The 144,179-nt window shown below is 42.9% G+C and overlaps 2 protein-coding genes across 3 annotated transcripts in view; both read left to right on the forward strand.

Annotated features, from left to right (window-relative positions):
• The first annotated feature begins 32,330 nt into the window (after positions 1-32,330).
• ACER3 (alkaline ceramidase 3) lies at positions 32,331-90,630 on the forward strand. 2 transcript variants are annotated; one of them, XM_060771238.2, is made up of 11 exons: positions 32,331-32,620; positions 55,184-55,294; positions 58,032-58,084; positions 62,102-62,154; positions 65,114-65,195; positions 68,953-68,988; positions 71,458-71,516; positions 72,085-72,186; positions 74,629-74,733; positions 82,368-82,413; positions 82,546-82,686. In XM_060771238.2, exons 1-11 carry the CDS (start codon positions 32,518-32,520, stop codon positions 82,591-82,593), a joined length of 798 nt encoding a protein of 265 aa, XP_060627221.1. In that variant the 5' UTR covers positions 32,331-32,517; the 3' UTR covers positions 82,594-82,686. The 2 variants fall into 2 exon arrangements, with proteins under 2 accessions (XP_060627221.1, XP_060627220.1); XM_060771237.2 differs by lacking the exon at positions 82,546-82,686 and adding an exon at positions 88,913-90,630 and having other exon boundaries at positions 32,332-32,620.
• Positions 90,631-121,274: 30,644 nt separating this feature from the next.
• CAPN5 (calpain 5) overlaps positions 121,275-144,179 on the forward strand; it is a 141,460-nt gene continuing 118,555 nt past the window's right edge. Inside the window, exon 1 of the mRNA XM_060771240.2 lies at positions 121,275-121,363. The gene's annotated coding sequence lies outside the window, so the exon portion shown is untranslated. The remainder of the gene's footprint in view (positions 121,364-144,179) is intronic.

Raw genomic sequence — 144,179 nt, forward strand, 5'->3', positions numbered from 1 at the left:
AGGGTGATTCTCCCCAATGCTTCCTCTTCATCCTGGAAAGAAGTGACGAGTGGAGTGCCACAAGCAGGTTTCCCTCCTGGGCCCGGTCCTCTTCAGGATCTTTATTAATGACTTAGAGGAAGGGTTAGAAGGCAGGATCATCAAGTTTGCAGGCGACACCAAATTGGGAGGGAGAGCCAATACTCCAGAGGACAGGAGCAGGATTCAAAACAATCTTGACAGATTAGAGAGATGGGCCAAAACTAACAAAATGAAGTTCAACAGTGACAAATGCAAGATACTCCACTTTGGCAGGAAAAACGAAATGCAAAGATACAGAATGGGGGACGATGCCTGGCTCGAGAGCAGTACGTGTGAAAAAGATCTTGGAGTCCTCGTGGACAACAAGTTAAACATGAGCCAACAATGTGATGTGGCGGCAAAAAAAGCCAATGGGATTTTGGCCGGCATCAATAGGAGCATAGTGTCTAGATCTAGGGAAGTCATGCTACCCCTCTATTCTGTTTTGGTTAGACCACATCTGGAATATTGTGTCCAGTTCTGGGCACCACAATTCAAGAGAGATATTGACAAGCTGGAATGTGTCCACAGTAGAGCGACTAAAATGATCAAGGGTCTGGAGAACAAGCCCTATGAGGAGCGGCTTAAGGAGCTGGGCATGTTTAGCCTGATGAAGAGAAGGCTGAGAGGGGATATGATAGCCATGTATAAATATGTGAGAGGAAGCCACAGGGAGGAGGGAGCAAGCTTGTTTTCTGCTTCCCTGGAGACTAGGACGCAGCGGAACAATGGCTTCAAACTACAAGAGAGGAGATTCCATCTGAACATGAGGAAGAACCTCCTGACTGTGAGAGCCGTTCAGCAGTGGAACTCTCTGCCCCAGAGTTTGGTGGAGGCTCCTTCTTTGGAATCTTTTAAACAGAGGCTGGATGGCCATCTGTCAGGGGTGATTTGAATGCAATATTCCTGCTTCTTGGCAGAATGGGGTTGGACTGGATGGCCCATGAGGTCTCTTCCAACTCTTTGATTCTATGATTCTATTCTATGATAATATACCATCTGGGCCATTTGAAGCCTCAATTTGGCCCAATCGAACAAAATCAAACTACATCAAAATGCCATTTCTAATTCCTACATCGACGACTGCTGTCTCTTGGGGCTTATTACCCTGTTTGTGGCGTGACATTCCCAGACCTCCAATTGGTCCCTTTTTGCACCTCTAAGGAAGTGGTGGCCTGTTTATTGCTAGGTTCTCATTTCCTTGCTTGTGTTTCTTTGCCCTATTGCAGTGTTTCTCAACTTTGAGGTCAGGATCCCTGGGGGGTGGGGGCGAGGGGGTGTCAAAGGGGTCACCAAAGACCATCAGAAAACACAGTATTTTCTGTTGGTCATGAGGGTTCTGTGTGGGAAGTTTGGCCAAATTCTATCATTGCTGGGGTTCAAAATGCTCTTTGACTGTAGGTGAACTATAAATCCCAGCAACTACAACTCCCAAATGTCAAGGTCCATTTTCCCCAAACTCCACCAGTGTTCACAATTGGGCATATGGAGTATTCATGCCAAGTTTGGTCCAGATCCATCATTGTTTCAGTTCACAGTGCTCTCTGGTTGTAAGTGAACTAAGTGTCAAGGTCTACACTGTAGAATCAGTGCAGTCTGACACCACTTTTACTGCCATGGCTCAGTACTATGGAATGCTGGGAGCTGTAGTTTGCTAAGGCAACAGCACTCTTTGGCAGAGCAGGCTGAACTACAGCTCTCCTGATTGGGTAGCATTGAGCCATGGCACTTAAAAGTGGCATCAAACTGCATTAGAAGATGCACCTCTGACCTCAGATGTTTCCTTTGAATGTCATTGGTGTCCTTACTCTGAAAGAGATGTACAAATCTAGATATTCAATGTGTTGTCGAAGGCTTTAATGGCTGGAATGACTGGGTTGCTGTGAGGAAAAGCAATTTACGGGTTACAAACCTTCTCCAAATATTTTGTGTGTGCACAGAGTGTGTAAAATGCTCTCTGGAGACTCCAGCTTCTGGGAAGAAAAAAGGGGGTTCCCCTGATATGTTATTGTTGGTGGTGATATTTTGAGTGAAAGAAAGCATATAAAGAATATCTAGATTGGGTTGCTGTGAGTTTTCCGGGCTGTCTGACCATGTTCCAGAAGCATTCTCTCCTGATGTTTTGCCCACATCTATAGCAGGCATCCTCAGAGGTTGTGAGGTCTGTTGGAAACTGGGCGTGTTGTCAACAGCTTTCATGGCCAGAATCACTGGGTTGCTGTGAGTTTTCTGGGCTGTATGGCCATGTTCCAGAAGCATTCCCTCCTGATGCTTCGCCCACATCTATGGTAGGCATCCTCAGAGGTTGTGAGGTGTGTTGGAAACTAGGCAAGTGAGGTTTATATATCTGTGGAATGTCCAGGATTTGAAAAAGTTTATTTAAAAACACTCTAAAATCAAGGCACTAAATAAAGAACAATACTCAGAAAACTGGGGAATTCCAGAAAAGAATCTATCAGGGCCAGCTAACACCTTCCAACGAAGGATTACCCCAGGCAGGAAGCAGCCAGGCTTTGAAGTTGCAAGGTCATTCAGTGCTAATCAAGATGGCGAATTGCAACATTCACACTTGCCTCCAAGAGACAAGAGTTATTTCTCCCACTGTGGCCATCATTCCACAGATATATAAACCCCACTTGGTTAATTTCCAATAGACCTGACAATCTCTGAGGATGCCTACCATAGATATGGGCAAAACATCAAGAGAGAATGGATCTGAAACATGGCCATACAGCCCAGAAAACCCACAGCAAACCAATGATTCTAGCCATGAGAACATTTGACAACACACTTGCCTGGTTTCCAACAGGCCTCACAACCTTTGAGGATGCCTGCCATAGATGTGGGTGAAACATCAGGAGAGGATGCTTCTGGAACATGGCCATACAGCCTAGAAAACTCACAGCAACCCAATGATTCTGGCCATGACAGCTTTTGACAGCACGCTAGCCTAGTTTCCAACAAACCTCACAACCTTTGAGGGTGCCTTCCATAGATATGGGCAAAACATCAAGAGAGAATGAGTCTGAAACATGGCCATACAGCCCAGAAAACTCACAGAAAACCAATGATTCTGGCCATGAGAGCCTTCAACAACACACTTGCCTGGTTTCCAATAGACCTGACAACCTCTGAGGCTGCCTGCCATAGATGTGGGTGAAACATCAGGAGAGAATGGGTCTGAAACATGGCTATACAGCCCAGAAAACTCACAGCAACCCAATGATTCTGGGCATGAGAGCCTTCAACAACACCCTTGCCTGGTTTCCAACAGACCTGACAACCTGTGAGGATGCCTGCTATAGATGTGGGAGAAACGTCAGGAGAGAATGGGTCTGAAACATGGCTATAAAGCCCAGAAAACTCACAGCTACCCAATGATTATGGCCATGAGAGCCTTCAACAATACACTTGCCTGGTGTCCAACAGACCTCACAACCTCAGAGGATGCCCACCATAGATATGGGTGAAACGTCAGGAGAGAATGGGTCTGAAACATGGCTATACAGCCCAGAAAACTCACAGTAACCCAATGCTTCTGGCCATGAGAGCCTTCGACAACACACTTGCTGGTTTCCAACAGACCTCACAACCTCTGAGGATGGCCACTATAGATGTGGGCGAAACGTCAGGAGAGAATGGGTCTGAAACATGGCTATACAGCCCAGAAAACTCACAGTAACCCAATGCTTCTGGCCATGAGAGACTTCGACAACACACTTGCTGGTTTCCAACAGACCTCACAACCTCTGAGGATGGCCACCATAGATGTGGGCGAAACGTCAGGAGAGAATGGGTCTGAAACATGGCCATACAGCCCGGAAAACTCACAGCAACCCAATCTAGATATTTTTTTTATATGCTTTCTTTCACTCGAATTACCAGCACCAACAATAACATATCAGGGAAACCCCTTTTATTCTTCCCAGAAGCTGGAGTCTCCAGAGAGCATTTTACACACTCTACACACACACAAAATATTCGGGGAAGGTTTATAGCCCGTAAATTGCTTTTCCTGTGTTTGTGTTGGAACAGAAGCCGCCTTCAAAGGAAACACTTGAAACTGCAGGGAGAAAAATGTCACACGTGGTTAAAACCCCATTCAAGTGGCAGACGGGACTCAGGGGTCCCCAGCGAAGAAAGTTAACTAGGGAAGAAAAGTCTTTTAAAGATCATGAAGGCTTTGTGAGAAAGGCATCCACTGCTGGAAGAGACCCTGGGTTTGGGCTGCAAATTCAATGAATAGGAAAATACCCGGGTAAAAGAGTGCAATCTCAGTCAATTAGGCAACCTATTAAACCAAGTCAAAGTTATTGTTATGGGCCTGAAGCGCTGAGCCACAGCAGTTCGTTGTTGTTCATTCGTTCAGTCGTTTCCGACTCTTCATGACCTCATGGACCAGCCCACGCCAGAGCTCCCTGTCGGCCGTCACCACCCCCAGCTCCTTCAAGGTCAGTCCAGTCACTTCAAGGATGCCATCCATCCATCTTGCCCTTGGTCGGCCCCTCTTCCTTTTGCCTTCCACTTTCCCCAGCATGATTGTCTTCTCTAGGCTTTGCTGTCTCCTCATGATGTGGCCAAAGGACTTCCACTTTGTCTCTAGTATCCTTCCCTCCAATGAGCAGTCGGGCTTTATTTCCTGGAGGATGGACTGGTTGGATCTTCGCGCAGTCCAAGGCACTCTCAGCACTTTCCTCCAACACCACAGTTCAAAAACATCGATCTTCCTTCGCTCAGCCTTCCCCAAGGTCCAGCTCTCACATCCGTAGGTTACTACAGGGAATACCATGGCTTTGACTAGGCAATGGATCTTTGTTGCCAGTGTGATGCCTCTACTCTTTACTATTTTATCGAGACTGGACATTGCTCTCCTCCCAAGAAGGAAGCGTCTTCTGATTTCCTGGCCACAGTCTGCATCTGCAGTCATCTTTGCACCTAGAAATACAAAGTCTGTCGTGGCCTCCACATTTTCTCCCTCTATTTCCCAGTTGTCAATCATTCTTGTTGCCATAATCTTGGGTTTTTTGATGTTTAGCTGCAACCCGGCTTTTGCGCTTTCTTCTTCCACCTTGATTAGAAGGCTCCTCAGCTCCTCCTCGCTTTCGGCCATCAGAGTGGTGTCATCTGCATATCTGAGGTTGTTAATGTTTCTTCCAGCAATTTTCACCCCAGCCTTGCATTCCTCAAGCCCCGCACATCCTCGCATGATGTGTTCTGCATACAAGTTAAAAAGGTTGGGGGAGAGGATGCAGCAGTTCAAGTGGTGTCAAAACAGCATCCATTCTACAATATAGATGCACTCTTAAATTGCATCTGCATTGTAGAACGAATGTAGTTCGGCACCACTTTGGCTCCATCTACCCCAGTGTTTCTCAACCTTCCTAATCCCGCAACCCCTTAATACAGTTCCTCATGTTGTGGTGACCCCCAACCATAAAATTATTTTTGTTGCTACTTCACAACTGTAATTTTGCTACTGTTATGAACCATCATATAAATATCTCATATGCAGAATGTATTTGATACAAATATGTGACATGCCCAAATTTGATTACTGGTGGGGTTGTGGGGGAGGGGGAGATAATTGATTTTGTCATTTGGAAGTTGTAGTTGCTGGGATTTATAGTACACCTACAATCAAAGAGCATTCTGAACTCCACCAATGAGGGAATTGAACCAAACTTGGTACACAGCGCTCCATGCAGTCATGCCGGCCACATGACCTTGGAGGTGTCTATGGACAACACTGGCTCTTCAGCTTAGAAATGGAGATGAGCACCACACCCCAGAGTCAGATATGACTGGGGACTACCTTTACCTTTACCTGGTACACAGAACTCCCATGACCAACAGAAAATACTGGAAGATTTTGGTGGGCATTGACCTTGAGTTTTGGCGTTGTAGTTCACCTACATCTAGAGAGCACTGTGGGCTAAAACAATGATGGATCTGGACTAAACTTGGAACAGATACTCAATGTACTCACATGTGAACACTAGTGGAGTTTGGGTAAAAGAGGCCTTGACCTTTGGGAGTTGCTGGGATTTATAGTTCACCTACACTCAAAGTGCCCCTTGAATCCCACCAATGATAGAATTGGGCCAAACTTCCCACATAGAACCCCCATGATCAACAGATTTGGGAGGAATTGACAGTGATTTAAGGGAGATGTAGTTCACCTACCTCCAGAGAGCACTGTGTTCCTAAGACCATCAGAAATATGTGTTACCTAATGGTCTTTGGTGACCCCTCTGACACCCTCTCACGACCCCCTCAGGGGTCCTGACCCCCAGGTTGAGGAACGCTGATCTACACTGAAGGGGACAAGGGACCCCTAGAATCATAGAACTATAAATCCCAGCAACTACAACTCCCAAATGATAAAATCAATACTCCACCCCAACCCCACCAGTATTCAAATTTGGCCTATTTGTGCCAAATTTGGTCCAGTGAATGAAGATACGTCCCGCATATGAGATATTTACATTATGATTCAGAACAGTAGCAAAATTACAGTGATGGAGTAACAGCAAAGATAATGTTATGGTTGGGGGTCACCACAACATGAGGGACTGTATTAAGGGGTCATGACATTAGGAAGGTCGAGAAACACTGGTGTAGACGCACCCTAATTCTTTAGGACGGCAGCCTCCATAATCCTCCACCAGCATGGCCGCTGAATCCTGGTGTCTTCAAAGAACTCCTCACTTTCATGATGATGCTATGCTTCCCGCTGCTAAACCAATGCCTCAACGCAATATCTATCGCCTTAATCTGTCATTATTTCTAACCCTCTGGGTAATGCAGTGAATCTTACATAATTATCAATCACATTGATTTTCTCCTCCTGTGATGTTAGCTGAATCAGGAGTAGAAATGATTTGAAAAGGATCAGCTGGTGGCTGGCATTCATTCCGTTCTCTGGTTTTGTTTTATTTTAATGTCTAATAAATGCTTGCTTGGTCACCAGGTTTGGTCCTGATTTTGGAGCTAAATCACAGACCCTAATGACTGGGCCGGGCTTTAGCATAGCAAGTTAACTGCCAGTTGCAGTAAATCTCGCCAATCGAAAAGTTGACATTTCGAAGCCCAGGTTGGGGCGAGATCCCGGCCTGGCTTAGCAGATTGAAAACCGCAATTGTGAATTGATAAATAGGCACCACTTTAAGCGGGGAGGTATTTTAGGCACCCATAAGGAAATGTCAGAAAAATACTGTCGATTCGATCAAGGAGGAAGTTTACAAATGAAGCTCTTTGGCAGCGAAAGTGGAGCAACAGCACTCCCATGGCTGGAACCAAGCACAGTCTCCAAGATGCGAAAGATGGAAAAGCCTATATATACCTCTATCTATGTACAGTTGTGTTGCAGCTCAAAGTAGGCTTCACCTTGCTCCCAAAACACCACCACACCAGAGCTGTAGATTATGTAGTTTATTGAGGAAAAACAAAGTCAAAACATAGAGTAAGCAAACCAAAGACAAAGGTTAAATGCAAAAACACAGTTCTCAAGATCCAAAGGCAAAAACATGAAGCATAATCCTTTAGGCAATGATCAAACAGGAGTCCATGGTAAAACAGTGAAACACAAGATCCAAAATCCCAGATTCAAGAAGCCAAAAGCGTGCTGCTTAAATCCAAGGTTAATCCATAGAAGCTTGCATGGAAAGAGCCACGTTGAACTGACACTTTCTCTTTGTCAGCCAGAAACCTAAATACCCTTTGCTAACATGAAGGCGTTGCGATGACCTTTGGCTGACTTGGCTTCTTTCTTACTAGCTAAGCAAGAACTCCTCCTGACCCTCCAATCTAAGCATTCTTGCCTGCTCATTAATTAACTATCTTCAACGTTCTCTTTATCAGTTTGGTCCAGCTGTACCAAATCACCGTGGGAAGGCTGAGCAGGCGAAGACAACTCCACCTGGCTGTTATCTAGCTCACTGGCATTCTTTTCCCTTGAGAACTGACTTGTTGTCTCTCCTACTGCACAGAATCCCATCATCCTCTTCATCAGGGAACTCTGGTGGCTCACAAGACCGACAGGGTTCCGGTTCAGACTCAGAATCAAACTGAGCCACAAGAAATTGTTGGGTCTTGTCATTGTCTAACAGCATTGAATGTTTGCCATATTTATGTTCTGTGATTCGCTCTAAGTTCCCTTCGGGGGTGAGACGGGCGGAATATAAATACTGGTCTAAAAAGGAACTAAAAACTAACTACAAAGCCTTTCTTTCTATCTACACTCTTATTATCTTGACTCTCATTAACTTCTGCACCTGACAAATCATCTTCAGACAGTTGCTTAGAGAAAGACTGTGAAGGGCCTCTCCCAGGAATATGACCTTGTGAATCTTCCAGAGACAGTTCGGGCCTCTCATCTCAGCTAAACTCAGGTCCAGGCAAACCCCATTGTCAGCAGACCTAGGCCTACCATCAGGAACATGATCCCCATTTCCATAATGAACATCAGACACAATCACAGGCAGAACAGGCTAACATACAGCAATGGCAGTGTAGACTCATATAATCCAGTTCAAAACTGATAATGTGGATTATCTGCTTTGATAATCTGGATTATATGGCAGTGTAGAGCCAGCCTAAGAGGCACCCTCTGCAAACCTCTGAACGGTGCAGATATTCCCTTAAGAAGACGGTATAAAGCAAATCTTCCCTGAAGAAATCCTGCCAAGAAAACCCCAAACGATTGCCATACATCACAGCCAGTTCCAAGGCAAATTAACCTAAAATTACGAAGCTGTTAAATTCATAGAGCACAATAACAAATCAGAGGGCTTCTTTTTCCCCATTCTAAGCCAAGCTTGAACAGAAATCAGTTCTGTCTTTGTGACTTTGCAAAGGCTATTTTCTATTTCCATTTTTTAAAGGACATAAATACAAAGATTGGGAGGGAGAAAAAACTGGGCTCTGCATTTATTGCGGTGGCATTTCTCCCCAGTTGTTAAATGCGCAAGCTGGAGTCCTTTCTTGTTCCTCCTTCGTGAGAAAACAGCCACGTCGATTATTTCTGTCCCTTTGATTCCTCCCAAAGTTTCCATTTGCTCGGCCCATTAAAATTCTCCAACTGGGAAGCTGTTTGAAACATTTTCATATGCCCACAAAGCACAGCAGGCAGAGATTTCGCAGAGCCGAGCCTTTATTTGGGGAGGGAGAGGGGAGCTTTGTTAGGCAGGGCTCATAGGGATTTATCAAATTAATTAGAGAATTGCTTTTTCTTTTCTTTTCTGAGGATAACATCGGAATCATCCTTCACTGAGAAAAGGAATATATGTACCCGAATCCATGCAGCAAAAGACGTGGCGTGGAGGCTACAATTTTGAAGACCTCTACAGCATTTAGGATAAAATTAATCTATGTAAATGAGGTATGGGCGAACTTCGGCCCTCCGGGTGTTTTGGACTGCAACTCCCATAATTCCTAACAGCCGGTAGGCTGTTAGGAATTGTGGGAGTTGAAGTCCAAAACACCTGGAGGACCAAGGTTTGCCCGTGCCTCGTTTGCCCGTGCCTTCTCAGCCCGAGGGCAACTCAGGGCGGTCTACAAAACGGCACAATTCGATGCTACAATAATATAAAAACAGCTAAAAGTATATAACATACATAAAATTCCATAAACAGTAAAATTAATAAAAGCATAAATCCTCCACATCTCAGTAACAAAATCATTATCCGATCACAAGTGTCCAGTCGTTCCGAAGTCAAGAAGTTATCTGCTACACTGCATTTGAGAAAGCCTGCTCACAAAGCCAGGTTTTGACTTTTTTACAAAATATTAAGAGGGTGGGGGCAGATCTAATGTCCCCAGGGAACGTGTTCCACAGCCGAGGGGCCACCACTGAAAAGGCTCTATCTCTCGTCCCCGCCAACCGAACCTGTGAAGAAGGCAGGACCGAGAGCAGGGCCTCCCCAGAAGATCTTAAATTCCTAGATGGTTCATAAGGAGAGATACGTTCGGACAGATAAGCAGGGCCAGAACCGTTTAGGGCTTTATAGGCTAAAGCTAGCACGTTGAATTGTGCTCGGTAGCAGACTGGCAGCCAGTGGAGCTGGTGCAACAGAGGAGCATTCCAGCACACCCAAATATATGGGAGTTGCTCTGAACTGCGCTCTGATTTATAAGAAGTGCTGCTTGAATATCAAGCAAAAAGTGGGTAGTAGAAATACTATCATACAAAAGCTGACTAGCACAACCTGGGGATCACAACCAGGCACAGTGAAGACATCTGCCCTTGCACTATCTTCTATTGATGTTGAGAGCTGTGCTGGCAGTAGTGTAAACTACCAGCAGGTTCAACTAAGCCAGAGTGGCCTCAACTGAGAAGTAGAACTAAGTGCACCCAATCCATTTAAATATGGTGAAACAAACTCTAAAGAAGTCTATACTGGCTCGGCCATCGCCCAGGATAATAAGGACTGTGGCGAGTGATTCTCCTGGGCACCCGTCAACAAGTGGGCTACAGGAACCAGGACCCATTGCTGAGCAACCAAGGCATGGGCCTGTAGGGCAACTGGAAGCAAAACAACTACAGAAGCAGCAGAAAATGTCAATGCCACAGAACTGAACTGTCATGAACTGCTATTATAGATCAGAACCACAAAGACGTGGATAGCAAAAATTGATGTACCAGCTATGGAAACTTGAATATCCAGATTCAACTGTAACTGAACAGAGGCTTGCTGACCAGAGGAGATACATCACCTGGAAGAAGGTGCTCAGTGAAGTCGAACTTGAAGAAATAAAAAGCAATTGTGAAACAGAAGAACAAACAACTGTGGAGACAGCTGCAGAAGATCTAATGACTTCTGAGCCCACTGAACATATGGAACCAGAAGAAAATGGAGGAATTTTTCATGAGCATGAAGAGCCTGTAACCATTGCTTATACTACTACTACACCTGGCACACTGACCACAAAGCAACAAGAACTTAAAGAAATATTTTTGACCCATACTGCATTGAAGGAAGAAAAGCAAAGACTGACAACATTGAAGACAGTACCAAGAAAACATCTGGCACCTCTAATGAATGATGTGAATGCCACACTTGCAACTGTTGAGATAACAACAATGGAAGAAACCAACCAGCTTGCATACAGCACAGCAGTGATTGTAACACAAGAACTGGGGATACAACAACTGAAACCTGCAAGAAAAATGATTGGAAAACCAAAATGGAAAATAAGGCTGGAGTTAAAAATCAAGAGCCTACGATCAGATGCAAGCAATCTAAAAAACATGAAGGAGCAAAAACTGAAACATTTCATAATAATAATAATAATAATAATAATAATAATAATAATAATAATGATTAAAAAATATTGGCTGAACACAAGAAAAAATTGAAGAAGCCCTTGAAACTGTGAAACAACAAATCACAGCAACAGTCAGAAAAATTGAACAATATGAAGCTAGAGTCATTCAAAACAAACAAAATCAACTCTTCCAATCTGATCAGAGGCGGTTCTACCAGAGTCTGAATCAGCAGGTGGCTGTGAAAAATGAAAAACCAGGAAAAAAAACAGCTACAAATGCATTCTGGAAAGATCTGTGGGAAACAGGAAAAAATTATAACAAAAAAGCTGAGTGGACAAAATGAGAACCTTGGAAATAACAAAAGAAATGATCACTCAAAGAGTGAAGAAAGTCAAGAACTGGACATCACCTGGCAATGATCAACTGCATGGATTTCGGCTTAAATATCTGATTAGTCTGCACTCAAATATGGCCAAACCATTCAATGAGATTCTGCAAACTGGAAATATCAGCAAATGGATAACAACTGGGAAGACATATTTGATACAGAAAGATCCAGCAAAAGGAACAATACCAGGAAACCACCAAATTGGCAAAGAAAATACATGGATGTGGCTCACAAATGAAACTTTGAAAAAGGAGACGGAGGGCCTGATTCTGGCAGCCCAAGAACAAGCCATTAGAACCAATGCCATCAAAGCCAGAATTGAAAAGTCGACGACAGATCCCAAATGTAGACTCTGCAAGGAAGCAGATGAAACAACAGATCACATCCTCAACTGCTGCAAGAGGATCTTGCAGACAGACTACAAGCAGAGGCATAACATTGTTGCTCAGGTGATTCATTGAAACTTGTGCCACAAATACCATCTGCCTGTGACAACTAACTGGTGGGATCACAAGTCAGAAAAGCTTACAGAAAATGAACACATCAAGCTACTCTGGGACTTCCGGATTTAGACAGACAGAGTTTTGGAGCACAATACTCCTGACGTCACAATCGTGTTAAAAAGCAGAGTATGAATAGTTGATGTTGCAATCCCAGGTGACAGCAGGATTGAAGAGAAACAACTGGAAAAGCTGACACGATATGAGGATTTAAAGATCAAACTGCACAAGCCAGTCAAGGTGGTCCCAGTGGTGATCGGCACACTGGGTGCATTGCCTAAAGACCTTGGCCTGCACTTAAACACAATCGGCACTGACAAAATTACAATCTGCCAGCTGAAGAAGGCCACCTTACTGGGATCTGCACGCATTATTCGCCAATACATCACACAGTCCTAGACACTTGGGAAGTGTCCCACGTATGATCCAATTCAACAGCCAGCAGAGTGTCTGCTGTAGGCTCATCTTGTTGTGTTTCAAATAATAATAGTTTATTTTTAACCCACCCTCTCTTCCCAAGGGGACTCAGGGTGGCTTACAAAAAAAAAGATAGATACCAATTGCTTTGGTGAAAAAAGATAAATGCCACAAAGGGCTAGGAAAGTCAAACTATTTACTGAGAAAGGAGAGATGGGAGAGGATGGATTGGAAATGACAGCTCCAGCCAATCAAATCAGTGAGTTAATTACATTCCAAGCCTTTGGCCAATCCCAATAATACCCTGCAGCCATTAGAGCCCTATGACAAAAGTGCTCCTCCCTACATCCCCATTCATCTTTTTTTGTTTTTCTGTAATGAGGTGGCATATTTCAATAGACAGAAACATTACGTTGCCAAAAGTCACAGTATGAGCACCTGGAAGTATGCAAGTGCTATTCTAGAACAGCCTTCCCAAACTCCAAGAAGGATCTAGCTCAAGCATGGGCAAACTTGGGCCCTCCAGTTGTTTTGGACTTCAACTCCCACAATTCCTAACAGCCAGTAGGCTGTTAGGAATTGTGGGAGTTGAAGTCCAAAACACCTGGAGGGTCCAAGTCTACAATGCCTGGTCAAGCTTCGTTTCCCAGAATCCGTCTGTCCATTCATCACATTTCTACATTTGTGTCCTGCATACAACTTCTGAGAAACAACTCTTACAGGGAAATAGAGGGCTAAGGGTGATTTCCCTCAAAATTTAGGAACAAGGATCACTTTTGGGCATGATCCCAATACCAGTCAGTGCTTATCCTTGGAAAAGTGTCAAATCTCACATGTAGACACACAGGCACACAGCACGCCGGGCTTCTTTTGTGTGACCAGGACATTGAATATGCAAAGAGTTTGGCAGCTGAGTTTCCCCTGCAAACACTGGCCTCTCTCTTATATATGGGAGACGGAAGGGAGTTTTCAGACATCAATAAACCCGGTGCGTGACTTGCCTGTGTGAATTTTCCCTCGAGAGCAAATTTGCAAGATCAAGAATGGCGTGGCGAGGCGTAAGGTAATTCGAGATGCGTTCCGCTGATGAAGGATTGCCTTACTAGAAACATATTTCAGGATTAGATAGGCAACTTGCAAATTAGTTTATTTATTTATTTATTTGCAGTATTTATATACCGCCTTTGTCACCCCTGGAGGGACTCAAAGCGGTTATGTGCTTTCGGATCCCCTGTTGTCTTATGGCGATCCAATGGATTTCATAGGATCTTCTTAGGCAAGGAATACTCAGAGGTGGTTTTGACAGTTCCTTCCTTTGAAAGGTACCTACAGCACCTGCTATTCATTGGCGGTTTCCCATCCAGGTACTCACCAGGGCTGATCCTGCTTAGTTTCTGGGATCAAAAGAATCTGGTGCTTTTAGAGTATTTGGACTCAATGGTCAAAGTACAATGTTGTTGTTCATTCATTCAGTCGTCTCCGACCCTTCGTGACCTCATGGACCAGCCCACACCAGAGCTCCCTGTCGGCCGTCACCATCCCCAGCTCCTTCAAGGTCAGTCCAGTCACTTCAAGGATGCCATCCATCCATCTTGCCCTTGGTCGGCCCCTCTTCCTTTTACCTTCCACTTTCCCCAACATAATTGTCTTCTCTAGGCTTTCCTGTCTCCTTATGATGTGGCCAAAGTATTTCATCTTTCCCTCTAGTCTCCTTCCCTCCAGTGAGCAGTCGGGCTTTATTTCCTGGAGGATGGACTGGTTGGATCTTCTCGCAGTCCAAGGCACTCTCAGAACTTTCCTCCAACACCACAGCTCAAAAGCATCGATCTTCCTTCGCTCGCCCTTCCCTAAGGTCCAGCTCTCACATCTGTAAGTTATTACAGGGAATGACATGGCTTTGACTAAGCGGATCTTGGTTGCCAGTCTGATGTCTCTACTCTTTACTATTTTATCGAGATTAGTCATTGCTCTCCTCCCAAGAAGGAAGTGTCTCCTGATTTCCTGGCCACAGTCTGCATCTGCAGTCATCTTTGCGCCTAGAAATACAAAGTATGTCACTGCCTCCACATTTTCTCCCTCTATTTTCCAGTTGTCAGTCATTCTTGTTGCCATAATCTTGGTTTTTTTTGATGTTTAGCTGCAACCCAGCTTTTGCGCTTTCTTCTTTCACCTTGATTAGAAGGCTCCTCAGCTCCTCCTCGCTTTCGGGCATCAGAGTGGTGTCATCTGCATATCTGAGGTTGTTAATGTTTCTTCCAGCAATTTTCACCCCAGCTTTTCATTCCTCAAGCCCCGCACATCCTCGCATGATGTGTTCTGCATACAAGTTAAAAAGGTTGGGTGAGAGGATGCAGCCTTGCCGTACGCCTTTCCCAATCTTGAACCAGTCTGTTGTTCCGTGGTCAGTTCTGACTGTTGCTCCTTGATCCTTGTACAGATTCCTCAGGAGAGAGGGAAGGGGGCTTGGGATGCCCATCCCACCAAGAACTTGCCACAATTTATTATGATCCACACAGTCAAAGGCTTTAGAGTAGTCAATGAAGCAGAAGTAGATGTTTTTCTGAAACTCCCTGCCTTTCTCCATTATCCAGCGGATATTGGCAATCTGGTCTTTCGTTCCTCTGCCTTTTCTAAACCCAGCTTGTCCATCTGGCAACTTTCTCTCCATGTATTGCTGGAGTCTTCCTTGCAGGATCTTGAGCATTACCTTACTGGCATGAGAAATAAGGGCCACTGTACGGAAGTTGAAGCAGACTTTCGCATTTCCTTTTTTTGGTATGGGGATGTAAGTTGATTTTTTCCAGTCTGATGGCCATTCTTGTACAATACAATACAAGTACAATACAGTCCTAGATATTGCATCAAATTAAGAGGCGACTGCAGACATAGGGTTTTTCTACATAGAAGAGAGCAGCGAAATTGAATACAATTCGACTTATTGATTTCAACAGGCCTGCATTAGATGGAATAAGCATTTGATTTAGTCCTGAGGCAATATAGTTAAATTTGAAAGGTCTGAGTAAATAAGTATGTCTTTGCTCGGCACTGAAACATCAATATAGTTTAAATGCTACAACTGTAAAGTGTATTTGCTGTTCTTAAGGGGCATGAATACAAACTGAGCTTTACTCCATGGTCCTTACTGCATCATACAGCAATAGCACTATAATTCCACTTTAGTTGTGATGTCAGCATCCTATGAGATTCTGGGATTTGAGGTTTAGGGAAGGGCATCCGGAATCTTCATTCTGAGAATTAGTGCCTCACCAAACTACAAATCCCAGGATTCTACAGATGGAGCCATTGCAATTGAAGCGGAATCAAAGGCCCCTTCCACACAGCTGAATAAAATCCTACATTATCTGCTTTGAACTGGAATATATGGCAGTGTCGACTCAGATTGTAAGATTTTATGCCTTGATAGGTAAAGGTTTTCCCTGGCATTAAGTCTAGTCATGTCCAACTCTGGGGGTTGGTGCTCATCTCCATTTCTAAGCTGAAGAGCCAGAGTTTTCCATAGACACCTCCAAGGTCATGTGGCCAGTGCGACTGCATGGAGCGCCATTACCTTATCACCGGAGTGATACCTATTTATCTATTCACATTTGCATGTTTTCGAACTGCTAGGTTGGCAGAAGCTGGGACTAATAGCGGGAACTCACCCTACTGCCTGGATTCGAACCACTGACCTTTCGGTAAGCAAATTCAGTAGCTCAGTGGTTTAACCTGCTGCATCACTGGGGGCTTCTGCTTTGATATTCTGGGTTAAATGGCTGTATGGAAGGGCCCAAAGTGATATCATTCTTTATCATGAATTTAGGTTTGGAGAGAGAGGCAATGTTTTTAAAGAATTTTCTCAAATCTTGCATTCCACTTCTAAATATGTATTTTCCAAACTTGACATGAGAAGAGGGGGAGCATCATTATTTATTGCATAATATGGCATGCATAATACGCAATGCATATTAACATCACCAAGCGGCACCTGATTTTGAGGACAGATGAGAATACTGGGGAACAGCTTTCTCTCCTGTTAACTCCAACCCACAAACTAACTAAGAAACCCACAACTTCAAGCCTTGTGGTTGAAAACTGACACAGAGATTTGACATGGGTTTGGCAAGGGTACTTGATTTAAGCCACAGAGTGACAGGTCTGTCCTATTCCTCTGTCCAGACTTTCAGTCTTTGTATCAGATCCAGAAAACAATTTAAGTCTTCACCAAGCAGGATGAGAAATTTCCATCAAGACGGAACCCACACTGGCTAATTGTTCAATATCTCCATTCCCCATTTCTTCTGAGAGTCCAAGGAGGCGTGAAGGCAGTTTAGAGATAGATGCCAAGTCTCTCAAGGGGAAGCTAAGTTGCCTGTTTATCCATCTGCAGACAAGTGGCTTTTCTTGTCACTCCAATTTGTGCGGGCCCACTGCCACCTGCTGGCCTGATCTTGGGTCAGTGGGTATCCAGTTTTCCAAATTCTGGGGATACACAGGTACACTTCACAGAATCATAGATTTGGAGGAGACCCCCAAGGGAAATCCAGTCCAGCACCATTCTGAGATACAGGAAAACACAATTCAAGCACTCCCGACAGATGGCCATTTGCCTCTACTTAAAAGCTTTCAAAGTAGGAGACTCCACTGGGCTCCCAAGCAGTGTACTCCACTGTTGAACAGTTCTAAACATCAGGAAGTTCTTTCTAATGTTTAGTTTGAACTCATTGCTCTGTATCATAGTCTCTAGAGCAGAAAATAAGCTTGCTCCACTCCTCATTATGTATGGCAGTGGTTCTCAACCTTCCTAATGCCATGACCCCTTAATACAGTCCCTCATGTTGTGGTGACCCCCAACAATAACATTGCTTTCTTTGCTACTTCATAACAGTCATTTTACTATTCTTATTAATCGTAATGTAAATATCTGAAATACGGGATGTATTTTCATTCACTGGACCAAATTTGGCACAAATACCCAATATGCCCAAATTTGAATACTGGTGGGATTGGGGGCGGGGGTTAATATTGTCATTTGGGAGTTGTAGTTTCTGGGATTTATAGTTCACCTGCAATCATAGAGCATTTTGAACTCCACCAATGATGAAATTGGGTCAAACTTGGCACACGGAACTGGTACGCATTGACCTTGACTTTGGGAGTTGTAGTTTGCCTACATCCAGAGAGCACTGTGAACTCAAACAATGATGGATCTAGACCGAATACTCAATATGCCCAAATGTGAACACTGTTGGAGTTTGGGGAAAATAGACCTTGATATTTTGGGAATTGTAGTTGCCGGGATTTATAGTTCACTTGCAATCAAAGAACATTCTGAACCCTGTCAATGATAGAATTGGGTCAAACTTGGAATCCCCATGACCAACAGAAAATACTGTGTTTTCTGATTATCTTTGGCGACCCCTCTGACACCCCCTCATGACCCCCTCAGGAGTCCCGACCCCCAGGTTGAGAAACACTGATATATGGCATCCATTCATAGGGACTGCCATTCGTAGGGATACCAAGATTATAAAGCTATTGTTCTCCCAACCCTGTTATACGCTTGGACCATCTACAGACATCACACTCAACTTCTGGAACAATTCCATCAACATTGCCTCCGAAAAATCCTACAAATTTATTGGAAAGAAGACAGGCGAACAAGTGTCAGTGTGCTGGAAGAAGAAGACCACTAGCACTGAAACAATGATAGTTTGCCATCATCTTCACTGGACTGGCCACATTGTCTGAATGCCCGATGACCATTTCCCAAAGCAGTTACTCTACTCCCAACTCAAGAATGGAAAACAAAATGGTAGTAGGCAGGAAAACAGATTTAAAGATGGGCTTAATGTAACCTTAAAAACCATGTAATAGACACTGAGAACTGGGAGAAACGCATCAAGAGGAAGGAGTGTCAAGCCAACCCTTGTCGGGAATGCCTTCCATCTGGAAGTTGATGTCCTCATCACGAAAGAACATGCAGATCAAGAATAGGTCCCTACAGTCACCTGCGGACCCACTGTCAAGACTGTACACTTGGAAGGAGTGATAGCCTATGATGATAATATGGCATCCATTCAAATATTAAAGCATGGCTATCAAGTCGCTTCTGGGAAGGAATCCCACTGGAACATTGCAGCACACATGAATACCCTGGACCGTTCTCTAACCTATAAGAAGCACTGCCTGAGTATCAAGCAAAAAGTGTGTGCTAGAAATAATATCATACAAAAGCTGAGGGCACAACCTGGGGATCACAACCAGATACAGTGAAGACATCTGCCCTTGCGCTTTGCTACTGTGCTGCTGAGTATGCATGCCCAGTGTGGAACACATCTCACCACGCTAAAACAGTGGATGTGGCTCTTAATGAGATTTTCCGCAATATCATAGGCTGTCTGCGCCCTACAGCATTGAGAATTTACACTAGCCGGTATTGCACCACCTGACATCGCCAGGACGTAGCAGCCTGTAATGAAGTGACCAAGGCATTGACATCTCCAGCCCATCCTCTGTTTAGATATCAGCCAGCACACCAATGCCTTAAATCTAGAAATAGCTTTCTAAGATCTACAGAGATACTTGCAGGTTACACTTCAACAAGGGAGAATCCAAAAGTGGCAGGCTAAAACCTAGCACCTCAATCCATGGCTGATACCACATGAGAGACTCCCTCTGGGCACACAGAAGACTGCACTATGGCACCACAAAATGCAGAGCCAACCTTAAGAAATGGGTCTACAAAGTGGAATCCACAACATGCAAGTGTGGAAAAGAGCAAACCACAGACCACCTATTAGCATGCAACCTGAGCCCTGCTACATACACAATGGAGGACCTGCTCATAGCAACACCAGAGGCACCCCAAGTGACCAGCTACTGGTCAAAGGACATGTAATAGAATGCCAAGATTTTTAACTTTGTGTTTTCTCAAATAGATCTCAACTGTACCCTTGGTTTGCTCCTGACACGGTAAATCAATGCTTCTCTTAAAACACCCACTTTCAAAGTAGATGTGAACTCTGATTTACTTCTCCTAGAATCATAGAATCATAGAATCAAAGAGTTGTAAGAGACCTCATGGGCTATCCAGTCCAACCCCCTGCCAAGAACCAGGAATATTGCATTCAAATCACCCCTGACAAATGGCCATACAGCCTCTGCTTAAAAGCTTCCAAAGAAGGAGCCTCCACCACACTCCGGGGCAGAGAGTTCCACTGCTGAACGGCTCTCACAGTCAGGAAGTTCTTCCTAATGTTCAGATGGAATCTCCTCTCTTGTAGTTTGAAGCCATTGTTCCTTGCCCTAGTCTCCAAGGAAGCAGAAAACAAGCTTGCTCCCTCCTCCCTGTGGCTTCCTCTCACATATTTATACATGGCTATCATATCTCCTCTCAGCCTTCTCTTCTTCAGGCTAAACATGCCCAGTTCCCTAAGCTGCTCCTCATAGGGCTTGTTCTCCAGACCCTTGATCATTTTAGTCGCCCTCCTCTGGACACATTCCTATTGTACCCCACCCATTTTTAGACGACCTTGCAGAGCCTATGGGAAGAAATCTGCCCCCCAGGTAGAGCTCATAGATATCAGTGCCTGGGATTCTCTTTCTCATTCATAAGGGCAAGAAAAAAGAATCTCAGGGTGATACCATTGCCTTGGAAATATTACCTGTAGGATCTTAGCCCCTTACTCTTCAAAGCAAAGAATGGAAAAATCTTTGAGGCTTAGGGTGAAACTTCTTGAAAGCTGTATTTTCAAAGGTGTTAAGAACAGAGCTGTGGAAAATGTAGTCTGGGTGGGTTTTCCTCTATAAAAGGTGGAGCTGTTGGCCATGCTAATTGTGGGACAATGTGAGTTGTGGCTCAAACAAAAGTGTGAGCTTTTTTACTTTTGTTTTCGTAGTCTCTCTCATAATGGGAGAGGCCACAAGATAATAGCAAAGCACATTTGGGGTGTTGAACATACAAGGTTGCAGGTCCAGCCCTGCTACCTGCACCCAGAAGGATCAGGTAGCAAGAAAGAGATGATCTTACAAGGAAGCAATCGAGGTGGCCCTCTCATGAAGGATAATGAAGCATTATCCTCAGACACTGCTCTGCCCGACCTGATCACCCCTTTGTCTTCTGTGTAGCTTCTCTATTACACATAGAGGAAAAAGTGCTACATGGTAGAAACACCAACTGTTTGCATAGTTGTGAACAAAAGCTCTCCAGCGCTCTATCACTCTATAACTTGTGTGACTGCTTATGTCCCTCTAGATGGCACCAACTTCTTCTCAATTTCTAGCCAAGCATCCCACTGAAATTGTTCAAGATTTTCCATACTTTGGCTCAGTCTGTTATCATTTAGAATGGAGACTACAGTCTAGAAATAACAAAAAGTTAAGGACTTGGAAAGGCAGCTATGGGCAGTCCTACATGGATATTTTTCTCACTGCTGATCTGCAAAAGACAATCAAAATTATTATTATTATTATTATTATTATTATTACTAGCTGTACCCACCACGCGTTGCTGTGACCAACCTCCCCCCCCCCGCTTTCTCTCCTTCTTTCCCTCATTCCTTCACTCTCCTTCCTTCCTTCCTTCCTTCTTTCTTTCTTTCTTTCTTTCTTTCTCTCCTTCCTTCCTTCTCTACCTCTTGCTTTCCTCCCTTTTTCTTTTCTTTCCCTTTCTCCCTTCTCTACCTTTCCTTCCTTCGCTTTTTGCTTCCATCCTTCCCTCTTTCCTTCCTTCCCTCCCTCCGTCTTTCTCTCCTTTCTTCCTTCTCTACCTCTTTCCCCCTTCCATTGTTCCCTTTACTTTTTTCCTTTACCTCTCTCCTTCCTTCTTTCTCTACCTCTTTCTTTCCTTCCCCCTTTTTTCTTTTCCTCTTTCTCTCTTTCCTTCCTTCTCTACCTCTTTCCTTCCTTCCTTTGCTTTTTGCTTCCATCCTTCCTTCTGTTTTTCCTTCCCTCCCTCTTTCTCTCTTTCTTTCCCTTCTTCCTTCGCTCCCTCTTTTCTTCCTTTTTTTTCTTTCCTTCACTCCTTCCTTTCTTCCCTACCCCTTCCTTTCCTTCCCCCCTTTTCTTTTCCTCTTTCTCTCATTTCTTCCTTCTTTACCTCTTTCCTTCCTTCCTTCTCACTTTGCTTGCTTGCTTGCTTGCTTGCTTCCTTCTTTTCTTTTCCCCCTTACTTCTCTCCCTCTCCCTTTTTTTCTGTATCGTCATTTAGCTTTCCGTCATTTAACTTTTTGGGGTTTTTAAGTCCTTTCCACTGGCTTTTTTTGTTTTGTTTTTTGGGGGGGGGGGAAACTTCATTGGTGATCACTCATTGGTCTGTTAGGGGTGTAGTGTGCAAATTGGATTTCTAGTTTGCTGAATTGCTTTAGGATTTTCTAGAACACTCCCTTAAAGGCTCTTACAAAGAGAAGCAATGTAATCCCAACTCAAAAATGTTCCACTTTTAGTGGGTTAGGATTAATGGTAGCAGAAATGCCCCTCTACTGGTGAATCTCAGATGGTTGCAAATACAATAATCTTCTGAACAGCATTTCTCAGTCTGGGGATCAAGACCTCTAGGGGGGTCACAAGGGGGTTTCAGAGGGGTTGTCAAAGGCCACCAGAAAACATAGATTTCTGATAGTCTTAGGAACCCCTTTGGCAGAAAAGGCTGAAGATATCTCTGTCTGTCCTTTTCTTCTTTTTGGAAAGAGATGGCAATCCTCCCACCAAAAGCTCTCATCCACTGCGATTGGCTGGTCTCTAAGCCAAGAGAAGGGCTCTTTCTGAGACTCCAAGCTGGGAGGAGAGAGCAGGCATGCTCTGTGCGTGGCAGCATGATGCACGTGTGAGGGCGAAAGAGAGCGTGCAAAGCTGGAGGGAGGCTCACACCAAGTCCCTTCAAGGCATGGGGTTCTCTGTGGGAAGTTTGGCCCAATTTGATCATTGGTGGGGTTCAGAATTCTCTTTGTCTATAAATCCCAGCAACTACAACTCCCAAATGTCAAGGTCTATTTCCCCCAAATTCCATCGGTGTTAACATCTGGGCATATTGAGTATTCATGCCAAGTTTGGTCCAGATCCATCATTGTTTGACTCCACAGTGCTCTCTGGATGTAGGTGAACTACAACTCCAAAACTCAAGGTCAATGCCCACCAAAACCTTTCAGTATTTTCTGTTGGCCATGGGAGTTCTGTGTGCCAAGATTGGTTCAATTCCACGGTTGGAGGAGTTTGGAATGCTCTTTGATTATAGGTGAACTCTAAACCCCAGCAAGTGCAACTCCCAAATAACAAAATCAAACCCCCCTAACCTCACCAGTATTCAAATTTGTGAGTATCAGGTATTTATGCCAAATTTGGTCCAGTGAATGAAAATACATCCTGCATATCAGATATTTACATTACAATTCACAACAGTAGCAAAATTACAATTATGAAGTAGCAACAACAATAATTTTATGGCTGGGGTTCACCACAACACAAGGAACAGGAGTCATGGCATTAGGAAGGTTGAGAAACACTGTTCTGGAAGAACTGATCTGCAAGGCTTGGCTGTTGAAAGGGCCACAAAAGAGGATGCAACAAAGAAAATGCTCAGAGACAGTATGAGCTGGTGACTCCCATTTCAGTGGTGCCATGAATCCATTGCAGAATTGTGTATCTTTAAAGGGTCTCTTCAAAGTGCTAAGCTTATTTAGGAAGTAAGGTCCAGCACCTTGGAGAACTCCTTTAACACCTTGAGTAAAATCTGGAGTGGATTTCCTGTCCCAATTAAATGGGGAGTTATTATTATTATTATTTATTTATTTATTTATTTATTTACCTTACCTTACTTATATACCGCTGTTCTCAGCCTGATTATTATTATTATTATTATTATTATTATTATTATTATTATTATATCCCACATTATTATTATTATTATTACTAATATCCTGCTTTATCTCTCCAGAAGGAGACTCAAAGTGGCTTTGCCAGCTGCCATTGCCCAAGGATAACTATGTATGGCTTATAGATGGGCACTGCCTAGCAGACAAGTGGCAAACGGCAACAGAAATCCTAGTTCCAGCAACAGTGAAATAAAACTGAAAATATATATCTGTGTGCTACATGGGTGCACGACTATGTGCCTTCAATTTGCTTATTGACTTATGGCAAGTGGCAACCACATTAATTTCCTACCTCTTTTTTTAGACAACGAATACTCAGAGGCGGCTTTGCCAATTCCTTCCCTGAAATATAGCCTACAGCACCTGGCATCTGTTGGCAGTCTCCCATCCCATATTCCAAATTGAAATTAATTTGGGAAATCCTTGGGTTTTCCCCATGTTAAAGGCTCCTGTACAGCGCTTGGCTCCTTGTGTCTCTCCCTGAATTTGGAAGTAAAAACTAATATTGCAGAGGCTCTTCAGAAAAGCAAAGAAGAGCAGGTTAGACAGCAAAAAAACAACATTGGAAATCACCGGTTTCTGCCTGTTGACATAAAAAAGGCAGTTTTCTTACTTTAATAATATTTTCACTGAGAGCAACAGAGAGCTTCTGACAGTCCAGAGCAGCCATGGGCAAACTTTGGCCCTCCAGGTGTTCTGGACTCCAACTCCCACAATTCCTACTTCTTACTTACTACTTAGGCGATCCCTCATTGTCCAAGTAGGATTGTCTTCCAAGATCAGTGTACTGGCGGTGAGTCCGTAGGTGACTGTGGAGTCCTATTCTTGACCTGCATGTTCTCCCGCAGTGAGGGCATCGGTTTCCAGGTGGAAGGCAGTCCCGGTCGGGGTTGGTTTGACACGCCTTCCTCTTGGCACGTTTCTCTCTTTGGCCCTCCATCCATGCCTCTTCAAATTCTACAGCACTGCTGATCACAGCTGACCTCCAGCTGGAGCACTCAAGGGCCAGGCCTTCCCAGTTCTCAGTGTCTTCTAATGTTACACCATTAAGCTGTATTTCTGGCATTGCAGAGGGATTGACTGGTGACTGCTGGAAGAGCACTTTGGTTTTCTTGATGATCCTGAAGTGCTGCTATGTTGATGTTAAAGTGTCCTAGCTCCCTTGCAGTGATAACAGTTCTGCATTCGGGGCATTCACTGTCAGTGTTGTCTATCAGTGTTCGTATGTTCCATGTTCCGAAGTTCATTTTTCTTTTTTTGGCTGCAGGGTGGTGACCCCACTGGACGCGGCAGTCCAGTCAGGGATAAATATGTGAGAGGAAGCCACAGGGAGGAGGGAGCAAGCTTGTTTTCTGCTTCCCTGGAGACTAGGACGTGGAACAATGGCTTCAAACTACAAGAAAGGAGACTCCATCTGAACATGAGGAAGAACTTCCTGACTGTGAGAGCCATTCAGCAGTGGAACTCTCTGCCCCGGAATGTGGTGGAGGCTCCTTCTTTGGAGGCTTTTAAATAGAGGCTGGATGGCCATCTGTCAGGGGTGATTTGAATGCAATATTCCTGCTTCTTGGCAGGGGGTTGGACTGGATGGCCCATGAGGTCTCTTCTAACTCTTTGATTCTTTGATTCTATGATTCTAAGAGAGGCAGACTGTGGTTAGGGCACCTTTTCTAGCCCCTTCCCCGTGTGGAGTGAGCAAAGTGGATCCTCAAAAGGGCTGCTCAGACATGGATACAGCTGCCGAACTACTCAACTGCCTCGGACCTTAAGGTAGAACGACTGAGTCCATATCCACTGCCAATGTGCATGTCTGTGACTAGGGGCTTCCAGATTTCACAATTCTGCCCCTGTCACCACTCGCTGATCAACATGGAACTTTGGTTGGTTGTTTTTATTTTCCTTAGAAGACGGCTGTGCATGAGTTTTTTTAATGTGTGAAGGTCAGTGCACAACTGATCAACACACAGTCTTCACAGAGTAAGGTTTCAACTGGTGACATAGTTAACATGACGGCCGTGGCTTCTCAATCTGTTGCAGCCTTCTTCTGCCTTCACAGCCATTGTAACATGTACCATGTTATCCTCCGCCTGCTCTGCCGTTGAGGTCTTTAGGTCTTTGGACTGTGCTTGGTCTGGAACCTCTCCTGCCGCCACTTCTGGGAGTGCATGATTCCAGTCATTGTGCCTGCAGGTTCATTGGAACACGTAAGCCCCTCACCATGACAAGGTGACAGTCCATCAAGAGGGCCTACCAGCTGTTAGGAATTGTGGGAGTTGAAGTCCAAAACACCTGGAGGGCCAAAGTTTGCCCATTCCTGTTCCAAAGCATGGGCAAACTTTGGCAGTGTTTTGTTCATGTTTCTTTACTTTTTAAAAATATTAACAGCTGTTTTCTAATTCTGTTTTCTCTAATTTAGGAAATGAGGAAACAGAAAGAAGAAAAGATATCCAAGTAAAGAAAAACAAAAGCTAAAACGCAATGCAGCTTGAGGATCACTTATATGGAATTCTAAAATACTCTAAAGTTTAAGACTTTCCACATTGTGGGCTGAGATCACAACATCTTTGCTTTCTGATGGTTCAGTGTACACACGCTTGGTTTCATGCCAGCAATTATTTAAAATATGGTGTAGAAAATTAGCTTCAAGCTATGTTTTACAAGGCGTGTCTGAAACATAAATGGATTTCGTGTTTAGGCTTGAGGCCCGTCTCCTAGGTTCCTCATCATGTACATGCAAGTATTCCAAAATCTGAAAAGAATCGAAATCCAAAGCGTTTCTAGTAGCAAGCGTTTTGAATATGGGATACTTAATCTGTACTTCAACAGTAAACTTGAACTAACTAACAACGAAAGATGAACTTAAACACAAAAGAGCCTCATGCCAAACTGTTATGAAAGAGAAAAAAATAATAAAATGAATTATATATTAAAATTCCATAATTACAGAGCCAACTAAAAACCCAGCAGCTTTATAACAACCCATTCTTGTTTTATTCATCTTTCTTGTTGGAAGCGCAAAACACTTGGCACTGAAAAGTCAGGAATAGCTCAAAGAGGATAGTAGCAATAGAGTCTCATCTAATTGTCCTGATCCTTCTGCAGAAAAATAATATTTTTAGGGATGTTTTCCACCTCTTCACTTACCACCAATCCTTATTCAACTCTTTTCCCAAATGGGAAAAATATATCAATTTCGTGGCTTTCTCACACCAGCTTGTTGTTGTCTCAACGCAATCATGTTGTTTAAACAAACAGAAATATATCATTTTTGGAATGATTACGTTGCACATCCTTGCAACCACACAATGTTGGCGCTTTCTTGATGTGAATTCCTGAAATCAGTTTTCCACACAGTCCCACTTCCTACTCGCATTTGCCCTTACCAGCACATAAGGGTTTTTCCTGTTTTTCCTTCCCTGCCTTTTCATAGAATCATAGAATCAAAGAGTTGGAAGAGACCTCATGGGCCATCCAGTCCAACCCTCTGCCAAGAAGCAGGAATATTGCATTCAAATCACCCCTGACAGATGGCCATCCAGCCTCTGTTTAAAAGCGTCCAAAGAAGGAGCCTCCACCACACTCCGGGGCAGAGAGTTCCACTGCTGAACGGCTCTCACAGTCAGGAAGTTCTTCTTCATGTTCAGATGGAATCTCCTCTCTTGTAGTTTGAAGCCATTGTTCCATTGCGTCCTAGTCTCCAGGGAAGCAGAAAACAAGCTTGCTCCCTCCTCCCTGTCACTTCCTCTCACATATTTATACATGGCTATCATATCTCCTCTCAGCCTTCTCTTCTTCAGGCTAAACATGCCCAGCTCCTTAAGCCGCTCCTCATAGGGCTTGTTCTCCAGACCCTTGATCATTTTAGTCGCCCTCCTCTGGACACATTCCAGCTTGTCAATATCTCTCTTGAATTGTGGGGCCCAGTTAAGTTAAAATGCAAGTAAAGACACAACTAAAGAATTTACATTATAACTGGCATTATATCGGTAAATTTTAAGCTGCATTTGTTATATGTTTTTAATAATGCTTTGTTTTATGTCATGGCCATGTTGTGCCCTGCCTCAAGCAGCAAAGAGAGGCATGTAATAAACATTATTGTTATTATTATTAATAATAATAATAATAATAATAATATTTGCAAAGTTGCACAGTTTCAACATTTTCGTAAGCCCTTCCTCCACTTCTCAATATTGAGACACCAGCAGAAGGGCATTATCGCACAAGAAGAGTGGCAGAAGAATAGCAATATTGGACTCAGTGAGGTGTTTTTCCCATCAATGAAAGAAGAAGTCACTACAATTACAATGCCACTATGGGAGAAACATGGTCAGAATCTTCAGTACTGACATCAGAATGGAGTTTGGCCTAGACCAGTGTTTCTCAACCTGGGGGTTGGGACCCCTGGGGGGGTCGCGAGGGGATTTCAGAGGGGTCACCAAACACCATCAGGAAACACAGTATTTTCTGTTGGTCATGGGAGGCCTGTGTGCCAAGTTTGGTTCAATCCCATTGTTGATGGGGTTCAGAATGCTCTTTGATAGTAGGTGAACTATAAATCCCAGCAATTACAACTCCCAAATAAGCTCTATTTCCCCCAAACTCCCCAGTGTTCACATTTGGGCATAATGAGGATCCATGCCAAGTTTGGTCCAGATCCATCATTGCTTGAGTCCACAGTGCTCTCTGAATGTAGGTGAACTACAACTCCAAAACTCAAGGTCAATGCCCACCAAACCCTTCCAGTATTTTCTGTTGGTCGTGGGAGTTTTTTGTGCCAAGTTTGGTTCAATCCCATTGTTGGTGGGGTTCAGAATTGTAGGTGAACTATAAATCCCAGCAAGCACAACTTCCAAATAAGATCTATTTCCCCCAAACTCCCCCAGTGTTCACATTTGGGCATAATGAGGATCCATGCCAAGTCTGGTCCAGATCCATCATTGTTTGAGTCCACAGTGCTCTCTGAATGTAGGTGAACGACAACTCCCAAACTCAAGGTTAATGCCCTTCAAACCCTTCCAGTATTTTCTGTTGGTCGTGGGAGTTCTGTGTGCCAAGTTTGGTTCAATTCCATCATTGGTGGAGTTCAGAATGCTCTTTGATTGTAGATGAACTATAAATCCCAGCAATTACAACTCCCAAATAAGATCTATTTTCCCCAAACTCCCCCAGTGTTCCCATTTGGGCATAATGAAGATTTGTGCCAAGTTTTGTCCACAGTGCTCTCTGGATGTAGGTGAACTACAACTCCCAAACTCAAGGTCAATGCCCTTCAAACCCTTCCAGTATTTTCTGTTGGTCGTGGGAGTACTGTGTGCCAAGTTTGGTTCAATTCCATCGTTGGTGGAGTTCAGAATGCCTCCCCCAACCCCACCAGTATTCAAATTTGTGTGTATCGGGTATTTGTGCCAAATTTGATCCAGTGAATGAGACTACATCCTGCATCTCAGATATTTACATTACGATTCATAACAGTAGCAAAATGACAGCAACAAAAATAATGTTATGGTTAAGGGTCACCACAACAGGAGGAACTGTATTCAGGGGTCTCAGCATTAGGAAGGTTGAGAAACACTGGCCTAGACAAATGCACCACAGTGGCATTAAAGAATGGGAAAATAACTCACAGCGAGGGCGTAGAGATGCAATCAGCCTGAAGCCTATAAATATCTGGGCATACTATAGTTGGACAAAATCAAGCATGGGCAAGTGAAAAATGTGGTCAGCAAAGAATATATCCAAAGAGTCAGAAAGGTTTTGAAGAGCAAACTAAATGGTGGAAATACGATCAAGGCTATCAACACTTGGGCCATGCCCATCATCAGATACACTGCTGGGATTGTGAACTGGATGCAAGCAGAGCTGGATGATCTGGATAGAAAAACAAGAAAACTGGTGACAATCCACTACTCATGACACCCACATAGTGATGTTGACAGACTTTATGTGCCCAGAAAATCAGGAGGCAGAAGGCTTCTGCAAGTGAAACAAATGGTAGATGAAGAGAAACATACACTGGCAGATTATGGGAAAACACTGATGGACATCAATAGTAAAAAAAAAAACTGCTTAACGTGCAAGAGACAAAGAGAAAATAAGCTTGGATCTCATAAATTGGTGCACCAGCCCTCATAGAATCATAGAATCAAAGAGTTGGAAGAGACCTCATGGGCCATCCAGTCCAACCCCCTGCCAAGAAGCAGGAATATTGCATTCAAATCACCCCTGACAAATGGCCATCCAGCCTCTGCTTAAAAGCTTCCAAAGAAGGAGCCTCCACCACACTCCGGGGCAGAGAGTTCCACTGCTGAACGGCTCTCACAGTCAGGAAGTTCTTCCTCATGTTCAGATGGAATCTCCTCTCTTGTAGTTTGAAGCCATTGTTCCGCGTCCTAGTATCCAGGGAAGCAGAAAACAAGCTTGCTCCCTCCTCCCTGTGGCTTCCTCTCACATATTTATACATGGCTATCATATCTCCTCTCAGCCTTCTCTTCTTCAGGCTAAACATGCCCAGTTCCCTAAGCCGCTCCTCATAGGGCTTGTTCTCCAGACCCTTGATCATTTTAGTTGCCCTCCTCTGGACACATTCCAGCTTGTCAATATCTCTCTTGAATTGTGGTGCCCAGAATTGGACACAATATTCCAGGTGTGGTCTAACCAAAGCAGAATAGAGGGGTAGCATTACTTCCTTAGATCTAGACACTAGGCTCCTCTTGATGCAGGCCAAAATCCCATTGGCTTTTTTTGCCGCCACATCACATTGTTGGCTCATGTTTAACTTGTTGTCCACGAGGACTCCAAGATCTTTTTCACACGTACTGCTCTCGAGCCAGGCATTGTCCCCCATTCTGTATCTTTGCATTTCATTTTTCCTGCCAAAGTGGAGTATCTTGCATTTGTCACTGTTGAACTTCATTTTGTTAGTTTTGGCCCATCTCTCTAATCTGTCAAGATCGTTTTGAATTCTGCTCCTGTCCTCTGGACTATTGGCTATCCCTCCCAATTTGGTGTCGTCTGCCCTCCTCCCAGGGCTTGGTGGCTAACACAATAAAAGGGAAAGACTGGTAGGCAGAGCATAATGCCACACCTGCTTCATGTAGGATCTCAACCATTACAAATTCTAAATGGTTCTAGTGTTTTGTTGGTTGTTTTCTTGTGGGTGGATAATAATCTTCCCGCAGAGTGGAAAGATAAGCAGGTTGGAGATGAACAGGGTGACAGAATTTTATTAACAAAGTCAGGAAGCGGAAAGACAAGTTTTTAGTTGATTTTTATCTCCTGAGCAATTTGCCTTGGCTGATCCAAGGGATTGCGCGAAGATTCAGAGCAAACAAATGGTTTTCTTCATAAAAGCATAGAATCCTAAAGTTGGAAGAGACCCCAAAGGCTGTCCAATCCAACTTCTTATGATAATTACAGTCCTTCTCACAAATGGCCATCCAGCCTCTGTTTAAAACCTTCTGGAGATTGAGACTCCATCAAACTCCCAGGCAGCAGCATATTCCACAGTTTAACAGTTCTTACTGTCAGGATGTTTATTATTATTCCTACTATTGTTTTTTCTTTGTCAATTTGGCTCTCAATTTTCTCCAGGAACTGTCCATGGAGAGCTGCCTTTTGCCAGTTTTCTCTTCTGCTCTGCACCGTATTTTTACAGAATTCAGTCTTTGTCTTTTGCACTTGAAGCAGTTTTCTACTATCGACTTTCATCAATGTTGGTTCTTGACTGACTTTCCCATAATCTTCCAGTGCATCTTCTACCATTGGTTTCATTTGCAGAAGTCTTCTGCCTCCTGTCAGGTCAAGCCTGTCAATATCGCTTTGTTGTTCATTCGTTCAGTCCTTCCAACTCTTCATGACCTCATGGACCAGCCCACGCCAGAGCTCCCTGTCGGCTGTCACCACCCCCAGCACCTTCAGAGTCAAGCCAGTCACTGCAAGGATACCATCCATCTATCTTGCTCTTGGTCGGCCCCTCTTCCTTTTGCCTTCCACTTTTCCCAGCATCATTGTCTTTTCTAGGCTTTCCTGTCTTCTCATGATGTGGCCAAAGGACTTCAACTTTGTCTCTAGTATCCTTCCTTCCAGTGAGCAGTCGGGCTTTATTTCCTGGAGGATGGACTGGTTGGATCTTCTCGCAGTCCAAGGCACTCTCAGAACTTTCCTCCAACACCACAGTTCAAAAACATCTATCTTCCTTCGCTCAGCCTTCCCTAAGGTCCAGCTCTCACATCCGGAGGATACTACAGGGAATACCATGGCTTTGACTAGGCAATGGATCTTTGTTGCCAGTGTGATGTCTCTACTCTTCACTATTTGTTTTCTGCTTCCTTGGAGACTAGGATGTGGAGCAATGGTTTCAAACTACAAGAGAGGAGATTCCATCTGAACATGAGGAAGAACCTCCTGACTGTGAGAGCCGTTCAGCAGTGGAACTCTCTGCCCCGGAGTGTGGTGGAGGCTCCTTCTTTGGAAGCTTTAAAACAGAGGCTGGATGGCCATCTGTCAGGGGTGATTTGAATGCAACATTCCTGCTTCTTGGCAGGGGGTTGGACTGGATGGCCCATGAGGCCTCTTCCAACTCTCATCCCCTTCAGCCTGAGGAGATTCCCTCCTTCAGGGGGAGGGGGGTGGTTGCCACGGCAACGGGAGTGGGCCTGGCTCGTTAGCGCCCCCTGCCTGTGGATTATTCAGTTTTGGCCAAGCAGGAAGCGAGCAAGAGCGAGAGCGTGCGCGCGAAGCCCGGTTGCCGCGGCAACGACGGGAGGGGGCGGGGCCTGGCACGCGGCGGCCGGCTTCCGTCCGACGTAGCCACTTCCGGCGTCCCTTGTTCTCTTCCAGAGGCGAGGTTGGTCGCCCATGGCAACGAGGGCAGGCCCGGCCCGCTCGTGGGCCTAGCAGTCCGCCGCCGCGCCCCGCCTCGAGTGGGCGGCAGGCCGGGCGGGGCCAACTCGGCCAGGGCCTCTTCTGGAGCGCCCTCCTCCTCCTCCTCCTTCTCCTCCTCTGGCTTCTCCACCAGCCATGGCTCCCGCCGGCGACCGGGACGGCTATTGGGGTCCCCCCACGTCCACCCTCGACTGGTGCGAGGAGAACTACGTCGTCTCTTACTACATCGCCGAGTTCTGTGAGTACGCCGTCGTTCACACGTGCGCGCCAGACACGCGTCTTCTCCCCAGTCTCTCTTCTCAGCCTTCCTAATGCCGCAATCCCTTAATATAGTTCCTCATGATGTGTTGACCCCAATTATTTTCGTTGCTTTGAGTTTTCCGTGCTGTGTGGCCATGCTCCAGAAGCATTCTCTCCTGACGTTTCGCCTGTACCTATGGCAGGCGTCCTCCAAGGTTGTGAGGTCTGTTGGAAACTAGGAAAATGGGGTTTATATATCTGTAGAAGGTCCAGGGTGGGAGAAAGGACTCTTGTCTGTTGGAGCTAGGTGTGAGTGTTTCAATTGACCACCTTGATTAGCATTTAATGGCTTAGCAGTTAATCCCAGAAGCATTCTCTCCTGACGTTTCGCCTGCATCTATGGCAGGCCTCCTCAGAGGTTGTGAGGTCTGTTGGAAACTAGGAAAATGGGGTTTATATATCTGTGGGTGGGAGAAAGAACTCCTGTCTGCTTGAAATAGGTGTGAATGTTGCAATTGGCCACCTTGATTAGCATTTAATGGCTTAGCAGTTAATTCCAGAAGCATTCTCTCCTGACGTTTCGCCTGCATCTGTGGCAGGCCTCCTCAGAGGTTGTGAGGTCTGTTGGAAACTAGGAAAATGGGGTTTATATATCTGTAGAAGGTCCAGGGTGGGAGAAAGGACTCTTGTCTGTTGGAGCTAGGTGTGGGTGTTTCAATTGGCCACCTTGATTAGTATTTAATGGCTTAGCAGTTAATTCCACAAGCATTCTCTCCTGACGTTTCGCCTTCATCTATGGCAGGCCTCCTCAGAGGTTGTGAGGTCTGTTGGAAACTAGGAAAATGGGGTTTATATATCTGTGGGTGGGAAAAAGCACTCCTGTCTGCTTGAAATAGGTGTGAATGTTTCAATTGGCCACCTTAATTAGTATTTAATGGCTTAGCAGTTAATAATAAAATAACAATAAAACTTCCATTGGCTTTTTTTGCCACTGTATCACATTGTTGAATCTGTATAACGACCAAGTAGCAACAGTTTTTTTAATACTGGTGGTCAGTAACTAAAGAACAACACTCAAAACCAAGGGAACTCTAGACAAGAAACAATCAGGGACAGCTAATCACCTCCCAGCAAAGGATTCCACTAGGCTGGAAGCAGACAGGCTTTGAAGCTGCAAGCCTATTAAATAATAATAATAATGATAATAATGATAATAAAACTTTATTTATACCCCGCCACCATCTCCCCAAGGAACTCGAAGCAGTTTATTATTTCATTATTATTATCATTATTAACTTTATTTGTACTCCGCTAACATCTCCTGAAGGACTCGGTGCGGCTTACAAAGGCCAAGGCCCTCAATAAAACAAAAGCATAACAAATATAAACAATAAAACTCAAAAAGCAAACCAATAAACATTAAAGCAATAACAGTAAAACAATAGGTTCTTGTGGGTTTTTCGGGGCTATATGGCCATGTTCTAGAGGCATTTTCTCCTAATGTTTCGCCTGCATCTATGGCAAGCATGCTCAGAGGTAGTGAGGTCTGTTGGAATTAGGAAAATGGGTTTATATATCTGTAGAATGACTGGGGTGGGGCAAAGAGCTCTTCTCTGCTGGAGCTGGTTGTGAATGTTTCAACTGACCACCTTCATTAGCATTTGAAGGCCTGGCTGAGCCTGGGGGAATCTTTTGTTGAGAGATGTTAAGATGTGCCTGGTTGTTTCCTCTCTGCTGTTTTGCTGTTGCAATTTTAGAGTTTTTTAATACTGGTAGCCAGATTTTGTTCATTTCCTCCTTTCTGTGAAATTGTCCACATGCTTGTGTATTTCAGTGGCTTCTCTGTGTAGTCTGACATGGTGGTTGTGAGAGTGGTCCAGCATTTCTGTGTTCTCAAATAAAATGCTGTGTCCAGGTTGGTTCATCAGGTGCTCTGCTATGGCTGATATCTCTGGGTGAAGTAGTCTGCAGTGCCTTTCATGTTCCTTGATTCGTGTGTTGGGCAATGCTGCTGCGTTTGGTGGTCCCTCTGTAGACTTGTCCGCAGCTGAATGGTATACGGTAGACTCCTGCAGAAGTGAGAGGATCCCTCTTGTCCTTTGCTGAATGTAGCATTTGTTGGATTTTCTTGGTGGGTTTGTAGATAGTTTGTATGTTGTGTTTCCTCATCAGCTTCCCTATGTGGTCAGTGGTTCCCTTGATGTATGGCAAGGACACTTTTTCCTCTGGGTGGATCTTCATCTTTATAGGATTTATAGGATTTTCAATGAGAGAGGAGGGAGTGCAGTCAATCCTAAACCAATAGTAAAGTACATTCTGAGGACATATTGCTGGGAATTGTCCTTATTCTGGGAAGGCTCACTGGAACAGCCACGTTTTCGGACTGCTCCTAATGACTAAAGGTCTGGTTTCTTACTGCCTGGGGGAATCCTTTGTTGGGAGAACAAAATCTGATTACCCGTATTAAAACTCTAAAATCATAATAGTAAATGAAGAACAACTCTCGAAAAACAGGGGAGTTCCAGGCAAGAAACAACAGGACTGCTGCTTAACTCCATCCCTTAGGACTGTCCACGTTTGTGTGACAATGTTGGTCTCCAAAGTACAGGCTGTCCCTGAGTTACAAATAACTCCTAGTTAAGAATGGGGCTGAGACAACAGGGAGGGAGAGGAATCTATCCTTTGGAAGGGAAGTTAACTCCTGAATGGGCTTCAAGGGGGAAAAGAGTCTCCACTGAAGCTTTTATTTCCAATTCTTGTATCCAAGCAGGGTGAGGGAAATTATAATATAATAACTGCTCAAGCAGGGAGTTTTGAAATGGTTGAACAGAAGCTCTCCCAAGCTCTAGGTGCTCTTACTGCCTATTACAAAGGAAACCAGCTGATTCCTAATCCATCTAAAACGCAGACTTGTGCTTTTCATCTTAAGTACAAACAGGCACCTTGAGCTCTGAGAATTACCTGGGAAGGAATCCCACATTGCAGCACACCAACATACCTGGTAGTCACTCTGGACTGTGCTCTGACTTACAAGAAGCACTGCTTGAATATCAAGCGGAAAGTTGGTGCTAGAAATAATATTGTATGAGAGCTGACTGGCACAATTTGGGGATCACAACCAGACACAGTGAAGACATCTTCCCTTGCGCTTGGCTACTCTGCTGCTGAATACGCCCCCCCCCCCAGTGTGGAATACATCTCACCACGTTAAAACAGTGGGTGTGGCTCTTAATGAGATATGCCACATTATCACAGGATGTCTATGCCCCACACAATTGGATAAATTATATTGTTTATAATATAATTTGACATTTGCTGGGAAGTAGCAGCCAACAACAAAAGGACCAAGGACCATCCTCTACCCATCTCCAGCCCATCTTCTGTTCAGATATCAGCCAGCATACCAACACCTTAAATCAAAAACAGCTTCCTAAAATCTACAAAAATACTTGTAGGAACACCTCAGCAAGCGAGAGTCCAAAAGTGGCAGACTAAAACCCGGAACCGCAATCGGTGGCTGAGACCGGATGAGAAACTTCATCCTCGGCACACAGAAGACTGGGCAACTTGGAAGGCGTTGAACAGGCCACGTTTTCAGGTTTTTTCGTAAGGTTAGGAGAGAGGGAGTCACTCTGATATCCCTGGGCAGAGAGTTCTACAGCCGTGGGGCCACCACAGGGAAGGCCCTGTCTCTCATCCCTGCCAGACGTGCTTGTGAAGCAGGTGGGATTGAGAGCAGGGCCTCCTCTGACGATCTCAAGTCCCTGGTGGGTTCATAGGGAGACATGCGTTCGGATAGATTAGCTGGGCCGGAATATAATAAAAAACAATAGTAATAAAAAGGGATTGCTAGACTGTAAGCAGGGTGGGTGAAAGCCCCTAATATTTCCTTGGATATTTTTCAGCCAGAAGCATAATTCCTTCTAAAGTTACCCCGCTAGAAGTCATTAAGAGCTGTCAAGCTGTTTGAAAAGGCAGAGGAACGAGAGACCAAATTGCCAATATCCGCTGGATAATGGAGGAAGGCAGGGAGTTTCAGAAGAACATCTCTGTTTTATTAACTATTCTAAAGCCTTTGACTGTGTGGATTGTAAGAAATTGTGGCAAGTTCTTGGTGGTATGGGGATACCAAGTCACTTTGTCTCCTAAGGAATCTGTATAACGACTAAGTAGGAACAGTAAGAACAGATAATGGAACAACAGACTGGTTCAAGATTGGGAAAGGACATATGGTAGGGCTGTATACTCTCACTCTACTTATTCAGCTTGTATGCAGAACACATCATGCGAGGTTGCAGGGCTTGATAAAATTGCTGGAAGAAACATTAACAGCCTTAGATATGCAGATGATACCACTTTAATGGCTGAAAGCGAGGAGGAGCTGAGGAGCCTTCTAGCCAAGGTGAAAAAAGAAAGGGCAAAAAGTTCAACATCAAAAAACAAGATGATGGCAACCAGACTGATTGATAACTGGCAAATAGAGGGAAAAATTGTGGAGAGACTTTTTTTTCTAGGCACATCTTTAGACTGCCGACGCAGACTGCAGCCAGGAAATCAGAAGATGTTTTCTTCTTGGGAGGAGAGCAATGACTAATCTCGATAAAATAGTGAAAAATAGAGACATCACACTGTCAATGAAGGTCCATGTAGTTAAAGCAATGGTATTTATTGTAGTAATCTATGGATGTGAGAGCTGGACCATAGGAAGACTGAATGAAGGAAGATAGACGCTTTTGAACTGTGGTGCTGGAGGAAAATTCTGAGAGTGCCTTGGACTGTGAGAAGATCCAACCAGTCCATACTCCAGGAAATAGAGCCCAACTGCTCTCTGGAGAGAAGGATATTAGAGGTAAAGATGGAATACTTTGGCCACATCATGAGAAGTCAGGAAAGCTTGGAGGAAAGAATGATGCTGGGGGAAATGGAAGGAAAAAAGGAAGAGGGGCTGACCAAGAGCAAGATGGATGGATAGTATCCTTGAAGTGACTGGCTTGACCTTGAAGGAGCTGGGAGTGGCAACCTGACAGGGAGCTCTGGTGTGGACTTGTCCATGAGGTCCATGGAAGCAACTGAACGAATCAACAACAAGCTGTAAATGGAGAAGGAGAGGGAATGTTCCCTAATACTTTCTTGGGAGAAGGAAAAATGCTCCCAAAGAGTCATGACCATTTTCTTGTCTCAAGACAGAAAGAACCATATTTGTGTGTTCTCTTGGTCCCACCATACTTCAGAGGCTGGGGTCAATAAATGTTGGGTTGACTCACTCTAATCTCGGGGGTTGTATTTAGAATCATAGACTTGGAAGAGTCCACAACGGCCACCCAATCTAGCCCCATTCTGCTGTACAGAAAAGCACAATCTGAGCACTCCTTACACATAGCCATTCATCCTCTGTTTAAAAAATCATCCAGAGGAGGAGACTCCACTGGACTCCCAGGCAACAGACTCCACTGTCAAGCAGCTCTTACCTCCAGGAAGTTTTCATTTCCTGCTATTTGAGTCCATTGCTCCATTGTGCTCTAATCTCTAGAGCAGAAGAAAACAAACTTTTCCCCTCTTCAGTGAGACATCCTTTCAGATATCTAAACATGGCTCATTTCCCCTCTCAAACTTTTCTTCTCCAAGCTAAACATAGGAATTCAGAGTTTCCAGATCTTGAACCGTTTTGATTGCCCTTCTCCAGACACATTCCAGGTTATCTATTTCATTCTTGAATTGATAAAAATGTTGGGGTGCTTTCCTCTGTTCCATATCGAGACAGTTTATAGCTCTAGTAGCTTTTGTTGAGGTTATGATTCATCCCTTAATTGTAGGATGTCTTTTTTTTGTGACTATCCCACTAAACGAGTTTTTTCCCCTCATACAAGGTGTGTTAACTACTTGCTAGTGATATTATCTGATAGTTGAGTCATTTTCTTGCTCATGGATGATACTCCACAGTGGGAAAAAATATGTTGACCCCAGTTGTCCCAGTATGGACATTAGGCCAAACCATGACTACAGCAAGCCAAAAACAGAATAAGAGAATCAGCATCAAAGCATGTGAAGGAGTCCTAATAACTAAATAATAGTTTGTCTTTTCGCTGCCTTTGTGTATGAACTGAGTCACTGAGTTTATAAGATAGTTCAGACAGAAGAGCGCTTTGACTCACAAGAAATATATGGGCTGGACAAATCCCTAAAGCTGATATTTTTAGAAGATGCAGATCAGAAATGGAATTATAGTACTGAAAACTGCAGAATGTGCAGCCTGTGTTAAGTTTCCTGTTTATGAATTCACATGATTTTAAAGACTGTAGCAGACTGCTTATTCAGCATAATGGACTTTCTGGGAAATGTGACACAGCTCCAGTTTTATATTTTAGTTAATATAATTGTATAATCACTGCAGATTCTTTCTCTTCCCAAGTATTATATATTTTAAAAATCTATAAATGTGCAGTAGCAGCTGGGGACTTCTATTTGAGGGAGTTGCGAGGAAATATGAAGAATTGGGACAGAGGAAATCTAACCAGTGTCAGAGAGGAAGGAATAAACTATGCATATAATGTATCAGACATCCTGTTCCCAGCTTCTAATTATATCTGGACCTGGCCATTGGTACCTATTTGTAGGAGCTATCTTCATTCATTTATATCCTGCCAAATTCCCCCACTCAAAGCCTCAAGGTTGTTTACAAAAAAAATTAAAATGTGGTTAAAAGCATTAGTTATAAGGAAAAGCATAAAATTAACAAACCCATACAATTAATACTTTTCAAAACAAATCACTTCTATTTCTCTATAACTTAGTATTTTTTTCTTCTAGCTTATGCTCCACAAATAGTTTATTTTTATTTTAATACAAACTGTCTCCAGTCACATGTTGCTGTGGGCCAATCTGGTTAGATTGAAAAGAAAGAGAAAGAACAGGTTTCTAATGTATTTAATTTCACAATGCTTGTGGATATACAATATTTGTTGCTGTTCCATTGTCTGTGCAGATATAGAGATTGTCTGGTTTGCCGACTCCAGAACACGCAACATATAATTATCCATGTGACAAGCAATCCGTGTCTAGATCTAAACCGGACAATTCTAAACATTGGCTCTGATCTTTGTTGATGGTGATTGCAAATGCTAATTGAATTGGGAATTGCTATCTCTTAAATTGAAATGGCATATCTGTTGGAATCAGGAATGAGGAATGAGGACATCTTCAACCCAGAATATCAAGGCAGATAATCCACAGACTCTGCTTTGTACTGGATTATATGTCAGTGTAGACTTAGGGCCCTTCCTTACAGCGATAGAACCCAGGACATCAAGGCAGATCTTCCACAATGTCTGCTTTGAACTGGGCTACCTAAGTCCAGACTGCCGTGTAACCCAGTTCAATGTGGATCGTATACAGCTGTGTGGGAGGAGCCCATCAGGGCAAACAATATTATAGCAATGAATGTTGTTCTTCAGAATTTCCTTGGTAAAATACAAGATAGAAAAAAATGTATAACAATAACCAGTGTTTAATAATTTTAGCCATTCCCCCTCACTTACCATGCTCTGGTCCAAACCTGGAATTAAAGCATTAAATGGGCTTACATGCTTGTATCTGCCCCACTTCAGTTCAGAGTGGGTTTCCTTTGATTATGTCTCAGAAGTATTCTGAGTTGAGATCTGCTGTGCTGATGTCATGTGAGTGCCTTCAGTTCTGAACTTACTCCCCACCCAACATATTTAACTGGAGAGATCTTACCACAGAAAAGGTGTGAAGCTTGCTATAGTATGAAGACATTCGGAGCATCTTTCAGATGTAAAGGCTTCCTGCCCTCACTTTGAACGGATAGGATGGTTGCCTTGGCCATGCATACAAGCTAAAAGGCTTAAAGCTAGAAGAAGGAGCAGGGCATTCTCACCTAACTTTTCATGGGGGTTGTCAGTTCTGCAGACAGGAATAAATGCTTGCAAATAAGTCCAGAACCCATTTTCTGGCTAAATACGAATTTCCAACCTGGTTGAGCAGGCACTTCTCTACTCATGGAGCAGGCTGCCAATGTAGTAGTCTAATAAGAAGGATCTTGTAACATAAACCTGGGGAAGAGTTGTACGATAGGCCTTCTGCAAGACATACAGTGTCAATAATCAACCAATAAGTAGTATACTGTCACCCATAGCTTCTTTTTTCTGTCATAAAAAGAAAGCTAGGCACTTGAGCAGAGGACTGGTTATAGCTGTATTGTATCTAGGCAACCTGTAATGTATTTTATTTATTTCCAGTATTTCTACCCCGTCCTTCTCAATCCCCAAAGGGGGACTCTGGTCGACTTACATTTGGCACAATGTAGTGCTTCTGTCAGCGACCTACACATTTTGGTGGGTGTTAGTAGGCAACTGCATTCATTCCACTTCCTGAGCCTTCTAGCTCTAATCTTTCCTTGTTTATGAACAATCTTATTTGATGGATTCTTACCACTTCCCACTGGCTACAAACCAGTGTAAAGAGTGAAGTTCACCCCTTTCTTCCATGTAGTTTCTGTGTATGTACTGGAGGGCCCATGGCATAATGTAAATGATGCTTTCTAGTTCCTGTAATAAGTAGGAAAAAGACTGTTACATGAATTTCAGCGTGCTTGTGACAGTGACCTAAATATCACACCTAGGAAATCTTGACCTGGGATGCATAATGTGGGATTTATGGTACACTGTTGGCATGGCTGTGGTTGCAGCTTCTTTAGATGTTTTATTTTATTCACTAACTTGTTTGTCAAATGAAAATTACATTTACCGAATTATTTACTTTTTTGTCATATTTTATTTATCCTTGCAAATTGAAGCCTTGTAGGCATGTTAATACTAGCTAGGAAATAGTGGAAAGTACATCTGCAAAATACCGTACATATTTATTTCAACTCCAGTACAAATGGAAGGATACCCCCCCCCCCCAAAAAAAAACAACAACCCAGTGCTGTCACTAAATCAATAAGCAACCTATATTTACATCCTTTTTCCCAAGACAGGAAGAAATGTAAGGCAGAGATTACCGAATAACAAGAGATACAAGTAAAAGCACATGCAGCTTTTAAAAATAATATTAAACCATTTATAGCATTGAAATCAAATTAAACAGTAATTTAAATTTTAGATTAAACATTTTTCAGGATTAAAGCAAAATCCCATTAGATAAAACAGTTCCCTAAACGTTGCCTGGAATAGAAGAGTCTTTACTAGACACCGAAAGAAAAACACGAAGGGAGCAAATCAAGTAGTCAAAAAATAAAAAATAAATCTTATTGCAAATGATGAAAAAATGTGATATGGAGCACTAATCTGTATTATATATAGTAGACATGATAAAGAGGATCTAAACATACCCTTCACTCTTTGGGTCAATTATGGGAAGTACAAGTTTGGGATATTAAGCAATTTGTCTTTTATTTTCTTATATACATGATGGTAAGCATTCACTTTTATGAGAGAAAAACTGTTTTTTATTGTGTATATATATCATTTTTGTTTAAAATTTATTTAAAATCTTGTGATCTAATTTTGACTTTTAGTGTGTTTCTATAATGACTTACTGTCCCTGGTGCTGTTTTGGGATATTTCCCACTGCTAGAGATTTTGTAAGGGGTGCAAAGGTTTACTGACTTTCAAAAATGTTATCACATGGCAAACTTTGTATTATGTTTCAGTGGTTTAATCTCTAAGGAGTGTATGGATAAAAAGTGCATTACTTGTTCTAGCTATACAGGCAGGGATGAGAGGAGGAATATGAGTTGCGTACTGTCCTGATAAGGAGCCCCCGGTGACGCAGTGGGTTAAAGCATTGAGCTTGTTGACCGAAAGGTCACAGGTTCGATTCCGGGGAGCGGTGTGAGCTTCCGGTGGCAGCCCCAGCTTCTGCCAACCTAGCGGTTCGAAAACATGCAAATATGAGTAGATCAATAGGTACCTCTCCAGCGGGAAGGTAACGGCGCTCCATGCAGTCATGCCAGCCACATGACCTTGGAGGCATCTACGGATAACGCCGGCTCTTCGGCTTAGAAATTGAGATGAGCACCCACCCCAGAGTTGGACACGACTGGACCTAATGTCAGGGGAAAACCTTTAACTTTATCTTTTTACTGTCCTGATAATAAGTTACCAGTTTTGGCAGCATCAAGATCTGTATCCTGATTGATGTCAAGAAATGATAAAACCTTTCCATTTCTCACGAAAGTCAAGGCCATCCAATAATATAAACTAAGTAATCTTTTTGGACTCACAAAGAATTCCTTAAATCTGGTATGCCTTGTTTTCTGATTGTGTGGTATCAGTAAATTATCAGTGAGCATATTATCATATAATAATGATTGCATACTTACTCTTTATATACAAATGCCTGAATATATTAGAGAATTATCTTTCCTCACTGTTGATAATATTGGGGGGGGGGGCAACAAAAACCACAGAGACACTCCAGATGAGTCACTCAGTATGTTGAATAATGACATTTTATAATCTGTTCTAGTAAACTCATTTAATTTACTTAGAAGGCAAAATGCTTGTGTGGAACAATAAATACTCCCCACTCCCTTCAGTATAGCCAAAGTGCTCTGGAAATGTACTTCTTAAATCCGCTTCCAGATTCATTGATTGGTGATTCCCTGCATCAAGATATTCTCTGCAGCTCTTTTAATACAACACAGGACAAATGACTACATGGTTAATCTGTACAGTTTGGAAAGGTCAGTTCAATAGGTGATTTGCATTCCTTTTGCACACTTTGTTGTTTCTATAAAACCATAAAATAAGTAACAGTTGCTTCCAGTTTCCATGTGGGTGTGCATAATCAAATCTGTTTTGTTAGACTCTTTCAGGCAAGTGATTGTGAGAGTTGTTTCCACACTTGAGGGAATTACATCAGGTTTGAGATTTAAATCACAAGGCTATATTTCCAGCATTCTCTACGCTCCACATATCCCAATAAATAAGGGAAAGGGTCACCTGCTCCAACATTAGCTCTTTATCAATGATGTTGCAAACCTATTTGAAATGTGACCCTGGAAGAAATTTCTACAGATGCCATTAATTGCCAGAAAAACAGATGCTTGAGGTTTTGGAGCCAATCAAGCCTCTGTTCTCTCTAAAAAGGCCACACCGAGGCTATTTCACACGAAACAACTCACTGCAAAAGACGAAGAAGCTGGGGAAAAGTGGAAGACAGTAGAAATGAGGAAGACTGTGTTACAGACTGATCAGTTCAGTCAAGGAAGCCACATTTTCCCTGAGTTTGCAAGACATTAGCTGGGCTGTAGGTAACCCGGGTTTTTTGTTTTTTTGTTAGGGTTACCATAAGTTGAAACCAACTTGATGGAAAATAACAGGAGTTTTGTATATCTAGAGCTAAAAATACATGGTAAAGGCTTTAAGAAATCATATCCTTCAAATTATTCTGGTTTCAGCAATATCTCTGTGCTCCACAGGTCAGAAGACTTTTTGTGTACAAAGTTCAGAAGCAATATGTCTGCAACTGTAACCTTGTCCAATGTAACTGCAGGGCTGCCTAATTTCACATTGCTGCCATATGTATGACTTCTGACCCTTTCAAGCTGAGGATTTTTTTCCTCCCCTCCTCCTTGACAGAACATTATTGTTCTTGGTGCAGTGCTAGCATGCCATTCTAACAGTAGAATGACAACAATGAATATTTGTGATTCAGCCAGACAAATCTGTCCCAGTGTAATCTTGGCTGGTGTCACTCTGTACTTACAGAAATCTTGACAAGTACATGAACGGTAAATGTTGAGCATGTTAGGTGTCTCAAGTAGTCCATGCACATTCTCAAGTAGTAAACATTAAAAGATGCCTTATACCAACCCAGACTGTTTGTCTATCTAGCTCAATACTTGACTGTTCTGACTAGCAGCCATTGCCTGAGCGTCCCTTCCCCTCCTTTGAGTCACATTGCCAGAGAATATTTTGAATATTTTTCAAAGTTGAACCTATAGCCTCAGGTACTTTACCACTGACCCATGATCCTGTAGAATTATTTGGTATTTATAGCAGAGAAGAGTGCAGTGTAGCCAGTGCTATATATGAGCTTATGGTAGGAAACGGGACCGAAAATACACAGGATGCTCTGGTGAGGTTTAAAAAAGCAAAAACTCTTATTGTTGCAGGTAATACCTCTCAGTTAAAGGAATAGCTAGACAAAGAGAAAGTTGCATAATTTTGGTAGAAGCATCCGTAATACTGATTCTCGTGTAAGGCATCTTGAGGCAAAGAAGCCTTGTCATGCTTCCTTTTCAAACAAAAAGTAATAAAACACACAAAAAATCTTCTGGGAAGAGCAGGGAAGTGACTTGTAGGTTCCCTGGGATATCTGGGAGCTGAAATCCAAAACACCTAGAGGAGCATAGTTTGAGGAACACTGCACAACAGGGTTCCCTCTGTCCCTAATTGCTTTATATACACAAATGTTGATTCTTCTTTGCTTAGAGCTGGTCCTTTCCCTTCTAAGGAGGCCAGTTATTATTTCTTTTGAAAACCAATGCAAAAAGGTTAGGAGCTTATGAAAATATCTTACTAGTCCATTTGCTTCCTCAAGACATAAAACTAGAGTTGGGAAGGGACACAAGGGGCCCTGCCAGCATAGGCAGCCGCATCCACTGACACAGTGATAGTAGTTTGATATGTCTAGAGTAGTGGTTCTCAACCTGTGGGTCCCCAGATGTTTTGGCCTACAACTCCCAGAAATCCCATCCAGTTTACCAGCTGTTAGGATTTCTGGAAGTTGAAGGCCAAAACATCTGGGGACCCACAGGTTGAGAACCACTGGTCTAGAGGTAGGAACAAAGAATTCACTCCCCCCACCATAAACATCTAAGTATATAGTAGATGTTACACATTTTTTAAATGTCTTGATATTCAAGTTGTTGTTATGTATCTCAAGTTGATGCTGACTAACGGCAACCCTATCTAATCAGTTTGCCTGGAAAGATTTCCACAGAGGAAGTTTGCCAGTGGTCCTCTAAGGATGAGAGAATGTGATGTGGTCAAGGTCACTCAGTGTGTTTCCATGGCTGAGTGGGCATTCCGACCCTTATCCTAGTCCTGTGCGCAAACCTCTACATCATCCTGACTCATTTATTTATGTAATCTTGTGAAAATAAGATTGCTCAGATGAGCTCAAATAGATCCCTTTACTCTGTGTCATAGTTTATTCTGGTCCTGCCTTATAACCAGGTTCTTAAAGTGTAAATGTCTTCAGACACCTTTTTTGTACAACATTTTCCTTTGAGGTTGTAGCAGATGTCAGTATTGCTATCAAATCGATCAGTGAAATTCAGGTTTTGTTATACTTTGCCATAGAATCAGGAGACATTAAGTTGCAACAACTATATATTTATTGGCCAGCTTTTGCTATTTAATTGTAGATAAGACTTTCCTTTTTGGAATTAAATGGATGTACTTAATGGTGAAACAATTCTGAATGGGAAAAGCAGTTCATATCTGAATTATAAATTCTCTCGAGAGCTGGAAAATCACTAATTTTCTATTCTGCCAGCACTTGAATATAGATTGACCCGCATTCAAGGGAAGCCAAACTGGTTCCATGCTTGTTGAGCTTCTGATGGAGGTCAGAGGAAGCAAAACTGCTTGGATGTTACATAATTTTTTATAGACTGTTTTAATCTGGTTTTCAAAGGTGTTTTGAAAGATTTTACTGTACTTCTCCCTGTGGGTTCAGGCAAGCAGAAGATCAACTAATAATTATTAAACATAAAAATACATTTTGAGGAGGAAGATCATGCATGCTTCTGTTTGAAAAGATAAAGGGAGAAGAGAGATGAAAACAGAATTACCTTATTAATTCTGAACTTACTGTTATCTACACTGGCACTGATTTTCCTGAATGTTGACAGGGATCTTTCCCAAAACCGGTTGGAGATGTTGGCATTGTTCCTGAGACCTTTTGCCTGCAGCTTGTTTTCTCCGTCACTGACCTATGTCATAATTGGAGAAGAGTTTTTCCCTTCACTGTGGCCTTCACAGCTGTCCCAATTCCTTTTAAAGCTCTTTTTAATCATTACTAGAAAGTCCTTTGCTCCCTTGATATGTGCACATGTATTTGCATGTATTCTAATGTTGAGAGTGTGATGCATGCAAATATCTCTTCTATCTCTGTGTGCATATATAAATGACCATTTAAGATTCTGCTGCATGCATTGGATTATGTATGCTTTAGTCTGGCTGCTGTTGTAGATATTTAGTCATGTCCCACCTTTCCTCCAAAAATTGGGACTCAAGATTGCTTACATTTTTAAAAACACCAGTGTAGTTAAAAACATGAAAAAGTGAGTATAAATAGAATTAAACTATTCACTAAATTTAAAATGGCTTAAACTTACGTTTTAAAAGAATGTAATAAAAAATATTTGGAGTTTAGTGAGGCACCAACACTTTTGGGCAGAGACAGCTAAAGGTCTTGTAAAACTACAACTCCTAGAATTCCATAGCATTTAGCCATGGCAGTTAAAGAACGTGTTAAACTGCATTAATTCTACAGTGTAGATGCTCCCCAAGTCATTCTCTTTCAGCCTCAGAGGAAAGCAAAAGCAATGTAATGGCATCACCATAAGCACAGAATATTAGTCATTAAATGGGTTGCGAATCATCCTGCACTGGGCATAAAAAATACAATGTTTCATAGCCAGAAGTACACTTTGGTCAATTGTAGGTTTTGTCAGTCAATATAGCCCCCAAAGAATCCCTGAAAAAGAAAAGTGACCTCCAGACTCATAGCGGTTTCTCACCCCCAACCTTACCAGATCCAATGAAAGGTCTATCTTTGAATGTGTGGCTCTCCAGATGTTGTGTGACCTCAACTTTCTCTCCAACATAGCCATTAATGGAAATGATAGTCCAATGAGTTCTGGAAGGCCAGATATATGTAATTCATAGACTGTTTGGTTCAACATTGCTTTTCACATTTGTCTACCTAGTTGTTTCTGCGGAGGCCAAAAGCAAGGTTGAGGGCAATACTCTGTCCTATTGCTGGCCTGTGAGCAACATATTTAGTAGTTTACTGTCTGAGCACTTCATTTTGGTTTTGTTTGTTTTGTTTCTGATATTTTAGGCTGCCTGATAACAAGAAGTTCTCAGTAAAGTTTATAGACTAGAAACAAGGAAAGTTTATACGCTAGAAACAAACTAATTATAATCGGCAGCAGTGAGATAAATAATGCAATCAAATGCAAAAGAGCATAAAAAGTAAGTTCAACCTTAATATCTGAACCAGGCAGCAGAGAATAAAACCTAAGAGCCAAAACAGACTGAAGAATCTGTAGCGAAAATCAAAAGTCCTGCAAAGATAAAAAGATTGTTGCCCAGCACTAAAAATGCATTCGAATAAAAGCAACAAATGAGCTGGAGATTAATACAGTCATCATGAGAACTAGCTGTTGGTACGCCTAGGATTTTCTTTATTTTAAAATAATGTTTAAAGCCACTGGCTCATGATATGCAACCATTAGGTTTTACCCCTAGCATCAACCAAAAACAAACCAGGTTGCAAAACCATTCCCAAACCAGTGGTCTAATTTTCTGGTTTGGTTTAAACTTAGTAGCCACAGTTTCATGGTTTGGAAAAAACAGAACACCATGCTTAACTGGAGGCACTGTAGTTTGTTTCCAGCACACAGAAAGGTCTGGAACAAGTTTTATGTGGCACTCAAACTTCTATCTTAGCTGCAAGATGTAATTCATATAATTACAATTTCTTTCCATGTTTCATTAAACATAAGAATGCAAATGTTCTCTTTTTACATGAGGAAATGGTTGAATTAAGGAAACAAGTCATTGAAAGGGTTAGATGAAGGAAACTATTTCAGGAAATGATACATCCTTATCTCTTCTGCAGAAGCCCCTTTAAACCACATCAGCGAGAGAGGCATTTGGTAACTCAAAATTGTCGTCCTAACCCCAATTTTAATTCAGTAAGTCATGGCAGAGGCTTCTGAGTAAAAATGCCAAGTCTGTGGCTGTAATTCGGCCAGTCCAATTGCAGAAATGTCCAGCTATGCTTTTGCCATGAGGATAGACCAGAAATGGGATTGTGCTGTCCTCAAATATTGGTTAAATACAGCTTCTATTAGCTTCAGCTATCATAGTCTGGAAGCAGCCCAGGTATGTCTGACTTTAGCTTTAGAAGTTTTACTTTTTTCCTGAGTCACCTTTCAAAACGATCATCGACATACCAGTGTGAAGTGACTGAAGTGTTTGCACTGATTGGTATGTAGGTTAGGAATTAAGTCCTTTGAATTCAGACCTCAGTTGGCATGTATCTGAAATAACATTATCTGAAGAAAAGCCTGGTTTTGCCAAGGAAAACAAATCTACTCTAGCTGTGCTTTTGTTTGTTCTGTGCATTTTATAATAATAATAATAATAATAATAATAATAATAATAATAATCCTTTATTTATACCCTGCTACCATCTCCTGAAGGACTCAGTGCAGCTTACAAGAGGCTGAGCCCAAATACATCAGTAAAATAGCAACAACAACAATACAGACAATAAATAAACTTATAAAGAAATCAAGAAACAGTAACAATAACACCACGACGCATTAAAACCCTATGGTGGGCCAATTGTAATAATTAAAATTTAAAAAAATGCTGGGCGTGATAAGGTGACATCTAACTAGGATGGGTATTTGGAGAGAGATGGAGCGAGAGCAGACAATCCTAGATCATTAATAAAGTGCGATTAGGGACATGTTGCTTAGGGTTTCCTTATTCTGGGAAGGCACACTGGAACAACCACGCTGGAACAATAATTTTATTATTTGGGAACTGCAGGGGACTCATTTCTCTATTTCAGTGGTTCTCAACCTGTGGGTCACCAGATGTTTTGGTTTTCAACTCCCAGAAATCCTAACAGCTGGTAAACTGGCTAGGATTTCTGAGAGTTGTAGGCCAAAAACACCTGAGGACCCACAGGTTGAGAAACATTGCTCTATTTCATAAATGTCAGTTGAAAGATGGCACAAGTGTTACCAGTACAAACTTTATAAAATTATGTACAAACATAGGGGAGTGTGGTCTAGTGGTTTGAGTGTTGGAGTAGAACTTTGGAATACTAGGGTTTGAAAGCCCATTCAGCCATGGAAACTTAATGAATGACCTTAGTCAGGTCACACGCTCTTAATCTCAGAGGAAGGCAATGGCAAATCTCCCCTCAATTCAGTGGAAATCTAGGATTTGTATTTTGGCGAGGCACCAGCATTCTGGGGGAGAAGGTTAAAGTCCTTGTAAAAGCATTGAGCCATGGCAATTCACGTGGTATTAAACTGTATTCTACACTTTATTTGCATCCTCTGTCCTAGCTTGCATAGGGAAGGAGTTTCGTGGGAGCAGCCATGAAGAAAGTAATCTATGTTCCTATCAGATGCACCTGTGAAGGACTTGTGCATGTTTTAATACATCTCTTAATATAAGGAAGATAACGACAATTACTACCTTTATTATAGAATGAAACTGCTGCCGTATCTTTTTGAGATGAAACAGTTCAACAAATACAGACCTGGCTATATTCCGTAGCTAAAGCATCCTCATTGACCTTTTGATGCAGAAGTGTTTTACATTTGTGTATTTCTTTCCCATGGAGATGCTTGGTTACTCCAGCATGTTATTTGATTAATTTTATTCCATTTTGCATTTTCATTTCTGGCAGGGATGTTTTTCCTGTCAGATTCGGTTCCAGAATTAACCATCTTCCCTTTGTTTTTGGTAAATTCAGTTAGGATTTGACATCTCTCTCTCTGAACTGACACATTTGGTGTTTAAAATACTTAGGTTTGTATTAGGTTTGTAGCAGATACAAAATTTCGGAGTGCATTTGTTTTCTGAACTGGGCAGGGAAATGAATGGTTCAAATGACAAACAAGTTATTCAAATGTTTATGGAAATCCTGCTTTTACTGTTATAGAAGAATTCTTACACAACATGACAGGATTGGCAGGGATGGAATAATTTCCCTTCACTGATTCCACAATAAATTAAAGAAGTACAAGCTGTTCCCGAAGTACATAGCTTGGAAATGGGGTGGGGGAGGCTGTGAATGATATGCTGAACCCCAAAGGCAGGTTGGCAGGCACTATCTTGCTGAATGTTATAATACAACTTCTGGGTTTTAATTACATGCATCTTTACTTTGGGGTACAGCCTTGGATGTGCATTGAAAGGTATCAGGCCTCCAAAAGACCTTTGCTTTTTGTTTGTTGGTCAGCAGGCCAAGATTGTTGTCTCACAGATTGTTGTCTTCATTTTGCTCTTCAGAGTGTTGAAGGGGTTCACCCAACTCATGCCAAATTGGATGGGAAAGGGAGGACAAATTGTGCGTACAGGAGGATCGGAATGAAATTGGCCAAAAAGTCTGGATGGGGAGAATAGAAATGAAGTTAGTGTGGGAAAATATAGAAAAATATATAGTAAGTGAGAACCCTCCTAGTTTGGTGAGCACTTTCTCAGAGCTGTGAACCAAGAGACACAATATACATGCAATAAAATATAAGAAGAAGAAAAAATTACAAAATTCTTGTGGATTTCTTAGGCTGTTCCTTGATTTTTAAAGCTGCACTGAAAGCCACCTCGCTTCCACAATTGCCACACCTATTTCATCCCTTCTGATTGCCTTAAAGTTTTTTCATCTGTATTCTGGTCTGGAAGTGATATTTCTGTCCCGCACATATTAAAAATAAATACTTATAGTCTTGTTGGAAGTCAAAAGAAACAGGCTTGTAAAGGCAAAGAGGAAGGTAGAAGTCGTTTCAACCGGAATCTCTGTATTTCCTCGCTGCTGGAATTCTCTTCCTGCCTCATAATTCTTTTTCTTTAACTAAGCTGTGTAGAATTTTTCTGCAGTATTTTCCTATTCTTCTGAGTTAGATGTCCAGTATCATTGTTTTCCAAATAAGTGTTCATTCAGGAATACTTGCTTGGTTGTAGCATATTTTCATTTCCCAGTGTTAATGATGTTTTAATTATGAGAAGCCATTTGTAGTTATTGTAAGATGGTATTATCAACCTTAAAAATTGAGTTTTAAATCCCCAAGCATTATGAGAGTGTCAGTTGTGACAGTTTCAGGTGCCTAATGGAGACTTAATATTGGAATGCAAGCAATCCAGCTGTGGAAAATTGGTGAACATTATATTTCTGACAAACCACAAAAGAATATTTGAAGATACATAGCATTTGCCAGTGAAACAGCATCTGATGAAAGCAAACAAAGTCTTATTGAAGGCTTTCACGGCCAGAATTGCTGGAATATTGTGTGGTTTCCGGACTGTATGGTCATGTACTAGCAGCATTTACTCCTGACATTTCGCCTGCATCTGTTGTTACCATCTTCAGAGGATAATCCTCTGAAGATGCAAGTCACAGGTGCAAGTGAAACGTCAGAAGAAAATGCTGCTAGAACATGGCCATACAGCTCGGAAATCATACAACAATTCAAGAAGAAAAGTATTCTTCGGATGTTATAGTTCCTTTCGCAGAGCTCAGGTTTAGGTAGAAATTGTCCCACTATATTCAAAGATGGGTTACCTTTGTCATTAGCATTGCCTCCAAAAACATCCAACAAATCTCCTGGGAAGACAGGCAGACAAATGTCCTGGAAGAAGTAAAGACCACCAGCATTGAAGCGGTGATGCTCCGCTATCAACTCAGCTGGGCTGGCAACATTGTCTGATTGCCTGATCAACATCTCCCAAAGCAGATGTTGATCAGAACTCAAGAATGGAAAATGGAAGGTTAGTGGACAGGAAAAGAAATTTAAAGATGGGCTTAAAGCCAACCTTCAAAACTTTGGCTTAGACACTGAGAACTGGAAAGCCCTGGCCCTTGAGTGTTCTAACTGGAGGTCTGCTGTTACCAACAGTGCTATGGAATTCAAAGAGGCACGAATAGAGGACAAAAGGGAAACACGTCAAGGGTAAGACACGTCAAGCTAACCCTGACTGGGATCGCCTTCCACCCGGAAACTGATGTCCTCACTGTGGAGGAACATGCGGGTCACTGCCAAGACACAACACTTGAAAGGTCACCCTACTTGGACACAAGTAATCACCAATGATGATGACCTTTGCCTTCCTTTGAGGCTGAAAGAATGTAACTTGCCCAGGGTCACCCAGTAGATTTCCATGATCAATTGAATTACACCTAGAGCAGTGCTTCTCAACCTGTGGGTCGCCAGGTGTTTTGGCCTACAACTCCCAGAAATCCCTGCCAGTTTACCAGCTGTTAGGATTTCTGGGAGTTGAAGGCCAAAACATCTGAGAACCCACAGGCTGAGAACCACTGACTTAGAGGGACACCACAATTCCTCCAGTGAAAGATTCTTGTATGTGTCTGCTTGCAGCTCACACTATTGCTTCTTCTTGGCCTGCTCCATTTCGCGTAGTGGTATCTGTGTCTCTGAATATGCCTTCAGGTCATAGTGTTTCCTTAGGCAAGGAATCCTCAGAGGTAGTTTTGCCAGTTCCTTCCTCGGAAATATAATCTGGTATGTGTTGGCATTCTCCCGTCAAGTATTAACCAGGGCCAATCCTGTTTAGCTTCCAAGATAAGACAAGATCTGGTGCCTTTAGGCTATTTGTATCCAGTTGCATTTTAATTAAGTTCTCAGTACAGTAGTCTCAGTACAGTAGTGCTTAGTCAATAAGCACTAGTCCCTGTGGGTTTTTCTTTAATACATAACTTTCTGGAAATACGTGGAGAAAGAATTTTTTCCCTCCTCTTAGACACTATTTCCTGCTGGAATGTCATTTTAAGCTATTCAAACTTTTGAGTTTTTACTGTCACCAAAAAGTTCTGTAGTTTCTTTTGTCATCGTTAATATGCTTCCTTGGTAAATAAATAGTAAAATGTTTGGTGCTATATGATACTTCTTGCTTTATTGTGCTTGTATTAAAATTAATGGGTAATTGATATTTTTTGAATGCTATTTTGTACCTGGCAGTGCTTTTACATGGCCTAAAGGAAATTGAGTTTTTAGGATTCTAGTATAATTGTTTTAATGGATAAACCTCAGTGGCCTGGGGGTCAGGGAATTTTTAATGGTATAATGTCTTGATTTATTATGGTTTATGTGGTGTGTAATCAGTTTATTTGTTTATATGATGTTTCTTGTGTATTTTTTTTAATGTTATCTAATTTTTGCCGCTTTTAACCACGGTGGCGCAGTGGGTTAAACCGCTTAACTTGCTGACTGAAAGTTGGTGGTTCGAATCCGGAGAGTAGTGTGAGCTCCCGCTGTTAGCCCCAGATTCTGCCAACCTAGCAGTTCGGGGGGAAATGCAAGTGTGAGTCGATCAATAGGCACCGCTTCTGTGGGAAGGTAAATTGCTCCATGCAGTCATGCTGGTCACCTGCCCTTGGAGGTGTTTACAGATAATGCCAGCTCTTTGGCTTAAAAATGGAGATGAGCACCACCCCCTAGAGTTGGACACAACTAGACATAATGTCAGGGGAAAACTTTACCTTTATCTTTTTAACCATTTTATGCCGTTTGAATCCCATCCCGCCCATTGGAGAAAAGCAGGATAAAAATAGATAGATAGATAGATAGATAGATAGACAGACAGACAGACAGATACTGGCCTGGGGCATTCGATTTTCATCTAAATTTTGCCTTGGTTTTAGAATATCCTTCCTTCTCCCTCATTTCCATGCTCACCAATTTGGTTGCCATATGCTCAGACATTTCAGATCACTGGTGGCAAAATCTGTGGTAGCTTCCTCTTCAGAATTCGGCTTGATATTTCTTTGGAGACTGCTAACACAGCAAGTTGGCAATATGAGGCCCAGTTAGTTACCTGTCTCTGATTATCAGAGAAGAAACCCTTTTACTATCACTGCTAAGAGTCCTTCCAAGAAACTTTCCTAACCTTTTACTAAGCAACATCTATGAGTTTCATCCTTTAATATCATAGGGCCCTTCCACACACCCCTGTATCCTAGAATATCAAGGCAGAAAATCCCACATTATCTCAGTGTGGATGCAGGTAACCCAGTTCAGATATTGTGGGATTTTCTGCCTTGATGGGATATAGGGTTGTATGGAAGTGATTGAGCAGGAATTCCATCCCCTTTAACTGGGAAATTATTTTACTGTGAAAGCTAAACCCAAGAGCTATTTTTCATATCTGCTAATACACTATCTGCTAATACACTAGAATGTAGAAACATAATCGTATTTAATCATTCTTTTTACTGCTATTACCTATTTTTATGTTTTATTTTCCCTGTTAAAAGAGAGCAGTGCAGTTTGGGTTGTAAGGTTGGTCACCTTACTCATTTCCCCTCAGAATTGTCTCCTTTTGTGAAGGAATTCTAAGGGCCCTTCCACACAGCCATATAACCCAGAATATCAAGGCAGAAAATCCCACAATATCTGCTTTGGGCTATCTGAGTCAATACTACCATGTATTCCAGTTCAGTGTAGATAATGTGCAATTTTATTCAGCTATGTGGAAGGGGCCTAAATCTTCTTTAAAATATATGCTAATCACTTCTGTCTTTGGCTTCTTTCTTCCAGGGAACACCGTTAGCAACCTGATTTTCATTCTACCTCCAATCTATGGTGCAATTCAGAGTTATAGAGATGGCCTTGAAAAACGATACATCATTGCTTATTTGTGTGTCACAGGTAAGAGATTTTTTAAGGAACTCAAGTGATTCTGGGATAGTCACATGCTGAAATTTTTAATTCTCCCTGCTTACTCTTCCAAACATCAAGGCCAAGTGGCAGTGGCAGACTAACTTGCAGTTCCTGTAATTCAGCGAGATTTTAATGGCTAAAAGGCTTTGCCATTGTCTGCGTACAAGATTTGAAATGGGTGTCTTGGCATGCCTCAACAAAGAATTCCTGTAATCATGAGACATTGTTAATTATTCTCTTTGCAAAGCCAGTGGAAGCTTTGACACCATTCACTCTTAATTCAAGATTTTCACACCATTTGTTAACAGATCCATCTAAAAAATTCAATTCAGTAGTATTTCTCCTCCTGAAGGTGCAGCCCCATGCCCAAAATGTATTGGGAGTGTGTTAGAAATTCATTACATACCTCCCTTTGATCATTGCTTTTGATGCTAGAGGAAGGCATAACAGCTGCTGTTCTCCCCAGCCTACCTCTTCCCAAGGCCATTTCTCTTACTTTTCTGTGAAATGAAGTCTCAGCCTTCTAATAAGCACAGTTCAATGTGCTTGAGACACCTTTCAGATAGCATGTGTTGCTTTTTAATTATTGCAGAGAAATGAAAAGGTTTTATAGCTTTAGGCAGCTATAATTACTCTTTGGAGTAGAGTTTAGTTGATTCCTGAACAAATTAGTCCCAAGCTAGAATAAAGCTAATTGTATCTCTCCCCCCCCCCCCCCTCAAAAATGAGAGCTGGGGGAAGGGACATAAAGAGAACATGTTATTTAATGGCAAAATTAGTGTGATAGCTTTTACTCAAACTTTATCTCCCTGTCTGTGCTTGGCCCTGCATGTCCCTGTATATGAGCTTGCTTGTGTTTTGAGATCTGTAGAGGAAGGCCCTGTCTTGTGAAGATGTTGGCCTTCTTATTGTTTGTTTTCGGTCTGTTCAGCTCACTTCTCTGAGAGGCCAGGTTGAGGGGGGAGAAAAAATAAAAAATGTAATATGAACAAATCTGTAAAGAATGTGAATGGATAATATAGAAATATGTTATCATAATGTAAATCTACAATAGACATTTATTATCTGTTCAAATATGTTATTTTGTTTTCAATTAAAACCATCTAAACAACTCTGAGAAGCCAGGTTGCCCCCCCCCCCCCCCCTTTTCATTTAAATATACCTTTGACCATTAACTACTTGTTGCAGAAGAGTTTTAATCTGGTGATGATATAGTTTTCCTCATTTTGTTACATCTTCATTGCTTTCAAACTTTATCTTTTATTTCAATGATGTTTTTCATGTGAAAGTTTATTTATTGTTTCTGAATTATTCTTTAATATTTTGATTGATTTTAGTCCAGTTTTAGTATGTTCTATAATCTGCCTTCCATCTTGCACATGAAAAAAAAAGCTATACAGCCAGGCTTCCACATTTCCTGCTGGGGTTATGGGTGCAGAACCTCCACAAAAGTGGGAACACTGCAAAACAAACAAACACCAAAACACTTCTACCTGAGAAAACACCTTTCTAGGAATCTTTTATTACACACACACACACACAGACACACACACACAAACTATGTACAGTCAGTCCCCAGGTTACAAACAAGATAGGCTCTGTAGGTTTGTTCTTAAGCTGAATTTGTTTTTAAGTCAGAACAGGTACATTTTTAAGTGTAACTCCAACCAAATATCTGTGGATAGCACAGGGAAAGGTTAACACCCCTGTGGTGTTTGTTTTACTGTCTGTGTCTCTGTTCAGAAGATTTCACTTTATTTTCTGTCCCTGTGATAATTTAATTTTGAAATATTTGGCTTGTTGTGAAACAAGGGTTGGTGATAAAGCCGCAGTAGAGACACTTTTTCCCCAATGATAACTCTTCCAAGAGTGAATTTCCCTTTAGAGGTAGATTTATATGACTTTCAGTTATCTTTCCTACATGGCAGGTGGTTGGACTAGATGGCCATGTGGCCCCTCCAACTCTTTGATTCTGTGTCTCACCCCTGTTCTTAACTATGAGTTGATTGGAAATCGGATGTTTATAATTCAGGGACTGTTTGTATTGGACTGTGGCATGTCTGTGTTTTTCAAACCTAGAGTTCTCCTAATCATTCTCCTAGACCCCATATCAACAACATGAGGCTTTTATTGGACCAACTAGCCAGTTAATTTGTGACGACAAAAAACCTTATGCAGATAATTAAAAAGGGCATTGCTAATGCAGCTAACAATAATTCTAATTTAAAGTGTTTCTAGTATAAGTAGGAAATCAGTTAACTTGTCCAGTGGACCATCAGCCTTTTTGTGGTTGCTGCCTGTTTTGATAATACTATCTTCTATATGAACACATGACATTGCTTTGCACGGAATACAAAAGTTGGGCAGGCTATCACAGTGCTGAGTAAAAGTGACTCTTCAGGGCCTCCTTATTCCTGCTGCCATATCTTCTTGCAAGTATCAATACTGTGAACTTGTAAATACTTCAGTGGCCATAGAGAAAATGAAGATAGTGTTTTGGGAATGGACAGGGATTGGTGGTTGGCCTGAAAATTATTTGGCTGTGTTTTGGAGAAGACTCCGGAAGGAAATGAGCTAGCTCTCTGAACATAGATCCAAAATGTCACATGTTGTGCAGATTATTGTAATAAAGTGTGGAGTAGTATTGGGGAGAATAGGGAGAATTAGTTTCTTGTTGCCCAATAAGATGGCTTTCTCCCCTAACAATTTCTTTCTTGTTTTTCAGCTGTGGGGTTGGGCTCTTGGTGCTTTCACATGACTCTAAAGTATGAAATGCAGGTCAGTAGTATACATTCATGTGGGTACGCTACTTTTATGTGTGCCTTTTCCTTGCATATCCTGTTTCTGGGATTTCTTTTCGTGGTAATGTGTATGCGTGTTTACAATATATGAATCTAAGCAAATACAGTATGTTACAGATAATGAAAACGTGCAATATAAAGGGCATTCCAGAGTCCTGGAAATAATACAGATGGCCTGAGAAACCTAGGAGAAGAAAAAGTGAAACTTTATAAGCTTTACTACAGGCAAGGGGGTATTCACCGGCTTAGCTAGATACTATCCAGTAGGCTTGTTCAATTCAGCTGGAAGGCGATCCGGTTTTGGCATCCAAATTTAGTTGGGTACCCAGATCCATTTTTCGGGAGCCTCCCAAAAATTGGGTAATGGAAATATCTGTTTTTGGTTAGGCAGCTGAAAGATCTGGGAAGATCTGGCCAATTGGCAGCATTGGGGAACTTACAAGGCTCCCCTTTCCGTTCCTGGGACTCTTTTCTTTCTTGCCTTACAGGGCGTCTGGGTTTGAGCAACGGGATTAAGGCAGCGCCCTTCCTGGGACTCTTTCCTTTCTTGCCTTCAAGGGAGTCTGGGTTTCAGCAACGGGATTAAGGAAGCACCCTTTCTGGGACTCTTTCCTTTCTTGCCTTCAAGGGAGTCTGGGTTTGAGTACCGGGATTGAGGAAGCGCCCTTCCTGGAACTCTTTTCTTTCTTCCTTCAAGGGAGTCTGGGTTTGAGTACCGGGATTGAGGAAGCGCCCTTCCTGGAACTCATTTCTTTCTTCCTTCAAGGGAGTCTGGGTTTGAGTACCGGGATTGAGGAAGCGCCCTTCCTGGAACTCATTTCTTTCTTGCCTTCAAGAGAGTCTGGGTTTGAACAACAGGATTGAGGAAGTGCCCTTTCTGGGACTCTTTTCTTTCTTGCCTTCAAGGGAGTCTGGGTTTGAGCAACGGGATTAAGGAAGCGCCCTTCCTGGGACTCTTTCCTTTCTTGCCTTCAAGGGAGTCTGGGTTTGAGCAACGGGATTAAGGAAGCGCCCTTCCTGGGACTCTTTCCTTTCTTGCCTTCAAGGGGTCTGGGTTTGAGTACCGGGATTGAGGAAGCGCCCTTCCTGGAACTCTTTTCTTTCTTCCTTCAAGGGAGTCTGGGTTTGAGTACCGGGATTGAGGAAGCGCCCTTCCTGGAACTCATTTCTTTCTTGCCTTCAAGAGAGTCTGGGTTTGAACAACAGGATTGAGGAAGTGCCCTTTCTGGGACTCTTTTCTTTCTTGCCTTCAAGGGAGTCTGGGTTTGAGCAACGGGATTAAGGAAGCGCCCTTCCTGGGACTCTTTCCTTTCTTGCCTTCAAGGGAGTCTGGGTTTCAGCAACGGGATTAAGGAAGCGCCCTTCCTGGAACTCTTTTCTTTCTTGCCTTCAAGGGAGTCTGGGTTTGAGTACCGGGATTGAGGAAGCGCCCTTCCTGGAACTCTTTTCTTTCTTCCTTCAAGGGAGTCTGGGTTTGAGTACCGGGATTGAGGAAGCGCCCTTCCTGGAACTCATTTCTTTCTTGCCTTCAAGAGAGTCTGGGTTTGAACAACAGGATTGAGGAAGTGCCCTTTCTGGGACTCTTTTCTTTCTTGCCTTCAAGGGAGTCTGGGTTTGAGCAACGGGATTAAGGAAGCGCCCTTCCTGGGACTCTTTCCTTTCTTGCCTTCAAGGGAGTCTGGGTTTCAGCAACGGGATTAAGGAAGCGCCCTTCCTGGAACTCTTTTCTTTCTTGCCTTCAAGGGAGTCTGGGTTTGAGCAACAGGATTAAGGAAGCGCTCTTCCTGGGACTCTTTTCTTTCTTGCCTTCAAGGGAGTCTGGGTTTGAGCAACAGGATTAAGGAAGCGCTCTTCCTGGGACTCTTTCCTTTCTTGCCTTCAAGGGAGTCTGGGTTTGAGCAACAGGATTAAGGAAGCGCTCTTCCTGGGACTCTTTTCTTTCTTGCCTTCAAGGGAGTCTGGGTTTGAGCAACAGGATTAAGGAAGCGCTCTTCCTGGGACTCTTTCCTTTCTTGCCTTCAAGGGAGTCTGGGTTTGAGCAACGGGATTAAGGAAGCGCTCTTCCTGGGACTCTTTTCTTTCTTGCCTTCAAGGGAGTCTGGGTTTGAGCAACGGGATTAAGGAAGCGCCCTTCCTGGGACTCTTTCCTTTCTTGCCTTCAAGGGAGTCTGGGTTTGAGCAACGGGATTAAGGAAGCGCTCTTCCTGGGACTCTTTTCTTTCTTGCCTTCAAGGGAGTCTGGGTTTGAGCAACAGGATTAAGGAAGCGCCCTTCCTGGGACTCTTTCCTTTCTTGCCTTCAAGGGAGTCTGGGTTTGAGCAACAGGATTAAGGAAGCGCTCTTCCTGGGACTCTTTCCTTTCTTGCCTTCAAGGGAGTCTGGGTTTGAGCAACAGGATTAAGGAAGCGCTCTTCCTGGGACTCTTTTCTTTCTTGCCTTCAAGGGAGTCTGGGTTTCAGCAATGGGATTAAGGAAGCGCTCTTCCTGGGACTCTTTCCTTTCTTGCCTTCAAGGGAGTCTGGATTTGAGCATCGGGATTGAGGAAGCGCTCTTCCTGGGACTCTTTCCTTTCTTGCCTTCAAGGGAGTCTGGGTTTGAGCAACAGGATTAAGGAAGCGCTCTTCCTGGGACTCTTTTCTTTCTTGCCTTCAAGGGAGTCTGGGTTTCAGCAATGGGATTAAGGAAGCGCCCTTCCTGGGACTCTTTTCTTTCTTGCCTTCAAGGGAGTCTGGGTTTGAACAACAGGATTAAGGAAGCGCCCTTCCTGGGACTCTTTTCTTTCTTGCCTTCAAGGGAGTCTGGGTTTCAGCAACAGGGTTAAGGAAGCAATGTGTAAGACACATCACAGCATTCTTCTGTGCAGATTGACCCAACAGCAGTGCTCACAGGGAAACCCATGCAAGTATTATGTGGCAGCTTCCTCACGCACCACATGATGCTGAATAAGGGAAGGGGAGCTGTGATTGGCTGCCATGTGGTGCCGTAACGGACAACAAAAATGTGACAGGACCCTTACCATTATGGCCATCTGGCCAAGCCAGATTGGCTGAAGGGAACTGACCACTCCAAATCCATGCACAAGCCTTCTTTCCAGGTCTTACATAGCAAAGAGTCCATGAGGAATCTCCAACTTGAAGTTGTCCACTGGCATAAGCTTACTAGGTGACTTTTTGGCAAGACCTCTTTCAATTTCCCTGTGCACATACCCCTCCGTGTTTTGAGAATAATATGAATTCCTTTTAGACACTGTTGTAACAAGACTCTTTTTTGTGCCCGGCAAAGACCTATTGATTTTCATGAACTTTGTACCATTGGAAGACATTTTCATTACTACGGCTTTTAACCTCGCATATTTTATGTATCTTTTTTCACTCTTATTGCAACAGTTATAAGCCACACTCATCATTCTATATTAAACAACAGTATAAAAATCTGATTGAATAAATTACAGCCATGTGCATGTATGTGGTGCACTCTAATCAGGTCTAATTACATGATAGATTTTCTAATCAGGTCTAATTACATCATAGAAATTCACAACTTAGCATTTGTATTAGAATCATATTCGGTGCTGGGTGCAGCTAACAATGGGATACACGGTTGCTGTTCTGGACTGTCTAGATTGTACAGATTAGTATTTCCTCTCGCAGTAGTTTAGTTTTGGATCTCATTATTTGGCAAGAACCACATCCTGGGCAGGATGAGACTCAGACATTATTTTATTTCAGTGGGTGTTTGCTTACTATTTCATCAGTGATTAACGCTTCATTATTTTCAGCTGTCATGGAGTCTTGTCTTTTGTCATTCCTGAGAGTGTTTTGAAAGATCAGATTATGTTGTAAACAATCCTGTCCTTGCTGGTTGCTTTACATACTGGCTCTTGCCTCGGGGCTTCCATCGTGATTCAGTTTCTTCGTTGTTTTATTGTTATGTGTGTAAGACCTTATAAATATTAATTTCTCTGGGTTTCTTTTTTCCCTTTCTCTTTTTGTAGCTATTGGATGAGCTGCCCATGATCTACAGTTGTTGCATGTTTGTCTACTGCCTGTAAGTAATTATTACTAGTGTGTTTGCAGCATCTGAAACTGGTTAATGCGCTTTTACTGATACTATTTTATCTTGTTCACATGCCAGAAACCATCCTGTAATCACCAGTGTTCTCATAAATACTGAAGGTGTAATGTGGATAACAACAGTACTTGCATTCAGCTTGTTTTCTGTTATTACACCTGTTCTTGAAGGCTTTTTTCAAGGGACAATCAGCCGTTTACCTTTATTTCTTCATATTTCAAATCCAGAGTGCATAGATGGACTTCAGGGGATCTCCACCTTTTCTTTGCTTGTTGAACCTCCCATAGAGCCCCTGGTAGTACAGTGGGTTAAACCCCTGTGCCGGCAGGACTGAAGATCAACAGGTCGCAGGTTCAAATCCGGGGAGAGCGCAGATGAGCTCCCTCTATCAGCTCCAGCTCCTCATGCAGGGACATGAGAGAAGCCTCCCACAACGATGATAAAACATCAAGAACATCCAGCGTCCCCTGGGCAACATCCTTGCAGACGGCCAATTCTCTCACACCAGAATTGACTTGCAGTTTCTCAAATTACTCCTGACACCAAAAATCCCCTCCCATGTAGCATTGTCTTCCCTTGCCACCATCCCACAATGGTTTTGGAAGTATATCCAAAATAGCTGGGTAGGACATTTATATATGATATGTGAGTATACAGGAGGGTTCACTCATCCCTGAATTCTTAGATTTTTTTTTCTTTGTGGATAATTCTGTCAGTTCCAATTAGTCAAACTGGCTAAATAGAACCTCTGTATTTTAATGATACAGTTTACCTCTGAATGCCACTTGGCGAAAACCCGTTGAGAGAGGTCAGTTGTTTTTGTGCTCTACTCATTCCTTCCTTGAGACATTTGGGTCAGTCATTGTGGAAAGCAGAAGGTGGATCCTCTGCCTGACTGTGAGAGCCGTTCAGCAGTGGAACTCTCTGTCCCGGAGTGTGGTGGAGGCTCCTTCTTTGGAAGCTTTTAAACAGAGGCTAGATGGCCGTCTGTCAGGGGTGATTTGAATGCAATATTCCTGCTTCTTGGCAGGGGGTTGGACTGGATGGCCCATGAGGTCTCTTCCAACTCTTTGATTCTATGATTCTATGATCCATGAATGCCCCCTCCTCATTTGATTAGAGTGGGTTTATGAGTGCCCTCTTGAGCTTACATTATTCAGCACAACTTTGGCAATATCCTGCATTCTGATGCCACTGGGACTTAGCATATTTCAGTACCCAGAATAAGACAGAGATTGCTTTCATTCCTCCCCCTTGTAAGTGAGAAACTAGTTGTGTGGGGGTTGGTGGGCAGGGGAAAGTTTAATTTTCTAGGCTTCTAATTAGAAACCCAATTGTGATTGAAATGAAGCCTGTCTGTAATCTGAATTGCGTGTGTTGTGCAATTCTGCCAGAATGCAATCTGGCATTGCCTCACAGTGGTTCTATGGTGTTTTCTGCCAACTCTATGTCTCTCTGTTCCAAGAGAGGGGCCAGGAAGGCAATTCCATCTTGTCTCCTGCACTGGGCTTATAATAAATATAATATAATATATTGTATATACATACAACATTGATAATATTATAATGTAATACAATATACTACTAATAATAACATGATATTATAATTATATATTTTATATTAAATGTAATATTACTAATAATATTACAGTATAATGTTATAGTACAATGTAATATATAATATTATTATTGTGTTATGATAATAATAATATATTGTATTTACTTTTTACTTGTAAGCCGCTCTGAGTCCCCTTCAGGGTGAGAAGGGCGGCATATAAATGCCGTAAATAAATAAATAATAAATAAGAAGCAGCTGCAAGTGAGGGAACTCCTCTATCATTAACCTTTATAGATACATGGCTTAGAACAGCATTTCTAAACCTGGGGGTCAGGGCTCATGGGGAAGTTGCAAGGGGGTTTCAGAGGGGTCGCCAAAGACCATATATTTCTGATGGTCTTAGGAACCCCTTTGGCAGAGAAGGCTGAAGACCTCTCCACCTGTCCTCTTCCATTTTGGATACAGATGGCGAATCCTCCCACCAAAAGCCCTCCTCCTCTGTGATTGGCTGGCCTCTCAGCTGACCTCTCAGCAATGGGGAGGGCTGTTTCTGTTTCTGGGACTCCAAGTGGGGAGGAGAGAGCAGGCATTGCTCAGTGCATGGCAATGGTGTGCATGTGCGGACGAGGGAGACCATGTGAGACTGGAGGGAGGCTCATGCCACAGAATCCCTTCAAAGCATGGGGGTTCTGTGTGGGAAGTTTGGGACAGTTCTATCGTTGGTGGGGTTCAGAATGCTCTTTGATTGTAGGTGAACTAGAAATCACAACAACTACAGCTCCCAAAGTCCCAAACTCCACCAGTGTTCACATTTGGGCATATTGAGTATTCATGCCAAGTTTGTTCCATATCAATCATTGTTTGAGTCCACAGTGCTTTCTGAATATAGGTGAACTACAACTCCAGAACTCAAGGTCAATGCCCACCAAACTCTTCCAATATTTTCTGTTGGTCATGGGAGTTCTGTGTTCCAAGTTTGCTTCAATTCCATCGTTGGTGGAGTTCAGAATGCTCTTTGATTGTAGGCGAACTATAAATCCCAACAACTACAACTCCCAAATGACAAAATCTATCCCCTCCACAACCCCACTAGTATTCCGATTTGAGCATATTGGGTATTTGTGCCAAATTTGGTCCAGCAAATGAAAATACATCCTGTATGTCAGACATTACAATTCACAACATTAGCAAAATTACAGTTGTGGAGTAGCAGCAGCAAAAATAATTTTTGGTTGGGGGTCACCACAACATGAGGAGCTGTATTTAGGGGTCGCGACATTAGGAAGGTTGAGAAACGCTGCCTTAGAAAATGAAAGATGTAATGCATTTCTTTGGTGACCTCTGTGTCTCATCACCTTCCTGTTTGTATCTCTTTCAGATATGAATGCTTCAAGTACAAGAATACAATCAACTACCCCCTCTTGTTTCTCCTAGTAGCCTACAGCATTGGCGTCACCATAGTAAGTAGTGTTGTTCTGCCTTGTATAATTTGTGTGTGTGATTTTTAAAAGAAGTGAGCTAGACTCCACTTTTTATCATTCACCCATGGCCTCTTCTATCTCAAAGTTGAAAAAGACCCCCAAGGGCCATCCAGTCCAAGTCCATTCTGCCACGCAGGAACACACAACCAGAGCTTCCACGACAGATGGCCATGCAGCCTCTGCTTAAAAACCTCCAGAGAAGGAAACTCTATTTAAATCCAAACACTCCCACACATACAGTTTTAGGTGACTCAACAACACTGTAACTGTAGAAAGCAGAGAAAATTCCTTCTGTCTTTCAGTAAAGCAGCCTAAATATTGCAAAGGCAAAGATCCAGGAAGCTATTCAGATTAGTACTTGGCTGGGTGATCACCAAAGAATGGCAGATGCTGTAGGCTATATTTCAGAGAAAGGAACTGGCAAAACCAGCTCTGACCATGCCTTGCCTGAGAAAACCTTTTTATTTATTTACTAGCCGTCCCCTGCCATGCATTGATGTGGCCCAGACTGTGTATATGTGTTTTGTGTGTGTATATATTTGTGTATATGTGTATATATGTGGTTCTGTGCATGCGTTGTAAATATATACATATACACACACACACACACATATATATAGGCTTTTTAATTCTCTTCCCTGTGTTTTTCAGTGTTTTTATGAGTGATGGTCACTCATTGCGCTGATAGGTGTATTGTTTCCAAATTTGGTGTCAATTCATCCAATGGTTTTTGAGTTATGTTAATCCCACAAACATTTTTATTTATATAGATTGTGTCAAAGCGAATTGAGGGTACAGTTGTAATGTATTTAAAAACACAAACAAATTTAAAAACTTGACATTATACTAAATGTTATTTGACCAGTAGCTGGCCACTTTGAGTGCCTCTGGTGTCGCCGTGAGAAGGTCCTATATTGTAAATGTGGCAGGGCTCAGACTGCATTGTAGTAGGTGGTCTGTGGTTTGCTCTTCTCTGCACTCGCATGTTGTGGATTCTACTTTGTGGCTCCCTTTCTTAAGGTTGGCTCTGCATCTTGTGGTGCCGGAGCACAGTCTCTTCAGTGCCCTCCAAATCACCCAGTCTTCTGTGTGTCCACGAGGGAGTCTCTCATCCAGTAATATCAGCCATGGGTTGAGGTTCCGGGTATTAGCCTGCCATTTTTGGACTCTCACTTGCTGAGTTGTTCCTGCGAGTATTTCTGTAGATCTTAGAACGCTATTTCTTGATTTAAGGCATTGGCTTGCTGGCTGATATCCAAACAGAGGATGGGCCAGACATGTCACTGCCTTGGTACTTTCATTATTGGCTGCTACTTCCCAGCAGATGTCAGGTGGTGCAATACTGGCTAAATAGTATAATTTCTCCAGTGGTGTGGGGCATAGGCATCATGTGATAATGTGGCATGTCTCATAAAGAGCCACATCCACTGTTTTAACATGGTGCAATGTGTTCCACACTGGGCATGCAGCAGAGTAGCAAAGCGCAAGGGCAGACATCTTCGCTGTGTCTGGTTGTAATCCCCAGGTTGTGCCTGTTAGCTTTCATATGATATTGTTTCTAGCATTGCTGCACACCGTACTTTAATTCCTACGCCCCTCCTGCCTTGTACCCCTCTCGCCGGCCGAACCAGTTTTAATATGTCTTGATGTATTGTTATTGCTGTCTCGCTAATTTTTGATTTTGATTTGCTTTTTTGATTTTTGATTTGCTTTGTTATGACTTGTTATGTTCTCTATTGCATTGTGTTTTGTGGCTTCGGCCTGTGTAAGCCGCATCGAGTCCTTCGGGAGATGCTCGCGGGGTACAAATAAAGTTAATAATAATAATAATAATAATAATAATAATAATAATAATAGTCAAGCAGTGCTTCTTGTAATTCAGAGCATGGTCCAGAGTGACTCCCAGGTATTTGGGTGTGTTGCAATGCTCCAGTGGGATTTCTTCCCAGGTCATCCTCAAACCTCGAGATGCTTGTCTGTTCATAAGATGAAAAGGACATGTCTGTGTTTAGATGGATTAGAAACCAGCTAGTTTCCCCTGTAATAGGCACTAAGAGCACTTAAAGCTTCAGAGGGCTTCTTTTCAAAGCTCTCTGCTTGGGCGGCGATGGCACGATTGTCAGCATAGATCAGGCATCCTCAAACTGCGGTCCTCCAGCCATTTGGGTCACCAATTCCCAGAAGCCCTAATGAGCTTGTTTAATTGTCAGGAATCCTGGGAGTTGAAGGCCCAAACAGCTGGAGGGCCGCAGTTTGACGATGCCTGGCATAGATGATACTCTCTGTCCCTCTGGCATAGAGAAAACGTATCAAAGTCATTGTCATTAGTTGACAGATAACTTGAAGACACACAAATGCATGCACACACATAGAAGAGAGAAGAAGATGCTATTGTAGTATCCGCTTTAGGGGAAATCAGCTCCCTCACAAGCAGAACAGGAATATCAGAAGCTCCACCAAATAGGCTGTAGTTGGCATTCCAGCGTCAGCTAGCTAGAAACACTCCTTACAGCAGCCACAAACTCAGCTCCTCTGATTAGTGCTAATTCAGGAGACCTCTCAATTTGCATACCTAATGACTTTGAAATGTTGTAATGGTTTTTGATTAGGAATTTTTTTAATACTATTTATATTTAATCCTGTTTTAATGTTTGCATATTTGTATATTTTAAATTGTATGTTAATGCTTTTATGTTAAACTGCTTTGAGTCTCTTTTGGGAGAGGTAAAGCAAGGTATAAATAAATATACTCATATTTACTCAAGTTTAATGCACCATCAAATCTAATGCGCACCTAAATTTTCAAAACCCTGAAACCTTAAAAAGTATTTACCATATTATGCAAATGTAATACATACTCTAATTTTGGGGAGGTAATTTAGTAAAAAAAAAAGTGAGTGTTAAAATTAAGTAAATACGGCTATTATTATTATTATAAAAATGTCTCAGGAGGAGACACCTATGGCTGGTTAAAAACTTCCATCTAGATTTGTCTGTTTCCCCACCCACTGAACTTCACTCTTGGTGGAAAAACAGTGTGGAAAGGGATCAGATAACAGGTCAATAAATGTTGTTTCCCAAGGTGTGTTCATTGTCATCTCAAGCATGCCTCCCTTTATTGCTAATGATAAAAAAGATCATGCTGCATGCATGCTGCAAATCTGGTTAAAAGAATGTGAGAATGGGTTGCTGTGAGTTTTCCGGGTTGTCTGGCCATGTTCCAGAAGCATTCTCTCTTGATGTTTTGCCTGCATCTATGGCAGGCATCCTCAGAGGTTGTGAAGTCAACTGGAAACTAGGCAAGTGGGGTTTATATATCGGTGGAATGTCCAGGGTGGGAGAAAGAACCCTTTTGTGTTTGAGGCAGGTGTGAATGTGATAATGGTATAGTAGTGCCCTCTACTGTAAGTAGCTATCCTCGCTCCCACTCGAGATGATTTGAAATGGTGAAGCAGGCAGTAGTGGATAAAATCATAGCCAAGCTTATTATAGTTCTCATGCTATAGTTTGGCCACTCATGATAAAAGCCAATAAAACCCAGAAGAAATCAGTACTCATTGTTAAAGCATGTGTTTTGACTATAGATGATTGCAAATTCAATCCTCATTATCTTTAAGTAAGAAACTAGCTGATCACAGCTGATCACTGGAAACAATACTGAACTGGAGAGACTGTGAGGCAACTTCCATTTTTAATAGGAGCTTAATATATGGTATTCTTGCTTTGTTTTCTGCAGGTATACCTGAATTGGAAACAGCCTGTATTTCACCAGGTAACTGCAATTTCTCATTGTAAACATATGCATTCATTAAGCAGCAGTTATGGGAAATGTAATTCTGCCAAATCTCCTTGCTGGTGGTGTTTGGCAATTATGGAATACATGCAGTCAGCATAGTTTTACATACAGGTGCTTATGTTTGTGGTGTTTACAAAACTAGATCTTCTTAACATTCTCATCTAGAATACTATTATTCTATTAATTTCAAAACTTCCTTTAACAGTAGAGTTGCCAGGTTCTTCCTTAAGCAGTGTCCTTTATTTGAAGATTGCAACACTTCTTCTTTTATATAGAATAAACAAGATGTCAAAACTTGCCATATTTTGGGGTGTGGGCCCAATGTGGCCTTGCGTGATTCATGATGTGGACAAGGAGATCTGGTTCCTTTTGATGGTGTTAAGTTGAATTGTTGAGCAAGACCATCCCATGGTTAGGAAGAAGCTACTCTTCTTGCATCAACTTCTCAAGGCAGATTTAGAAGCTTTAATGGCAAGGAGACATGATGTCTAATTACTATATAACAAAATCTCTTAAGTAAATTCCAAGCTTGCAGCATTATGTCTTTATGGCAGTTGTTCGAAATTCTTACCTTGATAGAATAAGAGTAAAAAACATTTCACTATTTCCCCCACTATTACCAAGGATTCTGGATACATTAGTACATGACTATATTAAGACATCTCAATCTGGCACCTTCCACAAGTATTGGATTAAATCTCCAGACATCTGCAGCTGGTGTGAGGGTGCCATTTTGAGGAAGGTTGGTACAATGTAACCCATAAATCAGGGTGGACAGCTGTAGTGTTCCAGATGTTTTTTCCCTGAAATGTCCATCAAGTGTAGCTAGTATAGCCATAACATTGCCAAGAATTCTGGAAGCTGCCCTTAGATGCCTTCCTATATCCCTGAAGGGCATAGAGGGCAATTTTGATATGTTCTCCCTGCTCCCTTTCTTTTTAGGCCCAGGAAAAGCCATTTTCCCAACAGAAAGTGATGCATAAATCAATCTAGAACAGTGGTTTTCAACCTGTGGGTCCCTAGGTGTTTTGGCCTACACCTCTCAGAAATCCCAGCCAGTTTACTATCTGTTAGGATTTCTGGGAGTTGAAGACCAAAACATCTGGGGATCCACAGGTTGAGAACCACCGATCGAAAACCAGGGAGGATTTGAGAGTTTTGTTTGTTTTCACTTTAATACAGCCCTCCCCTGTGTGGCAGTATCCATATGTGGTTAACTGCTGTGGTCATTATATTCCTAGTTTGGGTTTTGGAGGGTATATATTGCACTGAAACAACACCAGGTTAAGGAAGGGTTGATACAATACCATCCAGATATCAACAAGATGCTTTCATTTTTTCTTACCAGGACTTTTTAATGCATCAGCAGTTCTGGTTTCGCAGGGTTTGTTGTCAAAGTGGAACCATAAGGTTATCATTAGATGCTGTCTTTTATTGTATTGGGAAACAAAGAGGAGAAATATAGTGAGGCAGAAGACAAAACCTGACAAGTTTAACTAATTGAAGAGCATATAAATGACAGAGAAAAGATGAAGTACAAACAAAAAATAATCCTGGAAAATAGTTTATCTGGCTCTATGACAGGCAGTGAAGTATTATCTTAACAGTCTGCTCCAAGGACCCCATAGATTCTAGAAGAACTTGGAGACTACGGGGTTTATTGCATTCATGGGCTTTTGTAAACAAAATTAATCACTGTATTGTCGAAGGCTTTCATGGCTGGAATCACTGGGTTGTTGTAGGGTTTTTTTTGGGCTATATGGCCATGTTCTAGAGGCATTGTCTCCTGACATTTCACCTGCATCTATGGCAAGCATCCTCAGAGGTATGCTTGCCATAGATGCAGGCAAAACGTCAGGAGAGAATGCCTCTAGAACATGGCCATATAGCCCAAAAAAACCTACAACAACCCAAAATTAATCACATGTGTAAATAGAAATGAGATGTCATCACTGTACATTACTGTCACAGATACACATTGTTTCAGTGGAGGATCCACATCAATATATTCCCTTTTATCTTCCCCTGCTCCTCTTATCATGGCTTCTTTTTCTTTTTGTTTCATGAAGGAGTTTCAGAGCAATATGCAATTAAATTTTAAACAGTTAATGTTTCTGTTCAGGGATGGATGCTGGCTTCCATATTAAATGGGCAATGCATCCAATGTTAAGCCCAAGCTGTTAAGGGCTACTCACAATCGGTCCCCAAAATGCATTGTTCCAAAAAATCATTTTGGCTAGCTTCTTGAAGTCTGGTCTAAAACCTTTCTTGTCACTGCCTTGCTGAAAAGAGAGCCATCAGCTGCTCATAAATATGTCAACCCAAAATGGAATAGCTTTCACGCAAGGAAACACATCGCTGTGTCAACTTGGAAGAAAGGAGCATTATGTTTTGTGCAGTCCGCTAGAGATAAAAAAAATAACACCCCTTTCCTCTACTCCACAGGTTATGTATGGAACATTAGTGGCTGTTTTAGTTCTACGTTCTGTGTATATAGTGTTGTGGTAAGTAACAAATTAACTGTGAAATAGTGGCTTGGGCTTGCAACTCAGCAGCATCGGATTCTTGTCAGAATGTCACCCGTTCCTGTTTTAGATTAAGCAGAATAAATGACGCAAATGACCAGAAATAGCATTGTGATAGCATGGGATGCATCACACTAGTGAATTTGAACTCAGCTGACTTTGAAAGAATAGATGGTACATTAGGCCTGTTTGTATTCATGTATTATTACTGCACATGGATATGAGAGCACAACTTCAATAGCATTGAAGTAGGAACCCAAAATCAGTTTTCTGAGTTGTTATCTGTATGAATGGTTTTCTGTGTACATTGTAATTTTACTTCTGTGCGAGCACTTTATAATTCTGCAGAATGTCACTGCCAACATTGTCAGTGACATTCTGGGAATTGTAATCCGAATAAATAACTTTCTCAAGTTCCATAATAATTAGCACGGTGTTCTTTTCCCACCCTAGTATTAGCAAAGAATATGAATATATATAACAAACCGCCACAGAAAGTCCTTTGATGTACTTAAGATTTTATCCTGCCTCTCCTCTTTTTCTCTAGGGTATATCCATGGCTCAGAGGACTGGGCTATACATCTCTGACTGTATTTCTGCTGGGCTTTTTCCTTTGGAATGTAGACAATATATTCTGCGACAAACTGAGGTAGGTGAATAATCTTATACATATATGCTCCTACCTTACAGAATTGAAACCTAAAACCTGTTGATCAAGTAGGCTCTCCTTGAGCCTATTGCCTCCATTAAATAGTCATAATGTAGTAGCATTTCTCCATTTGGAGAAATGCTGTTGGTCAAAGAGGAGTGAAGTAGAGTTCTAATGTCTCACTGGGGAAAGTATTGCTGTTGAAGATAAAAAAGCTAATACTATTCCTGTAATAGGGAGTGAACTAAAAATCAATTTCTTTAGGGCTAGACAATTCCTTTCAATATCAAATTTACTTATAGTTGAAAAGCATCCATACTTTTGTAGCAATACTTCATGAAAGCCAAGACTTCTCAGAAAAGTAATTGAGGAGTCAAGGGGCTTTACTGGCTCCTTTTCTGAAATAGTGTGTTGACTTTCCTCTAAGCTTGCAGCTTGTTGAAGGTCACCTTTTGATCACAGTAATGCTTCAGGGTAGAATTCAAAGACAGCCGTGTTATCCTGGAGTTGTATGCAAAGGCATACTGTAGCGCCTCTGAAACTAATTGAGAGAAAGTCTGTAGCATAAGCTTTCATAGACTGAGTCTACTTCATCAGATGCATAGAGTGAAGTGCCTATAGAAACATTTATACTCATGAATGAGTGGGTTGTGAGTCATGCAAAGCCTGTGAGTAATATGCTGGGGAGACAAGTTGAGGGACAGGGTGGGAGAAGAGATGTTCATTAAAGCCAATATGAGTAGAAACCCATATGAATAGTGGAGTGAGTTCTTGGATTGAAGAATGTTGCTGGCTGGAAACCAGAAAGGAGATGTCTGTTGTAGTTCACCCTTTGATTGTGTCTGCACCCGATCTCTCTGGGGATTCTGGGCCTGTTAGCCATTCTGATGACACTGGGGATTCTGGGTCTGCCAGTCAGCAGAGGTTTTAAGCCCTGAAAATGAGCTGTCTTTGTCTGAAGGCCACATTCCTGAAAGGCAGTCCTCTAGAGAAGCAAGGTCACAAACAGATCTGAGCTCAGAGGATGAAAATGAAAGTCCGGGTGGACTACGTAATGAGCAGTTAGATAGGAGATTTACGTTCCACCAACATAGGGCTTTTCAGGAGAGTGTACGAAGATCAAGATGATGGTTAGCAAAGAAGTCCTTATCCGTTTCCCAGGGGAGAAGGCATGATTTTTTTATATATTAGCTAGCCCAACAGATTGGTCAGTTAGTCCAGGCAACATTGATGATTGAGTATAGATCTATTGTCAAGTCAAGGGATTTCTAGTTCCATGTTCATATCTCATGATTCCAAGATTTGAAGACTGTTCCTGAATCTCATGTTTTGGATTTATTCTGCTTTTCTTTTCCTGGTTTTTGATGCTACTCCTATACTTTGATTTCTGGGGATTATTCCTGATATTTAGACTTTGATTTTTTTATACTGTTGTGCTAAATTGCTTTACACACACACACACACACACACGTATTCTTCAATAAACTGCTTTGCTATTTTGCCTTGAACTGGAGTGTGAACTGCAACGCACTCTATGTGAGGCTGCCTTTGAAGACTACCTGGAAGCTTCAGCTAGTCCAATGGTCGGTAGCCAGGTTGCTCACTGGAGTGACGTACAGGGAACATACAACTCCTTTGTTACACCTACTCCACTGGCTGCCAATCAGCTTCCAAGCACAATTCAAAGTGCTGGTTTTAACCTTTAAAGCCCTAAACGGTTCTGGCCCAGACTATCTGTCCCAACATATCTCATCCCACAAACCATCACGAAATTTAAGATTATCGCAAACACAGTTGGTGTGGATGAGAGACAGGGCCTTCTCGGCAGTGGCCCCCCGTCTGTGGAACACTTTCCCCAGGGACATCAGGTTGGCCACCTCCCTCCTGTCCTTTAGAAGACAAGTGAAGACTTAGCTCTGGGACCAGGCGTTTGATTAATTCAATAGCAGCAATTGGAAAAAAGACTTAGGATATTTACAAAATTGAACCTACCTCAATTTGGTTTTACCGGCATGTGTAATCTACTGTCTAATGAATTGTATAATGTGTTTCAATGATTTTTAAGGTTTTAATGTTTTTTAATGCTTTAATTCAACTTGACAGCATTGTATGATGCTTGTATAAGGCCGCACAGAGGTGGTTCCCAGCCTTTGAGTGCAACAATTTCATTAAAAATGTATTTTTAAAAAATCCAATGCTTAAAAAAGAAAGGAGTAAAGGTGGAATTCATATTGCCGGTACCTCTCAACTAGAGGCTGAAAAGAATAATACTCAGATTTATAATTGACTGGCCTAGTACAGTGCCTTCCAGTTGTGTTGGGCTACATCTCCCATAACTCCCATTCTAGTGAGGGGAGATGTTAAGGCCTGGTAACTAGAGGGCACGAGGCTGGCAAATTGGTCTTAATTGGTCCACTTGGTTATTTTTTCCTCTGTCCACAGGGGTTTACGTGAGCGGCTGCCTCCACTTGTGAGTGTCGTGACACAGTTTCATGCTTGGTGGCACATATTTACAGGTCTCGGCTCCTACCTTCATATCTTGTTCAGGTATGATAATCTCCCCTACCTATGAGTATGAAGTGACTTCTGATCTGTGCTGTGCCGGCTGCATGCGGGGGCTCTCCACAATATCTCAAAACCCAGAAACATATTGAAGAGGAGGGGGCAGATTTGTTTTCTGCTGCTCTGGAGACTAAGTCATGAAACAATTTATTCAGACTGCAGGAAAAGAGATTATACCTAAACATTAAGAAGAACTTGGATAATGTGATTTTAATGCTTTTATTAGGTGTTTTAATTCTTATATTTTGTATTTTAAATGTCCTTTTTTCTTATCTTATGGTGAATTGTCCTATTGAGTTTATACTAATTATATGTTGTTAATTGAGTTTTGATTTATGTATGTAAGGCAGTGTTTTTCAACCTGGGGGTCTATTATGTTTTCTTGCTTTGGTGAAGGGAGTTGGACTGGATGGCCTTAAGGCAGCATTTCTCAACCTGGGGGTCCAGACTCCTGGGGAGTGGTGGTCATGAGGGCGGGTCTGAAGGGTCACTAAAAACACAGTATTTTCTCTTGGTCATGGGGTTCTGCTTGGGAAGTTCGGGCAATTCTATCATTGGTGGAGTTCAGAATGCTCTTTGATTGTAGGCGAACTATAAATCCCAGGAACTACAGCTTTAGGAGGAGTCTGAAAACGTTGTTCCAGTGTGCCTTCCTAGAATAAGGAAACTCCCAGCAATATGTCCTCTAAATGCACTTTATTATGTCCTCTAAATGCACAATCCAAAGAATTCGGGGGATCCACCCCCCCTACGACCACCTGAATAGGGGTGGATGAGGGTCAACACTCCTACGACCCTTCAGGCCCAAGAGGACTGGGGCACAAAAGAGGACTGGAACACAAAGAGTGCGGACCAGGAGACGGAGGTGAGCGAGCAAGCGAACGCCGCCGCCATTGTAGCTCCCTAAGACGCGGAGACGCAGAGACCTACCCGGTTTGCTGGGGGGCTCTGCCGTCGGAGAGCGGCGTTCTCTGTGGTCCCTGTCGCTGCTGGGCTGCCTTGTTGCCCTGCCGCCTTGTCATCGCGTCGCTGCTGGTGCTGCTGCGGCTGCCGAGTGTTGTGGGCGCCGCCATTTTGGCACCGGCCAGCTGGCTGTTCGCCGCTTTTGCTGGTCCCCTCGGGGCTGCTGTCTGCTCGTTGCCATCGCTGCTGCTGCCCTGTTGCTGCCCTGTGGCTGCCCTGTTGCTGGCGGTCGCAGTCGCGACTGCTGCCGTTGCCGCTGGTCGCTGCTGCCGCTGGGCGTTGCTGCGCGCCGCGGCCGGTGCGGTCGCCATCTTGGCGCCTCGGCGCCGGCTGTTCACCACCGCGGCGGCTGCCGTTGGGATCGCTGGCTGTCCGTCCGTTCGCCGTTGCTGCCGCTGCCGCTGCGGCCTTGGTGTGGCTCGCCGCTGCTGCGGGGTCTTCCTCGGGCCGTTGGGCCAGGACAAAGCGCAGAGCGGCTACCATTTTCTGGCATCGCGTCTCCACCGCCGCCGCCCTCCCGCAGCCGGACCACCGCAGCAGGGTCATCGCGGAGCCGCTGGGCCGAGCCGGGGCGCGGGAGTACCGCTGTTACAGCCACCTTTGTGACGCTTTGCTCCACCATCGCTACGGGCGACCCACTGTTACAGCTGCAGCGACCGAGCTGCCTTGCTCTCACTGCCGCCTTCCATCGCGGCCACCACTATATGGCCCGTCACCTGTTACAGCGGCTTGAGTTCGCCTCCACCATCAGCTAACTGTGACTATGGTGCAAAACTCCTGTGCTGGCCTAATTGTGTAGATCCCTGTGCCAGCCGAATATTGTGTAGTTCGCTGTGCTGACCTAATACTGTGTAGTCCTCAATACTGTGCTGACCTAACTGTGTAGATCCCTGTACCTGCCAAATACTGTGTAGATCGTTGTGCTGAGCTAATATTGTGTAGTCCTCAATACTGTGTAGACCTCTTGTGCGGGCCGAATATTTGTGTAGTTCTCTGTGCTGGCTTAATACTGTGTAGATCTTAATACGGTGTAGACCTCGTGTGCCGGCCTTAATACTGTGTAGACCCTTGAGCTGGCCCACTTTGGATTGATAGATACGCAACAGACCAACGGCGCTGACCGCCGCCGTGTATACCACCACCGGATGCCCCATCCGCGCTTAGACCATCCGTCTAGAGGTACACCTGAATCATAGGAATTTTATTAATTGTTATCACTATCATCCTCGTAACAGTGTGACTATATATACTATCATAACACACTCCTGGTTGTCCTCGCTGCTAAGTTGATACAAGACCTTTTTGGCACTTTAGGGCGCTTGCCACCGCTGCTAAACATCTCTGGCACTTACGCCCCCTTCCCTACCCTCTATGCCGCACCTTAGTGAATACTGAGACTCAGTTTCAGGCACTTACTGCACTTTAAATCTTGCACTTTATGTACGTGCCCTACAGAACATAGTGTTGTCAACCGAGTGGTACTGCTGTCTGTATCGCATCTAAGACTCTTGCACTCTCGCACTTTACAAACTGTCTAACGGGTGCGGCTGAAACGCCCCCACCATCTGTAGCTATTATCATCCATGTGGCCCCCCACCCCCCTGTTAATACTATCTCTGTTACTAGTAGTTAGCGGAAAGGCCAGGGGGGGAGGTGGGCTGGAGCCCAATGGGGCCGAGAGGAGGGAGGAAGGAGAGAAAGGATGTTGGCAGGATCCAACAAAGCATACAGCTGATGAAGCAGGAATCAGGCCCTTGATATTAGACCGCGGCATGGAGGGAGGGAGGAGTTCCACTAGCCGTGGGGCCCCCATAGAGGTCGTGGTGGGAAGGAGGAGATGCGGAAGAAGGAGACCTCAATTCGGCCTAATTCGGACCACCTATCTAAATTAATAACTCCCAACCGGTCTCCTAAGGTAAATTGGTGTAGCCAGGTGAGCGGGCCCTCGGGATTGAAGGTGGTGGTGCTGAACGCCAGATCTGTCAACGGAAAAACGACCTGGATCCAGGACTTAATCCTGGAGGAGCGGGCAGATCTGGCGTGCATTACGGAGACCTGGTTGGATGAAGCTGGAGGGGTAAACCTGACCCAGCTTTGTCCTCCAGGCTTCTCCGTACAGCACCAACCTAGATCCGGAGGACGGGGAGGCGGTGTCGCAGTGGTCTATAGAGATTCCATCCATCTAATCAGGAGCCCCATCCCGCAGACCACAAATTTTGAATGCGTCCACCTGAGGGTGGGTGACCGGGACAGAATAGGGATTCTGCTAGTGTACCGTCCACCTCGCTGCACTACAGTCTCCCTACCTGAGCTAGCGGGGGTGGTCTCGAGCCTGGCGGTGGAGTCCCAGCGGCTTCTTGTGCTGGGGGACTTCAACATCCACGCCGAGGCAACCCTCACAGGTGCGGCTCAGGACTTCATGTCCGCCATGGCAACCATGGGGCTGTCCCAACGAATAACTGGCCCCACCCACTGTGCTGGACACACATTGGACTTGGTTTTCTGCCAGGGATGGGAGCAGGGTGGCGGTGTGGAGGAGTTGTCCACCTCTCCGTTGCCATGGTCCGACCACTTCCTGATTAGATTTAGGCTCACTGCGCCCCCTAACCTCCGCAAGGGTGGAGGACCCATTAGGATGGTCCGCCCCAGGAGGCTAATGGATCCGAGTGGATTCCTGACGGCTCTTGGGGAGTTTCCCGCCACCGCGGCAGGTGATCATGTCGAGGCCTTGGTCGCTCTCTGGAATGGGGAGATGACCAGGGCCATTGACAAGATCGCTCCGGAACGTCCCCTCTCGAGTAACCGAGCTAAACCAGCCCCTTGGTTCACTGAGGAGCTGGCAGCGATGAAGCGAAGGAAGAGGGTTCTAGAGAGCGTGTGGCGCTCAGACCCAAGCGAGTCAAACCGAACACGGTTTGTGTCCTTTTTAAGGGCATACGCCGCGGCAATAAAAGCCGCAAAGAAAACTTTCTTTGCGGCCACTATTGCGTCTGCAAAAAACCGTCCGGCGGAGCTGTTTCGGGTTGTCAGAGGTTTTTTAACTCCCTCCACTTCAGGTGGGAGCCCTGACAATTCGACAGCGCGCTGTGAAGCATTTGCTCGGTTCTTCGCAGACAAAGTCGCTTTGATCCGTTCTGGGCTGGACGCCACATTAAATGCAGTCTCTGTGGATGTGACACAAGCACCTGCTTGTCCGATTTTGTTGGATTCTTTTCAGTTTGTGAAACCCGAGGATGTGGACAAGATACTTGGAGGAATGAGACCCACCACGTCCATCCTAGACCCCTGCCCATCCTGGCTTCTGAAGGAGGCCAGAGGGGGATTGGCCGAGTGGGTAACGGTGGTGGTTAATGCCTCCCTTCGGGAGGGCAAGATTCCAGCGAGCCTAAAACAGGCTGTTATAAAGCCGCTGTTGAAGAAACCATCACTTGACCCCACTAAATTGGACAACTTTCGGCCTGTTTCCAATCTTCCCTTCTTGGGCAAAGTCATGGAAAGCGTGGTGGCCTCACAACTCCAGGTATTCTTGGGAGACACGGATTATCTGGATCCGGCACAGTCTGGTTTCAGACCGGGACATGGTACCGAGACGGTCTTGGTCGCCTTAGTGGATGATCTGCGCCGGGAGCTAGACAGGGGGAGTGTGTCCCTGTTGGTGCTCCTGGACCTCTCAGCGGCCTTCGATACCGTCGACCACGGTATTCTTCTGGGACGCCTTGCAGAGATGGGTCTCGGGGGCACTGCTCTGCAGTGGCTCCGGTCATTTCTGGAGGGTCGTACTCAGAAGGTGTTGCTGGGGGACACCTGTTCAGCGCCACAGCCGTTGACCTGTGGCGTTCCTCAGGGTTCCATCTTGTCCCCCTTGCTGTTTAACATCTACATGAAGCCGCTGGGTGAGATCATCCGGAGTTTCGGGGTGCGGTGTCACCTGTACGCAGATGATGTCCAACTCTGTCACTCCTTCCCACCTGCTACTAAGGAGGCCGTCGAAGTCCTGAACCGGTGCCTGGCCGCTGTAATGGTCTGGATGAGGGCGAACAAACTGAAACTAAATCCAGACAAGACAGAGGTACTCCTGGTCAGTCGCAAGGCCGAACAGGGTATAGGGTTACAGCCTGTGCTGGACGGGGTCGCACTCCCCTTGAAGGCGCAGGTTCGCAGCTTGGGTGTGACCCTGGACTCATCGTTGAGCCTGGACCCCCAGGTTTCAGCGGTGACCAGGGGAGCATTTGCACAGCTTAGGCTCGTGCGCCAGCTGCGCCCGTATCTTGGGAAGTCTGACTTGGCCACGGTGGTACACGCTTTGGTCACATCCCGCCTCGACTACTGCAACGCTCTCTACGTGGGGCTGCCCTTGAAGACGGCCCGGAAGCTGCAGCTAGTCCAACGCGCGGCAGCCATGTTGTTAACGGGAGCAGGACGCAGAGAGCATACAACGCCCCTGCTGTCCCAGCTCCACTGGCTGCCGATTCGCTACCGGGCCCAATTTAAGGTGCTGGTGTTATCCTACAAAGCCCTAAACGGTTCCGGCCCAAAATACCTTGCAGACCGCATCTCGGCCTACGAGCCCACGAGGGCCTTGAGATCATCCGGGGAGGCCCTTCTCTCGGTCCCGCCTGCCTCACAGGCACGTCTGGCGGGGACGAGAGAGCGGGCCTTCTCGGTGGTGGCCCCCCGGCTGTGGAACTCCCTCCCTGCTGTTGTCAGACAGGCCCCCTCCCTCATGGCCTTTCGTAAGGGCCTGAAGACTTGGCTCTTCGAGCAGGCTTTCAACTAAGTGCTATGCTACGGGTAATGACAACCGGATTGAACTACGACGACGAGATTGACTATGATTCCATAAATATGACGCAGCGGATTTTTAGTATAAGTAGATGTATGTATTGTGATGTTAATTGTTGTTTGATTCTTTTGTAAAGTGTCCTTTTTGTACTGTACGCCGCCGCGAGTCGCCCTAGGGCTGAGAGCGGCGGCTAACAAATGCAAGAAATAAATAAATAAATAAATAAATAAATATTATTGATCTTGGAGTGTCTGCATGCCCATCCCTCTCTGAAAACTCTTACCCTAGTCATATTTCACCTGTTCATGCTCAGCATTATTTTTATTATTTATTTATTTATTTATTTATTTATTAGACTAGTATACTGCCACTCCCAATTTGGCTCAGAGCGGTTTTAAATTTTAATTATTACATTTGGCCCAGCCATAGGTTTTTAAACGTTGTTGTGTTACTGTTAATGTTTATTGCTTATTTTCTGTTATGAGTTTTAATGTTTTGTATTACTTGTTGTTATTGTTTTCATTATTGATGTATTGTGGGCTCGGCCTCATGTAAGCCGCACCGAGTCCCTTGGGGAGATGGTAGCGGGGTATAAATAAAGTATTATTATTATTATTCCCAAATGTCAAGGTCTATTTTCCCTAAACTCCACCAGTGTTCATATGTGTTCATATCAAGTATTTGTGCCAAATTTGGTCCAGTATCAGATATTTGCATTGCGATTCATAACAGCAGCAAAATTACAGTTATGAAGTGGCGTCGAAAATAATTTAATGGTTGGGGGCTGCCACAATATGAGGAACTGTATTAAGGGGTCGTGGCATTAGGAAGGTTGAGAACCACCGATGTAAGGCATTGAATTTTGCCGTTATTTTTGTGTAAGCTGCTTTGAGTCCCCCCAGGGGTGAGAAAAGTGGTATATAAATACTGTAAGTAAGTAAGTAAATAAATAAATAATTTATTTATTTGCTATATTTGTATGTCGCCCCTCTCAGCCCGCAGGTGACTTGAGGCAGTTCACAAGGCAACAATTCAATGCCAACAAATCATAAAACCATTTAAAAGTATTGGCATATCAATTAAGACCATAACAGTTAGCAAAAACAAATCATTTCATCTCCTAGATAATCATTTCGTCTCCTGACTGTAAGAACTGTTTGGCAGTGGGATATTTTGCTTTGGAGTGTGGAGGAGTCTCCTGCTCTGGAGATATTTAAGCATAGGCTGACTCACTACTTGTTGGGAGTTATTATTATTTATTATTATTATTTACTTCATTTGTATACCGCTCTTCTCAGCCCTTAGGCAGCTCAGAGCGGTTAACAACAACAGTTCCAGTATACACAGTACAAACTCATTGAACATTTAAAAACAGTAGCATAACAATTAAACACCAAACATCAATACATCAGTGTAACAAATCCATCACGTCTCATCAATAGAATCAGAATCGAGTCTCATTATCCATGATTCCGTGTTCCAATAATCAATTACACTGCCTAGTTGAATGCCTGTTCGAACAGCCAGGTCTTCACTCTCCTCCGGAATGCCAATAGGGAGGGGGCCGATCTGATATCAGTAGGAAGGGCGTTCCACAGCCGAGGGGCCACCACTGAGAAGGCCCTGTCTCTCGTCCCCGACAGGTGTGCTTGTGAAGCTGGCAGGACCGAGAGCAGGGCCTCCCCAGACGATCTTATGTCCTAATGTCCTGTTCTTTTATTGTGTGTTTCTGAATGGCAGGAGGTTGGACTTGCATGACTGTTGTAGTCTCTTCCAACTCGATAATTCTGTGATTCAGACTTTTTGACTCTAAACTATGTGATCAAGAATGCTTGTTTTAATCTTTTCCCTTTCTTTCTCCCTTTGCTTCTAGCTTATATTCAAGGACACTATACCTGAAGTACAGGCCGAAGGTTAAGGTAAGTGTTTGGAACTTCTAGAATAACTTCTCGTATGGCAGAGAACAACCTTTCTTGTAGCTAGGGCTTCATAGAACAAACTATACAATAGTGGTAGTGACACATGTTTTCTTTTTGATTTTTTTATTGTAGAAAAAAACAAAAGCTACGTTTTACATAAAACCTGTACTGTCAATATAACACTGAGAAGAAGATATAAGGGTGCATTGGATTCTGAACTCTATTATTTTGTTAATAGTTTTATATATTTGCATATCATTTATTATTACCATTCCTAAACATTATAAACAATGTTCATTTATCCAATAAATTTATGATTTATTGAGAAATGTATGTGGCCCTGCTTGAGTTATTTTGTAGTATTAATTTTGTCATAAATATATCCATCCAAATCTTTCGGCAACTGAGGAAAGCCATAAGCTTTCCCAGTTATCTGCCACACATTGCCTTGAGCTTAGTTAAAAAGGTATATTAGACATTCCAAATCTTATTCGTCAATCACAATTGAATAAGCCAGCACAGCAAAACAAATTCATTATCAGAGATTGAACTAGTCAACGCTCAAACAGTTCTGATCAGTGGGTATGATTGCATTATATAAAAGAGAGCAGCATGTTTTGACCCAGAATACCCAAAGTGCATCTAGAATATAGAATTCATACGGTTTAACTCCCAGACATGAAACAATCAGGGCCAGCTAACACCTTCCAACAAAGGATTCTCCCAGGCCGGAATCAGCCAGGCATTGAAGCTGCAAGACTTCGAGATTTTTTATGGCCTCGTAAATCAGTTAATTTAACCTCCCCACAGAGTGGTACCTAATTTTCCTACTTGACAGATGCAACTTTCTTTTGGGTTGCAAAGGTCGACAACAAGCTACACCATTTTGGTCGGGAGCTCACTCCGAGCTGGGCTGGCTTCAAACTCATGACCTTTCAGTCAGTAGTGATCTTAATGCAGCTGACTCCCAGCCAGCTGCGCCACAGTCCCGGTCATGATTTCCATACCTCTTGGTTTTTCTATAGCCATTATTTAGATTAGCTAGGTTGAGGTCGAATTCCATGTTTCCCTATTCCCCTAACGCTGGTGTACAAAGCCAGAACTTTAGCATTTTTCTAAAGACTGGGAGGAATGAGGTCAGTCTAATGTCACTGGGGAGGGAGTTCCACAGCCAAGGGGCCAACACTGAGAAGGCCCTGTCTCTCTTCCCCACCAGTTGCACTTGTGAAGGAGGTGGGACGGCCTCCCCAGCAGATCTTAAAGCTCCAGTTGACTCATAAAGGGAGATATTTTTTCTTCAGCACAATTGTTTGCTAACTATGCGAACGTAATCAGTGTGAAGACATAGAATTTGTTAAACTACATTTTTGAAAAAGTGACTTTTGACATCTTTGGAAGTTGCGCTGCTTTGAAAAACTTTTTAAAAACCATTTTGCAGAAGCACTTTTTAACAGGAAATCAAGTTCTTAAACAAGAGTGAGGAAGGTGTGCCCCAGAGCCATCATTGTGCCCTCTCTCTATCTGCACTCATATATCTTCCAGTAAGCCTTAGTTGACAATTTAAGTTCAGATAGTGACTTCTTTCCCACTTTCAGGGGAAAGAAAAAGGCTTCTTGTGACCTAAAATTGCCTACAAAAAGGGCCCAAGTGCATGGTGCCTCCTAGATCTTCTTCTGGTGTTTGCAACCAAAATAAGGGTGTGAAGTCCTCCAAGGTCTCCTGGGGAGGTCAATGCGGTTCCCATCCTCCAACAGTTCCCATCCAAACTCTTTTTTAAAAGAAGGCCACAATCTTCATCTAGACAGAAGTTGGTTGAATTACAAGATATTTTTCATGACTTAGGACCGTGCCAGTTCCAGCATTGTTCAGGCTTTCCTGAGGTTGCTATTCACATTTAAAAACAAACAAACAGCATTCGCACATCTAACGTCCCAGCTGCTTTGGCTCTTCAAAACCTAATCCTAACAACATAAGAGCATTTCTAAAAGACTCTTAAAGCAACAGAAAAGAAAAGAACAACTATAGGTTGTTGTTCATCCTTGCAGACTTTCATAAGACCAGCCTAAAAGGTATAACAAATTAATGAAGGCATGCATACTGGACAAAAGTTACATGTGGAAATGTTTATTTCCTCCTTTATAGCTTTGGAGATAGTGTTATAATTTTATTTCAAGTGGTTTAGCACTGGTGATAAAGCTGGCTGTAGGTATTAGAATGATAACAACATCATCTCAAGATGAAGAGCAGTTAGATCAGGCATGCACAGACCTTGTGGGCAATCCAGTCCAACCCCCTCCCAAGAAGCAGGAAAACTGCTTTCAAAGCACCCCCGACAGATGACCATCCAACCTCTGCTTAAAAACCTCCAAAGAAGGAGCCTCCACCACACTCCGGAGCAGAGAGTTCCACCGCTGAACAGCTCTCACAGTCAGGAAGTTCTTCCTAATGTTCAGGTAGAATCTCCTTTCCTGTAATTTGAAGCCATTGTTCCGAATCCTAGTCTCCAGGGAAGCAGAAAACAAGCTTGCTCCCTCCTCCCTATGACTTCCCCTCACATATTTATACATGGGCATCATGTCTTCTCTCAGCCTTCTCTTCTGAAGGCTAAACATGCCCAGCTCTTTAAGCTGCTCCTCACAGGGCTTGTTCTCCAGACTCTTGATCACATCCAGCTTAGAGTTAACATCTCCTTTCCAATTGTGGTGCCCAGATTTGGACACAGTGTGATGATGATGATGATGATAATGATGATCATAGAATCAAAGAGTTGGAAGAGACCTCATGGGCCATCCAGTCCAACCCCCTGCCAAGAAGCAGGAATATTGCATTCAAATCACCCCTGACAGATGGCCATCCTGCCTCTGTTTAAAAGCTTCCAAAGAAGGAGCCTCCACCACACTCTGGGGCAGAGAGTTCCACTGCTGAACGGCTCTCACAGTCAGGAAGTTCTTCCTCGTTTTCAGATGGAATCTCCTCTCTTGTAGTTTGAAGCCATTGTTGATAATAAACAACTTTATTTATATGCTGCTCTATCTCCCCGAGGGGGACTCAGGCCGGTTTCCAAATAACATCACTGAAACATACAAAGTAAACAGCATAACATAAAATTAACAAAACAACATAAGCATAAAATTATCACAATAACACATGTATATTAAAAATAATCCTGCCTGTTCAGAGCAATTAAAAAGCCAGGCCAAGGCTAGTGCAAACTCTAAATATGAGGGGGCTGGAATTAAGTACAGTGCTATAACAGGCTAACGGTGTGGTCTTACCAAGGCAGAATAGAGGGGTAGCACGACTTCCCTGGATCTAGACACTATACTCCTATTGATGCTGGCCAAAATCCCATTGGCTTTTTTTGCCACCGCATGACATTGTTGGCTCATGTTTAACTTGTTGTCCACAAGGACTCCAAGATCTTTTAATAACACATCATACGTGTGATAAAGCAGGATGTTGAAAATGCAAAAATTTACTTAGTGCTATGACAAAGTACCAAAAAGCCCCTCAAAATGGACCAGCTGCCAAGATCTTGCTATTCTTTCATGAAATCTAGAGTCTTCAGAGGAAGAGAATAGACAGTCACAGCAGTTCAAGGATACTGTTGAACACTGTCACAGCACAACTTTGGGGGTATCTCTAGGGTACACGATCAAAACATTTATTACATGTTGCAGAATGTATTGGAAATGTGCCATAGGCTAATTTTATTTTGAAGGGAAATATGTCACAGGCTTGTTTTATTTTGAATTATAAAAGGTTTTTTTTTAATTGTGTCAGGAGCAACTTGAGAAACTACAAGTTGCTTCTGGTATGAGAGAATTGGCCGTCTGCAAGGACGTTGCCCAGGGGATGCCCGGATGATTTGATGTTTTTATCATCCTTGTGGGAGGCTTCTCTCATGTCCCCGCATAAGGAGCTGGAGCTGATAGAGGGAGCTCATCCACCTCTCCCCGGATTCGAACCTGCGACCTGTTGGATTTCAGTCCTGCCGGCACAGAGGTTTAACCCACTGCGCCACCGGGGGCTATTACAAAAGTAAATAACACAAACTCACAGGTGCACACCTTTTTGGATCCTTGGTTATTGGGTGAGGTCAGAATATCTACCTTTAGCTCGATAGCAATGGTTCTCAACCTGTGGGCTTCCAGGAGTTTTGGCCTACAACTCCCTGAAATCCCAGCCAGTTTACCAGCTGTTAGGATTTCTGGGAGTTGAAGGCCAAAATATCTGGGGACCCACAGGTTGAGAACCATTTATTTGAAAACCAGAACTACTTTGTATCTAATTAGTACTCTAATTAAGAGTACTATGTTTATGGACACAGGATCTTTGCAAAAGTGGAAAAAACACAAGTAAACCCACACTGTTGTTTTTTAAAAAAACCTGAAAGAGTGCCTCTAGGAATTTCTAGATTTCAACAGCGTGAGTCTGTGCTCAGTCTTTGTGGGAAGTCATGCCAGAGGGCCTAGACCAGTGGTTCTTAACCTGTGGGTCCCCAGGTGTTTTGGCCTACAACTCCCAGAAATCCCAGCCAGTTAACCAGCTGTTAGGATTTCTCAGAGTTGAAGGCCAAAACATTTGGGGACCCACAGGTTGAGAACCACTTGAGTAGAGATTCCTAGAGAAAAACAAATTAATCAGATCCACAAATAGTTAAACCCACAAATGTGTTCCTAGAATTTGAGAAGTTGAGACCCAAGTACTTCAGTGGCTATGTGTGTATTATGGTTCGTGCCAACTCCAAGCAAATGAATGATCACAAACTTCAATATCAGCATCTTTTTCCTGAACATGTCAGAACTTCTAGCAGCTCTTAGCTCTTCCCTGTTTTCTGTTTTAAAATAAACCAAAAGCAGTCTTAGTCATATGTTGTGAAATAGGGTTGGGTATGTTCAGTCCTTTTGGCTGTTCAGCAATCATTTGAATATTATGTGAAGAAAGATTTAACAAATACAGAGAGAGAAGTGCAAGAGTAATTCTTCATTGAATATGGAACAACTCCAGACTATAAACACTCCATAAATTTGAGACATTGACTATTTGTTGCCAACATGGTGTCCTGAGACGTTGTTAAGCAACTTTTAATGTGAATATAAGTGATTTTAATGTTTGTATATACGAGGGGTATTTTTTAAGTAAGGTCTGTTTTGTCGTAGACACTAGTAGTTCGCGCGCATACCGCAACAAGCGCGTGCGTCGTGACCGGCATGCCTCGGGAACAACTGTGCTCAGTTTCCGCTCTGTAGCTAACCTGTACGGTTCTATTCTGTGCTTTAAAAATGTTTAAGACTATAAACTCACCCGCCGCATGTGAGGTTCGCTCAGTGATACAGTTTTTTTGTCAGCAAGGAACCTGCCTGCTGCAGAAATTCATCGACAGATTTGTGAAGTGTACGGTGATACTGTTACGAGTGAAAGCAAAGTGCGTAAGTGGGTACAACAATTCAAAGATGGCCGTGACAACGTCCATGATGAGGACCATTCCGGTCACCGTTCTTTGATTACAGACTATTTTATTTGATCGCACACTCAAATCTTTGGTTTTTGTGGTCCTCTGTTAGGAGTTTCGGGACCCAACAGGAGCACAGTTTCCTAAACTTTAGGTGTTCAGAAACAATGTTGTAAAGCACTGATCTCGACACATCAGGAAATTCGTTTGAGAGACCTGTTATTGTGAAGTGCCTGTTCTCACGAATCCTCGCTTCAACTGAGGCCACCAAATCATCTGTAATCAAAGAAGGGCGACCGGAGCAGTCCTCATCATGGACGTTGTCACAGCCATCTTTGATTTTTGGTGTCCACTTACACACTTTGCTTTCACTCATAACAGTATCACTGTACACTTCACAAATCTGTCGATGAATTTCTGCAGCAGGCACGTTCCTTGCTGACAAAAACCGTATCACTGAGTGAACCTCACATGCAGAGGGTGAGTTGAGAGTCTTAAACATTTTTAAAGCACAGAACAGAACCGTACAGGTTAGCTACAGAGCGGAAACTGAGCACAGTTGTTCCCGACGCACGCGCTCGTTGCGGTATGCGCGCGAACTACTAGTGTCTACAACAAAAGGACCTTACTTAAAAAATACCCCTCGTATTTATGGTTTTATGTCCCAGCATTGAATGTTTACCGTATATATGTTGTGCTCCACCCTGAGTCCCCTGCGGGGTGAGAAGGGTGGGATATAAATGTAATAAATAAATAAATAACATTTTTAGTGGCTCCTTTGCTTTTAGAAGTAACATTAGTGATATTAATCTGCAAGCACTGACCCCTAGAGAACAACAGATAAAGCCGCTTTTAAAGGTACAGCAACGGACCAGATCTCTATGTGATCTTATTTTTTCTTAACTAATGTGCAAACCTCACAGTCTATTTGGAAAGCTTTAAGATGTAAATAATTGGGTAACAAAACAAAAGATTAAAAGTGTTTACTTTTTCACTTTAAGAATGTTTTCTCTCCCTCCCCTTCCTCTCCATTCCTTTCAATAGTTTCTTTTTGGGATTTGGCCGGTTCTTCTAGTAGAATCGACTAAGAAGCAATGATAAGGAACACCTGGCCAGAACTGAAGTACTGCCTGCCATGGATGCATAAGGAGATTCTGCAATCATTTTGACAGATGCGTTGGAAGTTCGCGGGGAGTGCAAAGGACTCCTGGAGTCGTGGAGAAATCATGTAGAACCAACGTTTCTCAGGAAACCACGATTACAGGTTTTTCCTGTTTGAGGTGTCAAAACGAGAGCGCAGTTTTCTTATGTACCTGTTGAACAGCTTGAAAAGTCGGACTGGCATATCGGACTGGTCACAACAAACAGGCCACACTTTCTTTTTGAAAGCAGGTTTGACCAGTCCTCTGTGATCGAACCGTAAAATGCTTGTAACTGAATTGTGAGTAACATTGGAGCCAAATGAGGAGGAGCAATCCATTTGATTAATAAGGGACTCAGTGTTCTGTTGTGTGTTTTAATGTGTCCACTGCTTACGTTGTAATGGTTTTGGAAGCTGTCTTCTGTCATTGTCTCAAAATTGCTGCCTTTAATTACTAGTGCAGATTAAGGACGGCTAAGGTAGAAGCGCTGTTCTTCTCAATGGGTGACACATCCCGTTCTTTGTACAGAATGTGGGACATTGATTGAGAGTTCCCTTGACGTGCAAAAGAATAATGCCCCAGAGGTTTAGAAACTACGGTTGCCTCTAAAACGGTCTTGCTTTTCATGGATGACCCAATGTCCAGCCAACTGCACAAGTCAGCCACTGCCTTTGTTCTTGATAGAAGTGGTAGAAGCGCTAAATGCCTTGCAGTGTGGGGAAGGAAACTGAAGTAGGCCTCTCTCTCTAGCTCTACATCCACTTGGGATTGCAATACATTTTTGGATCAGTGCAGAGGCTCTGTTAGTATAGAGATAGCTGTGCTATCTCCCTAGGAAATAAGCTTCCCTTGTCTTTCTCACATGCCATCAATGGGCACTCTTTTGACAAATCTAAATTATAACCATGATCCGTCCTTTCGATTTCTAGTCCTTTGACCATACTCTACCTCTTTTTTTAATTCTGAAGTCTATTAAGCACAGTTTTTTTTCTCTTACTCAATTTTACTTAGTCCCATCTAGTGTTCAGTCTTCCATTTCCAAGGTTAAAAAAGGCTAGGGTATGTTTTTCAACCATTTTCAGGTTTTTATGGTGACCTGGTCCCTAATCTGCCAGATAAGGAGGCCTGTATTTGTAAGCCAAAGGGGCCAGCCTCCTTTGACCACATTGATTTCATAGAATCAAAGAGTTGGAAGAGACCTCATGGGCCATCCAGTCCAACCCCATTCTGCCAAGAAGCAGGAATGTTGCATTCAAATCACCCCTGACAGATGGCCATCCAGCCTCTGTTTAAAAGCTTCCAAAGAAGGAGCCTCCACCACACTCTGGGGCAGAGAGTTCCACTGCTCAACGGCTCTCACAGTCAGGAAGTTCTTCCTCATGTTCAGATGGAATCTCCTCTCTTGTAGTTTGAAGCCATTGTTCCGCGTCCTAGTCTCCAGGGAAGCAGAAAACAAGCTTGCTCCCTCCTCCTCCCTGTGGCTTCCTCTCACATATTTATACATGGCTATCATATCTCCTCTCAGTCTCTGATTTGGGGATATAAACATTGACAATGAGGTTTCTATCTAGTTCAAAACAATGATGTGGAATTAAATCTAAGGCCCCATTATTTTCTTTTTTTTTAATAACAAACTCTCTAGGTTAGTGGTTCTCAACCTGTGGTTCCCAGATGTTTTGGCCCTCAGTTCCCAGAAATCCTAGTAGCTGATAATCCGGCTGGGATTTCTGGGAGTTGTAGGCCAAAACACCCGGGGACGCACAGGTTGAGAACCAGTGCTCTAGGTAATACGCTTTGGAACAGTCACTGTCTCTCAACCTAAACTGCGTCGTGTTCATGGAGGGCAAAATTGTTAATGGTTACTAGTCAATGAAGAGTACTTGTTAACTTCCCATCCCAAGTAGTGTGTCTTATCAGTACCAACTTATGGAGAATACACTGCTCTTGTACACTTACGTCCTGTTAATATAATTCCCAGGGGCATCTGGTTGGTGACTGTAAGTAAAAAACATGGAGCAAGTAGACTTGGTTTGGATCTGGAAGGACTCATGTTGTTAGGCAGGGGTCCCCAAACTAAGGGGGCCCTCCAAGGTCATTTATCTGGCCCCTGCCCTAAACTTTAGACTTAGGTTTTCCCTAAGTGTAAAATTACTTGAAGGCACACAACAACAATCCTAATTAACCTGACTATTTCATCATCCAAAAGTAGGCCCACACTTCCCATTGAAAATTGTTCTTCATTTTAAATATTGTTTTGTCTTTCATTTATTTTTATTTTTTTGCATTATAGATATGTGTAGTTCATATAGGAATCAGTTCATTTTTTCCCCAAACTATAGTTCGCCCCCCCAACAGTCTTGAGAAACCGTGAACCGGCCCCTCACTTAAAAAGTTTGAAACCCCCTGTTGTTAGGAGAAATGTGCATGCCATTGTGAGCTTTTTGGAGAGCAGGCAATATAATGATGTAATGTCATATTTCTTTGATTCTGAAGTACCATTGATTGTAGGGCACATACTAATTTCAGTACCACCAACAGAATAAGCCATTCCACCAAAGCAATAGAGATCTAGATAGTATCTGCAATTCTAAGATGCACTCTGCTTTTAAAGATTTTAATATGGGGGTGCATCTTAGAATCACAATAATGCAGTAAATGAATTTGTTGGGACTGTGAGTTCTCCAAAAGTTTTTGTGTGTGTGTGTGTGTGTCAGGAGTGACTTCAGAAACTGCAAGTTGCTTCTGGTGTGAGAGAATTGGCCGTCTGCAAGGACGTTGCCCAGGGGACACCCAGATATGTTACCATCCTGTGAGAGGCTTCTCTCAATGTCCCTGCATGAGAAGCTGGAGCTGACAGTTCTGGCAGCACAAGGGTTTAACCCATTGTGACACTGAGAGATCCTCTCCGAAAGATAAACAGAGGGAAAAGACAAACAAAAACATTGGCCTGAGTTCATTGGCATCCCCAAATATGTAAAAATGAAGCAAGTCTCACATACATACTAGTAGTCTCACAATAAGTTTAGAATCCAGCTGATCTTTTGTTTAACTGGGATAAAAGCCTCTTTGAGCACATTGCTTCTCTTCCATATGCTCTTTGAACTTCTGTATCCTTCATCCTCAAGTTGCCAAGCCTCTCTCTTGAGATAGCCAGCGCTCTCACTCTTTTGAGGTGCCTGAGGCATTACATTCATGATTTTCACTCTGAGCCAAAATGGCCAGTTCTCTTAAGGTCAACCTACTGCCTTCTATGGTGCTGGACTTTAATTTTCATGGACAGTAGGAATATTTGATAGTTATAGCACAGTAGGGTGCAGCCTAGCCAGTTCTATATATGAGCTTATGGTAGAAAACAAGAAAGAAAATACGCAGGATGCTCTGGTAACATTTAAAAAGGTAAGAATGTATTGTGGCAGGTAATACATCTTGGATAAAAAACTAGATAGGCAAAATATAAAGTTACCTAACTTTGGCAGAAGAATCCCTAATGCTGAATCTCATGTGAGAACCATATAAAAGCCTATAGTATTTCTCTTACATGCTGCCAGGATAGAAATAGTCAAGTGTCAGGAGCAGCTTGAGAAACTGCAAGTCTCTTCTGGTGTGAGAGAATTGGCCATCTGCAAGGATGTTGTCCAGGGGACACCCAGATGTTTTATCATCCTGTGGGAGGCTTCTCTCATGTCCCCGCACGAGAAGCTGGAACTGACAGATGGGAGCTCACCCCACTTCCCAGATTCAAACCGCTTTTCAATGGCTTCTCTGTGTAGTCTTACATGGTGGTTGTTGGTGTGGTCCAGCATTTCTGTGTTCTCAAATAATATGCTGTGTCCAAACTGGTTCATCAGGTGCTCTGCTATGGCTGACTTCTCTGGTTGAAGGAGTCTGCAGTGCCTTTCATGTTCCTTGATTCGTGTTTGGGCATTGCTGCGTTTTGTGGTCCCTCTGTAGACTTGTCCACAGCTGCATGGTATACGGTAGACTCCTGCAGAGGTGAGAGGATCCCTCTTGTTGAAACATTCACACCTAGCTCCAGCAGAGAAGAGCTCTGTGCCCCACCCCAGCCATTCCACATATATATAAACCCATTGTCCTAATTCCAACAGACCTCACTACCTCTGAGGATGCTTGCCATAGATGCAGGCGAAACGTCAGGAGAAATGCCTCTAGAACATGGCCCTATAGCCCGAAAAAACCCACAAGAACAAAATGAAATTTATTCAAGGCTATATCGAAATTATTTAGCAGCCTTATTTGCCAGAGTAATTGCAAATTTAAGCCACCCTCAGATCAAGTTGGATTTGGTTAAATGACTAGAGAAAATTATGGCTATTAATAACATTTGAAGGCATAATAGAGGATCATTTATTAAGTGGATCGACAGAGTCGTTTGTTAATGTCTGTGGCTTGGGGAGAAGAGGATGGATTGTTCAAATTCAGCACAAAATCTTCCCAGTGATAACTCAGAGATATTTTAGATCACAAGCAAGTGAGTTTAGCATCATCAGATAAAACCAATGCTATTCCGTTCCTTTCCCCGATTTATAGATCTGGCTCTATATCCTGCCAGCCAATATTTTCCTGAGAGAGGGTGATTTTACTCCACTTCTCTTATGCAATAGCTTCACATGGGTTTTGATGCAAACGTTATACAGTGAGCATCAGTGACCACTCAGCAATGATTTTTTTGGTGATGTGCCTCCAACCATTTCTATTCTGGGTTGAAAAGCAATTTTCCCCAATTTTCTCCCCAAAACCTCTTGTTGCAAAATGGTAAAAAAGAATGCAGATTTCAGATAGTGTGCCTCTCCACTGCCTTCGCTTTTGAATTGTCCAATATTGTTGAATGTGTGTCCATTTTGGAAAAGTGTCCACTCATGATATCCAGCCTGCTTTGGCCTGGAATAAACAAGTAAATAAATGCTGAAAGTGAGGAGTAAATACCATGTGATGTTCATTTAAGCAGTATATATCTGTAAAAAAACAAAAACAAAAAAAACCCTCACCTGATATAGGGAGCTTTTGAGCCTTTCTTCCACTGCCCTTGTCCCCTCCTCCCCTGGTGCTGTTTTTGCATTCATCCAGAGCCTGGAAAAGTGACATTGTGGGTCTTCGGTCTCCCAGTTTCCCAGCCATTATGGTCAGTGGTGGCTCCCATTTCAGTGGGACAATTAATCCGGTTTCCAATCCAGGCTTTCAAGGAATTCTCAAAGGTAGTGAACACTATTCTGGATCTGGACCTAACCAACATTGGTCAGTGGAGTGGAAGTGGTGGGATCCTTAGGTGGACATGACCATGTGCTCCTGGAGTTTGTGATACAAAGGAAGGGGGAAACTAAGAGAAGTTGTAACATGCATTCTAGACTTTGGGAGAACTGACTTCAGGAAACGTAAGGAAATTCTGAACATTTATTTATTTAGGGCTTTTATATCCCGTCCTTTCTCAACCTCCGCAGAAGAACTTAGGATGGCTAACAAAGTGGCACCCCATGGCGCCCACATCAAAACATAAATATACAATTAACAGCAATGTAATAATAACAACAATATAAAACCATATAAACAATATAAAAACAGACAACAAATAGTCACCGGTCACTGATTTAAATCATTATCCAAGGGCAGTCCATCAGTTCTAAAGAAGTCAACACGTCAGTAGGTCAACCTATTCTCCAAAGCCTGATCCCATAGCCAGGATTTTACTTGTTTCCGGATGGTCAAGAGGGATGCAGCAGATCTAATTTCACTCAGGAGAGAGTTCCATAGCCAGGGGGCCACCACAGAAAAGGCCCTGTCCTTGTCCCCACCAGACGCAATTGTGACGATGGGGGGACAATGAGCAGGGTTTCCTCATATATCTTAGGGCCCTAGGTGGATCGTAGCGGGAAATACGTTCGGACAAGTAAACTGGGCCAGAACTGTTAAGGGACAGACATACTAAAAGAGAAGAGAGTTATGATGGATGGGAGTTTCTTAAAAGTGATATACTGAAGGCACAATTGCAAACAATGTCAGCAAGGGAAAAGTTAAATCTAAGCAGCTGTGGTACATTAAACACATTTTGAGCTTTCTGAAAGTGTTCTCACAAAAGCTTGGTGTGATAACAGAAGGTGTATTGGCACCTTGGACAGCTCCTCTAAAGCTCACAAAAACCTGGAATGAATTAGCCTATATATTTATGTAGAAGTTTAGATATTTTAGGTCAAAAATGAATCCAAAAATTGACTTGACATCCATGAAACAGTGTTAATAATTTATTTCTACTCTTATTTAAAAAGGAACCCTCCTCTTTGAATAGAAACGTAAGAAAAGAACAAACTTGTATATGAGGTCAACTTATACTTCAATTCAAAGTGCTGGTTTTGACCTTTAAAGCCCTAAACGGTTCTGGCCCTACATACCTATCCGAACGTATCTCGGCCTATCAGCCCACCAGGACCCTTAGATCTTCAGGAGAAGCCCTTCTCTCTATCCCACCTGCTTCACAGGTGCGGCTCGTGGGAACGAGAGATAGGGCCTTTTCTGCGGTGGCCCCCCGGCTTTGGAATGCCCTCCCTACTGAATTAAGATCAGCGACCTCGCTAATGGCATTTAGGAAAAAACTAAAAACCTGGATGTTTGAGCAAGTCTTCAATTGACCTTCGTCGTGATGTTCTATCTGACCATGGATTAGCAATCAAGACAACGAATTGGATGACGATTTTAACTATGAGATGTCCCGATCTGTATTGGTGGCCCAATACTGCGTATGTTTTTTGTATGTATTCTTAATTTTAATTTTTATATGCTCAAGTGAATTGTATTTTTTAACATTGTATATTTTAACATGTTGTAAACCGCAATGAGTCGCCGCACAGGCTGAGATATTAGCGGTATACAAGCATACCAAATAAATAAATAAATAAATAAAATACTTATATGGTAATTACCCAACTGACATGAGAGCCACTGTTCACTAATGCCGCTCGCTATGACATCTGGTGGCTTGTAGGAGTTGTAGTACAAAAATAGTAACTTCTCCAACCCACAGAACAGGGATCATCCTCCTTGATCACCATATTCCTAATCCTACTTTGTTCTTACTCCCACCCAGCAGCTACTATAAGCAGGTTTATTTTTTTTAAAGATGCACACATCATTAAGTCATAATTACATTTAATTCACACTCCCAAGGTGAAACTACCTAAAAGGCAGGCACTGAAACTCACAGCTTGCATTGGAATTCAGTGTGATAGCAGCTGGATATCCCAAAATAGCACATGTCTCTGTGTGGTTCAGAACAGCTCATAGAGCTGCAACATAACAAAGTGCTGTCTCCACCCTAGTCAGAATATTTCTAAATTCAGCTTTCACCTTCCCTATGTCTGTTGAGCTATAAAGAATGATGGTTTTGAAGGGAAGTTCTTAAGAAAGAAATGTGTAACTCGATGACTAGCATCCTAAAGTGGTCTTGGACTAGCTCTTTAATTGCTCTTCAACATAAACATTGCACTCAATTTCCTAGTTGCCGCTTAGTCACCTTCGGTGAGTCTGAATCTTTTTGGAGAGATTGTGAAATGTTATAAAGCATTGTTCCACAAAATTTAAATATTACTGTGTGGGGAAGTCCAAGAGGAATGTTGATGGATTTACTTGCAAATTTGGATTATCTGGTCTAGTTGATTTTTAAATTGAAAAGAGGACTCTGCAGAAATTCTGGTTTCTTTGATTCATAGCGTCAATGGTCAGAAGGCTGGTTTCTATCAGTACATCTATTGGTTGATTAAAGTTCATCTGCAGGAACCTCTCGATTCCACGTTGTTTTAACAATTGGCACTTTCAGTCTGATTTTGATCAGTAAGTGTCCCTGATCTATAATAACTCTCATCTGGGTTGTTGTAGGTTTTTTCGGGTTATGTGGCCATGGTCTAGAGGCATTCTCTCCTGACGTTTCGGCTCACTACCTCTGAGGATGCTTGCCATAGATGCAGGCGAAACGTCAGGAGAGAATGCCTCTAGACCATGGCCATATAGCCCGAAAAAACCTACAACAACCCAGTGATTTCGGCCATGAAAGTTTTCAACAACTCTCATCTGGATGGGTGTATGCTAGGAATCCCAATGAATGGTTTGAGGGTAGAACTTGGAAAGGTTGTGTTTTGGATTGCAACTCCTGGAATCTTTCAGCCATCGCTGCCTCTTTTCCAGGCTTTTGCTCAGAGTTTAAAAAGAGGAGAAGACAATTGCAAATCCTGAAGTCTGTCCCTTTTCGGTTTAGAGTGTATTGGTCTCTTTCCTGCTACACACTTCAACACAGTTGTAGCTACTGTGGCTGCATCTTTTGGAAACTTGGGATTTGTACTTTCACAAGACATTCTCTGCCAAAGAATCTTTCCAAACTACAACTCTCAGGATGCTGTAGGATGTAGAAATGGAAGTTAAAGTGGAAACAGAATGCTATACTGCCAGGTCTCCATATTCACTGGGGTCAGGGACACAAGACCTCCATGAAGGTGAAAAACCATAAGGAAAGACATAGCTATCTATATATCTACCTATCTATCTCCAGTGATGAGCATCCTTTTGAGCTTGGTGTGCCAAAACTTGCCAGAAACCTGAGCATAACTTGGGTGGGGTGTCACTTCGAGAGAAAAAAACATAATTTTGCAATATTTATGGTTTAAATAAGAAAAATGTATATTCCATGCTGAGTTATGGAGTGAACAATGGTCAAACATGCAGATGTTAAATTCGTAGAGCCTTTTACAAATTTAAGGATGGAATTAGATTGGCTCTTATAAGGTGTACTTCTCTGAATGTGGCCACGTGTCATCAAAAATAGCCATGTGTGTCAGTGTTGACACACGCGCCATAGGTTCACCATCATGGTCCTAAGATGTCAAGATTTTGCAGCACAACTCTGGTCAATTTCCATTGGAATCACATTGGAAGACCTAGAGATTTCTAGAGATGTGTTGTCTCTTGAAAGCTCTTGGTCCCCCAGCATGACTGGAGGAAGTTGACCATAAAATCACACTGAAGGGCATGGGCCAAATTGGGCCCTCCAGGCATTCTGGACTTCAACTCCCACAATTCCTAACAGGTTGTTAGGAATTGTGGGAGTTGAAGTCCAAAACACCTGGAGGACCCAAGTTTGGCCATGCCTGGCCTAGAGAGAACATATCCTACCAAATCCCTGAATAATCAAATCCACAAAAGTTCAAACCACAAATGTGGAGGGCCTATTCTGTTGTGTGAAGGAGACTATAGTCAATTAGCAGCTATGTTGTACTGTTTTCAGGTTGCATTTTCTATCCTTTACATGCCTTTTGCTCCCAAAAGCTTCCTGATATGTCTCAGTATCTAGCAAAACACAAGTCCCGTTTGTTTGTTTAAAGAAATCTGTAGTCTCCATAATAACAAGATGGTTTATGCCGAAGGCTGTAGCAACTGTGTTATTACCGATGGATGAATATGCAACACATGACTAAAGCAAGCCTGGGCATCTGAGAATCTAAATACCACACAGTATTTTAACAGGATCTGCCTCTTGTTAATGTGTTTGTCTAGACTTGTGCAAGAAAATTGTGCTGTTGTGGACTGCCGCTTTATTTGAATGTTCTTAATTGTGTTCCAAGTTGACTGCAAAGTGCAATTTGTGTGTGTTTGCAAAAAACAAAGGCTTTTATTAGTATATATCCTTCTAAAGCTAGGTGTCTGTGTCACATCCAGTCTTTAGCAAAGGTGAAAGTTGATTTGGCAGATACGAACAATGAATAGTTGTTGGAGCCTTTGGAGTTGTTTAGAGATGGGCAAAACACAGGACTTCTGCAGAAGTCAAATCCACAAATCTGGATTCTTGTAGCACATGAGAAAAAAAGATAGATATATTTTTGTGGGCTCTGTTTCTTTTTCTCAAAGACATTAATAATTCTTTTCTACTTCTGTCTGATGCCTGATTCTTCTCAGTTCTTTCTTTTCCTCTTGTAGCTTTTCTTTCCGGAGCTTGTAAGGCTGGTCTTTCGAGACCTCTCCGCACACTCCTTACCAATCTTTCTGAAGTACAGAGTGCATCAGTAATGCTGTTTTCCTTCCATGCGATATAAGAGGTTTCAGTGGGATTTCCTCTCCCCAGAAGCTTCTTTTCAGTTGGTGCCCCATTGCTGCTTTGCTATCACTGCCTTGGCGTCCAGTGTTAAGGCCCACAAGACTCGGAATTAAAATATCCTTCAGAGCTCCTTGTCCAAAGTTCAGATTAGTATTTGGGTTGTTGTAGGTTTTTTCGGGCTATATGGCCATGGTCTAGAGGCATTTTCTCCTGACGTTTCGCCTGCATCTATGGCAAGCATCCTCCGAGGTAGTGAGGATGCTTGCCTCTACCTCTGAGGATGCTTGCCGTAGATGCAGGCGAAACGTCAGGAGAAAATGCCTCTAGACCATGGCCATATAGCCCGAAAAAACCTACAACAACCCAGTGATTCCGGCCATGAAAGCCTTCGACAATATATTAGTATTTGTTTAAATTTTGTTCTGCCATATGAATGTGTATTGTTTGGGCGTACTTCTAATGCACTGATCTTCATAGGGTATCAAGAGGGAAATGGATCCAGTTTGACACAAGGGATGTGGAATATCCCTTTTTTGTGTGTAAAGTGACCAAACATGGTTTTAACCCGTCCCTCCCCCCTTTTTTTGTTTTGTTTCGGATCTCCATTTCGGATCCAGATGGACTTAACTGGCTGTATCATGAAATAGCAACAAACTGTATATAAAAGCATTGTAATAAATATTGTTTTAAGCATTTTGATATACTATGTTGAAATCTTTATATGGGATTCTTGTCGACTAATAAACTTATAATATATATATATTATATTATATATAACTATTATTTTGCAATAAAGTGGCTTTAGGGGATTTGGGGTAACACATTAATCCATATACCCTTGAAGCGTTAATTATGACTTTAATGATGACGACAATGGTGATGATTAAAGACATTTTTTTTGCTAATTAAACTAAGAGTCCATGGATTTTTTGCTCACAGTTTTGCTCACAGTTGCCCTGTTACACAAGTTCAAAACAAATCAGATTATAGCCAGCCACATATCCTGTATACTGTATAGTGAATTCAAACCCCAAGGATGTAGCCCAATTCTAAGACACAGAGCAATGGATTCAAAGTGAAGGGAAAAAGTTTTGCAAGATCTTCAGCCTCCCATTCTGAAGTACACTGTTGCCTTACCAAACTACAAATCCCAGGATTCCATAGCATTAAGCACAATTTCATTGAGAGCCACATCAACCTCATGGTTGCCTTCAAATGGTTGAATCCATAGACAGAGAATCTATGTGTTACATAGTGGTCAATGCTCTTTAGTTTTTACTCCTTTAGGGTCCTCAGATGTTATTATTTGCTATGTGGACTGGGAGAGAGAATTGCCAGGTGTACAAGCTGGGTTTAGAAAAGACGGAGGAATGAGAGACCAAATTACCAATATCCACTGGATAATGGAGAAAGGCAGGGAGTTTCAGAAAAAACATCTATTTCTGTTTTATTGACTACTAGCCGTCCCCTGCCACGCGTTGCTGTCGTCCACAAGGGGGTTCTGTGTGGGAGGTTTGGCTCATTTCTATAATTGGTGGGGTTCAGAATGCTCTGTGATTGTAGGTGAACTATAAATCCCAGCAACTACAATCCCCAAATGTCAAGATTCTATTTTTCCCAAACTCCACCAGTGTTCACATTTGGGCATATTGAGTATTCATGTAGAGTTTGGTCCAGGTCCATCATTGTTTGAGTCCAAAGTGATCTCTGGATGTAGGTGAACTACAACTCCAAAACCAAACCCACCAAACCCTTCCAGTATTTTCTCTTGGTCATGGGAGAACTGTGTGCCAAGTTTGGTTCAATTCCATCGTTGGTGGGGTTCAGAACACTCTTTGATTGTAGGTGAACTATAAATCCCAGCAACTACAACTCCCAAATGACAAAATCAATTTTTTTGAGTGACATACATACATTGGGTTGTTAGGTGTATGCTGTCCAAATTTGGTGTCAATTGGCCCACTGGTTTTTGAGTTCTGTTAATCCCACAAACGAACACTACATTTTTATTTATATAGATTCTAAAGCCTTTGACAGTGTGGATCATAATAAATTGTGGCAAGTTCTTGGTGGGATGGGCATACCAAGCCACCTTGTCTCTCTCCTGAGGAATCTGTGTAAGGACCAAGGAGCAACAGTAAGAGCTGACCACGGAACAACAGACTGGTTCAAGATTGGGAAAGGCGTACAGCAAGGCTGCATACTCTCACCCAACATATTCAACTTGTATGCAGACTACATTATGCAATGTGTGGGGATGGACGAATGCAAGGCTGGGATTAAAATTGCTGAAAGAAACATCAACAACCTTAGATATGTGGATCATACCACTTTGATGGCTGAAAGCGAGGAGGAGCTGAGGAGCCTTCTAACCAAGGTGAGAGAAGAAAGTGCAAAAGCTGCGTTGCAGTTAAAAATTAAAAAAACCCAAAATGATGGCAACCAGACTGATCAATAACTGGCAAATAGAAGGAGAAAACGTGGAGGCAGTGACAGACTGTATTTCTAGGTTCAAAGATTACTGCAGACACAGACTGCAGCCAGGAAGTCAGAAGACATTTCCTTCCTAGGAGGAGAGCAATGACCAATCTCGATAAAATAGTGAGGAGTAGGGACCTCACACTTGCAACAAAGATCTGCATAGTTAAAGTAATGATATTCCCTGTTGTAACCTATGGATGTGAGAGCTGGACCATAAGGAAGGCTGAGCAAAGGAAGATAGATGCTTTTGAACTGTGGTGCTGGAGGAAAATTCTGAGTGCCTTGGACCGCAAGAAGATCCAACCAGTCAATCCTCCAGGAAATAAGCCCGACTGCTCATTGGAGGGAAGGGTATTATGGATAAAGATGAAGTCCTTTAGTCACATTATGAGAAGACAGGAAAGCTTGGAGAAGACAATTACGCTGGGGAAAATGGAAGGAAAAAGGAAGAGGGGCTGACCAATGGCAAGATGGATGGATGAGATCCTTGAAGTGACTGGCTTGCCTCTGAAGGAGCTGGGGGTAGTGACGGCTGACAGGAAGCTCTGGCGTGGGATGGCCCAGGTGGTCACAAAGAGTCAGAAGTGACTGAAAAAATAAACAATAACTACATGTGGACTGGGGGTAATGAAAATTGCAACCCAACTGCCTTGTGGCTCTGAGGCTGGGGAAAGGTTAAGGGGCATTTTAAAGCCTGACATTATCCACAAGCCGTATATATAAATTAAATCCCAATACTCCTGACTGAACAAAACAAACTGCAGCCTTCCAGATGTTCCTGTATCACAATCCCATCAGCTGTAATCATAATGTGTGATGATGAGAAAGATAGGAGTTGTGGCCCAGCATCTGAAGGGCCACATAAAATGACACAGGTGGCCACATTTGGCCCCTGGGTCTTGTGTTTGACACATATGCATTAAGTCATGACAGTTCAGGTGGTGTCAAATTGCATTCATTCCACAGTGCAGATGCATCCCGATCCTTTCAGTGTTTCTCAAACTCTGCTCCTCCAGGTGATTTGGACTTCAGCTCCCAGAAATCCCAACCATCTTACCAGCTGTTAGGAATTGTGGGAGCTGAAGTCCAAAACACCTGGAGGAGCAAAGATTGGGAAACAATGCTCTCTCTTATTAATCTTCCCTGGACAGATCAGCAGAAAATACTGGACCCATGAAAAAGGAAGTACAAACGTTTACACTTGGCTACTCAATTGTCCATGTCAAGAGCACCCAATGTGGTTTTACTAATCATTCTCAAGCCATGTGTTTCTGGTTGTTAGTGTTTGCATGCCCATCCTCCACGACCATCAGTCCCACCGAGTACAGGAGCAATAGGAGTTGTTGTCAAGAGACAGACATTGGAGAAAGCTGGTGTTTTGGGAACAGCACTGTTTGATCATTTGGTCAACTTTTAGGTCAATTATGCCATCTGCTGGTTGGAAAATTGCAGTGCTTACTCTTATAGCCATTCCTGTAACATCTTACACACAACTCTTAATGCTCACACCTAGCTCCAGCAGACAAGAGTCCTTTGTCTCACCCTGGTCATTCCACAGATATATGAACCCTTTTTCCAAGTTCCAACAGACCTCACTACCTCTGAGGATGCTTGCCATAGATGCAGGCGGAATGTCAGGAGAGAATGCCTCTAGACCATGGCCATATAGCCCGAAAAAACTACAACAACCCAGTGATTCCAGCCATGAAAGACAATACAATGCTCTTTTTGTTTCCATTAGTGGTTTCAAGGTGGTGTGAGTCTGAAAGAAGTGTCCTTAAAAGGGGGCCTTATGTCTTTTACTGTAAGGGCTTAAGAGCAACGCATCACATGGAAAGTGGTCTCGAAAGAAGAGAGTCAAATATGGAAAGGAGTAAATAAAGAGCAACACTAATAAAACCTGGGAATTCCAGACAGGAAACAATCAGGGCCAGCTAATACCTCCCAACAAAGGATGCCCCCGGGCACGAAGCAGACACGCTTTGAAGCTGCAAGGCTATTCAATGCTAATCAAGGTGACCAATAACATTCATACATGCCTCAACCAGATAAGAGTTCTTTCTCGCACCCTGGACATTGCACAGATATATATAAAAAAAACCCTTGCTTAGTTTCCAAGAGACCTCCCAACCTCTGAGGATGCCTGCCATAGATGTGGGCGAAACGTCAGGAGAGAATGCTTCTGGAGCATGGCCAGACAGTCTGGAAAACTCTCAGCAACCCATGTAAAGGAGTGTTAAACATGTGCTGGTCTCAAGAGGAGGGATTCAAAGAGAAGAGGGGGATATCCCATTGGAAGCAATGTTTTAAACCGACATCTCCAGCCTGTGTGATGAGAAATGAAGCAGATGATTGGGCTAGAAAGGGGGAAGAGACGATCCAGTGTGATGAGGTTGAGTAAATTATCCGACTTCTTTAAACACCACACAATCGTTTAAGCATTTACATGCACACAGATCAAAAATAAATAGGGTGTGAAGACCAACATCTGGCCCAAGTTGCATTTAAATTATTGCTCCATGCACATGTTAAAAAAAGTTTTGGTTTGTATAGTGTGAGGTTAGAGTTTTTACTGCTGTCTGTTTCCTCATTAAATTGATTTAATCTCACTTCCTGTCCATAAGACAACAGGAAATGAGAGAAATCTATCCCTCAGAAGGGAAATTCACTCCTGGGAGAGCTATCATGCAATAATAATAATAATAATAATAATAATAATAATAATAATAATAATGTCTCCAATGAAGCTTTATCAGTCACCAATCCTTCTTGCCATGACAAGCCAAAATTTTCAAAATTTAATTGTCACAAGGACAGAAGGTGAAGTGAAATCTGAACTGGGTCACAGACAGCAAAGAAAACATTACAATGGTGTTAACACCAGCGTGGGCAACCTTCGGCCATCCAGCTGTTTTGGACTTCAACTGTGGGAACCGACGTTCGAAACACCTGGAGACCCAAACTTTGCCCATGCCTTTATTCTGCCTTGGTTAGACCACACCTGGAATATTGTATCCAATTCTGGGCACCACAATTGAAGGGAGATGTTGACAAGCTGGAATGTGTCCAGAGAAGGGCGACTAAAATGATCAAGGGTCTGGAGAACAAGCCCTATGAGGAGCGGCTTAAAGAGCTGGACATGTTTAGCCTTCAGAAGAGAAGGTTGAGAGGAGACATGATGTGGGCCATGTATAAATATGTGAAGGGAAGTCATAGGGAAGAGGGAGGAAACTTGTTTTCTGCTGCCCTGGAGATTAGGATGCGATGGAGCAATGGCTTCAAACTACAGGAAAGAGAGGAAATTCCACCTGGACATTAGGAAGAATTTCCTAACTGTGAGAACTGTTCAGCAGTGGAACTCTCTGCCCTGGAATGTGGTGGAGGCTCCTTCTTTGGAGGCTTTTAAGCAGAGGCTTGATGGCCATCTGTCAGGAATGCTTTGAATGCGATTTTCCTGCTTCTTGGTAGAATGGGGTTGGACTGGATGGCCCACGAGGTCTCTTCCAACTCTAGGATTCTATGATTCTGACTTACACACAACTTCAGCTTAACAAATCTACAGAACCTATCTCATTTTTAACCTGGGGACTTCCTGGATTTAAATAATAATGATGATGATGATGATGATGATGATGAATCACAATATTGGGACTGCAGCAGAATGGCATGATTGCACAAAGAAGAGTGATGGAAGAAGAGAGATATTAAATTCATTGACATCACAAAGTGATAATCAAAGATACACAATGTTTATTTCTTTAATTCATTTGTTCTGTCGCCGCTGGGCCTATAGCTAGTTGACTTTAGATATAGGATGCGTAACCTTTACCCAGCGGGAAGCCAGGGGCCCTAGGAAAAGTTCTCAGAGGCTTCCTTTACAGAAGGAATCTTCAAATGGCTTAAAGGGTACAACAAAGTCTTTTATTAATGAAGCTTTCTTGGTAAAGTATCAGTTCTCTCAAACTTTTCCGCAGGGAACAGGCACTATCTTCAATAACTTTCTTCAAAGGATAATTCCCCTTTTTAACTTCTCCCAAGGCTGACTAAAATCCAATCCTCACTCGTGTGGGCTCCTCTGCCAGGCCGAACTGCTTCTCGAAACACTGAGAGGACCTACCAGACAGGCAATGGATGTTCTTTAGCGTTTAAGGCTGTCTTCCTGGAAACTCCCAAGGCTGTAGGAAGGAATCCCTGGAGTTCTTAGGAGACCCTTAAAGCTGTGGGAATGCTTCCCTGGCGTTCTTTCCCTAGAGCTCTTAAAGGTTGAAGCCTTTGTACAGGGGAAGTAAACACATCCTATACATTGGCTGACCTTGCTGTGACTGACTGGAAAAGGCTCCCTTCCCTCCAAAGCATAGAAAGGGGGCAGAACCAGGGAACCCAATGATAATTGACAGGTGGCTTGCCCTATGAATGCAGCCAAAAGAAGCCACCTATCTGCAGAGTCCCTGAAACTTATAACTATAAACAAACACTCAGTGCAAAAGCACAAAATTGGAGCTCCTGGAACAACTGTTCCAGAACATCATTTATATACCACTTTTCTCACCCCGGGGGGGGGGGGGGGGGGGGGCTCAAAGTGGTTTCCAACTTTTCACGGCAAAATTGAATGCCTTACAAAACATGAAAACCTAACATAAAACAACAGTAACATAAAACTATCAATCTATATATATATACTAACCGTCCCCTGATACACGTTGCAGTGAAGTTCCATAGCCAAGGGGCCACCACTGCAAAGGCCCTGTCTCTCATCCTCACCAATTGCACCTGCAAAGGAGGTAGGGCCGACACCAGGACCTCCCCTGATGATCTTATACTCCGAGATGGTTCATAGAGGGAGATATGTTCGGGCAGGTAAGCTGGACTGAAACTGTTTAGGACTTTATAGGCTAAAGCCAGCACTTTGAATTGTGCTCCGTTGCAGACTGGCATAACAGGGGAGTTGTGTGCTACCTGTACCTGGGTCCAGTGAGCAACCTGGCTGCAGCTTGTTGAACCAATTGGAGCCTCTGAACAGTCTTCAAAGACAAAAACCACGTAGAGTGCATTGCAGTAGTCTATTCAGGATGTACCTAGGGTGTAGCCAAGTGTGCGGTAAGCCCTATCCAAAAAACACTCATATCCTACCATAATTTCACTATATCAGGGCAGACCGCACGATAAAGGGAGGACATCAAGGCACATTTCAATGTTTTGGATTCAGCCTCTCCAAACCTTTCACTTGATGTGCCATACTACTCTGAATGAATGGGAAAATCGGGAGTGTTCCCCAGACCCCAAAAAGTGAAGCTTTATAAAAAGCTTATGTTTTAAATCAGACCATCCTCAACATATCTTCTAAATCCAGTGAAAACATTATTGGGATTCACACAAGCCCTTCTTATAGTGAATTTAGTTCATGCCACGCAGCCTGTATTTTAAATCATCCCATTCCAAAGTTTCCTTCCAAACTTCCAGCCTTTTTCATATAATGTGGAATCGGAAATTGTGTAAAATAAGCAAATCGTCGTGCCTACTAATGACCGGTAGGTGACACTAGATCTCCTGTATTTGGATACAGTAAAAATCAGCTGCTTGGTGTTTTATTTGGGTGCATTTGGGGAAACTGAACCCACCAAAATAATGTTTTTTTAATGTTAGAAGGCATGTTCCTGTTTAGCAGAAAAGGGTTGGACTAGATGGCCTTTGGAGTCTCTTTCAACTTTATGATTCTATAGTTTTTCTGCTTCTCCCACTTTCCTCCCTCATCCTCAGCTTATTTCAGTTGCTACCGAATGTGTTCAAAAAGCACAAAAATAGTTTACATCAATTGGCGTTGTAGCTATATTTAAATACATGGAATGTTGTCATACGGAGAAGGGAGCAAGCTTGTTTTCTGCTGCTCTGGAGGTCAATACATAGAGCAATGGATTCAAACGGCAGGAAAAGAGATTCCACCTAAACATGATAAAGATCTATAAGAATTTTTTGACAGAGCAATTTGCTGCCTTGGAGTCTGGTGGAACCTCCTTTTCTGGAGGCTTTTAAGCAGAGGCTGGATGACCATCTGTCAGGAGGGCTTAGGTTGTGTCAAAAGTGGGTTGGACTGGATAACATTTATATTTTTTGCCATCTTGACCACATTTAGTTATGGTTGTCGTCATCATCATCACCATCACCATCGTATTGTCGAAGGCTTTCATGGCTGGAATCACTGGGTTGTTGTAGTTTTTTCGGGCTATATGGCCAAGTTCTAGAAGCATTTTCTCCTGACGTTTCACCTGCATCTGTGGCAGGCATCCTCAGAGGTTGTGAGGACCTCACAACCTCTGAGGATGCTTGCCATAGATGCAGACGAAACCTCAGGAGAGAATGCTTCTAGAACATGACCATATAGCCCGAAAAAACTACAACAACCCATCTATCTATCTGTCTATCTATCTATCTATCTATCTATCTATCTATCTATCTATCTATATCCCTCTTTTTCTCTCCACAAAGGAGACTCAGTGCCGTTTTTAAAAAGTTTAGATTAGTGGTCTAATGTAGGGTCTGCATGTGACCACCATTTTCATTGGCAAAAGGCTCATTGGATTAATAATAATAATAATAATAATAATAATAATAATAATCTTTATTTATACCCCGCCACCATCTCCCCAATGGGGACTCGGAGTGGCCAAGTCCGGACAACATGTTACAGCAAAATAAAACCAGAACATAAACAACAAGCAACATCATCAAAATTACATAGGAAAAAAAAATCCCGGCTCTCTTTGCCTTGGCCTAAGAGACATGGATTTCAAAGTGTGTCCTTGTGGCAACGCCCAATAATGCAACAACTGGAAATGGCAGCATGGCCAACGGGACTTCTGGAGATGTCCACCGCCACATGGAACCCCAGTACTCCCCAGCCAACTTCTCCAGCCTGGTCTTCTTCATTATTCTCTACACCATGATGTTTTCTTGCCTCGTGGACTTTCTCAACCGGCTGCCCAAGGCCTGGGAGCTCTCCAAGAAGAACCTCTGCGCCAGCAAGATCATTCTGAACACTATCCTGAAAATTCCTATGGATGGACAAGGATTAGTAAACAAAGGGATCTTCTTAAGCTCCACCACAGGTGCCAAAGTGGCCAATGGCACCAAAGGATATGATGGTCCAGATCCAAAAAAGGTTATTTACTCCAGGGCCAGGTTCATCTTCATCTACATAGTTTTGACATGGGTGAACGTCTTAACGAATGGAGTCCTTCCCTCCATGCAAAGTTACTTGTGCTTGCCCTATAGCAACATGGCCTACCACCTGGCTGCCACACTGAGCTTATTTGATTATGTTTTGTTGATTTATTATTGTTTACCTTGTTTACTTGTGTTATATTACTCAGTTATTTATTATGTATGTCTGGCATCGAAAGGTTGTGAGGTATCCTCAGTTCCAGGCGGGGAGATGGGATAGGATACAAATAACGTTGTTGTTGTTGTTGTTGTTGTTGTTGTAGGGCTAAAACCTTTTTATTCAGGCAGGCTTTTACAGAAGAAGGTATTTAAGTCAGGGGTCCTGTAGTTTTTAGTTTTGAAGATGTTGTTATGGATTTTAACTGATTTTTTAAAAATACCAATGATATTTAATCCTGTTTTAATGTTTGTATCTTTGTATATTTTTAATTGCCGTGAAATGCTTTTAATGTAAGCCACTTTGAGTCTCCTTGTGGAGAGAAAAGTGGGGTATAGTAAAGGTAAAGGTTTTCCCCTGACATTAAGTCCTGTCGTATCCGACTCTGGAGGTTGGTGCTCATCTCAATTTCTAAGCCGAAGAGCCAGCTTTGTCCATAGACACCTCCAAGGTCATCTGGCCGGCATAGAATCATAGAATCAAAGAGTTGGAAGAGACCTCACGGGCCATCCAGTCCAACCCCCTGCCAAGAAGCAGGAATATTGCATTCAAATCACCCCTGACAGATGGCCATCCAGCCTCTGCTTAAAAGCTTCCAAAGAAGGAGCCTCCACCACACTCCGGGGCAGAGAGTTCCACTGCTGAACGGCTCTCACAGTCAGGAAGTTCTTCCTAATGTTCAGATGGAATCTCCTGTCTTGTAGTTTGAAGCCATTGTTTCGCGTCCTAGTCTCCAAGGAAGCAGAAAACAAGCTTGCTCCCTCCTCCCTGTGGGTTCCTCTCACATATTTATACATGGCTATCATATCTCCTCTCAGCCTTCTCTTCTTCAGGCTAAACATGCCCAGTTCCCTAAGCCGCTCCTCATAGGGCTTGTTCTCCAGACCCTTGATCATTTTAGTCGCCCTCCTCTGGACACATTCCAGCTTGTCAATATCTCTCTTGAATTGTGGTGCCCAGAATTGGACACAATATTCCAGGTGTGAATATGATTGCATGATTGCAAGGAGCGCCGTTACCTTCCCGCCGGAGTGGTACCTATTGATCTACTCACATTTGCATGTTTTTGAACTGCTAGGTTGGCAGAAGCTGGGGTAACAGTGGGAGCTCACCCCGCTACCCTGATTCGAACCTATGACCTTTTGGTAAGCAAATTCAGCCACTCAGTGGTGTAACCCACTGTGCCACTGGGGGGCACCCGAAAAAGTGGGATAGAAATATGCATAATAATAATGATAGTAATAATAATGTGAGTCTGCATCCAAGGCAAAGGCATATGATTCTGCAAAACGACAACTCCCAAGGCTCCATCGCCAGTTAAAGTGAGGTCAAACCGCATTCAATCCACAGTGTGGATGCACCCTGAGCATGGGAGGCCCAGCTCCCTTTGCATCTGAGCCGCCTGACTTTGTTGGAGAGGGAAAGACTGCTGAGTCAACAACACACAAGCGCACAAACACCCCTCACAATGAGCTTGCTGCAATTCTGGCTCCGCTCAGCTAATGTCATCCTAATGGCGCTCCAGCTGCAGCCAAGTCCGTTGCAGGCCAGACCATGAGGGTGATGCTTCATTGCTTTTTTTCTGCTTGGCAAAGCGGAAGGCTCCGGTGTCACATTTCTAATCAAAACTGGATTACTGAATACAGAGGCATTTGATTTGGTTTGCACTGTTCCAGGCAATGCTCAGAAGTGAATCATACAGTGGAAGATAACCCCAGAATGAGAAATGCTGTGTTAGGGTATGTAAGAAATCAGTTGGTGACTGTGATAACTGAAAATGCAAAGCCGAAGCTGATTGGTTGGTTTACACTCGGTGTGCTAGCTGAGCCTGGGAGTTTTGGCAACAGTTACATATTTAGGCTTTAGATTTGCAGGAGCTTATGGGGGGGGGGGGGAGAGTTCAGGAAAGCAGGAAGACATCATCAAAGCCCTCCAGACAGATGATTATCCAGCCTTTGTCTAGAATCAGATTGGACTTGTGTGAGCATTGTTCCTCCTGAAGCTCTTGTTGAAACATCATGCAATCATTGCTTCCTCTTTTCATAAGAATAATGCATTCCCATTGCTCTGAACCCAGTCCTCCCAAAATGTCAGCAATTATACTGATGTTTTATGGACATCCATTCCCATATCTAGGAATGAAGCTAAGGGCACCAAATTATGTCATATGTAAACATCCCATACAATCCTATTTGTTTATCTTTGCTCATTTACCTGTTTTCAGGAAACAAGAAAAATACAAGGCCTATATTTGGTATGCAGTTTTAATGAAGACCAAACCTGCCAGACCTTGAAAAAACAGGTAACCAACATGTTAGAACACCTTCCCAGTGCCGTGACCTCTTAATACAGTTCCTCATGTTGTGGTGACCCCCAACCATAACATTATTTTTGTTGCTATTTCATAACTGTCATTCTACTACTGTGATGAATCATAATGTAAACATCTGATATGGAGGATGTATTTTCATTCACTGGACCAAGTTGTGCACAAATACCTGATACACCCACATTTGAATATTGGTGGGGTTGGGGAGGGATTGATTTTGCCATTTGGGAGTTGCAGTTGCTGGGATTTATAGTTCACCTGCAATCAAAGAGCATTCTGAATTCCAACAATGATGATATTGAACCAGTCTTGGCACACAGAACTCCCATGACCAACAGAAACTACTGCAAAGGTTTGATAGGCACTGACTTTGAGTTTTGGAGTTGTAGTTCACCTACATCCAGAGAACACTGTGGACTCAAACAATAATGGATCTGGACCAAACTTGGCACACAGAGCCAACACAGGTAACACTGTGAACACTGGTGGAGTTTGGGGAAAATAGACCTTGACATTTGGGAGTTGTAGTTGCTGGGATTTATAGTTCACCTACAATCAAAGAGAAAATACTGTGTTTTTAGTGACCCTTCAGACACCCCCTCTCGCGACCCCCCCCCCCCAGGAGTCTGGACCCCCAGATTGAGAAATGCTGCCTTAAGGCTATCCAGTCCAACTCCCTTAACCAGGGCAAGAAAACATAATCAAAGCCCTCCTGACAAAGAACCATCCAGTCATAGATATAGATAGATATGATTCTCTCTCACACACACACGTATATGACAGAATTCCCATGACCAACATGAAAATACTGTGTTTTCTGATGGTCTTTGGCGACCCCTCTGATGCCCCTTTCAATCACCCCCCCCCCCCACTGGGGTCTCGACCCCCAGATTGAGAAATATTGTGTTAGTGTATGTAAGAAACAGTTTGTGACTCTGCTAACTGGAACTGCAAAGCCGAAGTTGATTGGTTGGTCCACACTCAGGGCGCTAGCTGAGCCTGGGAGTTTTGGCAACAGTTACATATTTAGGCTTTAGCTTTGCAGTAACTTAGAGAGACAGAGACAGTTCTGGCTTCATGAGCTGCTGAAGGAAAGGTTTTACACATGGACACCGAAAGACCATTTGAATCTTTCTAATAGGACATTGTATGAGTCAATGCAACTGTTCTCATGATCTATATATATAAATTTGTTAGGGGCATCCAACGAGGAAACAAAACTCAAAAACCCCCCAACGAAACTGTACCAAAATTGCCATGCCCATAACACAACCCACAAGGTACAAACATATCTACTCAAAATGAAAAACAACACAACAACACACTCACAAAACGGCAAAACAACAAAACTCAAAAAACCCCAACGAAACTTAACCAAAATTCCCATGCCCATAACACAACCCACAAGGTACAAACATATCTACTCAAAATGAAAAACAACACAACAACACACTCACAAAACGGCAAAACAACAAAACTCAAAAAAACCCAACGAAACTTAACCAAAATTGCCATGCCCATAACACAACCCACAAGGTACAAACATATCTACTCAAAATGAAAAACAACACAACAACACACTCACAAAACGGCAAAACAACAAAACTAAAAAAAAAACCAACGAAACTTAACCAAAATTGCCATGCCCATAACACAACCCACAAGGTACAAACATATCTATTCAAAATGAAAAACAACACAACAACACACTCACAAAACGGCAAATCAACAAAACTCACAAACCCCCCAACGAAACTTAACCAAAATTCCCATGCCCATAACACAACCCATAAGGTACAAACATATCTACTCAAAATGAAAAACAACACAATAACATACTCACAAAACGGCAAAACAATTGAGCATGCGCATTGGTGCCCAGCCGCAAGTTCCCTGGCGCGCGCACACAGTTCCCTCTGCGGAAGCCATGCCCACTCCAAGCCCCGCCGCGCCGCTTCCCGCACACACACCCCCCCCCCGCCGCACGCACACATACAACCCCACGCTCCATCACTCCCCCCGCCGCACACACACACACAACCCCACGCTCCATCACTCCCCCCACCACCACACACACACGCGCAACCCCACTCCCCCCGCTGCCGCACACACACACGCAACCCCATGCTCCATCACTCCCCCCGCTGCCGCACACACACAACCTCACGCTCCATCACTCCCCTGCCCCAATCTTACCTCCTTTTACTTCACGCCACCTCCAAACCCCACCCCGCCCCTTCCCGCCCTGTCAAAATCCAGGAAAGACAGGAAGGAAGGAAAGAAGGAAGAAAGAGAAAGGGAGATAAAGAAAAGGGGGAAGGAAGGAAAGTTAGAGAAAGAAGGAAGAAGAAAAGGAAAGAAAAGGAAAGATGGAAGGAAAGAAAAGAGAGACAGCAGAAGAGAAAGAAAAAGGGGGAAGGAAGGAAAGAGGTAGAGAAGGAAGAAATGAGAGACAGAGGGAGGGAAAGAAAAAAGGGGAAGGAAGGAAGGAGAGAAGGAAAGAAAAAAGGGAATGAAGGAAGGAAAGAGGGAGTGAAGGAAGGGGGAAGATGTAGAGAAAGAGGGAGGGAAGGAAAGAAGGAAAGAGAGAAGGAAGGAAAGAGGCCAGAAGAGAAAGAAAAGGGGGCAAGGAAGGAAGGAGATAGAGAAGGAAGAGGAGAAGAAAAGATGGGAGGGAAGGAAGGAAGGAGGGAAAGAAGGAGAGAAAGAGGGAAGGTTGGTCACAGCAATGCGTGGCGGGTAAAGGTTGTTATTTCTATGATTATTATGATGCTATTATTCCTATGAGACCCTTTTAGGGGGAATGGGAGAGGTGTCAGGTCCCGGAGGCAATGCATTGCATTATTGTTATTGTTATGATGGTGGTGAAATAAAAGGAAATAAAAAGCGAAAGAAGGAAGCAAACAGGGAGGGAAGAAAGGCAAAGGAAGAAGGGGGGAGGGAATGAAGGAAAGAGAGAAGGATGAAACCAAGTAGTGAAAGAAGGAAAGAAAGAAAGAGGTAGAGAAGGAAGAAAGGAGAGAAAGGGGGAAGGAATAGGTAGGTACCTCTCTTTCATAATAGTCCAGATATCTACTTCAACTTTGATAAGTTTTACTATAGGCCACAGCAACGCGTGGCAGGGCACAGCTAGTTGTATATATGTTGCTGTACATTACAAAGAGTAAACTACTTGTTCTTTACTGATAATCTGCGTGACATATTTTCTTTCTCTGGCAAGACAGTGTGTGGACTGGTACAACACACTGTCTCTCTCTCTCTAAGCTACAGCAAAGCTAAAGCCTAAATATGTAACTGTTGCCAAAACTCCCAGGCTCAGCTAGCCCCCCCGAGTGTGGATCAACCAATCAACGTGTGATTTTCATTACAACAGGCCTATACAAACCAGAATGCAGCTTCTTGCAGCAGCTTCCTGTAATACAGGCCAAAGCCTGGGGTCTACCTACAGTGTAGAGTTAACGCAATTTGACACCACTTTAACTGCAAAAATTCAGTGATATGGAATCCTGAGATTTATAGTTTGGTGGTGCACAAGCACTCTTTGTCTTGAGGTCCTTCCAGACAGCCCCTATATCCTAGGACTGGATCCCAGTTTTTCTGTTTATCCCAGATTATCTGGCAGTGTGGACTCATATAATCCAGTTTAAAGCAGAAAACCTGGACTCAGATCCTGGGATATAGGACGTGTCTGGAAGGGCCCTTAGAAGGCTAAACAATTTGTAAGGCTATAGCCCCCATAGATTCATAATATTTAGCCATAGCAGTTAAAGTGGTGTGAAACTGCATTAATTTTTCAGGTGTAGAAGCACCCTTATGCATTTCATTTGCCATAAGTGTTTGTTTTTTTGTTTTTTTGTGATTTCTGGCTCACTTAATCAGATGCCATTATTTGCTAATTACCATCCAGCCCATTCTGCTTACTTCCAGAAATCGGCTACCGCTGTTCTCAAAAATGCTGAAAATGTCACGCTCCTCCTCTTGCCAAGAACTGCCCAGAGATCTAGGCAACCAAGCCTCTAAAGGCATTGTGTCCAAGCGGCTTTCCGATGCCAAATTGGCAAGTTGCCTACTGGATCCCGCTGGACTGTTCTGATGCTGAGAACTAGATGCTCAAATCCTGGAAGGTATTTGTGCCTGATGATGCTAGTGTGTGTGTGTGTGTGTGTGTGTTTTTCTTGTCCCTTTAACAATGCTTTCCCGTCAAGGTATTTTAGATATGAATCTACTTCTATTGTTGTTGTGTGCATCTTAATCATCTCCAGTCGAACATAACACAACTCTCTAAGCCACTCCTAATCGGACTTGACTTTCAGACCTAGAGCTGGAAATGGCCTCTTCCAACTCATAGATTTGAAAGAGACCACAAGGACCAATCAGTCCAACCCCCTTTCTGCCCTGCAGGGAAAGCACAATCAAAGCACTCCCGAGAGATGGCCATCCAACCTCTGTTTAAAGCTTCCAAGGAAGGAGTTTCCAGAGCTTCTTAGAGACTGTTGAAAAAGCTCTCCTTTTGGTCAAGAAGTTCTGAATCCAAATGTTCAGGTGGGATCCCCTTTCCTGTCATGTGAACTCACTAGTTTGAAACCATTGTTCCATTGCGTCCTAGTCTTCAAGGAAGCAGAAAGCAAGCTTGCTCCCTCCTTCCTGTGGCTTCTTCTCACATATTTATACATGGCTATCATATCTCCTCTCAGCCTTCTCTTCTTCAGGCAGTGAGTGTCCTTACTGACTGCATCTGCACATGGTTTGGTAACCTCACAGTGGCAAGTAGGAAGGTGCTCCAAAGAGTCACCATGACTGCCCAGAGAATCATTGGTTACCATTTTTCTCCCCTCTTTGGATGAACTTAATAGAACCCACGGCCTTAAAAAAGCTCAGAGCATTCTTGGGGTTCCATCTCACCCGGCATATTCTTTTATTTTTTGGGATTATATCCATCTGGCAGATGGTACAGGGTGACAAAGGCAAGGACAAACAAACTGAGAGAGAGCTGTGCCTATGTTGAACTCTACGGTTTTGTCTTTGATGTGGCATTGGGGGCTGTGGAGGGGTGGGTGTGTTGTTTTGTGGTGTTTGCTGGAGATGGCATTTAATTTCATTGTGCAATTGTACAATGACAATAAAGCTATTCTATTCCATTCTTCTGTGCAGGTGTTCCTTCAGTTTGGAGAAGAGTCTGCAGACAATGGAAGCCAGAGCCAGTGACTACAGTGGATGTTCTTTATAAATGGCAGTCATTGCAACACAGTGGGTTAAACCCTTGTGCCGGCAGGACTGAAGACCGACAGGTCAGAGGTTTGAATCTGGGGAGAGTGCGGATGAGCTCCCTGTGTCAGCTCCAGCTCCCCGTACATGGACATGAGCGAAGCCTCCCACAAGGATGATAAAACATCAAAACATCCGGACGTCTCCTGGGCAATGTCCTTATAGATGTCCCATTCTCTCACACCACAACTGACTTACAGTTTCTCGTCACTCCTGACACGAAAAAAAAATTGCAACACAAGACTCTGTGACTAGGTACATTATTGTCGTGATGAAGGAGCACTCCATGTCTCAATTTATATACTGCTGGTGTAATGACCTTGGACTTCTTAAGGAGCGGAGAACCATGATGGTGATAGTGGTGCATCCACCGTCACAAAAGCTGCATTGAAGTGATCCTCCGCTATCTACTTTGCTGGACCGAATGCCACATTGTCCGAATGACACGATAAATAAATAAATTCTACAGTATAGATGTGCTCCTAGAGTAGGCATGGGCAAACTTGGGCCCTCCAGGTGTTTTGGACTTTAACTCCCAAAATTCCCAACAGCCTAGAGGGCCCAAGTTTGCCCAGGCCTGCCCTAGACACATACTTAGTCAATCCTATGGGACTTCCTCTATGGAGGCATTGTTTCCATTGGATTTTTAAAAAGAGCTTTATGTCATGTTATTCAAAGCTGAACTGTCTCAATATGTGTCTAGGTTGGTTCATCAGGTGCTCTGCTATGGCTGACTTCTCTGGTTGAAGTAGTCTGCAGTGTCTTTCATGTTCCTTGATTCGTGTTTGGGCGATGCTGCGTTTGGTGGTCCCTATGTAGACTTGTCCACAGCTGCATGGTACACGGTAGACTCCTGCAGAGGTGAGAGGATCCCTCTTGTCCTTTGCTGAACGTAGCATTTGTTGGATTTTCTTGGTAGGTTTGTAGATTGTTTGTATGTTGTGTTTCCTCATCAGCTTCCCTCTGCGGTCAGTGGTTCCCTTGATGTCTGGCAGGAACACTTTTCCTCTGGGTGGATCTTCATCTTGACTCTCGTGGCTTGTTCTTGGTCTTGCAGCTCTTCTGATATCTGAGGTGGAGTCTCCATTGGCCTGGAGAGCCCAGTTGAGGTTGTTCAGTTCATCTTGGAGGAGGTGGGGTCTACAAGTCTACATAGGGACCAACAAACGCAGCAGCATTGCCCAAAGCCAAATCAAGGAACATGAAAGGCACTGCAGACTACTTCAACCAGAGAAGTCAGCCATAGCAGAGCACCTGATGAACCAACCTGGACACAGCAGATTATTTGAGAACACAGAAATGCTGGGCCACTCTCACAACCACCATGTCAGGCTACACAGAGAAGCCATTGAAATCCACAAACATGTGGACAATGTCAACAGAAAGGAGGAAACCATGAAAATGAACAAAATCTGGCTACCAGTATTAAAAAACTCTAAAAGTACAACAGCAAAACAGCAGAGAGGAAACAACCAGGCACATCTTAACACCTCTCAACAGGGGATTTTCCCAGGCTGAGCCAGGCCTTCAAATGCTAATGAAGGTGGTCAGTTGAAACATTCACACCTAACTGCAGCAGGGAAGAGCTCCTTGCCCCACCCCAGCCATTCCACAGATATATAAACCCATTGTCCTATTTCCAACAGACCTCACTACCTCTGAGGTTGCTTGCCATAGATGCAGGCGAAATGTCAGGAGAAATGCCTCTAGAACATGGCCCTATAGCCTGAAAAAACCCACAAGAACCTAGTGATTCCAGCCATGAAAGCCTTCGACAATACATAGTTTGACATTGTTTGAATATTGGCTTCTTGTGTTTGTTGTTCATTCATTCAGTCTTTTCTGACTCTTCGTGATATCATGGACCAGCCCACGCCAGAGCTCCCTGTCGGCCGTCACCACCCCTAGCTCCTTCAAGGTCAGTCCAGTCACTTCAAGGATGCCATCCATCCATCTTGCCCTTGGTCGGCCCCTCTTCCTTTTGCCTTCCACTTTCCCCAGCATAATTGTCTTCTCTAGGCTTTCCTGTCTCCTCATGATGTGGCCAAAGTACTTCAACTTTGTCTCTAGTATCCTTCCCTCCAGTGAGCAGTCGGGCTTTATTTCCTGGAGGATGGACTGGTTGGATCTTCTCGCAGTCCAAGGCACTCTCAGAACTTTCCTCCAACACCACAGCTCAAAAGCATCTCTCTTCCTTCGCTCAGCCTTCCCTGAGGTCCAGCTCTCAAATTCTTGTGTATGTGTTTTTAATTACATTGGTCTTATAAAATGTGAGTTCTCTTGAGTCTCAATGTTTTGGGAGGGCAAGTTGGTTATTTATAATTACAATTAATAAGTCAATAATAATAATAATTAATAATTAAAATGCATTATTGTTGTTGTATTGGTCTTAGAACAATTGAGCTCCCTTGAGTCTAAATATTTTGGGAGGGGAAATTGTATATTCATAATAAAAATTAATAAGTCAATAATAATAATAATAATAATAATAATAATAATAATGCATCATTGTTGTTGTATTGGTCTTAGAACATTTGAGCTCCCTTGAGTCTCAATATTTTGGTAGAGGAGGTTGTATATTCATAATAAAAATTAATAAATCAATAATAATCATAATTAATATTAATCATAAATAATAATTAATCAAAATTCATTATTGTTGTATTGGTCTTACAACATCTGAGTTCCCTTGAGTCTCAATCTTTTGGGAGAGGAAGTTCTATATTCATAATTATAATTCATAAGTCAATAATAATAATAATAAATAAATAATAATTAAAATGCATCATTGTTGTATTGGTCTTAGAACATTTGAGCTCCCTTGAGTCTCAATATTTTGGGAGAGGAAGTAGTTTATTCATAATTACAATTAATAAGTAAACAACAACAACAACAATTAATTAATTAAAATTCATTATTGCTTTATTGGTCTTATAACACGTGAGCTCCTTTGAGTCTCAATATTTTGGGAGGGGAAGTTGTATATTCATAATTACAATTAATAAGTCAATAATAATAATAATAAACAATTAGTTAAAATACATTATTGTTGTTGTATTGGTCTTATAACACGTGAGTTCCCTTGAGTCTCAATATTTTGGGAGAGGAAGTTGTATATTCATAATTACAATTGATATGTCAATAATAATAATAATAATAATAATTAATAGTTAATTAAACTGCAACTTGTTGTTGTATTGGTCTTATAACATTTGAGCTCCCTTGAGTCTCAATATTTTGGGAGAAGAATTTGTTTATTCATAATTACAATTAATAAGTCAATAATAAATAAATAAATAAAATGCATCATTGTTGTTGTATTGGTCTTAGAACATTTGAGCTCAATATTTTGGAAGAGGAAGTTGTTTATTCATAATTAATATTAATACGTCAAAAATAATATTAATTAATTAATGAAAATTTATTATTGTTGTTCTATTGGTCTTATAATATGTGAGCTCCCTTGAGTCTCAATATTTTGGGAGATGAAGTTGTATATTCAAAATTACAATTAATAAGTCAATAATAATAATTAATATTAATAACAAATAATAATTAATAAAAATTCATTGTTGTTGTTGTTGTTGTTGTATTGGTCTTATAACAGTTGAGCTCCCTTGAATCTCAATATTTGGGGAGAGGAAGTTGTATATTCTTAATTACAATTAATAAGTCAATAATAATAATAATAAATAATTAATCAAAATTCATTATTGTTGTTGTATTGGTCTTATAACATTTGAGTTCCCTTGAGTGTCAATATTTTGGGAGAGGAAGTTGTATATTCATAATTAAAATTAATAAGTCAACAATAATAATTATTATTAATAATTAATAATTAATTAAATGCATTATTGTTGTATTGGTCTTATAATATGTGAGCTTGGTTGTGTCTCAATATTTTGAATATTTTATTCATAATTACAATTGATAAATCCATAAAAATAATAATAATAACTTATTATTATTATTTAATTATTATTTAATTATTATGATTTAATATTAATATTAATATTAATAATTAATTAAAATTCATTACTGTTGTTGTATTGGTCTTATAACATGTGAGCTCCCTTGAGCCTCAATATTTTGGGAGAGGAAGTTGTTTATTCATAATTACAATTAATAAGTCAATAATTAATAATAATAAATAATTAATTAAAATGCATTATTGTTGTATTGGTCTTATAATATGTGAGCTTGGTTCTGTCTACATATTTTGGGAGGGGAAGTTGTATATTCATAATTACAATTGATATGTCAGTATTAATAATAATTAATAATAATTAATAATGAATTAAAATGCATTATTTGTTGTATTGGTCTTATAATATGTGAGCTTGGTTGTGTCTCAATATTTTGAATATTTTATTCATAATTACAATTGATAAATCAATAAAAATAATAATAATAAATTTTTATTATTATTATTTAATTATTATTATTTAATATTTATTATTATTATTATTTAATAATTAATTAAAATTCATTGTTGTTGTTGTTGTTGTGGATGATACAGATAGCTCAGCAGAGAGAAAAAAACTTCATTTTCAGCCATTCCCCTGAGAAAATATAACTTATATTCCCCTGGGAAAAAAAAATAATGAATGAGTCAATTTTTATCAATGACACTCCCTTCTGCCTCCTCCCTACCTTATCCGCCTCGTGCGCATGCGCGGGCCTGGCCCCGCCCCCTTGCGCATAGGCCCCTCCCCTTGCGGCTAAGCCCCGCCCCTAAGCCATCAAAGTGCTCAAGGAAGGAGAGGACAGGCTCAGAAAGGAAAAAGGACACGGAGCAGGCTGGCTTGCTGGGAAGGTAAGACGCGTGTCTGCCTTGAACGTCTGAACGCGTATCCTTCCCTTTGGGGAGGCCCCAGGCATTGCAGAGAGGCTGAGATTGGGTCATGCTTGCCCTGCAGCTAGAAATCTAGCTTGCAAGAAACCTAGTTCGCGTGTACAGCCCGGTGCACGTGTGAATGCGTGACGACACGGGTTTTAGGCACATTGGGCTCTCCAAAGAAGGATTTTTCAATGGGGGTTTCTCTTTCAAGGAGGGAAAAAAAACCATGGGGTTGTTTCCTTGTTCTCAGAAACCTAGCAGATCCTGTGACTCGCATGTTCTTCTGCATTTCTCTCTTGCATTTCTCTTTCCCAGTCCCCTCTGTGTTTACTGGGGAGCAGATCTGGTTGCAATTCAGTGGGGTTTGCATTTCTGAGCCTGGAGAAGGAAACCTTTGGATGGGCTTCTGTGTGTGTGTGTTGTGGTTTGCTTCTTGAGCCCAGAATGTTTCCTTGGACGCTCTTGTTTCCCTTTAGCTTGCTTTTTGAAAACATTCCTCCAGGCTCCATTCCCAAACTGTTTCCTCTTCTCCCGGCCTTGGGATGGAGAGGACTATATTTCCCATCATCCAATTAGATTGGACTGTAGCTCCCATCATCCATTCTATTGATCAGACAGTACATCCCATGATCAATTCAATTGGACTGCACCTCCCATCATCCATTCAAATGAACAGACATCATCCACTTAATTGACTGGACTGTATTAGCCAGCGTCCATTCAGTTGATTGGACTGTACCTCCCATTATCCATTCAATTGATTGGACTGTACTTCCCACCACCAATTCAGTTGATTGGATTGTAACTCCCATTATCCATTCAGTTGATTGCACTGTACCTCCCATCATCCATTCAGTTTATTTGACTGTACCTCCCATTATCCATTCAATTGATTGGACTGTACCACCCATCATGCACTTAATTGATTGGACTGTATTAGCCATCATCCATTCAATTGATTGAACTGTACCTCCCATTATCCATTCAGTGAATTGGACTGCACCTCCCATCATCCATTCTGTTGATTGGACAGTACATCCCATGATCCACAATTGGGCTGCACCTCCCATCATCTACTTAATTGATCGGACTGTACCTCCCATTCAGGTGTTTGGACTGCACCTCCCATTATCCATTCAATTGATTTGACTGCACCTCCCATCATCCATTCAGTTGATTGGACTGTACCTCCCATTACCCATTCAGTTGATTGGACTGTACCCACCATTATCCATTCAATTGATTGAACTGTGCCTCCCATCATCCATTCAGTGGATTGGACTGGACCTACCATCATCCACTCAATTGATTGGACTGGACCTCCCATCATCCACTCAATTGATTGGACTGGAGCTCTCATCATCCATTCAGTTGGACTGCTCCTTCCATCATCCACTCAGTTAATTGGACAGGAACTACCATAATCCATTCAATGGATTGGACTGCACCTCCCATTACCCATTCAGTCGATTTAACTGCACCCCCCCATCATCCATTCAATTGATTGGACCGGACCTCCCATCATCCATTCAGTTGATTAGACTGCACCTCCCATCACCCATTAAGTCAATTTGACTGTATGATCTATCATCCATTCAATAGGATTTCACCTCCCATCATCCATTCAATTGATTGGACTGTACGTCCCATCATCCATTCAATTGGACTGCACCTCCCATCATCTATTCAATTGATTTGACTGCACTTCCAATCACCCATTCAGTTGGACTGGACCTCCCATCATCCATTCAGTTGATTAGACTGTATGTCCCGTCATCCATTCAATTGATTGGACTGCACCTACCATCACCCAGTCAATTGATTGGACTGGACCTCCCATCATCCACTGATTGGACTGTACTTCCCATCACCCATTCAGTTGATTGGACTGTAACTCCCATTATCCATTCAGCTGATTTCTCTGTACCTCCCATTACCCATTCAGTTGATTGGACTGTACCTCCCATTATCCATTCAGTTCATTGGACTGGACCTCCCATTACCCATTCAATTGATTGGACTGGACCTCCCATTATCCACTAATTGGACTGGACCTCCCATCACCCATTCAACTGATTGGACTGCACCTCCCATCATCCATTCAGTTGATTGGACTGTACTTACCATTATCCATTCAGTTGATTGGACTATACCACCCATCATCCACTTAATTGATTGGACTGTATTAGCCATCATCCATTCAGTTGATTGGACAGTACCTCCCATCATCCATTCAGTTGATTTGACTGCACCTCCCATCATCCATTCAATTGATTGGACAGTACATCCACTCAATTAGGCTGCACCTCCCATCATCCATTCAGTTGAATAGACTGTACCACCCATCATCCACTTAATTGATTGGACTGTGTTAGCCACCATCCATTCAGTTGATTGGACAGTACCTCCCATCATCCATTCAGTTGATTTGACTGTACTTCCCATTATCCATTCAGTTGATTGGACTATATCACCCATCATCCACTTAATTGATTGGACTGTATTAGCCATCATCCATTCAGTTAATTGGACAGTACTTCCCATCATCCATTCAGTTGATTTGACTGCACCTCCCATCATCCAACCACGTTAATTCAACAGTGTAGACGCACCCATAGTCCAGTGCTGAGATTGTGCTGTTTCCTACGAAGTGCTAATGTAGTCAATAATCTGGATTGGGGCACTAGCTTTCCAGGCGTGATTGGACTCCACCCTCCAGTATCCTTGTCCATTGACCATATTGGCAAAGGTAACTGGGAGTTGCAGTCCTAGAGGGCGTGAATTGCTTTTATCACAATCGAAAGGATGTGTTTTGGCCAAACAATAGCTGGAGGGAAGCTGAAGCTGTTGGATTCATTTTGTGCCGCACAAAAATATGACCTGTATTGATTGTGTCCTGTAGATTAGCTCTCAAAATCAGTTTTGAATAGTTAAATGTGTCTGAGCTCAAGTTTCTAGTCCTCATGACAAAAGTGACCGCTTACTACTCTGAGCAGTGATTGATTTCAGCTGGTTTTGGTGTGAAACTCGTACTCTGGAGGCCTGGGTTCGAATCCCTGCTTGGCTATGGAAACCCACCGTGTGATCTTGGGTGTGTCACACTATCTCGACCTCAAAGGAGAGCGAAGACAAGTCATAAATAATGCAACAAAGCCCCTAGAACAGTGTTTCTCAACCTTCCTAATGCCGCGACCCCTTAATCCAGTTCCTCATGTTGTGGTGACCCCCAACCTCAACATTATTTTTGTTGCCACTTCGTAACTGTAATGTTGCTACTGTTATGAATTGTCATATAAATATTTGATATGCAGGATGTATTTTCATTCACTGGATCAAATTTGGCACAAATACCCAATATGCCCAGATTTGAATACTGGGGGGTTTGGGAGAGATTGATTTTGTCATTTGGGAGTTGTAGTTGCTGGGATTTATAGTTCACCTGCAATCAATGAGCATTCTGAACTCCACCAGGAATGGAATTGAATCAAACTTGGCACACAGAACTCCTATGACCAAGAGAAAATACTGGAAGGGTTTGGTGGGCATTGACCTTAAGTTTGGGAGTTATAGTTCACCTTCATCCAGAGAGCACTGTGGACTCAAACAATGATGAATCTGGACCAAACTTGGCATGAATACTCAGTATGCCCAAATGTGAACACTGGTGGAGTTGGGGGAAAATAGACCTTGACATTTGGGGCTTGTAGTTACTGAGATTTATAGTTCACCTACAGTCAAAGAACATTCTGAACCTCACCAATGATAGAATTGGGCCAAACTTTCCACACACAACCCCCATGACCAACAGAATATACTGTGATTTCTGATGGTCTTTGGTGACCCCTCTGACACCACCTTCGCGAACCTCCCCCCAGGGGTTCTGACCCCCCAGGTTGAGAAACGCTGCCCTAGAAGACATACAGGGAGTTTCTTACTCCTCTGCCCAAGGGCTATGGAGTCAAATGACCTTATTAGATAGAAAGCTGGGAAAAACTGCCTTAAACTGAGTCAGGGTCTATCTACATTGTATTGTCGAAGGCTTTCATGGCCGGAATCACTGGGTTGTTGTAGTTTTTTTCAGGCTATATGGCCATGTTCTAGAGGCATTCTCTCCTGCCGTTTTGCCTGCGTCTATGGCAAACATCCTCAGAGGTTGTGAGGTCTTTTGGAGCTAGGAAAGTGGGTTTATATATCTGTGGAATGACCAGGGTGGGACAAAGGACTCTTGTCTGTTGGAGCTAGGTGTGAATGTTTCAACTGACTACCTTGATTAGTATTTGATGGCCTGGCAGTGCCTGGGGCAATATTTTGTTGAGAGGTGATTAGATGTCCCTGTTTGTTTCCTCTCTGTTGTTTTGCTGTTGTAATTTTAGAGTTTTTTTAAATAATAGTAGCCAGATTTTGTTTATTTTCATGGTTCCCTCCTTTCTGTTGAAATTGTCCACATGCTTGTGGATTTCTGTCTACATTGTAGATTTAATGGAGCTTTACACCCCTTTAACTGCCATGCCACAATGCTGTAGACTAATGGGAATTGTAGTTTGGTGAGGCATCAGTTCGATTAGGAATAGAAGGCTAAAAGCTTTGTCAAACTATGGCTCCCATGCTTCCTTACCACTGAGCCACAGCAGTTAAAGGGTGTCTAAAACGCATTCATTCTCCAGTGTAGATGCACCCTAGGACCCATCGCCTCTCAGGTCTGCTATAGTAAACTCTGATTCACATCAATCCTCTACAGCAGTGGTTCTCAACCTTCCTAATGCCATGACCCTTTTATACAGTTCCTCATGTTGTGTTGACCCCCAACCTAAAATTATTTTCGTTGCTACTTCATAACTGGAATTTTGCTACTGGTATGAATTGTCATGTAAATATCTGATAGGCAAGATGTATTTTCATTCTCTGGACCTTGGGAGTTGTAGTTGCTGGGATTTATGGTTCACCTACAATCAAAGAACATTCTGAACTCCACCAGAGATGGAATTGTCCCAAACTTGGCACACAGAACGCCCATGACCAGCAAAAAATAATGAAAGAGTTACGTGAGCATTGGCCTTGAGTTTGGGAGTTGTAGTTCACCTATTTCCAGAAAGCACTGTGGACTCAAACAATGATAGATCTGGACTAAACTTGGCACAAATACTAAATATGTCCAAATGTGAACAATGTTGGGAGTTTGGGGAAAATAGACCTTGACATTTGGGAGTTGTAATTGCTGGGATTTATAGTTCACCTACAATCAGAGAGTATTCTGAACCCCACCAACGATAGAATTGGGCCAGACTTCCCACACAGAACTCCACACAGAACCAGCAGAAAATACTGTGTATCCTGATAGTCTTGGGTGACTCCTCCGACACCCCATCACGACCCCCCCCCCCAGGGGCCCTGACCCCCAGGTTGAGAAACACTGCTCTACAGATTTAGGTGGGATTCTTTCCAAGTCCTAACTGGAGACCTCAAAGTTCCAGATGGTCTCCTGTCCAGATATTAATTAGATCTTAACTTCATAGAAGAATACACAATCAAAGCCTTCCCAACAGATGGCCATCCAGCCTCTGCTTAAAAACCTCCAGAGAAGGAGACTCTAATGCAGTGTTTCTCAACCTGGGGGTCGGGACCCCTGAGGGGGTCGCGAAGGGGTGTCAGAGGGGTCGCCAAAGACCTTCAGAAAACATAGCATTTTCTGATGGTCATGGGGATTCCATGTGGGAAGTTTGAGCCAATTCTATCGTTGGTGGAGTTCAGAATGTTCTTTGATTGTAATGAACTATAAATCCCAGCAACTACAACTCCCAAAAGTCAAGGTCTATTTTCCCCAGGCTCCACCAGTGTTCACATTTGCGCATATTGAGTATTTGTGCCAAGTTTGGTCCAGATCCACCATTGCGTGAGTCCACACTGCTCTCTGGATATAGGTGAACTACAACTCCCAAACTCAAGGTCAATACCCACCAAACCTTTCCAGTATTTTCCCTTGGCCATGGGAGTTCTGTGTGGAGTTCTGTTCAAATCCATCTCTGGTGGAGTTCAGAATGCTCTTTGATTATAGGTGAACTATAAATCCCAGCAACTACAACTCCCAAATTACAAAATCAATCCTCCCCCAACCCCACTAGCATTTACATGTAGTTGCATTGGGTATTCGTGCCCAGTTTGGTCCAGTGAATGAAAATACATCTTGCATTTCTGATATTTACATTATGATTTATAACAGTAGAAAAATGACTTATGAAGTAGCAACAAAAAAAATGTTATAGTTGGGGGTCACCACCACATGAGGGACTGTATTAAGGGGTCGTGGCATTAGGAAGGTTGAGAACCACTGCTCTAATGGAAATTGATTCCTCTCTCAACCCGATTTTGCAATCAGGAAGTTTTCCCTAATTAGGCGGAATCCCATCTCCTGGAATTTGGAATCATGGCTCCATTCTGTCCTAATCTCTGGAGCAGCAAAAAGCAATCTGGACTCCATATTCCAATATGACATCCTTTCAGATATTTAGACATGGTCATGTCCTCTCTTAACCTCCTCTTCTCAAGGCTGAACCTATCCACTCCTTACATTAACTGGAATCGACTCAGTTGTGTGTCACTTTTCTCTCTAATTGCGCATTGTTGTACTCCATCCTTTTTTAGAGGAGTGAGGATAATATTCAACTGTTTGATGCCATTTCCACTAGGATTTGGCATGTTTTGCTTGCTTTTGTCATTTTCCTCTGTTCATATTCTTCTGGTCCAATGGCTCTCAAACTCTGGTTTTCCATTTTGAACTTCGAATCTCCAAAACCTGAGCCAGCTGGTCCAATACTCAAAGATCCTTGAAAACAGAAGACATGGCAACCTCACTGTGGAAACAAGTGAAAACAAAACAAAAATGAGATTTTTGTGTCCAATTCTAGGCACCACAATTGAAGGGAGATGTTGACTCTAAGCTGGAATGTGTCCAGAGGTGGGTGACTAAAATGATCAAGGGTCTGGAGAACAAGCCCTATGAGGAGCGGTTTAAAGAGCTGGGCATGTTTAGCCTGAAGAAGAGAAAGCTGAGAGGAGACATGATAACCATATATAAATATGTGAGAGGAAGTCATAGGGAAGAGGGAGAAAGCTTGTTTTCTGCTTCCTTGGAGACTAGGACGCGGAACAGTGGCTTCAAACTACAAGAAAGGAGATTCCATCTGAACATGAGGAAGAACTTCCTGACTGTGAGAGCTGTTCAGCAGTGGAACTCTCTGCCATGGAGTGTGGTGGAGGCTCCTTCTTTGGAAGCTTTGAAACATAGGCTGGGTGGCCATCTGTTGGGAGTTTTTTGAATGCAATTTTCCTGTTTCTTGGCAGGGGGTTGGACTGGATGGCCCATGTGGTCTCTTCCAACTCTTTGATTTTATGAGATGCAAAGATACAGGATGGGTGATGTCTGGCTCGACAATAGTCCATATGAAAAAGATCTTGGAGTCTTTGTGGACAACAAGTTGAACATGAGCCAAGAGTGTGATGCAGCAGCTGAAAAAGCCAATGGGATTTTGGCCTGCATCCAAAGGAGCCTACCGTCCAAATCAAGGGAAGTCATCGTGCCATTGTATTCTGCTTTGGTCAGACCTCACCTGGAATATTGTGTCCAGTTCTGGGCACTACAGTTCAAAAGAGATATTGACAAGCTGGAAAGTGTTCAGAGAAGGACAACTAAAGCATTGGTTTTCAACCTGTGGATCCCCAGATGTTTTGGCCTACAACTCCCAGAAATCCCAGCCAGTTTACCAACTGTTAGGATTTCTGGGAGTTGAAGGCCAAAAACATCTGGGAATCCCAGGTTGAGAACCACTGAACTAAAGTGATCAAAGATCTGGAGACCATGAATCCTTCTGTGGAACATCTTAAAGCACTGGGCATGTTGAGCCTGAAGAAGATAAGTGTGAGTGGAGCTGTGAGAACCTTGTATAAATATATGAGAAGATGCCATAAGGAAGAGGGAGCAGTCTTGTTTTCTGCTGTCCTGGAAACTAGGACTCAATGGAGCAATGGGTTCAAATGACAAGGAAGGAGATTCCACCTGAACCTTAAGAAGAACTTCCTGACTGTACGAGTTGTTCAACAGTGGAACTCTGCCTCAGAGTGTGGTTGAAACTCCTTCCTTGGAAATTTTAAATCAGAGCCTGGATGGCCATCTGTCAGGGATACGTTGATTGTGTTTTTCCTGTATGGTAGGGGGTTGAATTAGATGGCCCATGTGGTCTCTTCCAACTCTATTATTCTGCTAGCTGTACCCGCCAGATGTTGCTGTGACCAGTCTTTCCTCCCTCTTTCTCTCCTTCTTTCCTTCCTTCCTTCCTTCCTTCCTTCCTTCCTTCTTTCCTTCCTTCTTTCCTTCTTTCTCTCCCTTCCTCCTTCCTTCTTTCCTTCTTTCCTTCCTTCCTTCCTTCTCTCCTTCCCTTTCTTTCATTCTCTTCTTCCTTCCTTCTTTCTCTTCTTCTTCCCTTCCTCCCCTCCTTTTCCTTTTCTTCTTCTTTCTCCCCTGTCTTCCTTCTCTACCTATTGTTGCACTGCAACTCCCAGCAGCCCCCCGATCAATCTATCTAATCTATCTATCTGTCTATCTTATCTGTCTGGAGGATTGCTGGGAGTTGTACTCCAGGAATAGGAAATTGGATATATGCAGGGATTGGGATGCTCTCAAAGAAATCCAAGGAGAAGAAAGTTTGCATCTAGGAAGCAGTGCATTTGGATCATCCTCCTCTCCTAAAGGGCCTTGTATAGGGGATGCTGGGAGCTGTAGTCTGAAAGAGAGTGTGGATATGCTATTGTGTGTTTTGTTTGCTAGGGGGAATCATTTTGCGCATGCGCTGTAGTGTCTTTTTGCTTTTTTGGACTTTTTAAGTCAATTCTGTTGTATTTTTCAGTGTTTTTATGAGTCATGGTCGCTCGTTGTCCTGATAGGTATGTTGTGTCCAAATTTTGTGTCAATTGGTCCAATGTTTTTTGAGTTATGTTAATCCCACAAACGATTCTATTTATTTATTTATTTATTTATTTATTTATTTACAGTATTTATATTCCACCCTTCTCACCCCGCAGGGGACTCTGGGCGGATTACAATGTACATACACATGGCAAACATTCAATGCCATAGACACACAACATATATAGACAGACACACAGAGGCTATTTAACATTCCAGCTTTTTCATGAGGGTATTCTGGCCACCAGGGGAGCTGTCGCTTCACCGTCCATTTATGACACTGATGAAGTACTTCCTCATTCTTTGCATGCTTGCTAGAGATTTTTATGACGTCGTAAATTAGCCTCCCCGCATAAGCGGTACCTAAATTTCCTACTTGACAGATGCAACTGTCTTTTGGGCTGCAAAGGTCGACAGCAAGCTACACAACTTGGTTGGAAGCTCGCTCCGACCCGGGCTGGCTTTGAACTCATGACCTTTTGGGTCAGTAGTGATCTTAATGCTGCTGACTCCCAACCACAGTCCTGGTTTATCTATATAAATAAAAACTTTACACACACACACACACACACACACACACACACACACATATATATATATATATATAGAGAGAGAGAGAGATGATGATTCTATGAGAGCCATCAGACCTTTTTTTTGGTAGCCTCCAAATCAAAAAAGGTACTAGATCCTGTCTCATTTGGAAGCTAGACGCAGTTAGTATTTGGATATTGGATATATTAAAAGGCACTAGATCCCGTCTCATTTGGAAACTCGACAGAGTTAGTATTTGGATATGAGACCGGCAATGAAGACTAGGTATTTCACAGCCACCTCTGAGTATTCCTTGCCTCAGAAAACCCTGTGAGATTCATACGGTCTCCTAAAGTCAACTGGCAACTTTGAAGGTTGCCAAATAACACCCACAATGCAAGGAAGTCCACCAGATAGTCTGTTCAGTTGTGAAACGTCTCTTACCGTCAGGAAGTGCGTCCTGTTATTTACCTAGATTTTCCTTTCTTGTAGTTCGAAGCAATTGACTTGAGTCCTATTCTCTGGAGCAGCAAAAAAAAAAGACAAACAACCCCTCTAAAGCCTAGGATTTTTGGAGATGGTTATCATAGTGTTTCCCAATCCACTCTTCTGTAGCTGAAACATGCCCTTCTCCCTCAACCAGTCTTTGTGGGGTGTGGTTTCCAGGCATTTTACCATCTCCTCTAGATATATTCCAGATTGTTGCTCTCCTCCTTAGCTTTACGCAGAATTCATAATCTCTGTATTTCAGGGCAGTGGACCGCTAGAGCTATGTAGCAGGGAATACTAAGTACTACACATCCCAGGACTCCATGTGAATGGAACTATGTCAGTCAAAGACATAAGATATATATGTGTGTGTGTGTGTTGTTTTGCTTTCACGTCATTTCTGGCATAGCACAGTTCAAAGGCAAATCTGTCCTAGTGGTTTCTGGGCAAGATTTATTCAGAGGCGGCTTGCCTTTGCCTTCCTGTGAGGCTGAGAGAGTGTGACTTGCCCAAGGTCAGTGGGTATTACAGCTGTCCCTCCATATCCATGGATTTTGCACCCACTGATCCAGCCATTCATGTCTTGAAAGTATTTAAAGCATTTCCAAAAAGCAAATCTTGATTTTAGGCATCTATATAAATGTAAATGTCTGTTTGTGAAGGACCTCACATCTCCCAAAATACTTCACTGATTGCTTTGAAATTTGGACACAACATAGCATTCGAACAGGCAAATGTTGTTATGTATTCATATATCTACTATTATATAGATGTCACCCCTGTGACGGGTAAAAACATGCTTGGGGTCAAAAACAGTGCCATCTGCTGGACATCCAAGGAACACATCGTGAAGCGACCCTGTCAGGCCTGGTAACCCCCTACTGAGCCTGCCTGCCTGTCTCCCTCCCTCTGGAGCAGAACCGGGAGAAGAAGAGTGGGAAAGGGGCAGCGGGGCAGGTAGGAAAATCCAGACTGGAGCACAGGCCCAGGGGAGGGAGGGGAGGAAGTAGGCCCATATGGAAGGAAGAATTTAATGGTAGGAAGGGAGAGATAAATAGGAGGGAAGGAAAGGGTTTTCCCCAAACACACTGATCATTATTATATAGACCAGTTGCTATTATTATTATTATTATTATTATTAATATTATTATTATTATTATTATTATTATTATTATATACCACTATTGTTATTATAGTGGTATATAACAATAATAATAATAATAATAATAATAATAATAATAATATTGTTATTATAGGAGCCCCCGGTGGCTCAAAGCACTGAGCTGCTGAGCTTGTTGATCGAAAGGTCGCAGGTTCGATTCCGGGGAGCGGCGTGAGCTTCCGCTGTCAGCCCTAGCTTCTGCCAACCTAGCAGTTCGAAAACATGCAAATGTGAGTAGATCAATAGGTACCACTCTGGCGGGAAGGTAACGGCGCTCCATGCAGTCATGCCGGCCACATGACCTTGGAGGTGTCTACGGACAACGCTGGCTCTTCGGCTTAGAAATGGAGATGAGCACCACACCTCAGAGTCAGACATGACTGGACTTAATGTCAGGGGACTACCTACCTACCTATTGTTATTATATAGATTATATAGGCTATTATGATTATATGCACCTTTATTATTATTATTATTATTATTATTATTATTATTATTAGTTGTAGTAATAGTAGTACTATTAGTATTATTGTTGCACAGACAATGGAACAACAAAAAAATATTGTATACCCACAAGCATTATGAAATTACATATATTAGAAACCAGCTCTTTCTCTTTTCTTTCTTTTCCATTTAACCAGATTGGGCCACAGCAATACATGGCCGGGTACAGTTAGTATTATTTAAGGGGTATTCTTTTACTTCCGGTATGTCATTGTATATAGTAGGATCCCCCGGTTGCACAGTGGGTTAAACCCTTGTGCCGGCAGGACTGAAGACGGATAGATCGCAGGTTCAAATCTAGGGAGAGTGCGGATGAGCTCCCTCTATCAGCTCCAGCTCCCCATGTGGGGACCAAGAGAGAAGCCTCCCACACGGATGGTAAAACATCAAAAATATCCGGTCGTCCCCTGAGCAACATTCCTGCAGACGGCCAATTCTCTCACACCAGAAGCAACTTGCAGTTTCTCAAGTCGATCCTGACACAAAGAAAAAAGTATGGTCAATGGGACTTGACCATCTAAGGATTTTGTTATCCATGGAGGTCTTGGAACCAAAGTACTGTTCTATATTCGAATTTTGATCTCTCAACACTCAAATAATGCCATGCTTTCTCACACAGTGCAGATATATCCCTGATATTAAAGTCGCTTTCTGCATCCTAATATTTTGCATTTGCTGTATGTTCCCTGGATTAGAGCCAGGCAGATTGCATATAGCGGCAGAGCAAGAGAGTGATATTCTCATTTGGTGCCCAACAGGGAACATTTAATGTGAACTGTTTGTTCTTTTATTGTGAGCATGTTTGCTCCATGATCTCTGTATTTTTCTCTGTTGGCAAGAGAACCTCCTCTTGTGTAAACGGACATGGGGAAATCAGTGTTTGGAAAGAACTGCATATAATGAGAACAGTTCCTTTTCTTGGACTACAACTCCCAGGTTTCCTCAGCTATGCGACTACTAGCTTTGCTGGCTGGCAGACTTGGGAGTTCTGATCCCCCCAAAGTAACTTTATTCCTACATCCTGCTGCTAGTGTAAAATCTAAACCTACTGCCAGGAAACTGTATGGCAAGAGAGGTCAAGACAGTCTTCTCCTGCAGCTGTGCAAGACTTCAGTTCCCATTATCCACAACTAGCATGATTTCCAGATCTGTTGTTGTTGTTATTATTATTAAACTTTATTTGTACCCTGCTACCATCTCATAGAATCATAGAATCAAAGAGTTGGAAGAGACCTCATGGGCCATCCAGTCCAACCCCCTGCCAAGAAGCAGGAATATTGCATTCAAATCACCCCTGACAGATGGCCATCCAGCCTCTGCTTAAAAGCTTCCAAAGAAGGAGCCTCCACCACACTCCGGGGCAGAGAGTTCCACTGCTGAACGGCTCTCACAGTCAGGAAGTTCTTCCTCATGTTCAGATGGAATCTCCTCTCTTGTAGTTTGAAGCCATTGTTCCGCGTCCTAGTCTCCAAGGAAGCAGAAAACAAGCTTGCTCCCTCCTCCCTGTGGCTTCCTCTCACATATTTATACATGGCTATCATATCTCCTCTCAGCCTTCTCTTCTTCAGGCTAAACATGCCCAGTTCCCTAAGCCGCTCCTCATAGGGCTTGTTCTCCAGACCCTTGATCATTTTAGTCGCCCTCCTCTGGACACATTCCAGCTTGTCAATATCTCTCTTGAATTGTGGTGCCCAGAATTGGACACAATATTCCAGGTGTGGTCTAACCAAAGCAGAATAGAGGGGTAGCATTACTTTCTTAGATCTAGACACTATGCTCCTATTGATGCAGGCCAAAATCCCACTGGCTTTTTTTGCCGCCACATCACATTGTTGGCTCATGTTTAACTTGTTGTCCACGAGGACTCCAAGATCTTTTTCACACGTGCTGCTCTTGAGCCAGGCATTGTCCCCCATTCTGTATCTTTGCATTTCATTTTTTCTGCCAAAGTGGAGTATCTTGCATTTCTCACTGTTGAACTTCATTTTGTTAGTTTTGGCCCATCTCTCTAATCTGTCAAGATCGTTTTGAATCCTGCTCCTGTCCTCTGGACTATTGGCTATCCCTCCCAATTTGGTGTCGTCTGCAAACTTGATGATCATGCCTTCTAGCCCTTCATCTAAGTCATTAATAAAGATGTTGAACAGGACCGGGCCCAGGACGGAACCCTGCGGCACTCCGCTCGTCACTTCTTTCCAAGATGAAGAGGAAGCATTAGTGAGCTTCCTCCCCAAGGGACTTGGTGTTGCTTATATGAGGCCGAGCCCACAATACAACAATAAAACAATAGCAACAGTAATACACCAATAAATAAAACTCATAAACAGAAAATAGCAATAAACAATAACACGACGGCGTTTAAAAACCTATGGCAGGGCCAAATGTACTAATTAAAATTTAAAAAATAATGCTGGGCATGACCAGGTGACATATAAACAGGATAGAAATTTTGGAGAGGGATGGAGCATGCAGACAATCCTAGATCACTACTAAAGTGCATTTAGGGACATATTGCTGGGAGTTTCCTTAATCTGGGAAGGCATACTGGAACAACCACGTTTTCAGGCTCCTCCTAAAGACTGCTAACGTTGGAGCATGTCTGATGTCCCTGGGTAGTGAGTTCCAGAGTCGAGAGGCCACCACCGAGAAGGCCCTGTCCCTTGTCCCTGCCAATCGCGCTTGCGATGGAGGCGGGAGCGCGAGCAGGGCCTCTCCAGATGATCGAAGAGATCGCGTGGGTTCGTACACAGTGATGCGGTCACGCAGGTAGGCGGGTCCCAAACCGTGTAGGGGTTTGTAGGTAAGCACCTGCATCTGTGACCACTTTGGTCCCCTTAGTTTGGATACACTGTCAGTATCCTTGAATTGTGGTGCCCAAAACTGGACTCCCATCTTCCAGCTGAGGTCTGACCAAAGAAAAATAGAGTGGGATTATTATTTCCTGTGCGTTAGACACTATAGTATTGTTGCAGTCTGAAATCACAATGCTTTTTCCAGCAGCCACATCACATTGTTGACTCACATTCAGCTTGTGGTCTACTAAGACTCCTAGATCACTTTCCCATGCATCATTTTCAAGCCAGGTGCCACCCTTCTTCTCCTTTTGCATTTCATCTTTGCTGCTTAATCAAATTATATAATCCTTAATGCTGTACACTACCTAACTCCATGTAATGTATGATGCATAGCTATGTAGCAGAGGTATTAGGAAACCTGTTGTGAATTGCAAAGTTACATCACCAGACATTAGTGTCCTGGTGTGCTTTGGGCTGTACCCATTCATATTGACACTTTCTAGCTTGTGTCCTGATGCACAACTGGACCAATGCACATTAGTCCCAATAGGCATTGGTCACATTATTATAAATAATATAATAATAAACTTTATTTATACCTCGCCACCATCTCCCCGATGGGGACTTGGAGCGGCTTACATGGGGCCAAGCCCGGACAACATTATTACAGCAAAATGAAACCAAAACATAAACAAACAACATCTTCAAAATTACAGGGAAAAAGTGACACAATAGCAAAATAACATTCCAATAAACACAATCACAATAGCAAAGGGCGAGCGACATGTGCAGGATAAAACGATTAAAAGACTCTGATGAGATAACAATAGGAGCAATATTTGCAATCTCAGTTCTTGTGGGTTTTTTCGGGCTATATGGCCATGTTCTAGAGGCATTTCTCCTGACGTTTCGCCTGCATCTATGGCAAGCATCCTCAGAGGTAAGGTCTGCTGGAACTGGGAAAAAGGGGGTTTATATATCTGTGGAATGACCAGGGTGAGACAAAGGGCTTTGTAAGTTGGGCTAGGTGTGAATCTTTCAACTGACCACCTTGATTAACATGGCCATATAGCCCGGAAAAACCCACAAGAACTGAGTGATTCCAGCCATGAAAGCCTTCGACATGCTAATCAAGGTGGTCAGTTGAAAGATCCACACCTAGCCCAACTTACAAAGCCCTTTGTCTCACCCTGGTCATTCCACAGATATATAAAACCCCTTTTTCCCAGTTCCAGTAGACCTCACCTCTGAGGATGCTTGCCATAGATGCAGACGAAACGTCAGGAGAAATGCCTCTAGAACATGGCCATATAGCCCGGAAAAACCCACAAGAACTGAGTGATTCCAGCCATGGAAGCCTTCGACAAGACAATATTTGCAATATTTGCAGGGAGCTCATAAAAACACACAGAGTTATGAAACTAAACTTCCCATTTGAAGGGGCATGTATTCCAGTGGCAAGAGCATTGAGGGGAGCAACAGCGTCATGTTGTGCACCTACTCACCAAAGGCACAGCAGAAGAGCCAGGTTTTAAGGTTCTTTTTGAACGTCTCTAGTGAGGGGGATTTCTTGATCTCTCCAGGTAGTGAGTTCCAGAGTCGGGGAGCCACAGTGGAGAAGGCTCTCTCCCTTGTGCCCACAAGACAAGCTTGTGAGATTAGGGGCGAAAGGAGGGCCTCCCCCGAAGATTGAATGGCCTGGGATAGTACGTGGAGAGAGATACGGTCATGAAGGTAGACGGGTCCCAAACCGTAAACAGCTGGCACATGGTAATTTTGTCAACACCGATTGTGTTTAAGTGCAGGCCAAGGTCTTGAGGCACTGCACCCAGTGTGCCAATCGCCGTTGGGACCACCTTGACTGGCTCGTGCCAGAGTCTTTGCAGTTCGATCTTTAAATTTTTATTATTTATTTATTTCCTTCATTTCTACCCTGCCCTTCTCCCACAAGGAGACTCATATCGTGTCAGCTTTTCCAGTTGTTTCTCTTCAATCCTGCTATCACCTGGGATTGCAACATCAATACTTTGGGTTTTTTTAACACGATCATGAGGTCAGGAGTATTGTGGTCCAAAACTCTGTGAGTCTGAATTCAGAAGTCCCAGAGTAGTTTGATGTGTTCATTTTCTGTAACTTTTTCTAGGCTTGTGATCCCACCAGTTCTTTGTCACAGGCAGATGGTATATGTGGCACAGGTTCCAATGAATCATCTGAGCTACGGTGTTGTACCTCTGCTTATAGTCTGTCTGCGCAATCTTCTTGCAGCAGCTGAGGATGGGATCTATTGTTTTGTCCACTTCCTTGCAGAGTCTACATTTGGGATCTGTTGTCGACTTATCAATTCTGGCTTTGAGGGCATTGCTTCTAATTGACTGTTCTTGGGCTGCAAGAATCAGGCCCTTTGTCTGCTTTTTCAAAGTTCACATCCATGTTTGCCTCTCAATTTCACCTGCATCTATGGCAGGCATCCTCAGAGGTTGTGAGGTATCCCAGCCTCTGAGGATGCCTGCCATAGATGCAGGTGAAATGTCAGGAGAGAATGCTTCTGGAATATGGCCACACACCTCGAAAGACTTACAGCAACCAAACTGTTTAGTATCTTAACAATTAAGGGTGAAAGAATGGAAGGAGAGGGTGCAAAAGGGACAGCTCTTCCTGAACAAATTCTGCAAAGAAAGCCTGTGACAGGGTCACCATAAGCCAGAAATAACTTAAAGGAACACAGCAACAAGCAAATTGACAACGGCATTGATGTAGATCTGACTTCAAACAGCCTGGTTTAGATTGGAGTTTTTTTTTCCTCCTGGGACTTTTAGAACAGAAAATACAGGAATTATAGCATCTTGCAGCACCTTTCAAGACTGAACATGAGGGTGATGATATTAATCCATTTCTTGAAATGTGTGATGGAGGAGAAAATTAACACAGCAGGTTTGCCATCAAGTTGTCTCAGGCTGAATGCAAGCCTGTAAATGAGAGACCTCCATTGCACTTGTGGGTTTTTTTATTTTTATTCAGTCAATCTCTCTCTAATACCTTGTTTCCCAGAAAATAAGAGCTAACTGGAAAATAAGCCCAGGCATGTTTTTCAGGATGCTTGTAATCTAAGATTGACCCTAACCTCAAAAAGAGTTCTTTCTCCCACACTGGACATTATTCCACAGATATGTAAGCCTCACTTGCTTAATTTCCAAAAAACCTCCCGACCTCTGAGGATGCCTGCCATAGATGTGGGCAAAACGTCAGGAGAGAATGCTTATGGAGCATGGCCAGACATGTTCCAGTCTCCGAAGCTCTAGGTGCTCTTACTGCCTATTACAGGGAAAACCAGCTGATCCCTAATCCATCTAAAACACAGACATGTGCTTTTCATCTCAAAAACAGACAAGCATCCCGAGCTTTGAGGATCACCTGGGAAGGAATCCCACTGGAGCACTGCAATGCATCCAAATACCTGGGAGTCACTTTGGACTGTGCTCTTACCTACAAGAAGCACTGCCTGAATATCAAGCAAAAAGTGGGCGCTAAAAACAATATCATACGAAAGCGGACTGGCACAACCTGGGGATCACAATCAGACACAGTGAAGACATCTGCCCTTCTGCTATGCTACTCTGCTGCTGAGTATGCATGCCCAGTATAGAACACATCTCACCACGCTAAAACAATAGATGTGGCTCTTAATGAGACATGCCACATTATTACGGGGTGTCTGCACTCTACACCATTGGAGAAATTACACTGTCTAGCCAGCACCGCACCACCTGACATCCGCCGGGAAGTAGCAGCCAATAGTGGAAGGACCAAGGCAGAAACATCTCGAGCTCATCCCTTGTTTGGGTATCAGCCAGCACGTCAATGACTTAAATCAAGAAATAGTTTTCTAAGATCTACAGAGGCACTCACTGGAACACCCTAGCAAGCGAGAATCCAAAAGTGGCAGGCTCAAACCCAGAACCTCAATCAATGGCTGATATCAAATGAAAGACTCCCCCCTGGGCACACAGAAAACTGGGCGACTTGGAAGGCACTGAACCGACTGCGCTCTGGCACCACGAAATGCAGAGCCAACCTTCAGAAATGGGGCTACAAAGTGGAATCCACGACATGTGAGTGTGGAGAAGAGCAAACCACTGACCACCTGCTGCAATGCAACCTGAGCCCTGCCACATGCACCATGGAGGACCTTCTTGAAGCAACACCAGAGGCACTCCAAGTGGCCAGATACTGGTCAAAGGACATTTAATAGAATACCAAGTTTGCAAATTTTGTGTTTTGTTTGTTTGTTTGTCTGTTTTTTAATGCAATACAACTGGTTTGGTTAACTCCTGACACGATAAATAAATAAATGGCCAGACAGCCCGGAAAACTCACAGCAGCCTAGGGATGCCCGCTGTTACCAACACTGCCGTGGATTTTTAAGAGGCACAAATGGAGGGAGAAAGGGAGGAATGAGCAAAGAGAAAGATGCATCAAGCCAACCCATAGAATCATAGAATCAAAGAGTTGGAAGAGACCTCATGGGCCATCTAGTCCAACCCCATTCTGCCAAGAAGCAGGAATATTGCATTCAAATCACCCCTGACAGATGGCCATCCACCCTCTGTTTCAAAGCCTCCAAAGAAGGAGCCTCCACCACACTCCGTGGCAGAGAGTTCCACTGCTGAACGGCTCTCACAGTCAGGAAGTTCTTCCTCATGTTCAGATGGAATCTCCTCTCTTGTAGTCTGAAGCTATTGTTCCGCGTCCTAGTCTCCAGGGAAGCAGATAACAAACTTGCTCCCTGTGGCTTCCTCTCACATATTTATACATGGCTCTCATCATGTCTCCTCTCAGCCTTCTCTTCTTCAAGCTAAACATGCCCAGCTCCTTAAGCCGCTCCTCATAGGGCTTGTTCTCCAGACCCTTGATCATTTTAGTTGCTGTCCTCTGGACACATTCCAGCTTGCCAATATCTCTCTTGAATTGTGGTGCCCAGAATTGGACACAATATTCCAGGTGTGGTCTAACCAAAGCGGAATAGAGCATGGGGAGCATGACTTCCCTAGATCTAGACACTATGCTCCTATTGATGCAGGCCAAATTCCCATTGGCTTTTTTTGTCGCCACATCACATTGTTGGCTCATGTTTAACTTGTTGTCCTGTCGGGACAGCCTTCCATATGGAAACCCAATGTCCTCACTGCGAAAGAACATGCAGATCAAGAATAGGCCTCTACAGGCACCTATGGACCCATTGCCAAGACCCTACACTTGGAAGGCACTCATACTTGCCCATGAGGAATCGCCTATAGCAATAGCATAGTACTCTGTGGTGCAAAAGGGCATCAATATTGTTTGGAAAAATGGGTAGCTAGGATGCAGAATTTCTTTAGCTGAGTCTTTGGCTCTTGCCAATAAGGACAGCCCATGACTGTAACAGGTTGGGAGAACAAGTGCTCTGTCTCAATCAGAATGGACTTTGACTCTTCTTTTGTTTATAGTGTCATTTTTTGGCTCTTGGAGGCCAGCAGCCAAGCTCCAACCTGTTGCCAGGAGAGCATATTTAACCAAGTCGAGACTGGGTTTTGAAATTGTTGCCAGCATGGGGAGAAAACATAGTCTTGCCAAGCTGTGAAACTACAAACCTGTGCATGCTTTGATGTTGTACACGAGGGCTCCAGGCTACACAACAAGCCTTGCTATCATGGTGATGTATGTATATTGCAGACTAAGTGTCACCAAATCCTGATAAGATTGCAGTTTGACACTACTTTACCTGCCATAGCTCAATGCTATGGAACTTTAGTATTGTGTAGTTTGTTGGGGTACAAACACTCTTTGCAGAGAACGTGAAAACCCTTGCAAAACTACAATATATCATGAGATGAAGAACCTCACAGGAAAAGAGGACAATGCCAGGTAAGGTAGAAAGCAAAAGGAGAAAAGGGCAACAAGGCTGTATTTCCCCAAAAATAAGACTGATTTTTTCTGGAGCATTGTCATTAAGGTTGTTGTAGGTTTTTCCGGGCTATATGGCCATGTTCTGGAGGCATTTTTTCTCCTGACGTTTCGCCTGCATCTATGGCAAGCATCCTCAGAGGTAGTGAGGTCTGTTGGAAGTAGGAAAAATGGGTTTATATATCTGTGGAATGACCAGGGTGGGACAAAGGACTTTTGTCTGCTGGGTCTAGTTGTGCATGTTTCAGCTGATCACCTTGATTAACTTTCAATGGCTTGGAAGTGCCCGGGGGGAATCTTTTGTTGAGAGTGATTTTATGTGCCTGTTTGTTTCCCCTCTGTTGTTTTGCTGTTGTAATTTTTGAGAATTTTTAAAGGTTTTTTTTTTTTAGTTTTTTTTCCCAACAGACCTCACTGCCTCTGAGGATGCTTGCCATAGATGCAGGCGAAACGTCAGGAGAAAAATTGCCTCCAGAACATGATGGCCATATAGCCCGGAAAAACCTACAACAACCCAGTGATTCCAGCCATGAAAGCTTTCGACAATACATTGTCATTAACTCTCCAAACCCGAATTTCCAAACTGCATTTCTTGCAGAACTATCGGCCCCAATCTCTCATGTCCAGAAACAGAGCTTTCCTTAAATCATTGTGTTGTCAAAGGCTTTCATGGTCAGAATCACTGGGTTGCTGTGAGTTTTCCCGAGTTGTATGGCCATGTTCCAGAAGCATTCTCTCCTGACGTTTCACCCACATCTATGGCAGGCATCCTCAGAGGTTGTGAGGTCTGTTGGAAACTAGGCAAGTGGGGTTTATATATCTGTGGAATAATGTCCAGGCTGGGAGAAAGAACTCTTTATCTGTTTAAGGCAAGTGGGAATGTTGAAATTGGCCACCTTGAATAGCCTTGCAGCTTCAAAGCCTGGCTGGCTACTGAATGCAGAATTCTTTGATGGGAGGTGTTAGCTGGCCCTGATTGATTCCTGCTTGGAATTTCCCTGTTTTCTGAGTGTTCCTCTTTATTTACTGTCTTAATTTTAGAGTTTTTTTAAATAAAAAAAACTGGTATCTGGATTTTGTTCATTTTCATGGTCTCCTCCTTTCTGTTGAAATTGTCCACATGCTTTTTGTAGATTTCAGTGGCTTCTCTGTGTAGCCTGACATGGTGGTTGTGAGAGTGGTCCAGCATTTCTGTGTTCTCAGATACTATGCTGTGTCCAAGTTGGTTCATCAGGTGCTCTGCTATGGCCAACTTCTTTGGTCGAGTTAGTCTGCAGTGCCTTTTGTGTTTCTTGATTTGTGTCTGGGCAATGTTGCATTTGTTGGGTTGTTGTAGGTTTTTCCGGGCTATATGGCCATGTTCTGGAGGCAATTTTTCTCCTGACGTTTCGCCTGCATCTATGGCAAGCATCCTCAGAGGTAATGAGATCTGTTGGAACTAGGAAAAATGGGTTTATATATCTGTGGAATGACCAGGGTGAGACAAAGGACTTTTGTTTGCTGGGCTAGGTGTGAATGTTTCAGCTGATCACCTTGATTTGCATTCAATGGCTTGGAAGCGCCTGGGGGGAAATCTTTCGTTGAGAGTGATTTTATGTGCCTGTTTGTTTCCCCTCTGTTGTTTTGCTGCTGTAATTTTTGAGTTCTTTAATACTGGTAGCCAGATTTTGTTCATTTTCATGGCATCTTCCTTTCTGCTGAAATTGTCTACATGCTTGTGGATTTGATGGTGCATTTGATGGTCCCTATGTAGACTTGTCCACAGCTGCATGGTATAGGGTAGACTCCTGCTAAGGTGAGAGGTTCCCTCTTGTCCTTAGCTGATTGTAAAATGTGTTGGATTTTCTCAGTGTGCCTGTAGATAGTTTGTGGGTTGTGTTTCTTCTTCAGCTTCCCTCTGTGGTCAGTAGTTCCTTTGATGTATGGTAAGAGCACTTCCTTTGGATGGATCTTTGTCTTTCCTCTTGTGGCTTGTTCTTGGCCTAGCAGTTCTTCTGATGTCATGCTCAAGGGTCGGGGCTTCCCAGTTCTTGATGTTTTTGCCTCATTTTTTGAGGTTAGCTTTAAACCCTTTAAATCTCTTTTGTTGTCCCTTGACATTTCATTTTCCATTCTTTGGGAGACGCTGATCTTTGGGCATTTGGACAACATGGCCTTCAGTCCAGCAAAGCTGGTGGCAGAGGATCATCACTCCAATGCTGATGGTCTTTGCTTCTTCCAGCATGCTGACTTTTGTCCACCTGTCTTCCCAAGGGATTTACAGGATTTTTCAGAGGCAACACTAATGGAGTCTTTCCAGAAGTCAGGAGTGATGTTTTTAGATGGCCCTATGTTTCACCAGCGAGCAACAGAGTTGAGAGGGCTATCTATCTATCTATCTATCTATCTATCTATCTATCTATCTATAAATGCTCT

The sequence above is a fragment of the Anolis sagrei genome, chromosome 3 (genome assembly GCF_037176765.1).
Source record: "Anolis sagrei isolate rAnoSag1 chromosome 3, rAnoSag1.mat, whole genome shotgun sequence".
Classification (NCBI taxonomy): domain Eukaryota; kingdom Metazoa; phylum Chordata; class Lepidosauria; order Squamata; family Dactyloidae; genus Anolis; species Anolis sagrei.

Coding starts and splice junctions, on each gene's coding strand:
- ACER3 (XM_060771237.2), top strand. CDS start 32,518: ATGGCTCCCGCCGGCGACCGGGACGGCTATTGGGGTCCCCCCACGTCC. Junction 58,085..62,101: donor CTCTAAAGTATGAAATGCAG/GTCAGTAGTATA, acceptor CTCTTTTTGTAG/CTATTGGATGAGCTGCCCAT. Junction 74,734..82,367: donor TACCTTCATATCTTGTTCAG/GTATGATAATCT, acceptor CTTTGCTTCTAG/CTTATATTCAAGGACACTAT.